Source organism: Balaenoptera ricei, chromosome 13, assembly GCF_028023285.1.
Source record: "Balaenoptera ricei isolate mBalRic1 chromosome 13, mBalRic1.hap2, whole genome shotgun sequence".
Taxonomy (NCBI): Eukaryota; Metazoa; Chordata; class Mammalia; order Artiodactyla; family Balaenopteridae; genus Balaenoptera; species Balaenoptera ricei.
Window position 1 is genome coordinate 48,217,590 of NC_082651.1, and position 102,085 is coordinate 48,319,674.

At 37.7% G+C, this 102,085-nt stretch overlaps 1 protein-coding gene across 7 annotated transcripts; it reads left to right on the plus strand.

Annotated features, from left to right (window-relative positions):
* Positions 1–1,589: 1,589 nt before the first annotated feature.
* PELI1 (pellino E3 ubiquitin protein ligase 1) lies at positions 1,590–97,813 on the plus strand. 7 transcript variants are annotated; one of them, XM_059943206.1, is made up of 8 exons: positions 1,618–1,670; positions 81,444–81,479; positions 85,713–85,852; positions 88,524–88,653; positions 92,003–92,104; positions 94,341–94,538; positions 94,629–94,817; positions 95,395–97,813. In XM_059943206.1, exons 3-8 carry the CDS (start codon positions 85,782–85,784, stop codon positions 95,959–95,961), a joined length of 1,257 nt encoding a protein of 418 aa, XP_059799189.1. In that variant the 5' UTR covers positions 1,618–1,670; positions 81,444–81,479; positions 85,713–85,781; the 3' UTR covers positions 95,962–97,813. The 7 variants fall into 7 exon arrangements, with proteins under 7 accessions (XP_059799191.1, XP_059799189.1, XP_059799193.1 ...); XM_059943207.1 differs by lacking the exon at positions 1,618–1,670 and adding an exon at positions 47,149–47,187; XM_059943203.1 differs by lacking the exon at positions 1,618–1,670 and adding an exon at positions 72,400–72,494.
* The last annotated feature ends 4,272 nt before the right edge of the window (positions 97,814–102,085 follow it).

The following is a 102,085-nucleotide window of genomic DNA, read 5'->3' on the forward strand; positions in this document are numbered from 1 at the left end:
TCCCCTCTCTGTATACCCTCCACTTCTGTCTTCCTTTTCACCAAAGATGCTGATGTCATTGGATCTTGCTTCTACAGCGTCACATACTAGAAGAGGAACTCGAGAAGGAAAGGGAAATCTTTGTCCAGACCTCTCCCTTAACTTCCTTGTTTCCTTTCTTGGTTTCCATGTTGGTCGTGTGGCAACCATAGGAAAATGTTTTGGAGCTCACTGTGAGGTTCCTGAAATGTGGGGAAGTTCTTATAAACCTATAGGCCTTCTCTATAGTCTCTCCTTAACCTCATATTCAGAAGCCAAAAAGGTCACTTTGTTTCCTTCAGTTCTTCAGAAAACTAGAGCCTAAACCCAGACAGACCTATAAGATTTCTCGACTGTGAGACTTTACAGATCCCAGTAGTATCTGGGAGAAAAACAGAATCTTGAACTTACAGCAAAGGAAGAGGAAGGAACAGCCAGGGCACCCATCTGGATCTCACATCTCAGTACAGAATAAGCAGGCTCAAGTAGGGTACCTCTAATGTCTTCTCCAGGACAGGAAGTAGGAGTCACTAATATGGCACACAGTGGCCATCATAATGGAGCCACCATCACCAGTTGGCAGAGATGGGGTTTTCAACCCAAGCTTCTGTGTACTAGAACAATCACATTTAGCTTCAGTTTCACATTACCCACTAATGTTTCTAATTCCCTCTAGTTATTTCTGTCTTTTCATTTAAAACATCAAGAGTCATGCATTAGAGGGGTTGTGAGGAAGTAAGACTCCTTCACATCAGCTCCCAGCAGGGGCCACCCAGAGGGAGCAGCTAGAGGCCAGGGATCCCACTGGTTACTTACAGTGGTGAAGGGAAGGGCCCTAGGAGGAGATAAAGGCTTAGGGGTAAGGTGGGGGGAGGGGAGGGTGTTATGGGGACCATTAAGTAGCTGGCAGGAGGCCAGTTCCCTTTGTGGTTGTCAAAGTGTGGTCCCAAGAACAGCAGCACCAGCATCACTGGGAACTTGTTAGAAAGGCAAATTCTCAGGTCCTACTCCAGATCCAGTGAATCAGAAACTCTGGGGCTGGGGCCCAGCCATCTGTTTTAACAAGCCCTTGAGGTGAGTCTGAAACTAGTCAAGTTTGAGAGCTCCTAGATGTAGAAAAACTTATGGTTACCAAGGGGGAAAGACAGGGGGAGGGATAAATTGGGAGACTAGGACTGACTCATACACACTACTATATATAAAATAGATAACTAATAAGAACCTACTGTATAACACAGGGAACTTGACTCAGTACTCTGTAATGACCTATATGGGAAAAGAATCTAAAAAAGAGTGGATATATGTATAACTGATTTACTTTGCTGTACAGCAGAAACTGACACAACATTGTAAATCAGCTATACTCCAAGAAAAATTAGTTTTAAAAAAAGTTTGAGAGCCACTGAACTAGAGGCAGGTGACCCAAGGGAGTGAGAAGCCACCCTTTGGGTGATACAAGAAAGTAGAAAGTGGAGGCTCAGTAAATGAAAATTTTCCACGCTCTAGTTTTTAGTCATCTTTAAAATTTTTCTTTTAGATCTTAGTAATATAAACATTGCTCATTTTCACAGGGGAGGAAAACAACTCTGCAGTCGAATTTGCTGAGCACAAAGTGAAGGGAAGTCTGCACCAAGCTGGCTAATAAAGGCCATGTAAGTAATCAAGGCAGGCAAGTCAAGGGCAGTAAATCTCAGACTTGTCTTGGCTGGTTCTGCTATCTTCACTGACCACCTAAACCGAGCAATCAGCAATAACTTTTTTATTTTTTGCTGTGTAGACATTGATGAAATGTTCATAAAGTATTCTTAATTTATACCAGAAAGATTAAGTTATTTACTCAAGGCCATATGTAGGGAAACTAAGTTACCTACCTATTCAGGATTACACTGTCACAAATGGGCAAGATCCAGACTTCAAGGTTCTGACACTAAACTTGAAAGTATCAAGTTCAACTTTTCTTTCTCTTTTAATTCTTTCCTTCCTAATGAATTATGGCAATTTAACTTATAACTTTAATTTTTTCTGCTTATGGAGCTTTCACAATATTTGTCCTGAAAACACATTACCTTTTTATTAATAAGAAGAAAACTAAGGTTGAACGCAAACAATTTTGTAACAACCCACTTCAGTTAACCCATTTTGCTCCTTAGGCCACTGCCAATTGTATGAACTTGCAAAACCCTAGATTAAAACTGAGTTTCCCTATGATGCTTTCCTCAGAGTTAATTTCCGTCAGGGACCTATTAATCATAGACTAATTATAGAAGCCACTATACAATAATGACTTTCCAATAACTCCACTACTAGGTTACACTAGTGTAACTCCAGTGAAAATACACCAAGAATTTTCTCCTGACCAGAACTAGCCAAGTCTCTATGAAAATTTGTTTGCTGTAATTTTTTTAAAAATTTAATTGAATTATAATTGATTTACAATATTATATTAGTTTCAGGTGTACAACATAGTGGTTCGACATTTTTATAAATTATACTCCATATAAAGTTATTGTAAAATATTTGCTGTATTCCCTGTGCTGTACATTATATCCTTAATCTTATTTATTTTATACCTAGTAGCTTGTACCTCTTAATCCCCATCACCTATCTTGCCCATCCCTCTCCCCACTGTTTGCTGTGGTTTATGTTTTGTATATAATAATTATGCCTCCATGTTATTCTTGTTTTACATCTAAAATGACCTTGTATCAAGTGTTTTGACTCCCTTGGTAAGGTAGGTAGTAAAGATTAACCTAAAAGTTTGTTGATTCCCCCTCACCTCAGGATTTAAATAATAAAATTAAAAAAAATTTTTTTTACATTTTTGTCCCACTTCTCCTACTGGGCCAGCTAGCATAGCACATTTACAATAATTTCTCCCCTGTGTTTGTCAAAAGCACATTCTGGTCTAGATCAGAATTTCAAGTCCTATGAATTCTTGACCATGTAGTTATCTGGAAGCTCATAGCTTCTTTCTTCTTCTCGTGGGCTTTTTTATCAGATTCCACTGTAAATTGGTACAGAGGTCTGCCTTAAGCCAGCACACTCTCTCCCAAAGCCTAGATACAGGCTGACCCAAGACCTAATGAAAATGTATTCCTGCAGAAGAAAGGAACTGCTCTCAAGATGTGCACTCTTTTCAGGCTTTGCAACCAAATGTTTTGCGAAGTTCTTTAATTGCCTTTTTTTTTGAACAAGTGAGAGAGTGAGCCACTAAGTCTCCTATTATATTACCAAGTGAGGACAGATGTAAGGAAAGCCTTTTTTTTTTTCATTCTTCTTGTTAGTTGTAACACTAAATTAGCCAAATAATTCACACCTAGTGGCAGGTGTAATCCTTCTTAAGAACATTTCTTAAGGATCTCCAACCTTTCCCAGCACAGGGTTAGGTGAGTTTACTCAAACTGTGAAGTGATACCGAGTGGAAACTCTGTGTTTCAAAATAACCCTGTCTTGGTACAAACTGTAGATAAACTAATCAAACCAAATCATAAAAGCAAGCAAGCCTGAGCTACAGATAATAAGAGCTAATGTTTACTGAGCATTTTGAGGGGGGGCGGGGTGCAGGTGCAAACCAAAATGTTTTCCATGTATTCATTTGGACTTCTTAACAACCTGATGACATTTTACAAATGAGGACAATGAGACCCAGGAAAGTTAACTTGCCCAAGGTCACACTGCTGGTGAGTGGCCAGGCCAGTTAACAAGACCTCTAACACATGGCTTGCAAAGATCTCCCCTCCCTCTTTTATTCCACTGCCTCCCACTCGCCCTCCATCCCACTCCTCACTCCTTGCATTCTATTCTGTGGGGTTAGCCTGGAACTCTGGTTGCCTTCAAACTCCTTTGTTTCCCCAAACCCTATTTTCCCCATAGCCACATCCCTGCCCCTGGCTGGAGTCATGCAGAAAGCCTGAACATCTGACACGCATTGGTCACGCCTCCTCCCTTTGGGGACTAATTTCACGCTGAGCTTAGTAATGTGTGCAAGAGCATTATCTCCTTCTACAAGCAGCAGCCCCTAGGGTAGAAGTGTATTCTCTGCCCATGGCTAAACTGGGGGAGAGCAAAACTTAGGGAAACTGAGGCACCCTAACATACAGGAGCAACTTAATTCCTCAAGTGGTTACATTAATGATGAGACAAGGACAAGATGAATATATTTAGACTTGTGTTTCAATCTGGTGGTTCTTCTATCATGCTGCCCACCCTCTTAAGCCTTTCTCCCCGTGAGGACCTCTTAGTGGCGAGTTGCCCAACCCACACACAAGCCAAAGCAGACTGGCAGAACCCTACCAGGGCACCAAGCACCATTTCTAATAAAGACAGGTGGCTACTGCTCCTTTGTCTTTCCCCTTATCTGAGTGGATCGGAAGTCCAGGTACCCCATAGGATACAGGGTGTCTGACCTTGATGACCCTGCAGTATTAATTTATTATCATTAACTTCCAAAGGCTGCAGGATAAAAAAGAAAGAGCCTGTCCACGAATAGCAAACATGCTATCCTCCTCTGCTCCCCACCCCACCAAATACTTGTGTCAAAAGCAACTGGAGGCAGCAATTGTTCTGTTCAACATTTGTCCAGCTGAGACCATCTTGGGGTCTGCTTTATCTCTGCCAGCTTCCAAATCCATGGGGAGTTTTAGGGTGCAACAATACTAGGGCAGGTTTATCTTTGCCACATATGACTTGAACCATATCGAGGTTGTTATCCCAAACTTATTTGAGGAGTATTTACTATAACATCTGGGAATTTTAGAGCTCACTTAGGGAAAGCTTTAACTGTAGGAATAAGCACAAAGCCAGGCTCCTGGTATAGCTGAACTGTGACACAAATAATTTTCCTTTATTCCCAAGTCCACACAGATCTATGGCACCTGCCAAGTGCCAGGCCCTGAGCATGCAGAGGTGAGTGCCACAGACAAAAGTTCCCGTCCTCATGAGACTTTACAATGGCTTTTCCTGGGAGATTCTTGGACATCAACTATTTACTTTCAAAAGATTCAGTGGGAATTATTTTAATTTAAGAAGTACTCATGACAGCCGGTTTGGGGGCAACTTTTCCAAACATGCTGTAACAAAATTGGCAGTTTTAGCTAAATCACACCCTGTTCCTCAGACATTTGACTCAGATTTTTCTTTACTACAGTAAATCTGTGTTCAGAACGTGGGGAGTTGTAGGGACCGGCAACTCCAGCTCTATCTTAAAGATGAATTTTCAAGCTGGACTACATTTCCTAGAAGAACAAACCCTTTAAATATTTTTATTCAAAGAGGACAGTGTTGACAACCTCTAATAGTCAACCTGAATATTTCAATGGAAGCCTTTCTAGGCTTTTGTACTGGGATAACCAATGGAACTAATAGACTTAGGAAATGCCAGAACTTCTAATAAGGAGAAGGAGAAAAAGAAAATATATACTCTTAGAGGTTTTCATAAGACTTAATCAGGCACTGGACACTGCCTCAGATTCTGAGTGACTTAATATATTAGGTGTTTTATGACTCATGCTTCATGTTATCCAACAAATATCTATTCCATGTTCATTATATATCATGCACTAAACACTTTACTAGCTTTTTCACTTAAAATCTTCCAAATTTTGTAAATTTTATACATTTTTGATGCTGCTGTTTCTGTTGGTGTCTTACGGAAGTTGTGCCTTCAGGTATATTTTTCTGCAACATCACTAGAATTAGTGTTACAAAAAGTCTCTATATTATACATCCCTTAAATAAATACATTAATTTTCTATAAAATCACTATTCTTATAAGTGTTTAAAATAAAAGTGAATGTGAGGCTTCCCTGGTGGCGCAGTGGTTGAGAATCTGCCTGCCAATGCAGAGGACACGGGTTCGAGCCCTGGTCTGGGAGGATCCCACATGCCGCGGAGCAACTGGGCCCGTGAGCCACAATTACTGAGCCTGCGCGTCTGGAGCCTGTGCTCCGCAACAAGATAGGCCGCGATAGTGAGAGGCCCGCGCACCGCGATGAAGAGTGGCCCCTGCTTGCCACAACTAGAGAAAGCCCTCGCACAGAAACGAAAACCCAACACAGCCATTAATTAATTAATTAATTAATTAAAAAAAAAAAAAGAATCCGCCTGCCAATGCAGGGGACATGGGTTAAAAAAAAAAAAAAAAAAAAGTGAATGTGGTCTTCAAATGTTCATTCTTCCATTATTAACCCTCCCACTTTCAAAAATTCCTAATTATTCAAAGCTGCTTATTTCTCAGGTTCTGTTACAGCAGCAATAAGTGGTTGAAAGAAAAGATATTTTCCTTAAAGTTTTAAGAAAGGCCCTTTTCTATAAAAAGTTTCAAAGAAATTTTAATGAAAGAGAGTCAGGCAGCACAATAATTACACAGAATTCCTCTTTAGCGTCAGAGAGACCCAGGTTTAAATCTCCAAACCCCAGCTCTACCTCTTATTAGTTATGTGACCTTGAGCAAGTTACTTAAGTTTCTAGACCTTGGTTTTCTCATCAACAAAATAGAAATATTAACTGTCCTCAAAGTTACTGTGAAGATTAATTAGAATAATACATGTATCCTGCTTAATCCAGGACCAGCATATAGTAAACTCTTAAGTGGTTGCTAATATTACCAGTGCATAAGGGCACCAACTATATGACAGGCAGTGCTGGAGATTTCATATATGCTATCCCAGTTAATCCTTCACAATCATGTGAAGCAAGAAAAAAAATCCTTCCACTTTTATAGATTAGGAAGGTAAGGGTCGGAGAGGTTAAGTAACTTGCTGAAGGCAGGGCTCTGCGGCCAAGTCTGCCCAACTCCAAAGTCCATTTTCTTTCCCTGTGGAAGAAAATCGTCCTTCCCAAATTTCTTTTGTTATTTCATGCAAAATATGGATCACTGTTTTCAAGTTTGTATTATATTAAATGCACAGCTACAAGAAACCACTTCTATCTACATTATCGTAAATAACAAATACATCTTTCACCATATTTAAGTCCTTTATCATCCAATTCAAGATAAACATATTTTCCCTAAAGATTGTATTGGCGTTTGGAAGAAACTCAAGGTCTCTACTTACGATTTATAAACAGAAGGAGCAAATCTGAGGTGAAGAAATGTCTGTTTCTTTGATTCCCAGTGCTGGATGTGTATCTATTTTGATCCGAATTTGGATTTTAGTCATTGTAGCCCATCTTTGTACATTTCTTCTTTCATTCAATAAGCATTTATTGAATGCTGGATGAATTAGTCCTAAGTCCTGCCTTCAAGGAACTGAGGGTTCACTAGGAAAGATAGGATGTACAAAAAGACCTATAATACCAGGCAAGACGTGATTGGTGCTAGAAGAAATGTAGAAATAAAATGCTAGGGAGTCTCAAGGATCACAGTTTCTTCCTGCTGGGAAGAGAAGAGTCAAAGCCGGCTTTAGGGAAAAAGTGGCCTCCTCTATTAACTGCTCCATCGAAGTGCAAACTATTCATGAATTTGCTTCAAAATAATACAAGTGGTAGGGGTGTAGGGGTGCAGATGGAATAAGACTGGCCATGAGTTGGTCACGTGGAAGCTGAGTGATGGGAATACATGGAGCTTCATCACACTAGTGTGCCTCACTTTCGGATATGTTTGAAATTTTACATTATAAAGAGTTAAAGTATTCCACAAGATTATTTGCTTAGGTTATAACCTACATGCAAAAGGCTACAACATGTATTATATAATGGTTTGGGCCTGGAGGAGTGTGATTGGACAGAAAGGCATTAGTGACCACTAGTGAAATGGGCTGAATTCTCCTCCCCAAACCACTACTCCTCCCATCCTCCCCTCTGCACACAGAAGCCCTCTCAACAAGAATTCTTTCCTGTGAAAAACTGCAGGTTAGAAAGACTGGGTGTAGGGTAATAACAACCTAGGGATCCCCTAGTAGCAATGCCTACCTCTGGGGAGGGAGTGAGCATGTATTCTGATGAAAAGACAGTCGTCGTGGGTTTTATAGAAACTTGAACTCAGCACAGTCTAGTTCAGAGGCTTCAGGGTATCTGCGGACTTGAATTACGGAACAGTGGCCCATCACTTGTGGAGATCTTACCTGTTGGTTCAGGGAAGAATACGTGTTAATATTTGTAGGTGAGAGAAAAGCATTCAACACTGCATTGACCCAAGAGTTCCTAGTGGCTCTATCCAACACGCCCCCAGGAATGGTCCATAGGTGTGTTATGTAGTGATTTCTGTTAATTAAGCACGGTGTAATTTTGCTGTAGGCATGGCTGTAGCCTAAGTCATATGCTCTCAGGCATACCAAGAAAAGGGGTGGGGGGGTGTGGAAATAGAGCTCAGCCATCTGGCAGCATTCCACAAAACTAGACAGATTCATGAAATACTGCACCGTGGGAAGTGCTAGATGCACTTTTTACACTCTTTTGAGGATGACAGAGTGTACTTCTCTTAGATATTCTGCCTGGATATTTTTTATCAAGATCAGAATGTTTTGAAAAGGCATTGCCACCCTGACTCTGAACCCCAAATTAAAATTACAGCAGGTAAAATTAGAGACTGTCACATGCTACTTTAATTCTGTGCTGCTGTGCTTTAGTGGCTTCTCATTTAAGAGTACATAATTATTTTCAAATTATCATATATCATTTCATGCTTAAATTAGATTACCAGCTAGAAGTTCCAGGGAGATTGGAATTCTACATGCAAACTAGATTCTGATGACTATTTGTGCTCCTTTGGATAGTTTGGTTTCCTGAACCTTCAGATCATCTATTTCACAGATGACCATCCTAGGGTACTGGGAAATATTTAGATGGAAGAGATCAGTGCTGTTTCATATGGCATGTTTACAGGAGACGCAGTTTGTCTATATCAGAAACTTACCTAGTATTCAGTAGGAGTATAGGTTTCCAAGAACATCAAAATATTTCTTTAAGGAAATGTAATTTACCTAACGTCTTACTTCTTAGTTATACCCAGGTGTGCGTGTGTGTGTGTGTGTGTGTGTGTGTGTTTTCTACACCTTATTTCAATAAAAGAGAAAGAAGCATTTAAGAAGGTCTGTACCTTTATATACTGTGAGACAGAATGACTTGGAAACTCCCTGGATATCCTATGATCAACTGCTCTACTTTCAGTTTTGACAGCTTTAATGCTTCTAAGCCACCAAGCTCCTGATATTCTTCTTCTTCATTCTAAAGAGAAACAGCGATTTTGTTTACATGTGTAGTCAGTCTGATAATTATCTAAATTTGTTTCTACCAATCCTGCTTGATCTCTGTAGTGTCAACTGATAAAATCTATCCCTTTCAAAGGGCCAAACATCTTTCAGATCCCAGGTCAGAGGTCACTCCCTTGTGGGAAATCAGAAGACTTTAAAGAGGTTGAAAAGCCTGGATTTCCTCACAGAAATCAGCCACATGGGATAATCTTACAACCATCACATTCGCCTAATTCCCACCAGCTGTGTGATTATTTGATTGGTTTTCATCTATTCCATGAGACAATATAAGCTCTGTGAGGGTGGGGCCCTGGTCAGTTTTGCTCATCCCATCCTCAGTGCCTGAAACAAAGAAGGTGCTCAAAAAATATTTGTTGAATTAATGAATGTAAAAATATATAAAATGTGTGCATGAATAGATGAGTGAACTAAATAAATTACTCAAAGAGGCTTTATTAATAACACTTTGGGGGCTTCCCTGGTGGTGCAGTGGTTAAGATTCCGCCTGCCAATGCAGGGGACATGGGTTTGAGCCCTGGTCCGGGAAGATCCCACATGCCGCGGAGCAACTAAGCCCGTGCACCACAACTAGTGAGCCTGTGCTCTAGAGCCCGCGAGCCACAACTACTGAAGCCCAGGCGCCACAACTACTGAAGCCCGTGCGCCTAGAGCCCATGCTCCGCAACAAGAGAAGCCACCGCAATGAGAAGCCCGTGCACCCCAATGAAGAGTAGACTCTGCTCGCCGCAACTAGAGAAAAGCCTGAGCACAGCAACGAAGACCCAAAGCAGCCAAAAATAAATAAATAATAAAAAATAAATAAAATTTTTAAAAAAGCACTTTGGAACTGTACTATCCAACACAATAGCCACTAGACACATGTGGCTAGTTAAATTTAATGTTAATTAATTAAAATTAATAAAATTTAAAATCCAGTTCCTCAGTTGCCTTAGCCACATTTCCAATGCTTAATAGTTACATATGGCTAATGGCTACCATATTTGACAGTGCCGATTGTAGAGCATTTCTATCACTGTAGAAAGTTCTATTGGACACCACAGTTCAAGTAATCCTAAAATTCTAGCCAAGGAGAATATTATTTTTCCAGGCTCAATCAACTCATTATTATCGCTGCTATTGTTAATATTAACTGTGTGACTTAAACCCCTTTCCTATAAAACTATTCTCCACTCAATCATTAAACTGAATATTTCACCTCTGTTTCTTCCAAAACATCAACAAATCATTTGGCTGCTTTGATCAGTAAGGGTCCAAGGACTTATTGTTCTGTATACTTGCTAAGCACCCAAGAGAGTCCTTGAAATTGAGAAAATCCACTGTTCTAAAAGTGCATTTATTACACAGGCCAGGCTTCTATGCACTATGCTGAGAATAAAAATGGGAAAGATATAATGTGTTCTAGGAGTCATCATTAGTGTATGAGGAATTTGGATTTGTATTAATTTAATTAATTATGTTAAATGCATAATGGCACATATTCTGAAATTGTAATTATGTGTTAAACTGGTATAGTGTTCCAAATAAATAATACTCGATATGTTTACTGAGATCCTTTCATTTCGACAATCAAGCAGTTTTTAAAAACCTAAGACTCTAGTTACCACCATCTTATTCTATACAGTAAAAGCAAATATTTTGCTTTTGAGAGCAGAGATTAGAAAGTTGCCAGGGGTTAGGAGAGCAAAACTATAACATTTATACTTAATTAAAAGTAATAATTTGACTCAAATGCCCATTTAAGCAAAAGCATCTTTAGTTATGTAAGTGTTAGAGAGAGGATAAGAGAATGGTAAAGATGATATGGTGCTCAGATTCAGGTACACAAACCTGAAGGACGCCAGGAGAAATTTGCAAATGCAAACGTCTAGGAGGCTTTGTCTCTTGTAATAAAAAGCAAGGTTCTGTGTCTCTTTTTAGCAAGCTAGACTCTATCTAATCCGATTTTTTCCATATCTCTAAAAACAACAAAAGATTCTATCCAATAAATACTATGGTTACTTTAACTGCACCCACATGTTTTAAGTTACATATCACAAACTTTTGTCAATCTATATCATAAAATACCAAAACCAGCTTTTGAACTGAATACATTTTACAGAACCATCACTTTCATGTCCCAGGTTTCAGTGACCATTAATAAAAGTAATGAATACCAGCACTGTTTCTGACAGGTAACCACCTCAATGCCAAACATGCTTGTCAACATAGCTGAAACATTATCATTTATCATATTTTAGTATCTTCAAGTTTTCATGTCACAGGTGTTCCAAACCATAAGAAATCAAATATTTCCCTAATAGCACACTTTAAAACTTCAAGCCCTACAAAGTAAAAAGTACACTATTAACCCTTTTTCAAGTGCATTTGCAGGGATTGCACCTGTGTCTACTTATGAACATTCTTAGATTTTCTGCTTTACTCTTTCAGTACTTAGCCCTCATATCTCAGGGTTTTTCTTTTACAGAATGCATGTCACATTTGGCAAAGGTGAAATTGTATGATTTCTCCACTTGGCTTTTGAGCAATTCAGATCTTAGTTCTTAAAAGGTAAACCTAGGGGTTGTCAGAATGCCACACAGCAAGTTTACCCATAAAGGACTTTAAGGAGTTTGTTGGGTGGTGAGGGACCAAATGAGTAGAAAGTAGAATTGAGAAGGTCCGTGCGCCTCATCTCTGCTGACTTCTGTGTGGAAATCCAAGACCAGACAATCCCTTTGAAATTTGTGCTCCTAGAGACCATTACCTTGCAAGTTTTGGAAGCTCAAATGCCTTGTAGTTCAAGGCATGTAACATCGATGAGTGAAGTAAGGCTGGATGACAGAAAATAGAGAGAGATGAGTGGGAACTGTGATAAGCCCCATCTGAAAACATTTAAATTTTTGAAAAAAATGAGTACAGTCAGTGGAGTTGCAAATTTGGAGTTTCTGCTTTAGGGGACAGCTTGAGCTTGGGGCAGGTCGGGGAGAGAGTTACTGGCTGGAGTAACGACAAACTTTGCATTCCAGTAAAAGTCACAAGGCCATGCTTTAAAAAGGGCCAGGGAGCCCATTTGGAGCAAGTTTTTCAAGTTTTAGGTTGCAAAATTGTATCTAATTATGAAGTAACTTTAACCTTTCTTCAACTTTTCTCCAACTCCCTCCCCAAATACCTCAACACACGTTGGCTTGATCAAGGCTGCTTTGCGCAACATTGCCACGTACTGAGTTCTTTCTGACCACTGGCTTTGTAGTCCAAACCATGGAGAGCAGATTTATAATTCGTCCAAATTTTGTGTGAAACAATAACAACAGAAAAGAAGTTCTAAGATCCTTTGTTAGTTTTGAAGGTACTGTATTTCTGAAGATGATCTTCCTGGAGGTGGTACTCCCACCCTTAATGAAAACAGAGTGTTTAAAATGGGCTTACTCCACTCTCAACCGGTACTGTGTCTAAATTGTGTGTAATTTGGGGCAAGTAAATAATCTCTCTACTTCAGTGGCCTCATCGTTTGCTGTGAATGATGATGATAGCTAGCTCGTAGGGTTGTTATTAGCATCATAGGTGTTGATGCATACAAAGGTCACCTAGTAAGTACTCAATAAATATCTGCTTTGTTGTTACACTTCCCACATCATTTACTAATTATCCTGAACATTGATGATGCAATGTCAATGACATTGAGAAATTTGGTCATAATGCTTAGGTATAAGTGTGCAGCATAAGAGGAAGTGGATTGAAAACAAAGAAGAAATGATAGTTAACATTTAGTGGGAGCTTACAATGTGTCAGACAGTGTGATAAGTGCTTTCTTTACATGTTTTAAGTCTCATTTACTTTTCACATCTCCATGAGTTATGAACTCCTAATAACTGCATTTTCAAAATTACTTACGTGGTGGTTTGTACTAAAAACCCTGGTTAAACTAGACCTAAGTTCCCCAGAATCCTCTTCCCTGTATGGTTCTGAGTTTGATTTGGCCAAAAGTGGAATTTGCATGAGATTTGGAAGGCAGAATAAAGCAGCAGCCATTACTCTCTGTGGGTCATCATGGTTAGATGCAGCAATGGACAGACATGAAGGTACCAGTAGGTTCCAGCTGTCCGCTCTCCTCCACTCCACATCCTGCTCTTTGGGGGGACCTCTGGCCCGCCTGATCAGACTCAACATCACCAGATGCTTGAATGCAAACCTTTCGAGGCAACAGCTCCCATAGATTTCTCCACCAGCTCTCTACTCAGAGACCCATTTGGACAATTGGACACACCTGCCTTCTCAGATGAACTGGTGGGTGACCCCTCTGATCTTTCAACTCCCCTTTCAGACCTCTGCTTCCCCAGTGCCTCCCACACTAGTGGTTCTGCTTCCCTAATTGAACCTTGACTGATACAAGGTAGTGGCGACATGGCAAGATGAAGCAGCTTACCCAGGGTCACTCAGTGCATGGTGGAGCCAGAATTGGAAGCCTTGATCTGCTTCCAGAGCCCATGGTCTTAATAACCACTGGGCAGCATTGCCTTGAAGAGGGAGACAAGGAAGGAGATTGGGAAGAAAGAAAAGAGGCAAGGCTTGAAGGTTATAAATAAGGAGAGAGGAAACGATGAGAACTAGATGGGGAGAAGGGGAGAAAAGTGAAGAGTAATCAAAGAAAAAGGGGACGGGATAGCGGTTTTTTTGGTTTGTGTTTGTTTGTTTGTTTTGGCCACGCTGTACCAGGCTGTTTGCAGAATCTTAGCTCCCCAACCAGGGATCAAACCCAGGCCCCCCCCCCCCCCCCCGTGAAAGTGCCGAGTCCTAACCATTGGACCGCCAGGGAATTCCCAATACTTCCTTTTTAGCTTAAAGGGGGAATTTTAAGCATTGCTAATATATGCCAGAGTACTGCTGAGTTCCAGTGTTGAATTGTTGAGGAAGCAAATGCCCTTTCGGTTTTACCCTTCTATTAGAAACTGAATCTAAAGTTTCATAAGAGGTTTGTGTTTATTTTTCAACAGAGAACCTAATAATTTCTTAAATTCTTCACTCTCTTGTTTTAGCCTTTGTTAATCAATTTTTTAGAACCTTGCATAAATCAGTGGTAAATATCGACTTGTAAGCCAGCAACATTTATTACAGATTTTGTCCATGAGTTGAGAAATCAAATATTTTATGCAACAGAACGATGACTAATAATTTAATTTCAGATCATCATTTTCAACTGGGGTAATTAACAATTTAGCTATGTGATATTCAACATGAGGGATGCGGCAAACTTTGCACATAATTCCAAAATAGAGGTGTGAAATATCATTTTCCCATGTGACTACTTGGTTTACCCTAGATGTTTACTATGAATAATATTACAGTTGCCAGGGAGACATAGAAATTAGTTAAAAATCTTATTGAATTTTCTTTTCCACTTTGAAGCAGCTGAGACTCTGAGTACAGAAAGTGCTCTTCAAATGTCCTGATGTTCACGCAGGCGAGAGGACATTGTACCTGAGTCTAAGGACAAATCATCTCATCTCCACCATCATCCCGCATGACTGCCCACGCATTGCTCTTGACTTGCACTTTAAGCATTGGTCAGTATGTTTTTGGCAAGACTGAGCCAGGATTACAGGTTTTATGAGAGGACAGGGACAGAAGAAGTTCTCTGGCCCCAAACCATCTGTCTCTCCTTTAGGCCTGGTCCTCCCTCTAAGCTCCATGATGCCGCAGTCCCTAGTCAAGGGGCCAGGCTGCAAAGGGATAAGGGGACACCAAACTTGCTGTGACAACCCATTGCTCTCTTCCTGTCCCAAGATGAGGTTGAGAAGGGCAGGCTCAACTCAACGTACGGTTTAAAATGCAGTTATTTTAAAAGACTACCTCTCTTCTGGATTTCTTTCACTAGATTTTGGTGAGTTCTGCCTCTTAAGAGGTTACCATAGGCCTCAGAATGGTATCAGAAGGCAAATTTTTGATTTATTATTATTTATAATTTATTATTATGTATTATTTATTTATTATTTATTTATTATTATTTATTTATGATTATAAATAATATGGTTGCTAATTATCTTATAATTAATTATCATTATATTATAATAAATAATTGTTCATTATTTACTATCACTGTGGAAAGAAGGGGAAATATCAGTCCCTGGGAGTTTCTGGAGCGAGGCCTGGAAAAGCTCCTTTAGCCCATCAAGCCCAACCCCTTAAGCCCAACCCCTCAGCAGCCAGCAGCACAGGTAACTGGACACATGGAGCCCTAACCTTCAGCCTTTGTCCTGTACCTCTCTGTACGCCCCCTCTCATATTCTTTTCCCTACCAGTTCTCAGCCCTCCCAGAGTCTGGCCTCCTGGGTTATTTTCTTATCTGTAGCCCCGGGCAGGACTCTGCTTACCACCTCCCTGGTGCTGACCTTTGCCTCTCCCTCTGTTCACAATTCCTGGTGAGACCCTGGGCTGCCACTCCTCAGCACAGACCCTCCCAGGTAGCAACTTCCCAGTTCATCCGACACAAAAGAGGACCTGAGCATAAAGGCAGAGCCGAGAGACATGGTGTTCCCTAAGTAAGCCTCAATTCTGGTGGCAGCTATTTACAGCTTACTCTCCAGTCCCTGCGTTATGATTCTGGGTGACAATATGGCCATTGTCATGTCAACATTATGCTTGCACTAAGAGTTCCTCCAGATGACTGTGGGCTTTTATCTGAACTCTGAAATGCATGGCAGGACAGCTGGAACCAATGGACAGGAAATGTGACAGAAGATGCAAAACAGAGAGACAGACATTCAAAGATCAAGTGTATTTGCCTTGCCTGGGTTTATCAGCGGGTAAGGCGCTCCTATACCATGGAGGCAGCACCCAATAAAGACCCAGGTCCACTACTTCATTCATCGCCTTCACTTGGGACCTTTTATACTTGATTCAACTTGTACTCTGCTTCCACACTTGGTCTCGAGCAACTGAAATTCTGAGCTTTTGACTCATCTCCTCAATGGTCTGAGTTGTATCCCTTGGGTTAGGGTTAGATACTGATCCTCTATTACAGGCTTTGATTTGCCTTCTCAGGAACACTTCAAACATGCTTTGTGGAGCACAGGTGCCATGAAGCCCAGCACCAGCAATAATCCCTACAATCCCTACACCCACTCCTATATGGGACCCCAGCCCTCAGCATAGCCCAGTTTGCTCCAATCCCCAAGAAAGGGATTAGAACAATTGTAGAGTGAGTATAGTGAGGGAGAGGGGGAAGGATTTACTAACATTTTTGAGCACTTTTTATAAGCCAAGTGTTTTTCTGGACGTTTTGTTCATAGTAGCACCTTTAATTTTCATGATCCATTAGAATGTAAATTCCTTGAGGTCAGAGACCTTGGCTGTTGTTATCTCCAGTGCCCAGAACAGTGCCAGATGCATAGAAAATGCTCAGAAAATATTGGTTGAGCACACCTATCACCAAGATCTTGATTTCTAAATGCCATTCCCCAATCAAAGGAACCAGGGCTCTTTGGAGAGACGGCTGATTCTAGGGCTGGGGCAGAGAAAATAGAAGACGAGCCCAAAGCATGTTGTAGTCCCAGAAAGTAAGTAGTGCTCAAAAAAACAAAAGGATGTAGGTGTGTCAGAGGGGCATAGGAACCAACCTGAAAAGGCTCCCCATGGCCAAAGCTAGAACACTTTGAATAGCAAGATAAATAACATAGCATTAGATATTACCTAAAATGTAAAATATACACAAGTCCATATGAATGAATAAATGAATAAGAAACAACTCTTTCTCACCCAAGAACTCCAAATATTACATGTACCGCCCTCCAAGAGGTCGAGCTTAATTCCCTGCTCCACATTCCCACCTTGAGGACTGGCTCCAACCTGTACCCAGCCCTGTTTTCAGGGTTGATCACTCTAGCTAGACATTTACAGCTTGTAATGATCTTTTCCCAGTAGGTGACCCAAGTTAAGACAATTTTAATAACTATTTGCCTGTTTAATATAATCAGGTCAAATCCTGCCCTTAATATACACAATTTATATTAAGTTGTTTGAGTATTTTATACAGTTATCCAAGGGCTGAGAAAATATTTTCTTTTGTGTCATATGATTTCAATAATAACTTATATTTATTAAAGGCCTATGAGTAAGCGTATATGTTCATTACTATAATCCCGTAAATATTACTATCACTCATTTTTACAAATGAGGAAACTGAGTCAGTGAGGTTAAATGACTTGCCCACACAACTAGCAAACGATAAAGCCAAAATTTAAACTTACTCTGATTTCTACACCTATATTTTTCCCACTGTGCCGTACTGCCTCACCAAAAATCTAAAAGTCCTATAGATACAGTATTCCATATGCAAAGCACTATGAAAGCAGGTAGAGCTAAAATTATGCCTATCAATTTTGTTTCAGTTTCTAGATGTGTGCCGTGCTTATTGTTTCTTGCCTGATGATTTACTTTCTCTACTTGCCTGACAGAGAAGGTAACAGATGCAGAGTGTGAGAGCAGAAGGAAAACAAAATGTGTCCTGATGCCAAAGTCAAAATTAACTGTAATAAGAGAGAAAAGTTGAAGAAGGCAATATTCTTTGTGATAGAGTTTAGTTTAGATCACCCATCCTTCTAAAACATTTTGCAAATCATAGAAGATATTGGGACTCTACCTTGGTTTGGGTTTTTTTTTTTTTTTTAATTGTTTCTTAAACAGAAATGGTTGCAGATTTTTAAAGAATAGGTTGTTTAGTGTTTCTCGCTTATTTGCTCACATGCCTTTATTTCCCTGTTGGGTTCAGTGATCCATGGAGATCACCATGTCTTATTTATCACTTTATCCCAGTGCCTGCCAAAAAGTAGGGACCCCAAAAATAATGATTGAGTGAAGGAACACATGAAGGAAGGAACAACAAGTAAATTGTTATCTAATCAACAATGGTACAAAGGAGATGGGGTATCCACAGCTGAAGTCTTTTCTCTCCCAACCAAAGAGTTCATTCCAGTCCTCTATCAATCCTCTTGATAAGGCAGGAACCTCTTTCCTCAAGTTTACAGGGTGCTTAAAAGGCAGATTCAAATTCAGCTCACACCCACTGAGAACCTGCTATGTGTCAGGATCTTTCATGTACAATAATATTCCGTAAAACATCTAATAACTCTGTAGCTATTTTTATCCCCATTGTTCAGATGAGGATTCTTAGGCTCAAAGAAGTGAAATGCTTTGCCCGGGGTCACACGGCTAATAAGGGGGAGGGTTGGAAGCTGAACCTGCTCTCAATGAAAGATCAGCACACACTCCACTCCCTCACTGCAGCTTCCCCACAGTGTACCAACATGATGTCTACCATTTACCATATTTCTGTAGAATTTATGGCACACCTTTTTTACAACTTAACATTCCTGAAATAGGGATGCATTTTACAAATGATAGCTTCTTCAGCTACTTGAGATGTGGTCATGGTTTCTCAAAAAATATTAAATCCACCATCCCTATCCTGTGTCATTGCCTCTGACCAAGAGCTGGTGTTGGAGCCTCTATTCTGTTTGTAGTGTCAAAAGGAAGCTAAAAGAACCTAACTGCAATAATTTAAAGAACAGTAGGAAGGCATCTCTGATCAAAAGACTTTTCTGCATTGTTTTTATTTTGTCACTTAACTACCAGACATTCTTAATTTATAGTAGTTTAATTGGCTTATTTCCTTTTAATTCCAACTGAGATCACCTCGGAGGCAATGAGGATTTTGATTGGGAATGGACTGAGGGCAGTTAGGGAGTTGAAGCCATTTGAGGGGGTAGTAGAGTATTTGGGGAAAGATAAGAAGGTGCCTCAGGGGAAAGTTAAACAGTAGGGGCTGGCTTAAGGAGTGGAGTTTAAAATGGAATAAACATTTTAAGAAGGTAAAATACAGTCCAAACAAAGACAACCATACATTAAAAAGAATATTTGTAAGAGACTGTGGCAGGAGGGTGATGTTAAGAGCAGAGGGAAGCTCTTATTTCACATTTATGAATAAGTTAACCAAATGCTCATGGTGAAGTGAAATGGTCCTTAACTTATATTCTGACACTAAAACCATTTTAAAATCACTGATTATTACACTACCCTAAAACAACTATCACCTTTTGTGTCTATTATCAACCAAAAAAAATTCTCAAAATTAAATATCTAGTTCTTGATCAATGAGTATCTAGGAGGCCAGAAATCTTGTGCATTTGACTCAGGGTCATTGGATCCACTTTTCCTGTCTCATCTAGGAAGTCTCATCAGCTTAACAAAAGTTCTGTCCTGTCCCAGAAGTCACAGGTCAATTTCCAGGTCAAGGCCAAGGCACTTGTGCAACCAGTTCTATGCCCAGTGGGCACAGCAGTGGAGTAATAGTCTCTCTCTCACTGACCTGAAAGGTCTGTATCCCAGTTTACTGGGCAAGCCAACATGATACCTACTATATCTGCAGCACCATCTAACAGCACTCTAACCTACAGTTCCTGATGAGGGGATGGTAGGGAGTGTGAAGGTCAGGGGAGATCCCAAGCCTTTCCTTAAACATGGGTGGCCATGTTTTGTATCTCATGACCTAATCCCATGGTTTTTGCTAATTGGACCAGGGAAGGGCATCTGACTCAAGGAAAGCCAATTTGTAGACTACCCAGCAACCTACAAAGTAATCTGGTACCAGAGCTCTTTCTGATGGTTGTCCAAATAGGACCGAGTTCTATCTCTTTGAAAGACGAATGATACAGAGATGCAGAGACACAATGATGCAAAGAAAGACAACTGGCAATTGGAAGTGGGAGAAGGAGACAGACACAGAAAGGAGCAGATTCAAAGAGAGAAGCTAAGTTACTTTAGTGGAGGAACAGTAAAGATTGACAAAGACCCTGAATACCCTTCCAGTTCTGTTTTCTGAGACAGCTGGCCACGATTCCTATTTTTCCTGAGATGTTTTGTTTATTCACATTTATCCTGAGTTTTCTTGAGCTCCAGTGCATTGGTCAGAACTGGCTAAGTTTTGTGGTGATAACAAGGAATGCGAACATCTCAGTAGTTTAACACAACAGATTATTTCACTCTTCACAGAATCTGTTCCAGATCTAGGAGACTGTCTAGGGCCTATGTCCTTCAACATTCCAGACTTCTAGCTGAAAACTCAACACTGGCTTTTAAATTCTTCTCCTACATGTGATCTATTACTTCTACTAACAGCCATTGGCCAGAGCTTATCACATTGTCCACTCAACTGCAAGGAAGCTGAGAAATGGGATTTTCCAAGTACTGAGAAGAAAACTGGAAATATGGGTGAATCAGGTACTTAATATATGGGATACCTTGCTACCGTATGTTTAACCTTTTCTTGGTGCCTTATTTTAATCATTTTAGCCCTTCATACGCTTCACTGAATCCCATCAGGTAGTGTTACATTCATGTCATTTATTCACTTTGATTCACTCTCAGACACACCCAGCCACACCTTATGCCACTAGCAAATTTGATGCCTCATGATAAATAGCAAAACTTATAGCAAGCAGGGACTTGCACTGTTGAGTAGATGCTTTCAGCAGCCCTTTTTTTTTCCTTCTAAAATAAGAATAGTAGCAGAGGATGATGGATTTTTGCCATGTGGTAAGGGGGAGGGAGAAGGTAATGAGAGCTAATGAGATCATCTCAGTAGGACCAAACTACTGTAATTTATTTCTTTGCAAATTATTATAAAAAGAGTAAGTTAAATCTAAAAAGAAAAAAAGAGAGTTAAAATTTACTGAGTATCTACTATGTGCCATTGCTTCACACAGACATTATCTCATTTATTTATCACCAAGCAATATCTATGGGCTAGATATTACTATTTTCCAGCTGATAAAACCGAGACATGAAAAGATTATGTGATTTTCCCAAAGTCACACAGCTATGATGACTGAGTATTCATTCCAGGTTAATAAATCCAGATCTCCAAATTCATGCTTTAACAATTTCATGAAGCAGAAGCAGCAGCAAGCCTAAAATACATTCTGGGAGAGACATTCCAGATTTTCTGGGGCTATTCCTAGAAGAAATAAGATTCAGGAAGGATTGAACTGATTTTAGGAAAGCCCCCAAGGCTTTTAAAGATGGTGATCTCATGCATTCATTTATGCATTCACTTATTCAAAAAGATTTAATGAGTGAGGATAAAAAGGAAGTGAAGATGAAAAGACAAGATTGAAAATCCCTGTTCTCAAGCTGCTCCTTATATTTAGGCATAGCCCCACGAGTAAACAGACAATGATGATATCGTGGCATAAGAGCTATGATAGGAATAAGCAAGTGGTGTTGAGAGTCCTAACCTAATGTTACCATTCAGTTCCCTGTGAAACAGACTCTCAGATGGAGATTTATGTGCGGAAGGCTTGTTCTCATGATCAACACCTGTAGGAAGAAGTGAAAGAAGGTGAACTGGGCAGAAGAATAAGTTGGGCTGTGATGCAGTTGCAACGAAGTCCTCTGCCTTTCCAAGAGAGAACTATGGTGCTAGGATGGCCTGCAGCATTGTCCCAGCTGGGGCCATGGGACCAGCCTTTATACTTCTGTATACCTCTGTGACTAGTCACTGAGTATGGGCTGCCCTTAGGAAGGAAGGCATGACCTTAAGTAAGTGGCTCTTCAACCCAGGGTAATCTCCAAAATGAAATTTAGCCGAGGTCTAAACTGCTACCAACACTCTGAGCGGTTAGAAGGATGAGTGTTTTAGTCCTGAGGAGGTAGAGGAATCCAAGCATCACGCCATCGCATCCACTTCAGCCACCTCCTGGGAGGGTTTCCTGGAGAGGGTGACCCTGGAGCTGAGTCCTAAAGGACAAGCAGGAGTTATCCAGGGGAAGGGCACGTACAAAGACATGACAGCCTGAGGAGAGTGCATTCAGGGTGGTTTGTCACGCCTGTAGGAAGGAGTAACGCCTAAGGGAAAGCAGTAAGTGCTGAGGTTTAGATGCAGAGCATGACAGCTCTATGCTAAGGAGTTTGGACTTCTTCCTGAAGGCAATGGGAAGACATTCAAAATTTTTATTCAGAGAGTGATATAATCAGATTTGCTTTGTAGAAAGATCATTCTGGCAACAGGTGGAGAATATATTAGATGAGGATGAAACTGAGGAAGGGACGCAGACTCGTTAGGACGCTGTGGCAGTGATCCAGAGAGAAGAATAATACTTGAATTGACAAGTAGCAGTAGCAGCGAGAATGGATATTCCACTGATTTTCAGTGGGCAAAACTGAGAAAACTTTGACATCAATTAAATGTTATGGGTAGGGAAAATTAAAAAGTCAAGAATGACTCAGAGGGGACTTCCCTGGTGGCGCAGTGGTTAAGAATCCGCCTGCCAATGCAGGGGACACAGGTTCGAGCCCTGGTCCGGGAAGATCCCACATGCCGCGGAGCAACTAAGCCCCTGCACCACAACTGTTGAGCCTGTGCTCTAGAGCCCACGAGCCACAACTACTGAGCCCATGTGCCACAACTACTGAGCCCGCACGCCTAGAGCCCATGCTCCACAACAAGAGCAGCCACCCCAATGAGAAGCCCGCTCACCTCAACGAAGAGTAGACCCCGCTCGCCGCAACTAGAGAAAGCCCGCACGCAGCAACAAAGACCCAACACAGCCTAATTAATTAATTAATTTAAAAAAAAGAAAAGAATGACTCAGAGGATGGTTCCATCCATTTGTTTATATAAATCTGGAGGGAAATATGCTAAGTTCAGTTTTGAACATGTTGTCCATAGTACGTTCATGTGGAGGTCTCCAGCTACAGGTGTTTGCCCTCCTTGGGAGCTCAGGAGAGACATCTAGGTTGGAGATAGAGTCGGAATCCACAGGTGGATGGTCGTAGAAGCCATGGGAATGGGCAAGATCACCCAAGGAGAATGCTCTAGAATGTACATAGACACAAAAGAAAAACAGTATTTAAAGTGGAGGGGAACCCACAAAGAAATGCTAGAAATGTATCAGGAGAGAGGGATGTCTTGAAGGTGAAAAGAGAGGAGAGTATTAAGAAGTGTCAAGTGCAGTTGATGCCACTGAAAAATAAAGATGATTTTCCAGAGGAGTAGATAGGGGATCACTGGTGACCTCGGCAAGGAACATTTCAGTGACCTGGAGAAAACAGGGTCGGAAAATAGAGAATAAAGGAAACAGGGCTGAACCTTGAAGACATTATGCCAAGTGAATATCAGCCACCAAAGGACAAATACTGTATAATTCCCCTTAAATGAGGTACCCAGAGCTGTCAACCTCAGAGACAGCAAGTGCAATGGTGGTTGCCAGGGGCTCTTGGGGTGCGGGGGAGGAGGAATAGAAAGTTATTGTTTAGTGGATATAGAGTTTTAGTTTGAGAAGATGGAAAAGTTCTGGAAACAGATAGCAGTAGTGGTGGCATAATAATGTGAATGTACTTAATGCCACGGAGCTGTACACTTGGAAATGGTTAAAATGGCAAGTTTTATGTTATGCATATTTTACTAAAAGGGAAAAAGAGAGATAATAAAGGAGTGAATGAGAGATGAGAAAATGGAGGGACTGAATATAGCCCTCTCTCAGGAAGCGTGAATGGGAAGAGAAAGAGAGAGAGATGGTGAGAGCTAAAAGGAGAGTGTAGGGTCACGGGAGGGCGGGGGGCGGGTGCATTTTTAGGAGAGAGCCAGTAGAGAGGCTCTCTGGAGATATCAAAGGAACAGCAAAGAGAAGCAATGCTGTGAGCTGAGTGAGACAGAATGATGGTGAAATAGGGGCCTTGTGAGCTGCTGCTGACTCTCATTCTGGTGAACACTAAGGAAGGTTGAACGACATAACTAGAGAATGAATTTTGACCCTACAGGATGGCAAAAGGTCTTGCTCTGCCCAGAAAATTTAGTGAACCACTGATGCTCTCTTTAAGTTTAAAAAATCAGCATCTAGTCTATTGTGACTGTCTATTTTTTGTAATTTATTTTTTATTGAAGTATAGTTGAATTACAGTGCTATATTAATTACTGCTGTACAGCAAAGTTACTCAGTTATATATATGTATATGTGTGTATATATATATATATATATATATATATATATATATATATATACACATTCTTTTTTATATTCTTTTCCATTATGGTTTATCACAGGATAGTGAATATAGTTCCCTGTGCTATACAGTAGGACCTTGTTGTGTATCCATTCTATGTACACCAGTTTGCATCTGCTAATCCCAAACTCTCAACCGAACCCTCTCCCACTCCCCTCCCCCTTGGCAACCACCAGTCTATTTTCTATGTCCCTGATTCTGTTTCTGTTTCATAGATAGGTCCATTTGTGTCATATTTTAGATTCCGCATATAAGTGATATCATATGATATTTGTCTTTCTCTTTCTGACTTACTTCACGTAGAATGATAATCTCTAGTTGCATCCATGTTGCTGCTCATTGTGACTGTCTTAAGCAGCTAATAGAGGCCACATGTCACTTCCAGATTAAATTGGTCAATCACATAAAGTAGTGCGTCATATATGATGAATAGACACAATGATAATATTGTGATATGTTAAGTTTGTATTTTTCAATTACATGTTGGATAATGTTTTATTCAAGAAAGGGCAAAACATTTATAAATTTTGAAGCTCACTAAAATTTCAGGGAAGAGTATTGTCTAAATTTCAAGAATGTAGTCTAAAAGTTGCACTCTTAAACATTTCCCTATTTAATTAAATTTGAATTTACTATATGTTATTTTTATAGTATATTATTTAAAATACCTACAAGAAAAATATATTGAAGTCATGGGTTCCCTGGAGTCATAGGGGGAAAAATAGTTAAGTAAAAGAGCAAATTATTTTCTCCAGAGTGAAAAAGAGAGGGCTTCTGTTTAGAAGCACCACATTTAATTCACATATTTTGAGTCGATGTAAGTGGTCTCTGCAAATTATTATCACACACATCAGAAATAATGCTCAGACACTGCACTGTATTTGTTTCTGTCTAGACATAAGAAGTTTATGAATTACAAAGATAGGAATCTTTAATATATCTATTCATGAATATACACATACGCTCACAAGTGCTTGTGGAAGATTTGGCTGTTGGCCATGATTATGTGAATTCACATCATTTCTTAGTTATATAAAGACACAGCACCAGGAAATCAAATATAAACAGAAATGCTCTCTCATTTCCAGTCCCCTGACTTGAATTGAGTCTTGAGCTTTCTGTGGCAGTTTTTTTTTTTTTTTTAATTAATTTATTTATTTATTTATTTTTGGCTGTGTTGGGTCTTCTTTTCTGTGCGAGGGCTTTCTCTAGTTGTGGCAAGCGGGGGCCACTCTTCATCGCGGTGCGCGGACCTCTCACTATCGCGGCCTCTCTTGTTGCGGAGCACAGGCTCCAGATGCGCAGGCTCAGTAGTTGTGGCTCACGGGCCCAGTTGCTCCGCGGCATGTGGGATCTTCCCAGACCAGGGCTCGAACCCGTGTCCCCTGCATTGGGAGGCAGACTGTCAACAACTGCGCCACCAGGAAAGCCCTCTGTGGCAGTTTTTAGATCCAATCTATATGAATATGTAGATGGTTTAAGAGCTTCCTTCTTTTGTACGTGTGTGTGATCTTGTCATTAAAAAATACCTTCAGGGTCATACTGTGAGTCAGTAATAATGACACTAATATATAAGTTTCTGTGTCTATTACATATATATGTATAATTTTTAGGGGACATCTATATGCATTATCTCAAAAAAGAATTAAATTTAAATCTTTGAGATGTAAGAAGTATGTCGTAACTGTCACACAAGCTATATAATACAAGTATGACACAAAGACAAGTATGTCTTAGGAGCCACCAATATCACACCACCTGTGTGTGCATGGGCATTAGGAAATTGAGGACACGCCACATTAAAAATGAAAGATGACATTGACCCCTGAGGTCTAGAACATGTGAACCAATTAAAAGCTGTAAGGAGAAAAAGGAAAGGAAATTAAAAGATTAGTCTTTTCTGAGAAGATGTCAAGCAGGTGGAGATAAGGTTCCCTTTCAACATTTTCCTTAATAAACAAGAAGTAGGTATGTCCTGTCTTTATACTTGTGCTAAAATGCTTCCTTTCCTTTAAACGGGAAAAAAACAGGACATAATGTTCTTTTAATGAGTCTACTAGCTGAGCCTCTTCTAGGTGTGCAAAGTACCATTCTAGGCCAATTACTCAATTGTTGCTTTGATAAGGTCTATCATACTGATTCAATATTTAAATGATTCCTTAGAAAATATAATTATAGCAAATGTTTTTAAAAGGAGAAATACATTCTCTTACATGGTTGAAATGCTGTCCTAATAATAGATGATGGACTCTTTTTAACTTACAGATTAATCAGTGTATATGCACTATATGAAGACCAAGGCTGGAAGAAAGAACTATCAGAGTATCTTTGGCATAAGAAATTTCATAAGTAAATCTCTCTGTGTTGTTATAAACTTGGATCATATTTCATAAAATTTCTGAAGTCCATCAGAAGAAAGACCTACTCAAAATCAGTTACTTTTTATTAATTAAATGTTCTAAGTTTCTAAATAAGTGTGGGACCTACCTTTACAAACTCTCTGATGTTCCTAAATATCATTAGGAATCAAAGTAAAAGTAAGATTTTCCTAAAAATATCAATATTAGACTATTACCCTCTCTGGTGTCCAAACATTTTGAAACAAAAATCAATGCAAATGGCTTAACATGGTTTCAAAACGTAATATTAACATTGGAACTGTCTTGGAAATTTTAGAAAAAGTAATTGTAGCTACACATTTTCCACTGTGTGAAAGCTCAGGAAGAAAATGTTTTGCTTTCTCTTGTACTTTAAACTACATCCATTTCTTTGATTTCTTTTGAAAAACCCCCACAATTAGCAAAAGGGCTTGAACAGAACTTAACCTTTATTTATGATTATGTTTTTGTCATTGACATAAAGCGCCACTTTTGAGTGCACAAATATATAGGTCTAAATTAAGTAATTATCTCCCACACATAGTTTTCTTGCAACACAGTAAAATGTTAAAGCTATTCAGTAACAAATAGTATTTTTGTCTGTTTGAATTGTCTATGATCATTAACCAACTGAAAAATTCTTAGGAGCTATTTTTAAATTATTAAACTTTTTCATTAAAAATACACCAAACACCTAAGCAGGACATGGGACTTTAAAAGAGCATTCAGGTCGATACAACTAATGTGCAATAGATGAAAACATGATTTTCTTGAATTTCTAGGACTACTTTCCATAATTTTTTTTTTCAAATGCTCCCTTGAGTAGACTGGAGAATAACGTCTTCTAACTAATGATATGAGTTATCTGAAAGCTGTTAGTTAAGCCAGGGGTCCCCAATCCTGGGGCCGCGGACCGGTACCACTCCACGGCCTGTTACAAACCGGGCAGCACAGCAGGAGGAGAGTGATGGGCAAGCGAGCGAAGCTTCATCTGCAGCTCCCCATCGCTCCCCATCGCTCGCATTACCACCTGAAACCCCCCTCATCCATGGAAAAATTGTCTTCCATGAAACCGGTCCCTGGGACCAAAAAGGCTGGGACCACTGAGTTAAGCAATAGTTGGCTAATTTTTTTAAAAGACAGAGACAAATATATTACTCCCAAATTACGTTGACTGTAGTTTTTAGCTTTTTGGCCTTTTTATAGCTCAGGGGGTACATTGTGGATCATGATTATCATTATGAGACAATCATCAATACAGCACTGTACATGGGAAAGTGTAGGAAACATAGATAAACATTGAATTTAAGACATGCCATGTATATTGTTCTTTAATGTAAACCCTTTGTTTACTTGGCACTGAATACCTGAATTTTAAGTTCAGAAGTCTTTGAAAAATACCTAATGTCCTTTTTTGCTCACGAAAGTACGGTATGGGGGGAAATTCAATTATTTTACCTTCCTAATAGCTTGAATTCCTGATAAATTATAATCTCTCATAACTTGTAGAAACACTTTTTAGATGCTGCCTGATTCAGTATTAACACATAATCCAACCTGGTATTAAAGTGTTGGGACTATTTTTGTTGGGCCCTGTGACACAAAATTGTGTTAGCCTTTATTTAATATGTCTATTTGTACTATTTCCCAATATAGAAAATTTTATCTGGTTTCATTAGAAAAGAAATATTCCAAAATTTTCCAGTTACTCGAAGCTCATTTCTTTAAATCCACAAATTAGTTTTATTTTCACCATGTCTATTTTTAGACTTAAAAATATGCTATACATTTTCTTAGAGAGTAATCAACATAATGTAACTGGTTGTTGATTATTCAGGTCTCGATTTTACACATTCATTATTGTACCATTTTTACATTTAACCATTTTATGCATTACCCAAGGCCCTCACAGGCTGATGTAGTGTGTTCAGGGCTGTTTCCTTTCATACAGAGTGGTCTAGGCTGAAACGCTGTCTATGAGCCTGTGTTTGAGTAGTGACGTGTAGGAGAAAGAAATTAAGCTTCCAACCACAGATCCACTGTTGACTAGTTATGCAGTTTGGGGAGATTTATTTAACTCTTTACAGCTTCAGTTTCTTCATCTGCAAAGTGCTTATGCTAACTTGCAGAATGGTTGCAAAGAGGGAGTTAAATAATAACTGTAAAGGGCCTGGTACTCGCCAGCCCTCAACCTCCTTCCTTGTTCTGCTGTGTGTCAGTTCTTGCTCCTGCCAGCTCTCTTCTCTTATATTTCCTTGTCGCTTGTAGACTGTGACAGCAGGAACCTCCTCAGACCTGTTCATCACTGTATCTCTGCCACGAATACCTGACGGTGTGGTCTCTGGTAAAATACCTGTGTTTGAATCCTGACCCTATCCACTTCTACTGTGTGCTCTTGGGCGAATTTATCAACCTCTCTCCGCCTCAGTTTCCTTGTCTGTGAAATGAGGGGACTCATAGTACATACCTCATAGGATCGAATTAGCTATTTCTGTAACTATCCCTCCCACGTAGTAAACACACAATAAATATAAGGGTCTGTAATGACTGGAGAAAAAAAACAATTTATTGTTTCTAATCTTCTGTGGCCCCAGAAATGAAATAATCAAGTTTATTTAAGTGAGCTTAAGTATTAGACCAATTTCTACTAATAAAGTTTGTGAGCTTTAGTATAGCTTTTTTCTTTTTTTAAATAAATTTATTTATTTTTGGCTGCATTGGGTCTTCGTTGCTGAGTGCAGGCTTTCTCTAGTTGCGGCGAGCGGGGGCTACTCTTCATTGCGGTGGGTGGGCTTCTCATTGAGGTGGCTTCTCTTGTTGCGGAGCACAGGCTCTAGGCACACGGGCTTCAGTAGTTGTGGCGCACGGGCTTAGTTTCTCCATGGCATGTGGGATCTTCCCAGACCAGGACTTGAACCCATGTCCCCTGCATTGGCAGGTGGATTCTTAACCACTGTGCCACCAGGGAAGCCCTAGGATAGCTTTTTAAACCTTTTCTTTTCTTTTCTTTTCTTTTCTTTTCCTTTCTTTCTTTTTCTAGCAGCTCAGAAGTTTTATTCTTACCTCTGGGTTAGTGGGTCCTGTTTTGATTGCTAGATAAATGATCTCAAGATAATTGGAATTTTTACCATATAGGACTGTGAGATAACCGATCTTTTTTTCTTACTATGTTATTTTAATCCATTTTCTCTGTTTTATTTATAGAGATAGATTTGAAGTTTCTTATAAGCTAACCAGTTTGCCTGTGTTGTCGCATATAAACGTTTGCCTTTTATTCACATAAAGGCCAACCTTTGACACGGCCAACCGTGTCAATAGCTAAGGCCACAATTCAGCATGTCATCAGTAAAAATACACAGCAGTTGTATTTCTAAATTTTAACACCAAACTCGTCTCATAATTGAATAGAACTGTCAGATATTTACATTATGTATTCCATTTCTTTGTGTTTAAGTATCACTTATGTGTCTTCAGTTCTTAGCTCCATCTAATCCTCTAGTTGAATAATCCGTCGGAATTTGGAAATGGAGAGTAAAAAATGAGAGTAGATGGCTATTGTTGAGGAGTGAATAGTGACATTGTTTAGGAGAGCAAAATAATCGCTTAAGTGGTATACACTCATGGTTCAATTAAATCTAGAAATTGAATAAACAAAAGTTTCAAGTGAACCTCAAGTTATGAAAGGGATTATTTATTATTTTGTATCAATCTCACTATACCTATAAAACAAGGTTTTTACTGTGTTCCTTCTTATGCTTATCAATCAAGACATAATTCGACTCTTGATCGTAATATCAGTGTGATCGTAATATCAGTGTCAATATCAGTAGAATTCTAATGGCAATTTCTTCCCTCTGTGTTAAGAGTTACACATAAGCTCTAAACAGGCACAAGTTATCATCAATGTGATAATTCTCTTCTGTTCCCTGGACATGTTTGGTTACCCATGAGATCGAAGGGACCACTTGAACCACATACTTGTTAGGTTTGGTTGCCCAGGATCTAGGTGCAGCAGGCTAGAGACTGGAAATTCAAAAACTTTCCCACGGAGCAGATGAGAGCTTGAGGGACAGGGTATTCCTGGCAGGATCAGAACATCCCAGAAGGCATTTGGCATTTGCTCAGTGATTGCAACATAGCAGATATTTTTCCAAGGGGGAAAGTGAGAGGCAAAAGTGACTGCCAGTGAAGACCATTCCCAAATCTCAGATCTGACTCCAAATTAGTGACAGGGTCACTAATCAGGCCCTTTGTGACTCTCACAGCTTTATATGAGGATCTGTCTTCAGAGTGATTTGACCTATTCTGATTTTCTTATTACATATCACCTAGTTGTCAGCAACCCCTAGCCCAGTCTAACCCTCCAGTGTATTATCTGTTGGAATTTGGAATTGATGAGGGTAATAGCTATGGTTGAGGAGTGGATAGCAACAAATTGCTTTGGATAGCAACATAATCTCATAAGTGTTATCATAGGGTTCTAACTGAACAATGAAATTTAGAAATGGAGTAAACAAAAGTTCAAACTGAACCTGCAGTTACAAAAGGGCTTATTTTCTTATTTTATATCAGTCCTACTACTTTATGTGTACAGACAAGGTTTTTACTGAATTTTTTTTACTGAATTTATTCTTCTCAATCAGTAAAACTACTTCTGAGTGACAGAGCTTTCTTGAATTCTAGTCTTCTGGGAGGTAAGAATTACTTTTCACAATTTTCCTAAATATTGTGAAATCTGGCCAGTCAGAAACTAAAATGTAGGTATCTATCATAGTAATGATAATCTTATTAGCCAAGTTGCTTTCTTTAAAAGTATATACTACTGGTAGACTTTTTCAGCACCATTTTCCCCTCTATATCAAGGGAGCATTTTTTTCATTTCCCAAATAGAGTCTCTGAAATTCTTAAATCCAGTGAGTGCAAGCAAGATGTCCAATAAACAAAGGGAGACCCAGGCTAACAAACCATGACTTAGGACAGGCTATCGTGAGAGTGTGTAAGAGAGGGAATTATAGAAGAGTTTTACGGGAATCCTGGTTGAGGTTGGGAAGGAAACTGGAGTCTCTGACGTAAGGATACAAGTGTTGCGGTCAAGGGTAGCAAGATAGCACTAGAAGTGTCTCTGGGACTTGACTCGAAGAAATGCCTTAGTCTGGATATCTGACCTGGAGAAAAATTTTAAGGATGAGACCAAAGCAAAAGTCTAGTGGTGTATTTTCTTGGGAGTGTTGTCACCTCCCCCCAAAATGGTACTAGTGCGTAGAGGTGGGAAAGGGTAATTGTTATGGTAATGTTTGGAGATATGCTGTTTCCCCTGTAGTATCCCTGGTAATGTTCTTCACTCCAGCATTGGCTTAGTATGTGAAGTAGAAAACAAAACATATGACTACAATTTATAGAGGTCTTGGAAGGAATAAAATCTATCTCAACATGTAAATCACAGGCATACAGTTTTATTTATTGTACTAATCTAATGCCACTAAGTTAATCAATCAGATTTATAACAAATTGTTCTCTAAGGTTCATGCCCACGTTGAGACAATTTCCTTTACCCATATGTATTCTGCAATCACTTGGTCTATTCTTACTAAAGTTTCCCATACATATACCCTCAAGTCCAAGTCAGAATTGTTTTCCTTTTCATCGGCGAGGCAAAGTCTTTTCTGTTTGTGCCCCACCTCTACTTCTGGTAGTAGATCTAGTAGTGATTCTTCTAGTCACCAGACATCCTCATTAGGTAGTATGTCTCTCATTTCCGCTTCATTGAAATATCTTAGAACTGGATTTTTTGCCTTAATTAAGTACTCAATTCTCAGTCTTCTCTTTCTTTCAAGTCATATGTTTAGCTAGTTTTTTAGACACTTTTATATTTATCTTTCTAGACCTCATGCCATTTCTACCTCTACATATGATATTTTTTTGTCACCTAGATAGGATTCTTTTTTTTTTTTTTTTTAACATTTTATTTATTTATTTATTTATGGCTGTGTTGGGTCTTCGTTTCTGTGTGAGGGCTTTCTCTAGTTGTGGCAAGTGAGGGCCACTCTTCATCGCGGTGCGCGGGCCTCTCATTATCGCGGCCTCTCTTGTTGCGGAGCACGGGCTCCAGACGCGCAGGCTCAGTAATTGTGGCTCACGGGCCTAGTTGCTCCGCGGCATGTGGGATCTTCCCAGACCACGGCTCGAACCCGTGACCCCTGCATTGGCAGGCAGATTCTCAACCACTGCGCCACCAGGGAAGCCCGATAGGATTCTTTTTTAGTAAAAATGTCATCATATCTAAAACCCAATTTACTTACATCTTCTCCTATCACAGTGAGTCATGATAACCCTTAAATCTACACATATTTGGGGGTGGGACACCAAATCAAGCATAAGACTCATGGGAATATACCTTCAAGTACCTTCAAGTTTGCTGAAAATAGGAAATTTATTCTTCTTTTTATCTGCCCCAATTCTGGGGATCCGGAAGAGATGAGAATCCTGTTTTATATATACAGTTGATCCTTATTATTCGTGGAGTACATATTTGTGAATTTGCTTACTCAAAATTTACTTGTAACCCCCAATTCAATACTCATAGTGATTTGCAGATCATTCATGAACGTATGAAGAACAGACAAAATTTGAGTCACCTGGTGCTCACATTACTACCTGAAACTGAGAAACGCAATGCTCTGCCTTCTTGTTTCAGCTCTCACACTGTCAACAAGTGTCCTTTTTGTGGTCCATTTAGTGACAAATTTTTCATATGTTTGTGCTTTTCGTTGGTGATTTCAATGTCTAAAACAGCACACAAATGTAGTGCTGAGGTGCTGTCTAGTGTTCCTAAGTGCAAGAAGACTGTGACGTTGCCTTTGGAGAAAATATGTGTTAGTACAAGCTTCATTTGGCATGAGTTGTAGTGCTGTTGACTGTGAGTTCAATGTTAATGAATCAACAATACATATTAAATAATGTGTCTTTAAACAGAAGTACACATAAAACATGGTTATGTACTGATCAGTTGACTAAAATGTTGGGACCGGACACTCGCAGGAACTTAACCTTGTATTTCCTCTAAAAGCAATCATTCAGTATTTGCTAGTTCAGTGTTCACAGTGACTTTATCAAACATAACTATTACCAGTAATGAGATTCAGTCGTGCATGTGTGTGTGTGTGTGTGTGTGTGTGTGTGTGTTTCCATGTAGTAAAATGACTGCAACTGGCTAATACCTCACTAAACAGCATATTATAGTGGATAAGCCCCTGAAAAGTCCTGTAAGTTAAATCTAGCGACGTTATATATACATTTATCTTTTGATCCAACAATTATATTTCTAGAAATCTATTCCAGAGTTACAGTGGCAAATAAAAGAACATCAATCACTACGAATCTTCTAATGGAAGTGCACAGCACCCCTTTGATAGTCTTGGCAAAATTGAACCTGAATCTGATTATGCCTCTAGACCTAACTACTAATTTGCAGAAAATGCAAAGGACAGAGGAATATGTGAAATATATGTGGATGCAATCAGCAGAATCCAGATGAGAGATTCTACTGGACAAATTACCTGGATTCTTCAACAACTAACAACCTCCATACACACATGCATGCACGCATGCACACACGCACACACAACTTGGAGCTTAAAAGAGACTTAATAATCACTGGTAGTTTTATATAAGAATGTTCTTAGCAGCTTTATTCTCATTAGCCAAAACCTTGCATTAACCAAATGTCATCAACAGGAGAAAAGATAAACATATGTAATAGTGATAGCAATTATAAGAAACAGATTGATCCAACAACAAGGATGAATTTCACAGGCATTATACAGAGAAGAAGCTGAACATAACATAGTATAAAGTTCTAGAACAGGCACTAATCTAAGGCTTAAAACAATCAAAATTGTGGTTGCCAGTGAGGAGGTAAGAGGCGCAGGGGAACCATCTAGGGAGAGGGAAATGTCCTGTGTGATGACAGAGGTTTGGATTACATTCATATATCCATTTGTCAAAATTGTACAACTAGGATTTGTATATTTAAATACATGCACATTTTACCTCAAAAGACTGTAAAAAAATAATTGAAGGGAAATTGGAGAGTAGGTGGATGTATAGATGATACAAGAATGACAGACTGTTGATCATTGTTGAAGCTGGGTGTTGAGTATGTATATTACACTGCTTACTTTGTATATGTTTGGAAATTTCCGTAACACAAAGGTTTTTTGTTTGTTTGTTTTTTTTAATAGAGAGAAACTTAAGAGATATAACAACCAATTCTTTTTTGGATCTCAGTTCATAAAAACTGTCTGGATATTTGAGGATATTAAGGAAATATTCAAGAGAGGGTATTTTTGTGTGTGATAATTGCATTATAGTTATGTTCTTAAAATAAAGATACCCACTTTTTAAGAGACACATATGGAAATACAGATGAAATTATATGGCATCTGGGATTTGTTTTGAAATAAACCAGTGCGTGTGGTAGAGGTAGAGATAAAACAAGATTGACCAGGAGTTGAAAATTGTTGAAGCTGGATGATGGGTACATGGGGTTCATTAGACTATTCTCTGTCATTCTGTATATTTGAAATTTTCTGTAATAAAAAGATTTCCAAGTACTACATTTTAAAAAAAGTACTCCCATAAATTGAAAACCTCCAGGCTGGCTAAGTCTAGTCAAATGGATGGAACTGTATCTCTACTAATGTGCAATGCTGATTCTATCTGAGAAGAGACAGGGTAGATTGGGGACAGGAGCCTGGGCTGGTAACACTAGAAGGGGGCGTATGGTGACTCAGGTTGGGAGGCTGGGAGCTTTGCATGGTAACACAGTGGGGTGGGGTTGTGAAGAAACTGAGCTCTGAGAGGTAACTGTGGAGGCAGGACAAGCAGGAGGAGACACAGATGATTAAAGCAGGATGTGAAACTGCATGGGGGAATTATGTGAGAAAATATTAAAGCAGTACAGTTCAAGAGAGGTAGTTGTGAAGAATCAATCCTCAGAGAGGCAGAACTCAAATAGGAAATTTCTATTGGCAAAGTCCAGGATTCCTGTACTTAAGTCTACAAAGAGATTAAAACAAACAAACAAACAAACAGAAACCAAAAAAACTGAAGAGTTTAAGGAGTAACTTGCTACTTTACTTATTAAAGTAACTCAGAGGACTAGAGGAAACAAACAAGGAAGATTGGGTTATGGGGCACCTACCTAGCTGGGAGGATGAAATAGGGAGAATTAAAGTGAGTATTGTGAGCTTATAGTCCTATAACTTACCAAATTTAAATATGATTCTTCACCCAAAACCCTCTCCCCATCCTACCCTGGCTTCCCAGTATTCCCTAACCATGTAACAAGAGTTTCTATACTACCACCTGAGACTGTAATGCTTAACAGTCAACGTGTTTCTTTTTTACTTGAATACTAAAGAAGTAGTATTTTAGAAAGTTGGATGTGTTCTTAAAAGCAATGGTATATGGCTAAGTATTTGAAATCGTTTTCAAAAAGAATGAAAAATAGGTTCCTCTATCATGGCAGACTGAGCTAATTGGAGCCACCTTTTCTGATACAAATACATAGACATGCTGGGTAAATATAACAACAGAAACAAAAATGAAGCTTGAGAGAAAGAAAGAGAAATCCCTACTGCCAGAAAAAAAAATGTTGTGTCAGGGGGAGGGGACTCAAAGTCAGAGACCTGAATCTAGGCCTGAGGGGCTGGGGGCCAGGGTTTCAATGCCCACATGGGGACAAGAGATGTGCCCTCCCACCTGCAGTGCAAAGGTTAGAACTGGGACTCCTACTAATGCCAGGACTTCTAAATAGCTGCACAATCAGTGAAAAGGAGCTAGAAAAGTTTTGTCTACCAGACTAGACAAGTTGCAAGCAGTTTGTTTTCTATTCTGAGCTCTGAGTAGAGAAAAAAAATTCTCCTTGGAGAAATCTAAACCCAAAGCTCCATAATTGGTGACTATAGGGTCTGGATTTATACTACCTTTGTGATAAGAGACTCTCAAGTTGAGAAACTTTCATAAAAACTAGTCCAGGTAGTAAAAATATTATATACATATATATTTATACAATATACACATATAGACATATATATATGATAAAGGACTTATAACTAGAATATATAAAGGACTTCTATTAATAATAAAAAGAAATTGTAATAGGAAAATGGGCAAGATTTTAACTTAAACTCTTCAAAGAAAGGATTCCCAAATGGCCAATATTCTTATAAAAAGTTGCTCAACTTCATTAACCATCAGGGAAATGGAAATAAAAAACACAGTGGGATTCTACATACTCACTAGAATAGCTAAAATGAAAGTGACAGAAAATAGAGGTTGGTGAGAATGTAGACACATAAATATAAATAAGCATTTATTGTAAAAAGAAAATAAAATAACAATGACAACTGACTTTTAGAGAGTTAAGAACAAGGTAGTACTAAAAACAATAATATGGAAGGTGGGGCAGACAGGGTATGATCAGAATCTTTCTGAATTCCTTGTATTGTTTGGGAGCTGCTTTAAAATGTTGATTAAATAAGTATACCCTATTAAAAATCTAAGGGTAACCATTGGAATGATGGATATGGAATGTATAACCACCTAACCAGTCAATGCAATTGGCATTTTGAGTAAGACATTTCTCCTTTGTGCAGTAATCCTGGCCCTGCCTATGAAATGCCAATAGCAGTGCTCAGTCATTGTGAAAAACAAAAAATGACCACACACATTTCTAAATGCCCCCTAAGAGGTCGGTGACACCACTAACTGGGAACCATGTTATGAGAAGGATAAAATGGGGGGAAATAAGGAAAACGTGAGCAGATCAATGGAAGCTAGGAAAGGGGTGGTGGAGGAAAAACAGGGAAGAATCAATTAAGGACATTGTCACACCCATTGGTTTTGTTTTGTTTTTGTTGTTTTTTTTTTTTAACATCTTCATTGGAGTATAATTGCTTTACAATGATGTGTTAGTTTCTGCTTTATAACAGAGTGAATCAGTTATATATATACATATGTTCCCATATCTCTTCCCTCTTGCGTCTCCCTCCCTCCCACCCTCCCTATCGCACCACCCCCATCCCACCCCTCTAGGTGGTCACAAAGCACTGAGCTGATCTCCCTGTGCTATGCGGCTGCTTCCCACTAGCTATCTATTTTACGTTTGGTAGTGTATACATGTCCATGCCACTCTCTCACTTTGTCACAGCTTACCCTTCCCCCTCCCCATATCCTCAAGTCCATTCTCTAGTAGGTCTGTGTCTTTATTCCTGTCTTACCCCTAGGTTCTTCATGACCTTTTTTTTTTTTTCTTAGATTCCATACATATGTGTTAGCATTCGGTATTTGTTTTTCTCTTTCTGACTTACTTCACTCTGTATGACAGACTCTAGGTCCATCCACCTCACCACAAATAACTCAATTTCGTTTCTTTTTATGGCTGAGTAATATTCCATTGTATATATGTGCCACATCTTCTTTATCCATTCATCTGTTGATGGACACTTAGGTTGCTTCCATGTCCTGGCTATCGTAAATAGAGCTGCAATGAACCTTTTGGTACATGACTCTTTTTGAATTATGGTTTTCTCAGGGTATATGCCCAGTAGTGGGATTGCTGGGTCGTATGGTAATTCTATTTTTAGTTTTTTAAGGAACCTCCATACTGTTCTCCATAGTGGCTGTATCAATTTACATTCCCACCAACAGTTCAAGAGTGTTCCCTTTTCTCCACACCCTGTCCAGCATTCATTGGTTTTGTTTTGTAAACTCTTAGATTTAGAAAATATCTTAATTTGTTTTAAAGAACACTCATTTACCATCTGTATTTTTGCAAGAGTATTTTGTTTTGCAAAAAGATTCCCATTTCCTCTATCACAGTCAGAGGTACTGTCCTTTTCTATGAAACCCTATCTGAAAAAGATATCTACAACCTTATAGACATATTTTCCACAGTAATGTATCTATTAAAGTCAATAAATTAAAAATGGAATATCTCAAAGATTTAGAATCATATATTAATGATAATGCTTAACTGGTCTGAAAATATAAAGCATTGGTTTTTCAACTATAAGTAATTTGTTGGTTAGACCCAGATCTAATCTTTTATTATTTTTTTCTTTTATCAGGTTTTTAATCTTGAATAAGAAAATTAAAATTTTTGATAAAATATTTTAAAATTTCTTATATCCTTTCACTGTAAATATTGAAATACTCCAAAAGATACTGCTTTGGAAAAAGACACTAGGGACTTCTTAGCTGCCAAATGCAATGGATTTTTTCAAACCTCATCTTACCCAACCTCCCCCATTCTAAAACACTTTCCTCCTTTGGAGTCCATGATAATGCATAATGGGTTCTTCCTACTTCTCTGCTATTCCTTCTGTTTCCTTCATGAATGTCTCTTTCTTCCTCTTGCCAGCCCTTAATGTTGGTATTCCTCAAGATTTTTTCCCTGGTTCTCAAGGATCAAGCTCTGAGCTCAGACAACCTGGATTTGAATTCTAGATTCACAATTTTGTATAGTTGAGTAACCTCAGGCCTATAAGCCCTGGTTTCTTCAACTGTTAAAGTTTTGTATTAGTAGGGTTCTTCAGAGAAACAGAACCGATAGTATATATTTTTATATATATATATATATATATATATATACACACACACACACACACACACACACATACACACACAAAGAGATTTGGCTTACCCAATTAATGGAAGTTGACAAGTCCTAAGATGTGCAGTCAGCAAGCTGGAGACCCAGGAGAGCTTATGGTATAGTTCCAGTCTGAAAGCTGACAGGTTCAAGACCCAGGAAGAGCCAATGTTTCAGTGTGAGTTCAAAGGCAGGGGAAATTCAACATCTATGCTCAAGGCAGTCAGGCAGGAGGAAAAGCCTCCTTATTTGCAGAAGGGTCAGCCTTTTTGTTCTATACAAATTGGCCTTCAACTGATTGGATGGGGCCCACACATTAGGGAGGGCAATCTTCTTTACTCAGTCTACCAATTAAAATGTTAATCTCATGCAAAAACACCCTCACAGACACACCCAGAATAATGTTTAACCAAATATCTGGACATTCCGTTAGCCCAGTGAAGTTGACACATAAAATTAACCATTGCAAGTACTTATCTCATAGGGTGGTAGCAAAGATTAAATGAAATATTATACAGCAGTTGCTTGGCACAAATAAGATCTTAATAATGCAATAAATGTTAAATACTGTCATCATCATTACTCTACACACTCTTCCTGGGTGATCTTATCCACATTCTTGGATTCAGTGATGGGATGAGTCCTAAATATTTATCTGATGTTTACTGATTATCATAGAATTCACTTCAAGCCTAACTGTCCAAAATGAAATTCATCATATCCTTCTCTACAAAGTTGCTTCTCCTCTAGTGTTCACTATACTAATGAATAACTCCAATATGTAATGCCCAGTTACACAATCAGAAACCTCCACATTATCCTTCCCTCCTTTTCCTCTTACCTCCCACATCCAATCAGCAATCAAGTCCTGTTCAGTCTACCTCTTAAATGTCTTTGGTATCTGTTCTCTTCTTTTCATGCTCCACAGCTATTTAGTTTGTCCATCATTTCTCACCTGAATTATTGCATAGTCTCTTAACCGATCACCATGCTCAAAGATAAATATGATTTATGTCACTCCTCTGTTTAAAATCTTTCAACAGTTCCTCATTGCCAAACTTCTTGGCATGGCATGTCATGGCATACAATGACTTTCATTATCTGATCCCAGAAAATTCCCCCAACCTCAACATTCAGGGTGCCCATGTCACACCCTATGATCTGGCCATATTGAACGGCTTGTAGTTCTCTAAATAGGCCCTGCTATTTCATTTTTCCATGTCTTTTCTTAAAGTGCTAGTTATACTGAAATGTCCTTGCTTACCTGATGAACACCTTCTCATTTTTCAGGACTCAGCTCAACCACCAACTCCTCTTAGAAGTGTTTTCTGACTGCATTCTCATGAAAAATTGATTATTACCCTGTCTACATTCTCACTATTCCCTAAACATCGTTCTAGAAAAGTGCCTATAAAATTTTATTGCACTTATCTATTCACTTGATTATAAGCTTTTTCAGGGTTGGGAACATGGCTAATTAATCTTTGTGTCCGTAGCCTGGCACCATAGTAGATGCTCAATAAGTATTTGGTGAAAGAATGAATGCATGAAATTTGAGGTACAAAAATACAAGTAATTATTCCATGAGTAAATAAATTGATAGGGATGGAAACACAATCTAAATTTTCTCTTCATGAGTTTTCCACTTCTCTCATTATTCAGTATTTGTTAAAGTTCCAAAATAACTGCTGGCACTCATGTTGGTTGGACTAATACTGAGAATATATAGGCTGCATTCTTTGGTGTTCAAGCATACTCCTTTAAAACATTAAAATCTTAACTAGCTTGTCTTTGACATTTTCCAAATATATCTAAAATGTCAGAGCCAGCATTTGGGGCCTACAAATCTTTTGAGTGAAAGCCCAGGCCTTCAAATTGTGTGCCATTCACAGGTTTAAAATAGGAACATGTTCCATGTTGGCTATGAGCTATTTGGAGACTTTGAGGACATTAGGAGAGAATAATTTTATTTGGGGGAGGAATGTTGGAAGGTAGGAGTTTTGAGAGAGAACCTATTTATTATCTGAATATTGAAATGAACACACACACATGCACGAGCACACACACACATACTTTATTACTCTAACATCCAAGAATCTCAGCAAGAGTCCGATATGCAGTCCAAAATGCAGTCTAGGGTCTTTCTGATCCCAAAGGGAAGTCTGCCTGAATTTTTAGCAACAAAAAATAACTTTTGGCATACATGAATTAACAGTATATAATCATTTGTACGTATAAAATAAGAGAAATTTGTACTAAACATAAAAAGATATGTTCACTTGCAGGAAATGAAAATTTTCCAATAAAAGGAGAAAAACAAGTTTGCAACAGTTTTTTCAAGTCATAAGAAAAGTTTGGTGTGTCCAATTTCCTCTGCATCATGTACTAGTAAATTAGATTTATCGCATGATGTTTTAGAGAAAGGTACCAATATTGTGATTTTTCCTTATGTTCATATCCTAAATACCATTTTTATTTGCTTGGGGGAGAGTAGAAACATAGTTTCAGTTGATTTTTACATAGTCATAGGGTAGAGGAAATGCTGAAATTTACTGAGCAACTTCCCAAGATGAAAAACTTTTTAGAATTTAAGGGATAGAAATAATCCAACTTGTTAGTCCCTTAGGATTCACTTTCTGACTGAAATGGCTAGATATCTGAATATACCAAATTTGAAATTGCAGATAGACAACAAAAGATTAGCTACTTTGGTCAAGGAAATGAAGGTATTAAACTAGATATGTGGACTGAGTAGATGGTAATCAGAGGTGCACTCACTTTTCATGACTGAGCTGTCCTCTGTTCAAAGGACTGCAGATTTTGAAGCACTATACAGAACTGTGTGGTGGATACAATTTCAAAAAGAGATTCACAGATTTTGGTATATAAGTGAATGCCACCTTGATTTTCTACACCTAACTTTGGAGCACAAACCCCACCATATGTCTAAGGTACATCTATCTTATTATTGTGGATCTGTTTTAAAGTAACATATATTGACTGAGCATTTACTATATTCCAAGGACTACGCTAAGCAATTTACATGTATCTTCTCCTTCAAGAAAAACTGATTGAATTAATAGTAATTGATGTTCATACAAAAGATGAACTATCCTTGGAATTATAGTGACAATTATGAACTCCAGAACATGTGTTGAAGTTATTGGCCATGTGGCCAAATTCTGGGCAATGTGCGGGTCTGCCTGATTCTGGGAAATACACTTGATGAAACTACTTTTAGGCTTGTGACTATTCTGATTAGGTTCAGCTGTACATAGCACAGACTACAAAATAAATATGCCTTTAAACAAGACAGAAGTTTATTTCTCTTTCACTTAAAAGAAGTCAGGAGGTGAAAAGTCCAGAGCTGTATGTCAGTTCCATGGTCATTAGGGACACAGATTTCGTCTATATTTCTCTTTTTATTAGCTATACCTGTTATTATCTATACCTGTTTATTATTAGCTATACCTGATTGTTTTATTTTTGAGGGCTGTTTTAAGGTTTAGAATATGCATTTTTAATTTATCACAATTTACCTTCAAATAATAGTATAATGTAAATTCTAACGATATAATTCCATTTCCTGCTTCCATCCTTTGAGTTCAAATAGTTATTGTGGTCAAGCATTTTACTTCTACTTATATGTTATAATTTTTGCTTTAAATAGTCAATTATCTTTTTAAATTTTTTTAAATGAGGGGAAAGTCTTTTGTATTAACTCATGTAGTTATCATTTCTGGCACTTTTCATTCTTTAGCATAAATCCAAGTTTCCATGTGGTTTTGGTTTTTTATGCCAAAGAAATTGCTTTAACATTTCTTGTAATGCAGTTCTGCTGGCAACATTCTCTCAGCTTTTGTTTTCTTTAGCCTTCATTTTTGAAAGATATCTTCTCTAAATATAGGATTCTATGTGACAGACTTTTTTTTCTTTCAGCACTTTAAAAATGCCCTTTCATTGTCTTCTGACTTGCATAGTTTCTAATTAGAAGTTTACTGAATTTTTGTCTTTGTTTCCTTATACATAACCTACCTTTTTTTCCACCAGCTGCTTTTAATCTTTTCTTATCACTAGTTTTCAACAATTTAATGATGTCTTTTGCAGTGGTTTTTGTGAGCATGTGGGAATGTGTGTGTTTATCCTGCTGAGGGCTTACTGAGCTTCTTGAGTCTCTGGATTTATAATTTTCATCAAATTTGAAAATACTTTCAGCCATATTACTAATAATTTTTCTATCACCCCTCTCACCCTCCTCTCATCTGGAACTCCAGTTACACATATATTAGAATATTTGGTATTATCCCACAGATCACCAAGGCTCTCTGGTTTTTTCTTTTTCTTTTTTTTTGGTTTTTGTTCTTCATGTGCTTTATTTTGGCTAGATTCTACTATGTCTTCAAGTTTACTCATCTTTTCTTATGAGTGCCTAATCTGCTTCTGAGTGTTAATCTGATCCAGTGAAAATTTTATTTCAGAAGTTGCAATTTTAATCTCTAGAAATTCCATTTTTATGTCTTTAATTTCTCTCTTTCAGCATATAGAACATATTTATAATAATTGTTTTAATATTTTGACTGCTAATTCTACCATCTCTGTCATTTTTGGCTTTGTTTATTGACTTTTTTTCCTGAAAATGTAATAGATTACATTTTCCTACTTTGTAATATGTCCTAGTTCTCTTGCTAGTTCCAACGCATCTTCATGCTCTTCCTGCCTACTCTTTAAGTGCTGATGTTCCCAGCACTTAAGACGTAGGCAGGAAGAGCATGAAGATACCTTGATGCTATTATTGGCTCCTCCTTTTCTGCTGTGCATTCTCTCCCTGGCTGATCTCATCTGCTCCCAAAATTTCAGTTACCATCTATATGATGGTATACTCCGATTATATCTTCTGCTGTCCAGATTTCTCTTCAGAGCACTAGATTCATATATATAACTGCCCACTCCACTTCTCCACCTAGATTCAGAGCCATCTCAAACTCAGCATATCCAAAATGAACTCGTCAAATTCTCAAAATGAACTCCTCAAAATCTGCTCAATGTCTTGTATTCCCTAACTCAGTGAATGGCATCACTAGCTCATAATCATATAAGCCAAACATCTGTGAGTCATCATCTTTCTCCTTCCTTGTAGTAGGTATTGTGGTTCTCTCCTTCTCAGCCTCCATTCTTCTTTTTCTAGGTAATCACCTCAGTTTTCATTGGGATATCCACACCTTCTCATCACAGCTTTGGACCTAGAGGCAGGGCATATGTCTTTATCCTAATATAACTAGCCTCATGCCATCCCCTGGCCACCATGAATCAATTCTTGAGGCTTCTGGGAAAGTTTTCTTTCCTTTCTAAAAGAGTTTTCATAAATACTCGCTCTTCTTCTCTTCTTGGACCTAGATGATGAAACTCGCAGCCATAAGAATTGTTGGCAACTGTAAAGCCAATACTAAGGAAAGAAAAGCAGTGAAACAAGAAAGAAACGTGTCCTTAATGACATCACTGAGCTGTTGAATCATTCAGCCCTGTAGCCCATCTTTTCACTGGACTTTCTATCTAGACAGGTCAATATTGGTTTATTGGTTAAGCCAGTTAGAGTTGAGTTTTTTCTGCTTGCAACCCAAAGCATCATAATTGATAACTTTCCTTCACCCTTCACCCCCAGACACAGGCAATTTACTCACTAGGTTCTAGTAATTCTATTCCTTGAATAGTGTCTGATTTCCCTCAGTTCTGTCTCCTGCCACTGCCAGTGCCAGTTCAGGCTCTCATCTTTTTTAAGTGCATAAAATGCATTTCTAAAATGTATACCTTACCAAAATTTCATCTGCTTCCAATCCGGACATGGCTTTCCCTTGCTTCTAGAAAAGACTCTACATTCTTTGCATATTGTACAAGATTCTTCATGATCTGTCTCCTTTACCTTCTCGTGTCTCCTTTTGCCACTCCGTTCAATCCCATCCTACCACAGGCAATGCTGAACTCTTTGCTGAACCAAACTACTCTTTGATCTCACGCCTCTAGCACTTTACTCTCGCTGCCCTAACCGTAACCCTAACCTATGCTCCCAATGCTCTCACTCACTTCTCCCTTCTCCTTCCTCCACCAAAGCACACAAACACACTAATTCCTAGTCATCCTCAAGTTTAAATGTTCTTTGAAGCATTTCCTGACCCTGCCTGAGTCTGGGGTAACTGTGTGTCAAGGCACCTAGTGTACTTTCCTACTACAGTATTTATCACACTGAGTTTGTTTATTTACCTGGCTCCTCCTCTGCACAGTAAGCACTTTGAAAACAATAAATCCTTCTTTTACATTCCTGTATTTCTATTTCTGGGAACTAATAAAGTGCCTGAGACATAGTATACTCAATAAATGTTTTTTGAATGAATAATTATGTGGTCTGCAAACATAAGGATACTTGATCTCGAAACTCTCTATCCGAAAACCTTAACTTTTCCTGTGTTTCTGATTTCTAAGCATTAATCTTTTTCTTCCAGAATATGGGGCTCTAGGTAGGCAGAGAAGGAAAACAAGAGAGCTTGGGACAGGTTGCCTATAGTCCTCTGGAGATCCAGTAACATGTCCTGCCTTTCACCACTCTCCTCCACCACCTATTCACACCTGGGTGCCCTGTGTGGGTGTCGACTTAGCTGAGGAGCCCAACAGCATACTCAGACCTTGGTTCAGATTTCTCTTATTGCCAAATGAAAGTTGGCCAATGTATACACCGTAAACAATGTTCAAATTTCCACTTATCTTTTGAACTTATACTTTATGAAATTAGTATTTCTTAAAAATTGTAGGCCTTAAAATTTTAGAAATCTGGATTATTTTGCACTGATCAAGTAAGATACAGCGATCTTAATCCCGAGCTTTACCTTTACTGGCCTTAAAGTTAGATGTGACTAATTGAGCGAAGAAATGAACTACCAGAATCTGACAGTGGCAATGTTCCTAACCGTTTTATAACCTAATTAACTGTTAAGTTATTGGAAGCAACTACCTTTCTACAAGTCTTAGGTTAAAAAAAACAAAAACAAGCAAAGAAAACCTTGAATTTTCAAAGGCAGAGAGGATTCGCCTGAGGGAAGGGAGGGAAATGGTTATTCGTGATTCCGAATTTATGGGATAAAATTAAGCAGCAGGGAAGACCGAGATATGGTGAGGAAGTCAGATTTCACTGGGCACTTATGAGTGGTGAGGGTAGGAGTTGGAGGTGGAGCGAAGTAAGAAGGACTAGCAAAGAGCGGGATCCCTAACAGCACCATAATACAAGGAGGGCCTTGTTCAGCCAGGAGCAGCGCTGAACACGTTCCCTTCCTTAGTGTGTCGGTGAGCACAGTAACAGTGGGGACGAGCCTCTCCCCTCGAGCATGCGCAGTGCAGAGCGAGCCCGGAAACGTCCTCACCAAGGTACACCTTTTTTTCTTCAGAGAACTACAACTCCCAAGAGACCACTCGGCGCCGCGGCACCGCCTCCCGCTGTGGCCCTGCCCCCCCCGTCCCCTCCCTCCGGCCCCGCCCTCCAGCTAGTCCCCTCCCCTCCCTCCGAGAGTGTGTCAGTGACCCAGAGGCGGTGTGAGGCGGAGGAACCGTCGGGGGGCGCCGCCGCCGCCGCCTCCAGCAGCAGCAGAAGCCGCGCCGCGCGTTCGGATTTGCCTCGAGCCCTCCGGGAGCGCATCACAAAGCGGACCCCACGGCTTTCCCTCCGCCCGCGGCTTCTCCAGCGCTCGGCTCTGCGGCCAACTTTCTCTCGCCGGGCTCGGCCGGCAGGCGAGGAAGGCTGCGGTGGAACGCCGGGCTGTCTGCTCGTGCTCTTCGCGCACGCACCCTTCACCCCCCTCGCTCCGGGTCTCGGGGCCGTGCTGGGATTCCGGCCACCAGCAACTGTCCAGTGAGTGTGGCCGCGGCGTGCCGTGGGAGGGGTCGCGGCGGGGCCACCGAGGGATGCGGGCCAGGCGGGCGCGCAACTTCCTCGGCGGCTTCCCACGGCGGCCGGCCGGCTCTCCCCGCCCGCCTGCGCGCCCCCGCGCCGGAGGCGGCCGGGAGAGGAGTTTGCGGCGTCTGCATCCCGCGCTCTCGCAGGAGGAAGCGCCTTTGTCAGGAGCTGGCGGGCGCCCCCTCCCCCTCCGCCTGAGTGCGGGCGCTCGGCGGCCAAGTCCGAGCCCCGCGCCCTACGCCCGGCGCCGGGCCGCCAGCTGCTGGAGGGGAGCTCCGCGGGGGCGGGGAGCAAGATGGAAAAAAGAGAAACAAAGCGGGTTGTGGGCTTTTGTTTGTGCGAATCTGATAACTTCTTCCTTCCTTACATAATACAGACTTCCAAGTTAGTCATTCTTTTTATTGTTACGATTATTGCCATCATCTTTGCGTGTCCTTCGCGTTTTCTTTCATCTCTGGATCTCAGAGCACTTAAAAACACTAATTAATTACACCTCCGGGGCCCCTACGAAACACGTTAATAAGCCTGTAAGTGAGTAAACTGAGGTCCAGAAGAGCTCTCTAATTGATGGATACGCTTGCTGTTCCACCGCACCTGGTGTCTGAGGACCTGAAAGCATCTATGAGTAAGAACTCGTTCTTCAGTGCCCCGTGGAAAAGTTAAAGATGCTCATTTTACTTACAGGCTAACTAAAGTCTAAAAGAAGTCGGGGTGATTGTTAGGTAGTTAAAACAATAACTCTTCTTACATAGTGTTTGAATCTTAAAACCTCAAAAGAGTCTTGAAAAATGCTCCGAGTGGGGAAAATACTGTACATCACAAACTCACCTCACCCATCTACTTTTATTTTTGTACATGCAGGTCTCTTACAAGGCGGGAGAGCAGTGATGGGGGATGGGGGTTGGGGGAGGGAGGGCAGAGATTTTTTTAATGTAGGCTTAACAGATTTTAGTCACTACGTGCAAGGAAATGTCTTGGTTTTAATAGCACCAACAACCTTCCCATCGTTTAGTCATCAGATAATTGAGTGAGCACTTTATCCATAAGGCGCTCGTTGTGCTAAGAACTGACGCTTTAAGTGTACGAAACGGTCATCTGTTTGTTTTGGTTCAAAGACTGTGTACTTCTCTTACTCTGCAAAATGTTATTTTGTTTTCTTAGCAGCTGATCTTTTGTTTTTGAAATGGCTTTGTCTTTTTCTACATTGAATATGTGTTACTTTTATAGCTGAGCAGAATCGTAAGAATGTTGTTGTTGTTGTTGTTTAGTTTGCATAGTAGTGTGAATTTAAATTTTTGAATTGTGGAGAAGGTTCAGTTTCTCCAGTTCTTCGGTTTCAGTTTATGACGTTTTCTTTGTAGCTAACAGAGAAAATGTTTTCTCGGTGTGATCAGATTTATATCTTTCAAAACATTGTCCTTCTTGTACAAATACAGCATATGAATTCCATATGTTTTTTATTCACATCAAAAACCTCTTCTGGAGGAAAATACATAATTCTGAGGACAAGTTTGTTTATTTTGGTAGTTGAACCAAACTGGAAGGTACTAAAAATTTAAATCAAGCATCATTTCTACTAGTTATTTCCTGAGATGAATAATGATCAGAACTGTAGTAACAGTACTTTCTCTTACCCTAAATTCTCTTGAATTTAATTTTGTATTTTATAGTTGCCCCCAGATTTTAGATTCTGGTGGTCCCATCAGAAAAGAAAAAGACATTTGTTATTTTAATATTTTTTCCCCCAGTCCTCTAACCTGTCCCTTTTCTGTAGTATGTTGAAAGAGATCTTGAGTTTAAAAAATTGAAAAATAAGTTGTTAGGAACATACAGTTAAGTGTATGGAAAATTGTATGTAGTGAAGTGGTTATAATACGCATCTAATAAATTTAAGACTTTTAAAGAGAAAACTGCCACCTAGGTTTTTATTAATATTATAGAAGTGCTGTAATGTAATAATAGTAGTATTTATTGACTTGAAAAAAAAGTGATCTGGGAATTGTGCCTTAGTGGCGGATTTGGGGGAGTGGGGGCGGAAATCTGTGCTCTCCTTAAAATTTTCATTTAGGTGACCTTACAGTTGGTTATGTTGAACTTTTTCTGTAGCGTTTACAAACCAGATTTGCCAGAGGCATTTGTACTTTAAGGTAGTTACTAACACAATGTCTGCTCAGTCACTGGAGTCCAAAGACAGAAGTTAGTGTTAACTGTCAAAGGCTGGCATTGCAGGTTTCCTAGTTTCTTTGGGACCCCTTAAAGGAAATGAGTGAAAAGTACAGAGCAGGGAACTGAGTCTAGTACTGCTGAGCTACTGAGCCAAGTTTCAAGGGGAAGCCTGAGTGTGTTTGCCTTTGTCTTTGTTTCAGCTTCCTTTCAGGTTGTCAAAATGCCACTTGTATATGAAGAGTTCTGTCAATTCAGAATATGCCTTATTGTGGTTGTCCAGTAGGTCAGATGATAAGGACTATAGTAGTCCTGCTCTGTGAACAATTGTTTTCAGACAGAAGCTTCTGTAACTGATAGAGATTTTAAGCTGGAGGAGGTAGAATTGAAAACTATCCCAACATTCTTGCATACATACATCTTACCATGGCATATCAATATAGACCTATTCTCATATTTGTTAAATCAGAAAGGCTTATATGGATTATTTCATCTGTTTTAACTGTATATATGAAAACATAATGACAAACACATGATGGCACTGAGAGATGGTTCTAGGAGTTTCTTTGGAAAAATCATCTGATTTCATAAAGTTACATTTGTGTCTTTTAATTGAGGAGAATAAAACAAATTTAAAAGCCAGTAGAAAGAAGAAAATCAGTAGAATGAAGGAAACCTGGTGAAGATGTTTTTATAGAGTACAATATTACAGATTCCTGACAACATTGTATAAGGGACAAAATTCTAGGTAAAGTCTGTGAACAGTGAATTCCACTTAGCATTTTCTGTTTATAGATCTCTAGCTATCTTTTCATGATTCTCTCTAAATATATCACACAGGAAAAGTAAATGGAAAGCATTCTTTCAAGGGATTTGGGTTGTTGGAGTTTTTTTTTACACATGTGGTAGTGGAGATTTATTGTTTTTCTTTAAGTTTGACCTCTGCCAGAGAACATTTTCCCCAGACTAATGTGTGGGAACCTCAAAACAAGAAAAATTGGACACTGAAAGAACTAGATATAATTTCAAGTTGTACCACTAGCTTTTTTTATGTTCTCTTGAAAGATCCCTTCTAATAATTGTTCCTTCCAAAGGCTGAAAATAATTGCACTTAGTAGGTCCTACGTAGTTTTTGTCTTTGCTGAATGAATTTACAAGTAATAAAGAGAAAGCACAAGATTTCCTGAGTCAGAGAATTTCTGCTTTTTTTCTTTTTAAATAGAAGTAACTGATGAACATGTGATTGGAGCCCTTCAATTAGCATAGCTTCCTTCAGAAATAAGCTTAAGAGGAGAAGAGCTTCATCAGGTGATTTAAGAGAACTGAATTGCAGATGAGTCTAAGAACACCTGATTATTTTTTCAGAATGTTGTACATGATGTTTTAGGTTTTTTGCCACAATAAACTCTGTTTCAGAGAAGTAGAGTTCTACATGTTACTCCTTTTGTCACGCCTGTAATGCTTTTTTACACCTCAAAATACCATTTACAGAAAAATAGAATATGTTGCTGGTGCCTGTGGGAAAATTCTGATGTTTGCCATCCCTCAGTTAATCGTGACCATTCATGTAGTTAAAAGTTTTTAATTGAGTACACATGTAATTTACTTCCTTTTCAAAGAATTTATTGCTGATTTTTATTTTATAATGAACCTCTTGGGATGTTGCTAGTTCTAAAAATATGTAGTACCCCCCAGTTTCCCACCATGTTCTGCAGTTTCTTTTTCTGTTAATTTTTTGGCTGCAATTTGCTTTTTCCCCTAAATTGTCTAAAATGAGCTAAGAAATGTTTAAACATACTTGGCAAGAAATACAGTCAGTAATTTATTATGCTAAGCTTCAGCTGAATTTCCAAATACAAGGTATGTTGAATCTGTTTTAGAGATAGAAGTATACTTACTTTGAAGGGGGCTAAAGCAGGGATATAGCCAGTAGATTTCATCTTGGGTACCAAATCTGATTGCCTGGTGGTGATTGCCTGGAGTGTTATGTTTAGAAAATTGGGAGTCCCGGTTCAGACTCAGCAGGAGCGAGTGCTGTGATCAGCAATTTCTGCAGTTGGGTGGGCGGTGGGCTTTTGGCATGAATGCCAAATACTCATTTTGTACTTATTGGATGCCTTTTATGTGTCAGACACTGGTCTAGATGCTGATATCACACAGACTAAAATCTCTGCCTTATGGTGTTTACATTCTAATAACAAGACACAGACAATAAAAAGGTAAAATATTTTGTGTTTTAATGACAAATGACCTGGTTTCTTTAAAAAATAAATAATAAGAAATGGGGGGGGCTTCCCTGGTGGCGCAGTGGTTGAGAATCTGCCTGCCAATGCAGGGGACACGGGTTCGAGCCCTGGTCTGGGAAGATCCCACATGCCGCGGAGCAACTACGCCCGTGAGCCACAATCACTGAGCCTGCGCGTCTGGAGCCTGTGCTCCGCAACAAGAGAGGCCGCGATAAGGAGAGGCCCGCGCACTGCGATGAAGAGTGGCCCCCGCTTGCCACAACTAGAGAAAGCCCTCGCACAGAAACGAAGACCCAACACAGCCAAAAATAAAAAAAAAAATAAAAAAAAAAAAAAGAAATGGGGGGGCGGATATAAGATTAAAAGCAACTAAAGGGGTATATCCACCAAATGTATTATGTGGACCTTAGATCCTGCTTTGAGCAAACTAACTGTAAAAGGACATTGATGAAAAATTTGGGAAATTTGGACATTGATGGGTATTTAATAAAAAGGAATTGTCAATTTTTTAGGGTGTAGTAATGTTTTATGGTTTTAGAACAAGAGTCCTTACCTTTTGGAGGTATATTTATGAATTAAAATATGATATCTGGATTTTTTTTACTTTAAAATAATTTGCAGGGGAGAGGAGCATAGATGAAACAATATTGGCCATATATCGAAAAATTTTTGAAACTAGATAATGGATACATGAGATTTCTTATATTCTCTCTTCTTTTGTGTATGTTTGAAAATTTCCATAATTAACAGTTTTACACACACAAATAAAGCAGAAAGGGGGAAGAGGGAATATGTGGGATGTGAGTATGGGATGGGAGTGAGAAGGTGATAGTTATTTGAGTAAAGACCTGAAGGAGGTGAGGGAGTAAGCCTTGCAGGTAATCTTGGGGCAGGACATTCCAGGTGGAGGGAACAGTGAGTACGGTGACCCTGAGATTGGAGCTTGATTGGAATGCAAGAAATTACAAGAAAACCAGTGTGTCTGGGTTAGAGTGAGAGAGAATAGCAGGGGATAGTCAGAAATATAAAGGAAGGGTAGAGGAGACCAGATGGTATAGGACTTGGTTGTCCATCCTTCCTTTAAAGTAAGGATATTTATTTTATACACTTATCTAAAATAAGTCTAGTTTAGTCCCCCTGGAAGCTCTACACTTATTTCAACAATACTAGCATTACTCAAATTTTTTTGGTTCTTTTTTTTTTTTTTTTTATTGCCTTCTAAGCCAGTTTAAGAGCCACACATGAACAGAGCTCATTACTTTCTATTTCCGCCTTGTTTTTAAGGAAAAGGGGGGTATTAGCCACATGATACCTTATTTATCAGATATGACTCAGAAAGGATTTTGACAGAAAGAAAATAGGAAATAACTTCAGGCTCTTTGTAAATGTCAGATCTACTCTGAGAAGGCCATTATTGTTTCTGAAAATCAGATCCACCCATAGACTAAAGAGGAATTTTAATAATGTTCTGGACAATTGTAGCATCATTTAAAGTAAGGGTATAACCTGTGAGAGTGACTAATATGGAAGAGACTATACTCATTTGGATACTTAAGTTCTGTCTCATACATTAAAACACATAACATATACATACAAGACAATGCATATTTCTAAAGTATTCAAAACAGTCATTGCTGATAAGTTTCATTTGTGTCATGCATCCAAGACTGAAGAGATGGCATTCATCGTTGTAATGAAATTGTATAACTTTCTTGTTGCAATGGCATACACTTGGGAATTGAAAGACTAGCACACATTTAGTGTTAGGAATCTGGCTTTCAAGTCTTCTTGTATTCATGCTTCAAATCTCAGATTAGTAATTTTTTCAAGAACATGCTGATTTCCCATAAAGAACTCTTTTTAAATCTTTTTTTTTTATAATAAATTTATTTATTTTATTTTTGGCTGCGTTAGGTCTCCGTTGCTGCACGAGGGCTTTCTCTGGTTGCAGTGAGTGGGGGCTACTCTTCGTTGCGGTGCGTGGGCTTCTTACTATGGTGGCTTCTTGTTGCAGAGCACGGGCTCTAGGCTCGCAGGCTTCAGTAGTTGCAGCACGCAGGCTCAGTAGTTGTGGCCCGCAGGCTCATTAGTTGTGGCGCACGGGTTAGTTGCTCCGCGGCATGTGGGATCTTCCCGGACCAGGGCTCGAACCTGTGTCCCATGCATTGGCAGGCAGGTTCTTAACCACTGCGCCACCAGGAAAGTCCCTCTTTTTAAATCTTTATTAAAATTATCGAAAAATCAGTCCTCATCCTCCAAATGTTTGGAAGCCCCACCCCCAGAAAAAGCCCTCCATAAATATGGGTTTTTAAAATCTACTTAAAGGGCAATATACATGTAGAGATTACTAGTTTTGAATATTTTTATACTAGTTCATTTTTTTTTATAAGAATAAGTTTTCCAACCTGAGAAACTAAAAATATTTCAGTGATTTTTACTCTACTGATAACACTGAATAAAGAAGACATCCTTTTTCTAGTTAATTATGCGTAACGGGAAGGCACAATATTTTCTTTAACAAATAATGTGTAGAATATAATGGGATTAAGTAGAATTTGTGAAATGTTATTATATAATAGATTGCAAAAAGTGACCACTAAGCATGTAAGTATATAACTGTATAAGGAATACTTTAACAAAGCTTCCTATTTTTCAGAAAATTGTTAGGAATCTAGTTCTTTAATTCACTCAAGAGTTTTTGTCCCTTTGGTGGATAGATAGGTAGATAGCCAAACCCTTTCTTCATATACTGCACATACTATTAGGATTGAGCTGCTAGGCTGGATTATTTAATGTGTTTTAAACACTAACCTATGAGCATGGAACACAGAGCCCATGTTTAATTTCTGGGCTTTCCACTAACTGAAAGTCTTTTAAAAGCTATCTTTGGTTCATCTGTAAAATAAAAGTGGTGGTAGTTTTTCAGAAAGGACTTTGAAATTCTAAGGCGGTGACTGTACTTATGTGTGGCTCATTTTAGAAATAGCTTTCAGTCTTTTGATTTGGTGGTAGGATTATGAATCTGTTTTTCATTTCCATTTTTGTGGAATAAATAACTTCTGAGGGAGGAGGAAGAGAAAGAGAGAGAGGGGAGGGAGCAAGAGAAGGAAGGAAAGAAAAAAATTGGTTCTCACAAAATAGTAAACATGACCATGGATAGATAATTCTTGTAACTTGAATCTATTTAAGTGTCCATGACCTAATGAGCTAAGTCTCAAACTTATAAATGAAGTAGAGAATAGTAATGATAATACACCTTCTATTTTAAGAAAAAAAGTTGCTTTGCAAAAGGCACATGTTATATTTCATGTTGACTTAAACATTATGACCATGATAAAGCCTGTACTTCATCTTGGAATTGATGATGATGATTAACAGTAGTTAAGAATTATATGGAAATTCAGTCTATTACTTAAGCTCTATAGATGGTTGCAGCATCAGGTTCTAGGTTATTCCTTTCACCTTGTGCATTGCAAATACTCATATTCCACATCCCTGCCTCTCTCACTTCATCTCTCTCTCATGCTCATCTCTCCATCACTCTCACTGGCTCTGTTTATCTTCCTTCGCCAGCTTTAGTAGTGCCCATTGCTCTTATACAGTGTTTTCTACATTTGTCTGCCATTTTTTATATTTATAAAGAGGGCTTGGAATGAATTAAGGACCTAAAAGAAGTGACATGTAGATGGCAAGTATAACACTTTCCCTATTTGTGTCTTATGTGCTTAGCTTCTTTTTATCTTGTGCTGTTTTTGGTGTGTATTCTGGTTGAGGGATGGTATATTGCATTAGCTGGCACTAACTGACCTATAGGATGGAATACTTTTTGAACTCAGTAATGTAGGAAATAGTAATAAACTCATTGATTTGAAAGCCTCATAAGTTAATCCTGCATCTATCCAGAATCTATACTTAAACTAGCCTAGTGGAATTTCAAAAGCTGTTTTCAGCTCTTGGTGTATGTTGTTGTCTTTTCTGAAAATGTCAAACAATCAGGGACTTCATCATCACTGTAATAATAGTTAATCATAAATGGCCTTGGGGAAAAACTGTGTCTAGACTCATGTTGAGCTGCTTTTTGACAGTCGAGAGGAAAGTAGAAAAAGATCAGTAATATGGTGAAGTCATTTATAACTTCTTCCTTCCATAGAATGAAATATGAGGTGAGTGGCCCTGATTTTTTGCTAGTTGTAGTGTTCAACATGTCAGTTGGCTTAATCTTCAGAAGGCACAATTAAATTTAATTTTATTTTGTAACAATAAACGAAAACAATTGGAGGTGTGTGGTTCTTCAAAACCTTAGTGTTGTATTCCTGGTTCTTGGCAGATACTATCCACAGTACTTCATGTTTCTGGGGATTTATGCCAGATTTAATGAACTGCATGTACTGGAAACACTCAAAGCTGATTTTCTTTAATCTTAGACTGCAGTTAACATAATGGATTTTTCTTCAAATTGTCTCTCACTACCATACTTTAAAACTTACCAAAGGACCAAAACATCCAAATTACAAAGTTAAGTTTATCATTCATGAGAAAATGTGTGAAATGTGTCTCTTTTATAAAGTTCTGGCTGCTTCTAATTAGGAACCACAGCCCTATAGACAGACTTCATGTATCTGAAAGCTTTTCAAATTTACTTATTGCTTTACTGTAATTTTCATTTAAAATGGGATGATTCAGTCTCTGAATTAGTCCTATCAGTTCACTGAAGGAGTTATGAATTTTGAGGTGGACTACCTTTTTTAAATTTCATCACCAACAACACTTCCTCAACAAAAAGTAAATCCCATTTTGCTGAAGCTTCTTGATTATATCTCTTGTAGAAATGGCACGCCAGTTTATCTGCGTATAGTTGAGCTCTTAAAAGACCAGTCTTTTAAGGCTTCCGCCAGAATTTGCCTCTTGAAGCTGTGTTTAAAATGGCTTCCAAATAGGATTTGGTAGTTTTCCAAACTGAATAGGCTGTTAATGATTCAGTATGCCCCGTCATTCTCCTCCTACTTCTTAAATTGAAAGCTCCTTCATAGCATCTAGGTGCCCTGAGTCATCATGGCTAAATTCTAAAGAAGAATTTGTCAAATGGAAAAACTTGGCATGAAGTAAAATTGTCAGAAAACAATCTGAGTCAGAGATAATTCATTGATCACAGTGATACAACTTAGAGGTTGTGGGCTTCATTTAAATCTTTGAATGTACTTACATGTAAGTCTTTATCATAGGACTTGTAAATTCTGAGGACTTATTTATCCCCAGTTAAATTTTAATTGGTTTGATTTTTATTATCTACTACACAAAAATGATTTATTATTATTATTTTTTAATAAGTATATCAGAAAGGAGAAGCAGTATGATTCAGGGTAAGAAAGTCTCTTGATTCAGAAGTCAAGAGACATAGAGTTCCAGTCCGTTTATTTAGGATGTATCCACTACCTCACATATTTCACTTAACCTCGCTGAGCCTTAGTTTCCTTTCTTTACAAGGAAGGTCAGCAACTCTATGAGAGCCCTCTTTGGAACCAATCCATGGCAGATAAAGCTAATAACTGACCTCACAGTGGCTTTAGACTCCTTTTTGGTACAGCACTGTCAGCAGCTATATGGCTGGCATTCTAGATGAAATCTGTCCTCTCGACCTTATAAGATCTCTTCCAACTCCGTGAATCCATGACTTTAAACGATTTGCCTATAGGAAGTCTCTCTCTCCAAGTCTTTACTGTCTTTTCGCATGAGCGTTCAGGGTTGAAACTTACTATGTGAATTTAAAAATTCTTTGTGGTCAGGGATAGCATGTTTATGTTTCACATAGTACTGTAGACTGAATGTTTATGTCTCCCCAAAATTCATATGTTGAAACCTCAACCCCAATATGATGGTTTTTGGAGGTAGGGCCTTTGGGAAGTAATTAGGTCATGAGGGCAGAGCCAGCACACAGCAAAAAGACGACCGTCTGTGAATCAGGAAGTGGGCCCTCACCTGACACCAAATCTGCCAGTGCCTTGGTCTTGCACTTCTCCATCTCCAGAACTGTAAGAAATAAATCTCTATTGTTGATAAGCCATCTAGTCTATGGTATTCTGTTATAGCAGCCCGAATGGACTAAGGTATGTTGTGATATTAAGAACAGATGATTGGAGAAAATTCATGGGGACACTGAAAATTCCAAGTGAAGTGGAAACAAGTAAAAATGGTCAGTGATAACTCATTTCAACTCCTAAGTGTTTCTGTGGCAAAACCCTCAGGTTAGTGAAGTTCAAAGTGATGTGTCTGTTTGGAGGGCACATAATGAAGCAGAACGAATACTAAACTGAGAGACAAGAAGCCTGAGTTCTGGGTCTGCAAACTTTTTAAGCTAGTTAGTGTCTTCATCTGTGTAATGATAACAGACCAGTGCTTCTCAGACATTAATATAGTGTACGAATTATCTGGGGGTCATATTAAGATGCATATTCTGACTTAGTAAGTCTGGATGGGCCTTGAGATTTTGCATTTTTAACAATCTCCCAGGTGTGCTACTACTGTATGCCGTGGACCATACTTTGCTTTTAAAAAAGTACTGTGATGGTATGAGGCTCTTTCTGGCTGGGTCTTTAAATCTTAACTCTACTTCTTTCTCTCCAACTGTTTCACATCGGTTCATTAAGCTTGTTCTTTTGGAAGCCTCTTGTTTTCCTAGACTCATCCCTTATTTTCTCAGTCTGGCAGCTTCTTCAGTTTTGCTGTCTTTCTTTTTCCAGAACCAACTTCATAGGTGGTCATTCAAGTTAGAGGTACAGTAGTATAATAGAGGATTTGAGTTGAAGAAAACTGGATTCAGATCCCTCCCCCACTGGTTAGCAGCCTTGGACAGTTGACTCAGTTTACCTCTGAAAGCTTCGAATACCTTCCAAGTAGGGCTGTTGAAAAGAATAGAAATAATATATAAAGCCCTCAGCACTGTGTCAAGCATAAAGTAGGTGCTCAAAAATCAGAAGCTATTTTTATTCTTCTTATTGGCATACTGATTTGGTTTTGTAGAGGAGAAAAAAGCCGTGGAGATCACTTATTATCTCCATGTTGCTAAATCCGGTGACACTTTTCCAGTATTTATCTTACCTGACCTCTCAGCAACATTTGACATTGTTGCTACTTCCTACTTTTTGAAACATTCTTCTTCACTTACAGGACACCGTATACCTTACACCAACACCTTAATGCTGTTGCTTTTTAATCTCTTTCAGAAGCTGCTGCTGTTCTTGCAGAATCCTAAATTTTTGAATTCCACAAGGCTTGGTCTTTTTTTTTTTAATTTATATTTTGGCTGCGTTGGGTCTTCGTTGCTGTGTGCGGGCTTTCTCTAGTTGTGGCGAGCAGGGGCTACTCTTCATTGCGGTGTGTGGGCTTCTCATTGTGGTGGCTTCTCTTGTTGCGGAGCACGGACTTCAGTAGTTGCAGCACGCGGGCTCAGTAGTTGTGGCTTGTGGGCTCTAGAGTGCAAGCTCAGAAGTTGTGACGCACGGGTTTAGTTGCTTCACGGCATGTGGGATCTTCCCAGACCAGGGCTCGAACCCGTGTCCCCTGCATTGGCAGGCGGACTCTTAACCACTGCGCCACCAGGGAAGTCCAAGGGTTAGTCTTAGGTTCTCTTCTCTTATTCTGTATTTTTCCTAGGTAGTTTCTTTTGTAGAACATTTCCAGGTTTATATTTCCGTCCCAAGCTCCAGATTTGTACATATAATTGTTTCCCATGGATGTCTCAAAGGTAACTCAGATTCTCAGGTTCAAAGTCAAACTAATGGGAATCTCAAGAGTTATTATTTATCTCCTAAGAACATTAATAACTCCTGAGAAGGAGTTAAAGAATTAATATGTAAAAGTCTTTGAAAAATGCCTGGCACTTACGATAAGCACTGCATACATGTTAAGATTATTAGTTATTATTATCTCAGGTTTACAGGAGAGGAAACTGAACCTCAGTACAGTTGGTCCAAGTCTCACACCTATTAAATGACAGTGCCAAGAGTCAACATAGACAGTCTGACTCCAGAACTCCCTTAACCACTCTATTTTACTTCATCTCAACTAATAAGAATTTATCTCATCCTTTTGCGCACGGACTCCAAATTAATGGTCTCGTCGTGATCCTAAGAGTATTGTAATTCATTCCAGCAAACACATCTGGTGTTTAAAATGTAGAAGATCTAAAATATGCAGGTAAAATTTCACTTCAGTAAGATATGAGAAGCACAATGATACACATCTTAATTCCATTTTATTCCATGCGTATTTTTTGGTTTTTTCCCTTTCTTGTTAGCAGTTAAGTCACAAAAATCCCTAGAAAATGGAAGTACTAATTCTGTATTACTCCTAAGTGACTTCAGTTGTTGTCATTTACTTACTCTGTTAAATCCTCTTTAGCTAAAATTTTCAGAATGACTTGGGGGCTCAATAGCATGTTGTATCCACATGATATGCTTAAAATCAATAATTTTTATGATTTTGATTAACTATTACCTCTTTTGAAATTATGTAGTGATTTGTCTGTTTTCAGAAGTCTAAGACATTTCAATTTCCCAAGGAATTTGTCTTTGAATTTTAATTTTATTGGCTGATTTTCAAATAAGAACTTTGATTTTAGCATTATATCTTTGTATTAGATTCTAGATGTAGTTGAATCTGCTGAATTTTACAAGCTTTAGTCTCTGACTCTCATTTAACTGTTTAGTAAAAAGCACATCTGGATATTATTTACAGTTTCTATAGAGGATTTACTTCCCCCCTACCCACAATTACTTATTCCTTTTTTCCATTGTTGATTTTTTATTCTTATTCCTTTGCAGCAAAAAAAAAATTTTTTAATTTTGTATTAAGACAGTATAAAGGCAGAAGATATAAAGTCTTTCATAGTCTTTGAACTTAGCAGGGGGTGGGGGGTTCTTGAGAAGGAGAGTGGATTTTGAAAAACCAGAATCATCTATGGGGAAGAGTCTGTTTTTACCTTGTTTGTGGAACTGAATTCTATGACCTAGTGTATTTATTATTGGAAAACACTTAAAATAGTTGTTATATCAGCTTAGACTGTATTTTGACAGAAAACTCCATTCAAACTGGCTTAAGTAGGGGTGAGCCCGGGGGGCGGGGGAAGGAGATTTATAACGGTTTGTGTAAACTGGTCCAGGATAGGTGTGGCATCAAGAATGGCTCCACCCAAGGCTCAAATAATGTCATCAAGACTCAATTTCTGTATGTTTCTTGGCACTGCTTCCTCAGTGTTAGCTTTGTTCTCCAGCCCTACATAAGCAAAAGATAACTTCAGTCCCTTCAGCCCCTAAATCCTTAGAGTCACACGTATCTGGAGAGATTAACCATCTTTTTCCTAGAAGTCCCAGCCAAAGTCTCACTGCATCTCATGGGCTCATAGTAGCCCACTTCCCTTGTAGCCAAGGGAATGTGAAGTTTGGATTGTCTGGGACAGAGCCATGTACCCAGCTATCGAGTTTGAGGGTGTAGTCAACTACACCAAGACACACATAAACTATATGTATTTACAATAAGGGAATGAAGATATCATTATACCACCAGAAGAGTGAATGTTTTTTGGGCAGTGGAAAATAGATGTATTTTATAGTATCTTTTCCATTTTAAGAGTTAGCACTCAAAGACCAATTTGATTTTTTTTAATTTAGTATTTAGCGCTAATTTGGAATTTGTATAATTTCACTTCCAAATTACTGTTTAAAGCAATATGTAAATGGGAATTGCTAGACTTTTCACCTCTGAAGAGCTTTGAGAATGTATCAAAATTTAAAATTTGGTGCTATGTTAACAAATACCATACTACTAATTTTCCTATTATCTATGGTAATCCAGTTTGTTGATAGCTAGTTCTTGTGATATAGGGCAGTGTCTTTATGGATTAACATCTTTTGCTAGGTTGACACTTCTTTAATGCCTTAAGCAGACTGGGCTCTTGGACCAAGAACTTCATAAAGAACCATAAAATCGAATATTCTCTCCTGGACACTCAGGGCCTTGGTGAGAGGAGGTGGAGTAAGGGGCGATAAGGGACACTAGTAAAGACATTACATATTGATTTCTATGACTGATTTTAGTCTGAAAATGAAAACTTGGTTCTTACTGAAAAAATAAGATACCCATTGTAGGGTTTTTCTTGCTTTTCAACATCAAAAATATGAAATGAAGTGGCAAATGATATTTACATTTCAGTCTCTAATATAATCATTTAGCTATCTCCTTCTAGTTTTTATGTTACATTAATATGTATATGAATGAGTACATCCATCCCCATAAGGCTTTAACATTCTATAATCTCTAGGAAATTTTAGTTTTTTTCTTTTAAATTTCTTGATACCCCAGAAATATTTATGCTTTATCCACCAAAATTAAAATGAAGACTCCAAAGGATCTAATGTAAATGTATAATTAACATCATCTTTTTCTTTATTATTAAGTGCTGCAAAATGAGCAAAACACTCTCTTCGGGGAGTTTTCAGCTTTCATAGGAGATAGCACAAGGTCATACATAACTGTAATGCAAAGCTGGATATAAGGATAAGAGTTCAGGGGATGAGGAAAAATTTCCTGATTGGAAAAGGAATATCAAATGGGTCTTGAAACATTAACAGAATTTTTTACAGGTAAATAGGGATAACATTAAAAGTTACTGTTTACTGAGCATTTATTATATATTCAGTTTCATTTTTGTCAAAAACGTGTGTTATATATGACAGAGAGAGGGACAGCCATGGCACTTTATACTTGGGAAGAAGTTGGAAAGAATTTGAATTACAATGGATTTAAAAGACACATGCTTTAAAACTTAAAAGTTGAAGTAATGGAGCTTATTGGGGCACATCAACTGGGGAGCTTTCTATTTCAGCCACCACAGTAACTCTTCCTAGTATAAATACTAGTTGAGAATCATTTCTAACAAAAATTACATTGTTTCTCTGTAGGTAATCAATGATTTGAATAAAAACTTAACAGTACATACATTGCCTTAGGGGGTGCTAAATTAATGTTCTAACATTAGAGTCATTATTAAAGAAATCCCTGTAACGGTATTTGGATCAGCAGTATTACCAATTGCAGACTGTATTCTACATCTTCTAGAATCAGCAATGTATTTATTTATGTGGTTTTTATATAGGTGTTAGTGCATTTTACAAATACAGGATGGTTCATTTAAAGTGGATTTTCCACAATACATTGTGACATTAAATGAGTGGTCTTAGAAAATTTATAAATAGTCTGAATATTTACTGAAGAACATTTTTATAATAAAAAAGGGAGTAATATATTTCATGAGTTATTAAGAATTTAAGTCTTTTTAAGTCTTAAAAAGAGCAATTAGACAAAGCCTATTCGAATGATTATAATTGCAGTTTATTGAATTATATGAAAAAGAGCCCAAATTAGTTTAAACAAATAAGATCTGAATCTGTGGTATTGTGTGCCTAGTATTTTTTTCATTGAATGTCAGGGGTATATTAAAGTGCCTACATTTATGTTTCTCTACAAAAGATTGTTCTGACAGTAAGTTGAAGTCATTTTCACCATTTATTGCTGTCTAAAAATTTCCCTTGACTTCACATTTTGTTCTGAATGTCTTGGTTTCTTTCCTCCACCTACACAATATTGAAGGCAAGTGAAGCAAGAGTTGCAATATGAATTTGAGAACCCTGGCTTTTCTTTTTCCAAAACAAAATACACCTTTATTATAAGGTTGCTTTTTATTGCTACCAAAAAAAGGGCTTTTTGGCAAGTGTTCAACAAATGTGTGAATAACCTAATTGATTTAGTGGAATGAATAGGAAGCTTTGCTATTTGTCTTTGTAGATACTTGGCTCAGTAAACACAGTGAGAGACCAAATGCTATATGGTCAAAGGTAAAAACAAAACCAAAAAACTCCAAAGGCCCTCCAAACTTACAGATCCAAATAGCAATTTCTTGTCTATGTCAGGGCCTTCAAAGAGAAAGAGCAATATGTTAATTAAATCTTATTTCTATTATGAAAAATAATCATGTTAACGCACATAAAACTCAGTGCTTTGACAAATGTTAATATGTGAAAATATTCAGAGAGGAATTCAATCATTCAGTTCTCTTTAAGCATTGTAAATTGTATGAAATTCAAAGATATGTGTGGAAATTTAAACATACTATATAGTCTGCAATAAAACTCCAGTAAAGGCAGGAAGCATAATTAGGACAAACAATTAAAGATAACAGTAGAAGCAAATTAAGAATTTTTTAATAACTCATTACAGATGTCATATTAGTTCAACTCAGTCTGTAACTCTGGTTAAAAATGAAAAATTTGGGGGGGTGGGATGGGGAGGGTGGGAGGGAGGGAGATGCAGGAGGGAGGAGATATGGGAACATGTGTATATGTGTAGCTGATTCACTTTGTTATAAAGCAGAAACTAACACACCATTGTGAAGCAATTATACTTCAATAAAAATGTTTAAAAAAAATGTTTAAAAAAAAATGAAAAATTTTAGGAAAATTTTGAGGTCGTGTAAAAAAATATATATATATTCTGTAGTGGGAGAGGAAAAAAGAAAGAAATGGTGGTGGCAGTTAAAATGTATACGGTACTTTTAAAAAGTACATTTACAAATCTGATCGCTTAGTTTTAAAAGCATAGACCTGTATAGTGTATAACTTTATTTGCTTATAAGACCATTATATGGTTAAAATAGGAAACCTCAGAAGAATTCTAGGAGGAAAAGGTGTTTTCCCTAATTTTAATGACTCCTTTAAGATAAGAATATTTTTCATTTAATCTTTGTATCTATAACTCCTGGCACAGTACCTGATCCATAGTAGGCCCTTCATAAATGTTTACAGAACTAACCTTAACTTTAGAAATTTCAGGATAGACAGTGTTATTTTTCTGGCCTTTAAAACTGTACTCTCCCCCAACCCCCCAGCACACACACACACCTTTGTATGTCAGTTTTGATACAAATAGGTTTTCAGTTTTGAATGTGAAGAAAACTGATGTTTTTCATCTACCCAATCTTAGCTTGAACTGAAATTACTTGAAAGGGAACTCGATTTAACAGCATTCCTTCTTTTCAGGTATCTGGTGTACAGAATATAGATTCTAAACCAAAGGGATGGGAAGAATCTGGTTTTATATGAGGTGACTGATGGGAAAAAAGTCAATAAACTAAGGTGGAGAACCAGTTTGAAAAAAGGATCTCTTCCTGTCTAGTGGTCATTCCTAACAAATGTAATTAGAGGGAAGCTAAATTCTGACTTTCAAATGTTAACTGAGGCAACAACCTAGATTTTCCAGGTTAGTTCCAATTTCAGGTACAAAATTACTTTGACAACAAGGAGAAGAACTATGGTTAGCAAAATTGCAGTTGTTGCAGTCAAGGTCTGGTTGGAAATAGAGTTTGAGAAAAACAGTTAAAGCAGCATTAAATGAATATACTTTTAACACGACGAAGTTCCAAAAGGCATCCACTTGCGACTCATCAGTGTTAAAAACCTGACTCACTTAACATTGTTTAAGAAACATTGCTGTGATGCTCATAATCTACTAAAGCACAGTCTCCAAACAAACTTATACAGAATCGTACTCTGGAAAGTTTTCAGACCAACTCTTAATGGCTTGAAATTGGATGAGTTTTGTGCTTTTGTTCTCCCATGTTTTATTGTTATTGTTTAGTAAATATCAGCAAAAGGGTTATGTAACAACCTGGGCTTTTGCAAGTTAATATGCTTTAAGAGAATGTTTTTTCTGGTCTTGGTAGCCTATCCACTATTGAAAAAATATAGTGTAAAGAGATTTTATCTATTGTCAAGATATAAAGAGGAATCAATAATTGTTGTCATACTTTTTCTTTATGCTGAACTGACTTTTTTAAACTGAGGTTTTAGATTTTATTGTACAAATATTAAAAATCATAACAGATGAGTGATTCCTTTAGTTTCCTTCCAATCTTCCCCAGCCAGCTTCTCATTCTTATAGGTAAACTCATCCTTGGTCAGGTTTGTCCTGGTTCTCAGTACCTAAAAATATGAAAACCATATCCAACATCAAACAGATTCCTTTTGATCAATTTGGCCTGGCTAGTTTTAAAAAGTTTAATAAGCATCTTTCAGCTTTATATACAGCTTTGTACTTTATTTACATACTTGCCTTCCAGAAACATGTGTGCAACTGATCTCACTTAAGGAGAGAGCCACATTACTAATCTGTTCTTGATCCATCAACCTGAGAAAAAGGAAAGGTACAAATCCTCCCGGTGTGGCTTTCCCTCTGGGAGAAATTGACAACGTACACAAATGCTGAGGGAGCCCACACCAACCTTCTGTATTCATCAATATAGATTTTCATAAATAAACAGTAAAAAATTTTGAGGAGAATCAGTAACTAGAAGAGGAGCCATGCTGCTTGTGTCCTTGTGGGCTTTCCATGGCTTACATCATCCATTTCATCTTAATGAATTGGCATATATTTCCCTCTTCAGATTAACTTCTCTTATATCAGTTTAATCTGTTTGGAAAGATAACTCTTTCTTCGAGATGACTTCCCAAGAATCCCCAAAATGAATTTTATGTGTTTACTACAGCCTATATTTTGGGTCAGACTATCCCAGCATTCTACCCAAATTTGGCAAAAACCCGTTTTACCATAATGTAGTAATAAGCAGACTAAAAAATTTAATTTGACGTAATACGTTCTTTTTATCCTAGACATTGTGGCCAGACATCTTTTGGCCCTGGCTTGATTGATTGGTTGACTTTTGCTGTGTAGAATGGTAGACAGGATGTGTGTTTAAACTCAGATGTCAGCTTTTGCCACTTAGTTTCTAAATGACCTTGAGCAAATTATTTTGCCTGATTTCCTTATCTGTCATAAGACAGTTGTAAAGATTGAGTTTAACAAATGTAAAGTTCTTACCAGCTACATAGTAGGTAATACAAGTTTGTTTTCTTCCTTTTCTGAAAGCTTTATTTAAAGATTTTGGATTAACTCCAGAGTAAAGTTCAATCTCTACCCAGACTCTTAAGGCCCACTATATCAGGCACTTCTTTACCTTTCAGCTCTATCTCATTCAGTTATTAAACATTTATCAATGCTTGCTGATACAGTCACTGAGCTTACAGAAGGTTACATGGTCCCTGATTTCCAGGCTTACTGTTTATTGGTCTCCTAACCAAACCCTTCACTCCTGGGAACCTACCCTTTCCTGAGCACACAATACATTTTTTCCACTTGCCTTTTTTAACCTTGATGCATGTTGTTTCTCCCACCTGAAATGCCTTTTCCCCACTTATCAGAATCTAGACTGTCTCCCAAGGCCCAACTCAAATACCGATCATTCTATGAAGCTTTCCCTGGGTCCTCTCCACCAAAGTGGTAACACTTTTCTTTGAAGTCTTACCTTATCTGTTGTCTTTTGTTTTAATGTGGTACCTGTCCTTTACTGATTTGGGTTGGACTGACTGATTTACACCTTTTTTTTCATAACTGTAAGTAAATGACAGGTAGTATAGGGAATCATACCTTTTGCATTAGTTTGCATACTCCTATTGCTTCTGGCATTGTAGTGAATGCTCAATAATATGTCGGATTAGTAATTGCATTATTAGACTCTAGATGTGACTCTAGATGTAAAAGTAAGGAGACCACAGGCCTCAGTTTGAAAATTACTCAAACATCTAAGTTGATTAAAGTGCAAGGAAGCCCGTAATTGCTGTTGTTAGTAGAAGAAATCATTAATAAGCATTTAATGGAATCTAGAATGTTGAGAGAAGGGTGGCTCTTCATAATCCTGTTGTGGAGAGATACCATCATCAGTTAATTTTCTAACTGTTTTCAGCTATTCAGCCAAATAAGACTATAAGCTGTTTAATACTTTAAATATTTCAATAATACTTCCCTTTATAATAAACTGGTAAACGTTAAGTGTTTTCCTGAGTTGTGTGAGCCATTCTAGTAAATTATGGAGCATGAAGAGGTAGTCATGGGAACATTATAGCAGAATTAAGGGTTGCCTGGGATTTGCAGCTGGCATCTGAGATGGGGCCCTTCTGTAGGACTGAGTCCTTTAACCTGTGGGATCTGAGCTTACTCCAGGTGGATAGTGTCAGAATTGAATTGATTTCTTGGGCACCCAGTTGGTGTCAGAGAATTGATGAGTTGGTTGGTGTTAGAGGAAACACCAGTCACTCACACTCGCTGAAGGTGATGTAAGATGTCAGCAAAACCAAACCAAAAAAAAAGCCAAAAAACCTGTGTCTGCAGTTAAAGGTAGATTGAAACAGAATGTGAAATTAGAAATTCCCAGCCTAATTGTGAATTTTGAGATTTCTGGTACAAAAAGCAGTTGGTTTGGGAAAGTCTTCAGCTCTGTTTGTGAAAACTTGTATATCTTGTAGAACGTTCAAATGATTGTTTCCCTCAGTTTCTATGGTTCAGGAAGTAGCAAGTTCAAGGTCAGTATTTGAATTCCAGGTGCGTGCTAGCATCCAGTGATCTTGAGTTTATGGCGGGTTTTTTTGTTTGTTTTTTTTTAATGTGGTAATGCTTTCTTTCTCTCTTTGTTATTATAATAGCTTCATTGAGATGTAATTTATATACCATACAGTTTAACCAATGTAAAATGTATACTTCAGTGGTTTTTAGTATAGCCATGGAGTTGTGCAACCATCATCACAATCAATTTTGGAACATTTTCATCACCTGAAAAAGAAACCCCATAGCATTTAGCCATCACCCCTTCCCAACCCCCCCCATCCCAGCCCTAGGCAACCACTAATCATACTTTCTGTCTCTGGATTTGCCTACTCTGGACATTTCAAATAAATGGAATTGTAATATGTAATCCTTTGTGGTTGCCTTCTTTCACTTAGCATAATGTTTTCAAAGTTCATCCATGCTGTAGCATGCATTAGTGTATTATTCCTTTTTATTGCCAAATAACGTTCAGTTGTATGGATGTGCCACGTTTTATTTATCCATTCATCAGTTGATGGACATTTGGGTTGTTTCCACTTTTTGGCTATTAAGAATAATACTACTATGAACATTCGTGCACAAGTCTTTGGACATATGTTTTCATTTCTCTTGAATATATACCTATGAGTGGAATTCCTGGGTCATATGATAACCTTGTGTTTAATCTCTTGAGGAATTGCCAGACTGTTTTCCAAAGTGACTGCACTTTTTACTTTCCTACCAGCAGTGATTTTGATTTTGATTTTGATTTTGAATTTTTCACATCCTCGACAATATTTCTTTTATGGATGATAGCCGTCCTAGTGGGTGTGAAATGGTATCTCATTATGGTTTTGATTTACCTTTCCCTAATGGCTATTGATGTTGAGCATTTTTTTTTTCCTGTAGTCATTGGTCATTTGTATGTCTTTGGAGAAATCTTTTTCAGATTCCCTTACCAAATTTTAGTTGGATTATTTATATTTTTATTATTTAATTACAAGAGTTCTTTATATATCTGTACCTGGATATAGATATGTATACCATTCTGTGGGTTATCTAATGCAGTGCTTTTGATGTCTAGATTTCTTTGGTTTGTTTAGGGAGACTTCCAGGTTAGCAAAGCCGACAAAGTGGGAGTGTGACCAGTTCTGGGAGGCATGACCCATGTGGTGAGCAAAAAGAAACAAATCTCCATGGTATGCACATCATCAAACTTTTATTTGTCTAATTTTCAGCTTTTTCTTTGTGGTATAAAGTAACAACACACAGCAAAAAATAGAGCTAAAGGTAAATACTTGGCCATCTCATGTGATTATACTATGGTACAAGGTATGAGTTACTTGTTAGCTGACTGCTCTGTTCTTAAGTGTTTGTGGTATTGCCTCCAAAACTAATGAAACAACCTAACAGAAGTCAAAAGATCTATTAGCTGGCTCCACTACTTAGTCCTATGACTTAATCAAATACCTTACCCTCTCTGGTTGTAGATTTTCCTCATCTATAAAATGAGGGAATTGAAAATTGAGTAAGCTGATAGGATATTCGTTAGGGTTCTTTCCAGCTTTAATATGTGGTTATATGATACAGTAATACCAGTGACGTTTTTCTTCTTCTTCTTCCTGCCTCTAAACAAGGAAGACATGCCTTGTTGAAAAATCTTAGGCCCCAAATACCTTTTCCTCAAAAGGATGAGAGTTAGATGCATTTGGCAAGTATAAAACCGGGCACATGTAGATATTCAGTAAACGCTTATTGTGGAATAGCCAAGGCCATCTATGTGAATTTGCCTTATGGGTTAGAGGAACATGACATAGCTGTTACCGGTGAGGTGGAACTAAAGGATGAAATAATGTATAAGCCTGCTGTGGGTGTGGCTAGAGGTAAAGGGACTAGGAGGAATGAGTCCTTGATTGCATCCTCAGAAGTATTCGGAGCTCATTAGGGGAGAAGCAAGCTCTCAGAGAGGTCAGTTGTGTCCAAAGGTAAAATCAAAACCTAAACTACAACACATAAGTAAAACAGGACGTGAGAAAAGAAACATCTGAAAAAGGCATAGAAATTGTGAGGTAAGTACACTTTGTTTTGTTTAGTTTTCTTCTGGATTGATTTTTTAAAGTTTTCAGGGTACTGAAAGTTTTTTCTTGGTCTCTGAGCCCAACTGAGATAAGTGCCAGAAGTTCAGATATTGTAGGTGAAGACAAGGAAGTTTGACACCTGTATGCCAAGGCAGATATGGAAGAAGAGTGGGGGAAAGGTCATTGAGATTAAGGTCCATCTGCCAGAGTTTGGTAACTTTGATTCCTACCAGCCAACAAAGCTACTTAATGTTTTATTTTTGTATTTGACTGGCTTCCATGATGTTATTTAATCAGACATCATTGTAAATAAATCGCATGTGAAAAGAAGAAAGAAAAAGAAAAACAGGTAACTAGTCAATTCAAATTGGGAAAGAAAAACTTAAAAATTTAATTCTAGCCCTTTTCCCTTATGAATATGGGTCTTTGTCCCATTTAAAAATTGCTCATCATACTCACTTAGTAAATAGGGAGGTTTTGTCCTTAATGTCTTCTTAGAGCTCTTTAAGAAAAATATATGCCTTCAGGAGATTATTTGATATAAACACAGAGCTTGAAATATGTAAGGAATTTTTATACTCTCAATGCTCTATTTTTAATCATTAAGGTAAGTCATTATGATAGTATATGAGCTACTGATATATTGACTGCCTTAGGAGCTGAGCAGGAAATACACTCCCAAAATTAAGAGGTCAATATATTGGTCTAAAGAATGGCAGGTCCTCAGGTTTTGTTGTGGAATCAAGTTTAAGGCATAGTCAATAACAACTACATTCTGTTTAGTATAAGTATTGGACCTGTCATGTCCGGCTTCTTGAGCAGTTTCATCAGCCTAGAAGCACATGACAGGGCAGGATCACCAAATAGCAAAATGTTAGACTATGCCCAGATCATTTTTACAAATAGGTTTCCTGAACTGAACATGTATCTACGTTGGACAAAAGCAGACTACCTGAGCAGATTTACTTTACAGTAACCTAAGTGGGCCTGCTGCCAGCAGAATGAGCAAAAGAAACAGTATGCAGATTTACACAAGAATAGCTTCAGGGGATGTGACACGGTTACGGAATGCTGGGTAGCAACAGAAGTAGACTTGTAGCTATAAGCTAGAAGAGGGTTCATTTTGTGACAAGATATTATTAGACCTAGGGCTACCAAAAGTATTTTTGTGTAAGAGCATACGCCCCCTAGACTCAAGCTGAACAACACTTTAGTGGGTGAAGAGTATAGATGGTTTGCATATGCAGCTTATTGAACAGGTATGGAGCAGAATTTGCTCTTGTGACTTAATTTAGCATGCTTAAAAAAATCTTAAATGTAATTAAGCACAAAACAGGTTCACCTTTGGCTGTGTAGAGGAATATACAAGTTACATGTATAACCCTTCACCATAAGGAAACACATTTCTTAAGAAGAGGTACAGGGGAATTTGGAGAAGCAGGCAGTAACTCCTCAAATGAAGCTTATGAGTAGGATGATCTAAAAGCAGCTGAAGTCAGTAAGTCAGGTGCCTTCAGTAGCTATTTGGTGAAACTTGTACAATCCCAACTCCCTCTGGGTACTGCTATCATTTCTCCATGTTTATGAACACCCAGTGAATCTATTTTAAAGTATAAAGCTGGAAATAGACAAGCATGATCAATTAAAAATATGATTGAATGTTCACCTGTTCTTATGCCTGGGATCATGTGGTTTTTTATAACAAGGCCAAAAAAATCTGCTTCATTTGATAGTTCTAAAAGGGTACTCTTTCTTTACATATGAGTGGTATTGATTCTTCTGTTTTTTTTAAATGGAGTGTTTCTTTCTTAACAGATTGAGTATTATACTAAATCTGTTAAAATAGGCTATTATTCTTATCATGAAAACGTAATTCAGTATCTTATTTATATTTCCGACATTTTTAGAGAGCATTTATGTAGTTCAGTCAGCCTTTTAAGAAATAGAATACTCCCTTTTGAGGTACCTTATTCCATAACTTGAAATTCAGCCAGTGTTAAAAATTGTTCCATGCTTTCCTCTTACTTCCGTTTCTTCCCTTTTGGGACACAGACTTCCTTAGGGAGGAGGGAGGAGAAGTGAATTCTGAATTCAGCCAATAGAATCTAGAATTACATAGTGTTTACCTATTTTGCATAACACAGGCCCACCCACACATATTATGAAGGTGCTTAAGTGAAAACACTGAGCAGACTGCTATGCTGTGTGTGATTCCAAGGGTAATTGGAAGATGCTTTAGTACTATCTGGATTTTATCCTCTGGTGAGAAGGTTGTTTATCTAACTTGTGATAATAGCGATGGAATAAAGAGGTAGGTGTTCTGTGGCTTAATTTTAAGTGTCACATTGTCAGTGCTTCGGGTTAAAGGTAGGGTTGTTAAAGGAATGATTTGAATTGTCAGATGGTTTATATTTAATTTTTTCACATTTTTTTCACATTCAGTTTTAGAAGTATGTTATGTATAAATTATATTTCCTTCCCTCTTAGAAAAAGGGTTGAATAAATCTCAGGCTCCAAGGATTTTGTGTTTTTAGGGAGGTTTATACTATTAATCTTAACCTCTTATTAGTCTTAAAGAAAGCGTAAGACAAATAACTACAGGGCTTTATTGCCTTTTGACTGTTGGTCAGCAGAAAACTGAAAACTCTTCATTTGCAGTATTTTTCCAATCCAAGCCACAGTATTTAGTTTTTAACATGCTTTGGAACTCAGTGTTGTCCATTGTTTTCTTTTGAATTATTAAATTTGAGAATTACGTTGCTCTCTGAAGGAAATTGTTTGGTAGCCAGAATGATGGTGCTGTCATTGTACTTTGGTTAGCTGTTTACAGCTTATTCAGAATCTAGTTTTTTGACCGTAAATCTCCTGAGGTCCTCTCAAAGAGATCTAGGCCTTTGAGATAACTACAGTTTACTATTTAAACATTTTTATAAGTTAGGGAAAATTTATAAAGAATTTTTGTAAATATTGAGTCTTGCTTTATAAGAATTTTAGGTAATGTCTCTACCTGAATGTTTTGTTGTTCTTCTCTGATGTGGTAGGAAGAGATTTAATAATTTTATATCTGATGATTGACTGGGGGGGGGGGCGAGTAAGGCTCTTTCTGCTAAAAGATGAACAGTTATAAGTTCCCAGCAGTGTTCTTTTCTGAAGCATTTTATTTTCATTAAAAGAAAAGGTATAACTAAGATTTTTTAAATTGAAAATTCATAAAAAAACTGAATGTTTGCTAGAATAGTGACATGCTGCCCAGTAATGTGTGTTCATTTTTTATCAAATTTTCTAATCTATTCGTGAGGGGGAAGTATTCACTCTCTTGTGTATGTATACAAGAAGTCAGCGACAAGAAGAGTTGCAAATTAGGAGGAAAAATTGATCATAATAAGTTACCTAATCGGGGTATTTGTAATGTGATACTATAACAGTAATCAGAGTAGAAAGAGGAAATTTGTAGAAATATCCAAGCTATATGTATGTATTATTTTCCTAATAAAGAGTTAAATAGGAATACCATACTGAGTGATTTAAAATATTCACTCTGCTAAAAAATAGATGTTCTTAGCTTCCCACACACAATGTCTCTAAATTACTGCTATAAAAATTTATGGGGAAAACATTATGATTTGGTCAGAGAAAGATCAGCTGCTGTTACTTTTGAGAACTTTTCATGAACCAAAGAAAAATTAAAACTCATAACATGAAACTCTTGTTCATTAGTGAGATTATAATAGTTGTCATCTTTTAACAATGACTTCTCTCTATGGGTAGCTGATTTTACTGTTAGAAAAAATATTGGAGATTCATTTGTAATTTGAATTTTCAACTACATTTCTCTTTTCCTACTCCTTTTTGATAGAGCTTATGGAATTGTGAAACTATAAAAGAGTTAAAATTAACTTCCCTGTAAGAGCAAGAAATACATGTACTAAATCTTATCTGATTTAGATGTAGTTTTTTCCACTATTGAGAATCAATCATTGGTATAGCATTCAACCTTGAAACTAATTGCAGTGATCTTTGAGGCTTTTGAATATATTTCAGGGTGTGTTATATATTATGAGCAGTAGATTAGAACTTTCTACATGGTATCAAAGTTACCTACAAAGAACTGATTATAAACATTTGTTTAGATACTGAGAAATTAAGATGCATCTCTGAGGAAATAATTAAATATTAAGTGATGAGGCAGCATCACCATAAATTAACAGTTATTATCAAGACCAACTTTGTATGCCTAACTAAATACATTTAACAAATACTTGATTTTTTTTTTTTTAACATGGCATTAGAACCTTGAAAATCACTGGTTTAACTTTCACAGTTTGAATAATTTTAAGAGACTCAAAATTCTATGACTTGGATATTTTGTGAGCGAATCAAGCAGATGACCCAACATACAAATCTCCGTGCAGCTTTGTTGTTCGCATTCAGTTCTGGTGACAAATCCTATGAGGTGTGGAAAACATTACCCCCATTTTTAAAATTTATTTATTTATTTTTGCTGTGTTGGGTCTTCGTTTCTGTGCAAGGGCTTTCTCCAGTTGCGGCAAGCGGGGGCCACTCCTCATCGCGGTGCGCGGGCCTCTCACTATCGCGGCCTCCCCCGCTGCGGAGCACAGGCTCCAGACGCACAGGCTCAGCAGTTGTGGCTCACGGGCCTAGTTGCTCCGCGGCACGTGGGATCCTCCCAGACCAGGGCTCGAACCCGTGTCCCCCGCACCGGCAGGCAGACTCCCAACCACTGCGCCACCAGGGAAGCCCCTACCCCCATTTTTTAGATGGAAGATTATGTGTTATAGGACTGGTTTGTAGGTTTGAGAATTCGTGAAGGACCATGGATATAGCCCTCATGACTGTCAAGGGCCAGAGTTCTCAGGGTTGGCCCTAGGCAGTCATAGCTTAGTCCTTCACAAGTCTCTTCTAGTTTGAAGAAAACAGTATCATAATGAAATAATTTTAGTGAATAATTCAGGAAAGTATTTGACTTTTTATTTCTTTAAAATAAAATTTTCAAAATTTTATTTTAAATGAAATCTGTCAAAATTACCCAGGGCTGATGCTTCCCAGCTCTTCTTTCTTCCAGCTCCCCTTTCTATTCCCTTTTATACACTCTTTAAGACCAGGATTAATGTGTGTAGGTGGCTAGAACTCAAATTCAAATACTGTTAGAGGTTTCAGTGTAGAGCATTAATTCAGAAGCTATGATATAATTCCATATACAAAGTGTTTTCTAATGATGCCACCTAGAGCATTCAATAGTAAATTGCCCTTATGTCGTAACTTTTTAAAAAAGAAAAACCTGTGAAGCATGATTCTGCCAAATTCAGATCAGTATGCATCACTTTTGTTCAGGTATCACTCAGTCCAGTGAGTGTCCACAGTTTTGTAGTAACAACTTTATTCACCAAAGAGGCTGTGGATGGGACGGTTACACATCAGAGAGAGGACATGAGACCAGACACTGTGACTTGACAGGGCCAGCATAAATGGAAATCTTGAACCTTTAGGTTGTGAGAGGGCTGAAAGGAAGCAGACTTTGAATCATGAATTCATTTTTTTAATTAAATTTTTTGTTTTTAAATTTTTATTAAATTTGGAGGGCTATTTTGTTTTCTATTTTTATTGTCTTTTTTTTAAATTTTTATTTTGAAATAATGTTAGCCTTACAGAAAAATTGGAAAAATAATGCAGTGAGTTTACATAATACCCTTTACTCAGCTTCCTCTAATGTTGACAGTCTATATAACCAGGGTATATTTATCAAAACCAGGAAATTAACATTGGTACAATATTGTTCACTAAACTATAGGACATATTCAAATGCCAGTTTTCCACTAATGTCCTTTTTCTGTTCCAGGATCCAATTCCTGATCCCATATCCCATGTAGTTGTTGCATCTCCTTAATCTCCAATTTGGGAGTTTCTTAGTCTTCCCTTGTTTTTCATGACCGTGGCACTTTGAGTACTGATAGTTATTTTGTAGACTGTCTGTCAATTTGCGTTCGTCTCATGTGTTCTCCTGATTAGATCTAGGTTATACATTTTTTGGCAACATAACCACCGAAGTGATGTGGCTTTAGTGCATCATAATCAGGGAATACATGCTATCAAAATGTTTTATTACAGATAACGTTAACCTTGATCAGTTAGTTAAGATGGTGTCTCCCAGGTTTCTCCCACTGTGAAGTTACTGTTTTCTCCTTTATAATTAATAAGCATATTGGGGGAGGTACTTTGAGGCTATTGTTATTGCCTTTTTAAAATGCGTGTAATTTGGTCAGCGTTTTAATAAAAATAAGGACTAGAGAAAACCCAGATTATTCTAGAGTAATCTAACTGTCCAAAAATAATCATTGCACAATACTATTTGTGGAACATGGACTCCATATTCCATTTTTAATTTCATAGGTTGGTATAGATTTCAAGTGGTTGAGAAAAATCCATTTTATTCATTTTTTTCAAATTTAAATTTTATCCAAGGGACTTTTAAACTCAGCTTTAAAATTGAATTACTAAGAAAATTTAAATAGTCAATATTATAGAAGTTTATCCCATATTAGGACTATACCATTTATGTAAACTCTCACTCTTTAACACATTATAGTAGGAAAAGAGTTGGGGGCTTTTCTTGTTTGTTGTTTAGTTTCCCAATGTAGTTCTTTCCTCCCCACCCCCCATGAACTTTTCATTTTATTTTTTATTTTTTATTTTTTTTAACATCTTTATTGGAATACAATTGCTTTACAGTGGTGTGTTAGTTTCTGCTTTAAAACAAAGTGAATCAGTTATACATATACATATGTTCCCATATCTCTTCCCTCTTGCATCTCCCTCCCTCCCACCCTCCCTATCCCACCCCTCTAGGTGGTCACAAAGCACCGAGCTGATCTCCCTGTGCTATGCGGCTGCTTCCCATTAGCTATTTTACATTTGGTAGTGTATATATGTCCATGACACTCTCTCACCCTGTCACATCTCACCCCTCCCCCTCCCCATATCCTCAAGTCCATTCTTTAGTAGGTCTGTGTCTTTATTCCCATCTTGCCACTAGGTTCTTCATGTCCTTTTTTTTTTTTTTTCCTTAGATTCCATATATATGTGTTAGCATACTGTATTTGTTTTTCTCTTTCTGACTTACTTCACTCTGTATGACAGACTCTAACTCCATCCACCTCATTACAGATACCTCCATTTCATTTCTTTTTATGGCTGAGTAATATTCCATTGTATATATGTGCCACATCTTCTTTAATTTTATTTATTTGGTTGCACTGTGTCTTAGTTGCAACAGGTGGGCTCCTTAGTTGCAGCTCACCGGCTCCTTAGTTGTGGCATGCGAACTCTTAGTTGCGGCATGCCTGTAGGATCCAGTTCCCTGACCAGGGATCGAACCCAGTCCCTCTGCATTTGGAGCGTGGAGTCTTAACTACTGCTCTTTTTTTTTTTTTTTTTTTACTTTTCATTTTAAACTCAGTTGTTTCCGCAGTTCCAGAGTACTAGCTAGAGTTTTAGTTGTAACCTTGGTTTTCTTATCTATTAAACAAGGAATATAATAGTTCCTACATCATAAGGTTGTTCTGGCATTAAATCAGTTGATACATGTAAAATATTTAGAACAGTGCTTGGCACGGAGACAGAACCCAGGAAGTGTTGGACACTATGAAAAAAGGGTAGCACAAGCATGAGTTGCCTGCCAGTGTTGGATGCTGACTTTAGAAAAACTATAGAATTTCCAACGAGTATACTTTTATCAGATGTTTTATGTTCCAAGTAGCTATCTAATCCCACTGAATTTGCTGCATTCTGCAGAATTTTCTTTGCGACTTTAGTGGTTAAATCTAGGGGAATTTCTAGTCTTGCTTTCTGAGAAGTATATTATCATTTTAGGAACTTTGGTAGTCTAAAAGAGTTGAATACAGGCCAAGCATGGGCAGAGACAGTAAAAATGTTTGAGTCCTTAGTTGTGTCTTTTAAAATACATTTTCTAGATGTGGGGAATTAAGTGATCATTTTGGAGTAGGGTGGCAAGGTTGTATTTAAACCCCCTTCCCCCAGTCAGGAATACTGCCCTGCACTTTTCTCTTGGCTGTCACTTTTCTGGGGGTGCATGAAGGCTTCTGTCCCTAGGCTATCTGGACTCTCTTCTAATACATGTTTTTTTCTTCCTGGTGGTGCCAGGAATTTATCTTAGTGTAATACCCTGCTTTTCCCCTTGGGTTCCTTTCTCCCCTCATTTTTAAAATAAGCGTGCAAAGTCCACTATTTACTGATGTTTTTATTGTTGGTCACTACCAGGAAGCAGGGTTGACAAATACAATGAGCACTGAGGAAGTGACAAAGTTTCAAATCTCAAAAAGCCCTAGTCATAATTGCATAGTTGTGACTAGTGTATGCTGGAGTATAACTTGTCTAGAGTTTATTATACTTTTTAATCTCTCTCCTAAATGGCCCCATAATAGGGTCTCTTACTCTTATTTAGGAGTCAGACCCACCCAACCTTGTTTGGGGTGTGATTAGTGGTATCAAAAAACCTGGACTACTTAACTTGTAGGAGTGTCAGTCTTCCCATTTATCAAATGGGGATAAATGATTATACTTGGTATAGTTGTGATAGAAATTAAATGAGTTAATGTATGTTTAATTAATACATGGGTTTCAGCCAGCTCTGCCAAATATTACCTGTGTGGCCTCGAACCAGTCATTGGCCCTTCTGACTGACAACTTCTGTTCCCTATCTGGAAAATGGAGTTAATAAGACTTTCCTACCTAATTCACATGGCTATTGTGAAGGTCAAATAAAATAATCTTATGAGAAAGCACTTTGCTAATTAACATTCTGTGCAAGTACAAAATAGACCTTAATCTAAGTTTGATTCAGATTGATACGCCTTTTGATTTAAAAGCATTCCCCTATGCTTTCCAAAGCCTACTTCTAGTTTCTCTAGGTATGGGTCCCCTAGGTCAAGAAGATATTTCCTTATCTGGCCTCCACAGATTAGCCTTTCTCTAAATGTCAGGCTACCCAGCACTGGCCTTATAGCTACTTCTTTGGCCAGTCCCTTCAACCACTTGAGAGAGGTTGCTACAATACTAAAATATTTTAAATGCACAGAAATATTAATAATTAATCGCCATCAAGGTAAGATGATAGTTCTCCCATTCTCACTCCCAGCCACTCTTATCAAGTCTAATAAAATACTGAAACTGCAGCTTCAAAGCCGTTGCCTTCACTATCACAAGGCTTAGTAATAACCTTTTAAGACATCAGTATGATTATGGTAGTAAGCAAATGTTTGTTAAATACCTTGATATGTGCCAAGCATTATACCAAAAGTATGGGAAATTCCTCTCTGAAAAAAATTGTTATCCCGTTTGTTCTCAGTGGCTCTGAGGGTGAAGAAGGATGGGGGGAGGAAGTTAGGGGATGGAGTGTGGGAAGGTGAGACATTTTTGATATTACAACCAGGGGTGCTGCTGAACTTCTTAAAATGCACAGGCCAGCCCCCTGCCCCCATGTCAAAATGTCAGTAGTGCCAAGGCTGAGAAACCCTAGTTTAGAGGAACAAATACTATCTGTGGGAAAGATGTTCGTTGCTTTCCCATCAGGATGAAAATACGTTATCCCTGTAGCTGATAGAATATCAGCATGTCATTTGGCCACCTTAAAGGGGGAGGCTGGGAGTTTGTCCAGGGGGTGCCCTGTATCCTGAGAAGGGGAACATGGCCTTAACTTACTTCAGTGCTATATTCAGAAGCCAGAAGACACCGACAGAAAGTAAAGTAGTAATGTAACCTCATACTCCTACAGCTGACACCATTATTTCTCCTATTCCTCCTCTCCTTTTATGGAAAAATGCTGCTTATTAATCCTGCTGATTGTGAAAGAAGGAAGGTGATTAATTTTTCACTCTTATCAAGCAGCTGCTATAAGTTTACCTCCCTCCAATCATCAGCTAAATTGGTTTCATAAAATGGCTCTACCACAAATATAAGAAAACAGTTCCTTCTGTTTGAGTCATCCTTTTGAAATCAACCACAGGAGAACTCTAGTGTAGATGGAAATCTGTTTCATCAGAGATAATATATGCAATCCACATTATATTTTTCACCATAAAGAAGCTTTGTAACATTTTCATGTTTTAAAACATTTTCCTTTTTTTCCCAGCACCTCTTATGCCTACTCACCTGCCCGCCAAAATAGGAGTGTTCAAAAGATTATGTAAACATCTTCCTGAGATCTGTTTTGTCCCCTGCTTAGTGTTTCTTTTGCTTCTTTTTATTTTTCAGGACAGGAATCTTGTACTTGTGTTTAGTATGTAGTAAGCAAGCAAAAAGACTGTGTGCAATGTACAAAAAAAGAGAAAAAAGTGTTATGTTGAGGGAGCAATTTGGACAAAGATTGGTTTCCCAGTTTTCCTTCTTAAGGTAAAACTGACAATTACGTATTATAGAGTCTTTCCTTTGCAAAGACTTGATAAGAAAACAATTGTATTTCACTGGCCTTTAAAGAACAAATGATTAGAATGTTGTATTAGTCAAATTAATGAGACTATTTCTAAGAAATATATTTTTTATGGCTAATTATTCGTGTTTTCCTTGCCCACACAAAAAACAACACTATTCCAGAATATATTTCTTTTAAAAATTTGTTTAACTTAGGAAGGTCCCTGCTGATGAGAACAGCATGCTTAGTTTTCAAGGATCAAGCAAAGCTTCAGAGTAATAGAGATTATAGAAAACAGCCTTATTAATATCTTAGCAAGGTTTTCTTTATCATTTTTTTCGAGTCTCATGTAGAATAAATGGTGCTATTTCATATTCTTTGTGCTAGATCACCTTGGGATAGGACTGAATATATGGGGTCAGACCAACTAACTTAATTGAATACCAACAGGTGGGGCCTGTGATTGAGGCATTAGAATATAAATACTTTATGTACATACCCATTTCATGTTCTCAGGAGCATGACTTCAGGAATTGATTTTGAAGAATTCTGTATATTATTCAGATTTCAAAACACAGAGGTTATATGAAGAGAGTGAATGCAAGAGCACTATTTAGCTGCTGGGCTTTAGGATTATACATAACCAGTACTACTAAAGTATTTTATTACAGATTTTAGATTATTAGATACAGAAATAGAAGCCAAGTTTGTGTTCCTGTGATTGAAATTTTGATATCACTGATAAAATACCCCAATTCAGACCTTCTAAGGGACCTAACCAGAGTAAGAATAATTGGGAATATGTTGTTTTTCTAGGCTCATTTGGCCAGCGGTTCTAGAAGGTATAGAATGGTGAGTATATGCCAGCCCTACTCTACTAATTCCTTGTCAAAGCTAAAATTTGTTCCTTTTGCTATAGAGGCAATAGGACTAAATCTATAGTGCCATGTGCACATTACTTGTAAATTCTTATGTTAGGACCAGATGGTCTCTTATATATTTCCACCTCCAAAATTATCTTCATTTTACTTTAGTCCCTTCATCTTTAGAGTTGAGGAAACAGATTACTTTGTTCAAAGAGAGAGCTAGAACTGGAACATAGGCTAATACTTGCTAGCCATGCTTTAAACTAATATCAGCCAAATATGGACATTCATGTATCATTTTCAGATTTTTGCCATATATGTGTACTTACTAATCCTATTAATACTATTGAAATTGACTTCTTTAAGTTCTTTTTAAGGAAATGTTTTGCTACTATAAATGAAAACCCCCCACTTCCTAAAAATAGAAAGTAATTCTAAAAAGGAATCTGAATCAAGACAAAGCAATGTTATTAAAACTTAATTTAAATTTTCAATTTAATTAATTCTTGTTATTAAAATTTTAATTCTTGCTGTTCTCGGTCAGAAGTGTGTCAAAGCAGTGTTTTCATGTTTGACGGCAGTACCTTAATTGTCTAAGAAGACCACATTTAAAACCTCTAGTTAAGCTTCTGCTTAGCTTTTTAAAATGGAATGCTTCTTTAGGGGAGAAAAGATATGGATACATATTCATATATTAAAGTATGATACAGTGTAGATTAGATGGTCTTGTTATATGGAACTAAATTGTTTTTTAGTTAATTTTTCTTAAAACTTTTACATTTTTACATTGAAGGATTTAGTTAGCTTCACATCAGTTTCTTTTTCTGAATGGGGTATTTGATCAGTATAGTTTATTTTACTTAAGTGAACATTTCTGCACAAACCTAATGTCTCATAATTATGGTGCTATACCTATATATCGATTTCTGTAAACTTCGAACAATTTAATATATTAAAATCTGGTCATCAAAAGCAAATTCATCCGGGGAGATGAGAAGATTTTATAGCATATTTGAAGGAAATGTTTTTCTTAAAACAGTTCTTTACGAATGTTTCATTTCTTTAATTTTGTAAGCAATTTTAAAATTTACCAACAAAAAAGTTAGTGTGTTTGTCTGGATTGCTGGTCTAAATGTGTATGTCAGTTACAAGGGAATAAAAGGGCATCAAAAAAGCTAAGCCTTGTTTTTTTACTTGTTCTTATTCATTGGGCTACAAATATTCTGTGTTGCCTTCTCTCCAGAAGTGTTGCTGTACAAGCATATTTTACTGTAATGTAGAAAAAGGCAAGTAGGCATTTTTCATTCATGAGTTGCCTATGAAACCAATTAGTGGAAGGATAAAACCAAGAGACTTTCATGGGTTAGCTAGAAAAGTTTTCTTGTGAAACCTTCATAACAGGGCTATCAGGAAGACCAGGGGGAGAATAGATATAGGAAGTACCTGGTCCCATTAAACTTCTGATAAAATAGACATCATAGTATTGTGGGGATTATTTATTGTAGTGATTTTTCTAGCTTATCAGAAGTGCTAGTCTTTTGTTTTTCATACATGTGTCAAATTTACATTTTTAATTAAACTTTTTATTTTGAGATAATTGTAGATTCACATGCAGTTGTTAAGAAATAATACAGAGAGAGAGAGAGATCCTTTGTACCCTTTACACAGTTCCCTCCAATGGTAATAGTTGCAAAACTATATAGTACACTATCACAGTCAGAATGTTGACATTGATAAGGATACAGAACATTTCCATCACCACTGTGGTTCTTTCCTGTTGCCTTTTTGTAGCCACGCCCACTTCCCTCCTACTCCCACCCCCTCCTTAACCTGTGGCAACCACTTACCTGTTTTCTGTTTCCATAATTTTGTCATTTCAAGAATGTTATATAAATGGAATCATATGTAACCTTTTGAGCTTAGATTTTTATACTCAGCATAATTCTCTAGAGAGTTGTCCATGTTGTTTCATGTACCAATAGTTTGTTCCTTTTTCTTGCTGAGTACTATTCCATAGTATGGGTGTACCACAGTTTAATCATCCACTCAGTAAAGAACATCTGGGTTGATTCCAATTTTTGGCTATTACAAACAAAGCTGTTATAAACATTTATGTACAAGTTTTGTGTGAACATAAGTCTTGATTTCTTTGCGAGAAATGCCCAGGAGTACAATATATGTATTACCTTAAATAATTGCCTTAAATATTTCCTTTACATACATTTGGAACTACATAGGACAGTGTTAAAATTTTTGCTTTGACCTTCAGACCTAATGCAGAAAATTCAAGAAAAGGAAAGCTTATTTACCCATATTTTTACTACCATGTTCTTTCTTCTTTTCTGATGTTCCAAGTTTTTTTTCTTGTCTTCTGTCTAGAGAATTCCCTCTAGCCATTCTGTTAGAGTAGATCTGCTGGTGACAAATTCTCTTAATTTCCCCTCATCTGAGAACGTCTTGATTTCCCCTCCATTTTTGTTGGGTGTAGGAATCTGGTTGATAGTTATTTTCTTTCAGAACTTGAAAAGGGCCACTTTCTTCTGGCTTCTATAGTTTCTGGTGAAAAATTAATTGTCATTCTAATTGTTTTTTCCCCATAGGTAAGGTGTAGTTTTTCTCTGACTGCTTTTAAGAAAATTTCTTTTTTAGTTTTCAAAAGTTTAATTATGAGGTGTCTTGGCATAGATTTCTTTAGTTTTATCCTGTGTGGGGTTTGTTCAGCTTCCTGAATCTGTGGTTTTGTTTCTCTTTTCAAATTTGGTGAGTTTCAGTCATTATTTCTTTGAGTACTTTTTCAGCTCCACTCTTTCTCCTTTCATTCTGGACTCTGGTGATACAAATATTAGATCTTTTGCTGTAGCCCCACAGGTCCATGAGGCTCTGTTTTTTTTGTTGTTGTTTTTTGTTTTCCAGTCTATTTCTCTCTCTGTTGGTCACACTGGGTACTTTCTGTCTTCCAGTTCACTGATCCTTTACTACATTCCTTCCATTCTGGGTTGAGCCCATCCAGTGAGCTTTATATATCTTCTGTTTCTTTGCAGAGACTTTATATTTTTTTGTTTGTTTGTTTGTCTATCCCAAACTTGTTTGTAATTGATTACTGAAGCATTTTTATCATGACTGGTTTAAAATCTTTGTTAGATAATTCTCACGTCTATGTCATCTAAGTTTTGGCATCTGTTGATTATCTTTTTGCATTGTTTTAATTCTGTCTAGTTCTTGATATAATAAGTGGGTTTTTTTTGAAACCTGGACATTTTTGTATTAAGTTCTGACACTGGATATTATCCATGCTCTGTCAGGGGAAGAGGGGGAGCCTCTTTGTTACTGCCAGGTGGACATGGAAGTCCAGATTCCCTCCTCAGCCTCCATTGACACCTGAGGGAAGGAGATCCTGCCTAGTCCAGGATGGAAGTCCAGCTCTAGACCATTCCCCGTGGTCTCCACTGACACCACTAGGGCAGAGGAGGGGGCATGTTACTAGCCAACAGGGTGGAAGTGCTGGCTTTCTACTTGACCTGCTCTGACACTACCTTTGGCAGGGGCAGGGCCAGGGGAGGTCAGGCCGCCTCATTATGGCCTCATGAGGTAGAAGTCTGGGCTCCCCACTCAGGCCTTGCTGGTGAGGGTGGTGGTAGGGTCACAGTGTTTTCTGTGGTGTTGGCTGCAGTAGAGCAGTTATTGTCAAAAGTTTTCTGTCTTGCTAAGGCTGCCATTTTCTTGTTCCTTTGATTAAAGAGGCCAGACATTTGTCAGGTGTTTGTTTGTTTTTCTGTCTGCCAGTTGGCATTTCCAGGTTGCTAGATTCTTCAGCTCCAAGTGTGGGATTATATTAGGCAAAAAGAAAACCCAAAGAACTCACCACTGAGTTGTTCCTTGGACCCGGAGGCCCCTAACTATTCTGCCTTCTCTCTACTTTTCAGAGTCGTCTTATGTATTATATATAATGTCCAGGGTTTTTAGTTATAATTACCAGAAATAGTAGGGAAAATAATGTCTACTTCATCTTCCTGGAACCAGAAGTTGCTAAATTTACATTTTTAATGTATTTAAACGGTTATATCAAATATATAACCATTATTGGGGAAAATGTCACATACTTTATATATTATGTGATACTTTACATAATATTGTGCTCACAAGGACTGCTAGAAAAGAACATCTTTATTTAAACTGAAATTCATTGTTCAAATTATTAATGAAAACTTTTCCCCTCTAGGAAATAATGCAAAAGGTGTCCCAAGGCTCCTGATCAGTGAACAGAGATTTGAGAAAAACAGCCAAGCTCATGTTTTCTCCTGATCAAGAAAATCATCCATCCAAAGCACCAGTAAAATACGGTGAACTCATTGTCTTAGGGTAAGGTTTCTCCATCTGATGAGCATATAATTGAATGATATATGGTAACTTGAACATCTAGGTTAAAAGTACCTTTTTTAGAATTTATATCCTACCGATTTCCAAAGAGTATTTAAAGCTATAGAATAGTATTACCAAATCAAGAAACTCTTTTAATTCTCATTTTATTATCATCTTTTATAAGTACTCAAATGCTACATAAACTCTGCCTCACCCTCACCCCTAGAAAGGACAAACCTTAAAGATGAAGTAAAAGTGGTATTTGTCTAAAGTCACATAGCCAGTCCATTTGTCTTTCCTGTCCCTTCTTTTAGAAAATTTGCCTCAGCTACTTTACCAAAAATCCCCTCTCTGCTTAGGTCATTTCGTGTGGGTTAGTATTTATTTATTCCTTTCCCCTCTGAGGCAGCCAGGACCTTGCTACTTGTTTACTTCAAAAGTAATCTCATCCATTCAACTGACACAGATACAATCTGTGATTGAGGAATAGATGATTCCATTATTTCAGTTTATTCAATCTAAACTTGCCACAGCTGTCAAAATGGAGACACAATGTTAGTCTGTTTACTAGAGATCTCAGAAACTAGAAATTGTGAAATTTACTTTCCCCCTGCTGTTTCTCTGCTGCCTAAAAAGCAGCTCTAGACATTACAACATGTTTTAGAATCAGTTTGGTGCAAATTCTTCTTTAAGTGAGAATATGTCCATTGTTTCAGATAAGAAAGTAAGAAAAACTGGGGAGATAATATGGCATTACTAAGCTTGAGTGGAAGCCAGGAATCCTGGATTCCAGTGCTTATTCCAACACTGCTAGCTGTATGGCCTTAGGCAAGTCAGTTAACCATTCTGGGCCTTAGTTTCCTCTTCTGTAAAATGACAGGTAGACAAGATCATCTAAGGCCCTTTGAGATAAAAAAGCAGGTTTTTTCTCAAAAACAATTTAAAAGATTGTAAACAATATAGTAACTACAATATTACAATTTCAAATCACATAGATTTTGATGTATTAATGACAAACAGCTTTTAACCACCAAAAACTATTCAGAGTTAAATTCTTCAGGAAATTTGAGTCATTTGAAGACTTAGAATTTAAAATTTAGTATATGGTTTAAACTGGGTCTTTTAGCCCAGCAGTTTCTCAGTTAATCTTATCAGTAGTAGTTGTCTCTGTACCTGGCACTTGGTATCTTAAAATGCAAATAATGCTTCTTCTCAACCCTCTGGAAGGAGAAGTCAAGCTACATAAGGTTGTCAGTTTCATGCTGTTGCTTTTTTAAAAAGAGCTCTGAGCTGCAGGAACACAGTGTGGGAATAGAGAGCATATGTCCAGAAGAGGAACAAGGCAAGCTCTGGGTGGACAGTAGTGAGGGGCAGTGAGGAGCCCACAGTGGGTGGGCTGGGGCCAGCACAGCCTAGAACAGCAGACTTCATGCATTAGCTGTCAGACGCCACTCTGAACTTCCAGCAGGGGTTTTCTCCAGTAGAGTCAGAGTGTGTTACATTTTATAAAGGTTCAGTGTAATTTCTGTATCTGACAGTCTTTGAGTAAACTCCCTTCCCTTCCTTGTCAGACACTAACGTAGGCCATTTTACAAGTACATTCTCCTCCACCCTCAAAACTGTCCCCGTTCCTTGCCTCATTTTCCCCCAGATTAACCAACTGTAAATAAGAAACCATCAAACCAAAGATTTTTGTCGGGCGGTAAGAAGATAGTACATGAAGAGAGGTGATTATTAAGCTACCGTTCATGCCACAACGGTGCAGTAAAGAATGAAAAAAGAATGACAAACACCTGGATTCCAGTTCTAGCTTTGCCAGTGTCACTTGTGTGACCTTCAGGAAATAACTTAATTCCTCTGAGCCTCTGAGGAGCTTAATTCCTCTGAGGGATAACTTAATTCCTAACCTGTAACAGTGGCTAGTGGTGCCAGTCTCGCAGTTTTTATGAGAATGGATTAAGTGAGGTGATGTGTGGAATAGAACCCACTAGTGCCTAGTACATAGTAAACACCCAAATGTTTTGAACTTTTTTCCTATTAGTTCAGTCCTTGCTTCCTTGGCTTAGCTTTAGGGCATATATATGCTATCATGGAGAAATGGTCATAAGGTCTGAACAACAAAAGTATGTTTAACTACCACTTAGTTACACTCAGTCAGGCAGGTTTTGCTGACATCATGTGAATGTGAGTGTGTATACAAGTAGCTGAGACTTAAATCTAAAAATTCCTTATTTCAGAAGTTCAGCTATTAATAAAGTGTTTGGTTCATAGTTAAAGGAGATTATATTGTACTTTTAAAGGTTGTATTAGCACATGCAAACTCACCTTTTTAAAAAAAAGAATGAGTCATATGAAGTCAGATATGCCATTAATCAGCTCTTGATTATCTTGAATAAAAGAGGGAAGGAAAATATAGATAATTCACAGCTGTGTGTAATCCAAAAGGTGCTTCTCTGTGACTTCGAATGTCACCAGAATGAATCTCATTTTGTTTCACACTCAGGCAGCTGGTCTGAGGATCAGCAATTGCTAGAAGTTAATTCCAGACACGTATAATCTGCTAATACATAATGAATTGGGGATTGATCCTCTAAGACGAAGTGTAAAACATTTGTTTTAGAATTGTGTGGTTCTTACATGAGATCCCCTAAACTTTTTTCTCCTCCATCAGGTATAATGGGTCTCTCCCAAACGGCGATAGAGGAAGGAGGAAAAGTAGGTTTGCTTTGTTTAAAAGACCTAAGGCAAATGGGGTGAAGCCCAGCACTGTGCATATTGCTTGTACTCCTCAGGCTGCAAAGGTAAAAAAAAAAAAAAAAAAAAACCAAAAAATAAAAACTAAATAAATTAACTTGGAGAAATTGAAAGACTTGTACTTGCTGTTTATATTCTCTAGCATTCCCTTCACATTCTGTACCAGAAGTTTCCTTTTGTTTGGGTGGGAGAAGACGCTTTGGAGATAGGATATCTGAAGAACTGCCATCTGGAAGAGCATAGGACTTTTTTTTTTTTTTATGACAAACTGGCATCGGTGGGTGGAAATTAGAAGGGAATAAATCCTTTTTCTTATTAAAAAGGTGGGGTGGGGTGGGGCCGGGGCTTTATGTAGTATTTGGAATTGTGAAACTCCCCTGAGAAGTAGGGCGTCCTGCTATTACCAGAGAGACCCCGCCTGGGCTGGGCAGGGAATGTGGTTCATAATATTTGTATTCAGGTACTAGAAGCATGTTTGGATGGGGTGATTTTTTTAACTAAAGATCCTATGGATGCTCTTGTTTTTATTTATTTTTTGTTTTATGATCGTCATGGCTTTTAGCATACTGCCTTGAACACAGTAGACCTCAATAATTATTAAATTGAATCAAAGCTATGAAAGCAAATACCCAATTGTGTCTATAATATAACTTCTCAATCTCCTGGACTATTTAATGCTTCTCACCCCCTTTTTATTTCCCAACCAAGATCTCAAGAAGCTGGGCCACCATTTCAGGACCCTTGGGCTTTTCCTAGACAATAAGGGGGAATTTCAGATCTTTACATTTCCTGTGAATTCCTCTACTTCCAATTTTATAACAGACTGAATTTGATACTGTGGTGAGTGAATAAAAATTACAAAGAGTTCTTTGACTTCTGGAAGTATCTATATCTTTAGCTAAGCAGCCCCAGAATGTACGTTAATATTACACCATCTGAGGTATATTTTTGTAGGTTTAATAAAAGAGAGAGAAATTGGCATACAGTGCCTTGCTCTAGGTCACAGCTCTGGTCCCTGAAGTCAGTTGGATTTTTGGCTTTGTTTTATATCCAGTGTGGTGTCTAAACAAGAGTTCTCATGCCTTGAGTAGTCTTCCTCTTTTACTGTTCGAGAACCAGTGAATGTAGAAAAGGGACAGTTTCTTTTAGGTGTTTCTTTCTGCTCCTTTGCAGAGAAGGGATGTACTGATAAATAATAAGCAGGTGGTGGAGTGGAAGGCTTATTGATCCAATCTGAGGAGCTTCTTTCCAGTATTTCCCCACAGAAGTGCTCTTGACATTTTGGGTGTGCCAATTCTTCTTTATGCAGGACTGTCCTACATGTTGTAGGATATTTAATATTCTTGGTCCTCAGCCACTAAATGCCACTTAAGCCCTCAAATCATTGTGACAGCCAAAACTTGCACCTACGTATTTCCAAATGCCCCTTACACAGCTAATATTACCTCTGGTTGAGACCCACTATCAGAAATCTTTCTGATCCTTACTTCTGTAATTTCCTATTCTGTACTTTTCTTCATATTTTTACTGTCATGCTCCTAATGTTTTCATTGTTGGCTCCTTTTCATCTTTACTAGGCAACAAGAATCTTAGGGGTCAAAAATTGACATTTTCCTCTTTCAATTTTGGAAGGATGTGGTAATGAGGTCATGAAGAAAACTAATTGTTTAGTCTGGCAGTCATCTGGGATGAGTGGTTAAACCCTGCCTTCCAGTCCAGTGAGAACTTGACATAGTTCTTATTCTCAATCTAAGAGTAGGTCTAATAGTTTAAAAAACAAACAAACAACAGAAAAAAACCAGGGCCTAACAATCTCAAAGTACACAAAACCTGCGTTTTTAAATCCCTTTAGCCATTAAGAATTAACTTCCAAAATACTGAGCAATTCTTTCATTGAAAAATCAGCTGCTTAATGCTGAGTTAAAATAATTATAGGTTTTTAAACCTTTAACACCATTTTGTAATGTTTATGAACACATAAATGTGTAGTAAAACATGTTAAGCATGTGCATGGGAGTGACCTACACTGCATTCTTGAGATTCAGTACCTCCACAGAGAGAGGGGAGTAGGGAAGGACATGTAAGCAGCCTTCATTATATCTGCAGTTTAATTTCTTTTAAAAAATCAGAAGCAAAAAATGGCATTAGTAAGAATGATAAAGCTGGGTAGTTAGTACCCAGGTGTTTATTTATTCTCTTTGTATATTTGAAAATTTCATGATCTTAATTATCTTTAAACTGTGGTTTTAAGGCTTTATCTATTACAGATTAGCTACAAATTGAAACCAAGTAAAATTTTATAATGCCAAAGTTCTAATTAAGAAAGTTTTTTCATTTAGCCTCTTTGCTGCCTATAATCATTCTTCTATGTCTTTCTGTTTTCCTTCTATGCAACCTGTTTCCACTTCCTTTGTGCAGGTTTTTCCCCCTCTGCTATTATCGTCAACTCATATACATAGAAAACGCCTGAAAACAAAACTGAAAAGTTCTTTTTAGCAATGTTTTTAGTTTGGCATAAGTCAGAAGTACAGTCATAAGCATTGTATCCATTTCCTTTGGTATGCTTAATCATTCTATGAATTTTTCTGTATCTAGCCCCGCATATGGCAAATATTTGTCATCTATAGAGTCACAGAATGGCTAGGAAAACCAATTATCTCTGCTTATTTGTTAACTTTAAACCTCTTTGAGTTACTTTAAAAATAAGATTCCTCTTATCTTGCAAGATTTTGTATTTTCTCCTTATCAGAGCACTACTGAGTACTGCTTTCAGTTTCTACCTGGGATTTGGTTTCGATTACCTTATAATTTAAAATACTTATAATGGAGACTCAGATTGTATAATGTTTTTATACAGTGAATTTATGTTCTTACTCTATAATTGCTTCAGTGTACAGACATACCTCAGATATATTTTGGGTTCAGTTCTAGACCACCACAATAAAGCAAATCACAACAAATTTTTTTGGTTTCCCAGTGCATATAAAAGTTATGTTTACACTATGCTGTATTCTAGTAAGTGTGCAATAATAGCATTATGTCTAAAAAAATAATGTATATACGTTAATTTAAAAATACTTTATTGCTAAAAAATGCTAACCGTCATCTGACAGTGCAGAGTTGGCACAAACCTTCAGTTTGTAAAAAAAAAAAACGCAATATCTGTGAAGCATAATAAAATGAGGTCTGCCTGGATTCTTCCGCATCCCACTTAACCTAAGAAACCACTGTCACAGCCGAGGTTACGGGAGAGTTATTAATCTCTACCCTAAATTTCAGGGGGAAGATATGTTACACACATAATAAATAGATGACCTTTTTTTTTTTTTAATGAAAAGATTATCTATTTTGATTGACCTACCTGCTAATTTTTGCTATTGATCTTTCCTTCCTTAGGCAATAAGCAACAAGGACCAGCATAGCATATCATACACCTTGTCTCGGGCCCAGACGGTGGTGGTTGAATATACTCATGACAGCAACACTGATATGTTTCAGGTATTGTAACATCTACATTTTTTTTTTTTAAGTTAAAAACCTGTTGTAAGTGACTTTTGCTGTGGTCTGATTAAGATTTGTCATATTTTAGTGCATTTCATTAAAATATATATTGATTTCTAAACCCCATATATAGAAGTCCATGTAGCATGGTTAAAAGATGGGCTCTGAAATCAGAATTCCTGGTAAACATTACTTAGTTACTCTCTGCCTCCGTTTCCTCCTATAAAGTGCAGATAATAGAACTTCCCTCAGGTGACTATTAGGAGGCTTAAATGTGTTAATACCTATAAAGTCCTCAGAACTGTGCCGGGTACCTGGTAAACACTTAGCTATTAATATTAGTAGCTATAATAATTATTAGCTATTATTATCTAAAAAAAGGAACCAAGAGATATTTTGTACACATTTATGATTTTTTTTTTTGCTATTACTTGTCACCTTCCTCTCTAGGCAACTGAAACTACAGGCAGTTTCTAACTGTTCACATCATATATGTGGAGTCAAACTTGCTTCTCAGCACATATTTGGTCAAAGCTATTGGCGATAACAGTTTTTATTTCTCTCATTCTTTGTACCAATCCAGTGCTGATGGTTTTATAAATTGATAGATGATGGAAAAGCTAAACCCAAAGACGTAAGCAAAATTCATGATATCTTCTCCCTTAATATTGGGTTTTGTAAGGCCTTGTGCTTTTTTGAAACAAATGGGACATAAAGTACCTAATAATGTTGTTCTTATACTTGTAGTCCCAATGACTTTTCAGTTTTTCTTTATTTTACAAGAATTAAATGAAGATGAATAAGGCCTGGAGGTGTCTTTGCTGTAGTCAGTAACAAAGTATTTCTTAAAGTCACTCTCCCCCACATCCTTTTAATGGAATGCTGAATTTTTTAGAACAGTAGAAATATTTTTAGTTCCAAAGGTCTGAGACCATTTTCTTTGGATATCATATTCTTAAAAATAAAGGGACATCCAATGTTACATTTTTTAACCAACAAATTTCCCCCTAACACTATCCAAACTAAATAAAGACTTTGTACTTGGTGGCAGGATAAAAACACTGAAGAATTTTATCTAAAAGTGTGCTGATATAAGGAATTCTTAAAGCTCAACTATGTAAAGAATGACTTAAGAGTCGTCATCTTTGTAAAGGGTCAATATTTTTTCTTAGTAACGGTATTCTTTAATTTTTTATGATACTACTTTATAACAGACATTAATGAACTGACTTCTAAATGTTTACTTTAAAACTCTGTGACATTTGTCACTTTTGTCATCTCTTCCACTGATTTCCTTTTTTCTTTTCAACATTCATCTTCCAAAATGAAATTAATTTATACTTGCTAGACCTTTGAAGATGTTTAATTCACTGACACCTCACCCAGCAGAACTTCGTTCTAAGAACCTTGTCTCTCTGAAATATGGCCAAGAACGAGGAAGAAAACAAAAAGGACACCTAAGCATATAAGATAAATGCCACAAAGTCCATGCACTTTTCCCTGCTCCCTGGAGAATCCCTTAGGCCATCACTAGGAACCTTTTGAAATACTGTTCTTTGAAGTTTGGTTATTTTGATTTCTCAACCCATGGCAGAATTAGAGTAACTAGTTAGAGGAGGGGTATGCTGCTAGAGGCAAATATGCCCAACAGCAATAAATGGTAGCTGACAACCTGACAGAAGAGACACAAGAATCCTGTGAATTATACATAAGACCTCAAAGCACGGCTTTGTAAACCTTTAACATAAGGATCAGCGTTCCTTTATACTTTTATAGCACCTGAAGACATCAGTGCAGTTCAGCTTAATATAAATGGTATTCATAGTGTAATGTCCTGGAGTCATCATAAAAGATTTACTTTTATGTTCATTATACTCTGTTAAGGAAACTAGAGTAATACATGGTAGACATATTTCTGTCCAAAGGGGTTAAAATTAAAATCTGCAGCCACCTAGAAATCTCAGCCATCCTAAACTCTTCATTCCCTGAGGGTTTCATATATTCTGGGTTGTAAGTTCCTACTAAATTTTATTGCTCTAAGTGATTACTACATCAGAGGAAATGTGACAGATTGGTTTTCAAGGGTATAGATGCCCCAGAGTTAAGTATGATAAGTTTGAGCATTAGAAATTTCAGAGGCTTAATGATTTCACTTTACTGTTTGTGCCTTTCTTGAGTGGATTTTCCATTGTGTTCCTTTGAATAGGTTTACAGATATTTGTTTTTCCCTTAGATTGGTCGGTCGACTGAAAGTCCCATTGACTTTGTAGTAACTGACACAGTTCCTGGAAGTCAAAGTAATTCTGATACACAGTCAGTGCAAAGCACCATATCAAGATTTGCCTGTAGAATCATATGTGAACGGAATCCCCCCTTTACAGCACGGATTTATGCTGCAGGATTTGACTCATCAAAAAACATCTTTCTTGGGGTAAAAAGCTTTTTTCCTAAATGTTGCATTTTATAACCACTTCTATTTCCCAATTACAAATAAACAGAAGCTCACTATTTTTCCTACTAGGAGAAGGCTGCCAAATGGAAGACATCAGATGGACAGATGGATGGCTTGACCACCAATGGCGTTCTTGTTATGCATCCACGCAATGGGTTCACAGAAGACTCCAAGCCTGGAATATGGAGAGAAATATCAGTGTGTGGAAATGTATTCAGCCTGCGTGAAACCAGATCAGCTCAGCAGCGAGGGAAAATGGTAAGTACTGAGATGTAGCTTCTTATTTAACAGCAGTAAACGCATAGGGTGAGTTGGACTGAGTGCATTACATATTCCCAAAAACTATTAAATCTTTTGCTGACACAGAGTACCAAGTATGGCTATCAAGTGCTGACTACCAAATACTATACCAGGAGGATAATATCTTAATGTTTCAATTAGAACACTCTAAAAATTTATTCTTCTTTTATATTATGTTAATATATTTTAAAACCTAAGCTTTCCCAATTTAAATAGCACTCTGTGTATTTTCTACTTGTATCTGTATATCTTTGACCAACATATTTACCAAATTGGAAATATTAAACTTACTGATCAGCCAGATGTTTTAATCATAAATTGTCTTTACTCTAAAGCTGAAAAGAGGTAAGTTACTGCTCAATATTTTATCCTTGATTTTCAAACCCATCTTTTTCATGACTGCCATTCGAGTTTCTTAAATAAACAACCAGAGGAAATCTTGATTCTTGAGTAAGGAGCACGTAAGACCGAAACTCTTAGGTAAAAATCCAAAACTCAGTGGTGAATGTGTTTTTTTGATTCTTGTTTCCTCTAGGTGGAAATTGAAACCAATCAGTTACAAGATGGCTCATTAATTGACCTCTGTGGTGCAACATTGCTGTGGCGTACTGCAGAAGGCCTTTCCCACACTCCTACCGTGAAGCATTTAGAAGCTTTAAGACAGGAAATCAATGCAGCACGACCTCAGTGCCCTGTAGGGTTCAACACACTAGCATTTCCTAGTATGAAGAGGAAAGATGTTGTTGATGAAAAGCAACCATGGGTGTATCTGAACTGCGGCCATGTGCATGGCTATCATAACTGGGGAAACAAAGAAGAACGTGATGGAAAAGATCGTGAATGTCCTATGTGTAGGTCTGTTGGTCCCTATGTCCCTCTGTGGCTTGGATGTGAAGCTGGATTTTATGTGGACGCCGGCCCTCCAACCCATGCGTTTAGCCCGTGTGGGCATGTGTGTTCAGAAAAGACAACTGCCTACTGGTCCCAGATCCCGCTTCCACATGGTACTCATACTTTTCATGCAGCCTGTCCCTTCTGTGCACATCAGTTGGCTGGTGAACAAGGCTACATCAGACTTATTTTCCAAGGACCTCTAGACTAACAGACCGTTGTCCTCCAGGACTACATTATACATTTATAAGCTAAGTGATTTGGGTTTTCCAACCTGTTGTCCACATCACAGTTTTTCTGCTCTGGTCATTTGCATTAAGATGAGTAATTTTTTTAAACATTTATAATAAATAGTAGCAATTTCTGAGCAAAAATCTGGGAAACTCAAGCAAAGGAATTTCCGAAAGTACCAGACTTCTGAATTCTGAGTTTTGAAAATATATTTTGAGGAGAAAAAGACATAGTCTAATTTGATGCCTTCATTTTAGTGTTTTGAATCACCCATCCTCAGTGTTGAAAAATTGTTTTGTATAACTGAGGATACTGTTGGTTCAAACTATGTTAGTTTACAGTTTGTTGCAAACATTGTAAAATACAGCAACATGTATATTAACTTTTTTTCTATTTATCTTTATTATAGAAAATATCTTAGAATGTTCTTGGTAGAGCAGCATGGTAACGATGGTCTCACACTCTTGGTGTGAATGGTAGTTTAGCAAGCATAGCTCAAGGATTTGCAAAGTTAGGAAGAAGGACAAGAGAGCCTCTCTCCCCACCCCCATCTAAATATGAAATTTGGTAAATTAGAATACTTTGTAAAAACAAATTCATATTAATTACCATTATGTAAGAGGTGTTTGTTTTTAACCACATTGAAGATAATCAGGAAAGATTTTTTTTCCTCAATGTTTCTCCCATGTGTAGTACTATAACAAAAACTTAATGCTAAGAAACATTTCACATGCTCCTTTGAATATGCAATTTAATCTAGATTATCTGTTTTTCTCCCATGATAACTAATCTGTTTTTAGTATCAGCAACATTTGGCAAGTTTATTTTTTAGATATAAACTGTGGTTCATCTGTTCACTGTTTCTAGAAAAAAAATCATTCCCATGAGAAAAAGCATAAATAACAAGAAAGGAGAGCGACTTGATTTGCTTTTAGAAAAAGAAATGCTTAATTAACTATCCTGTATTTGGACTTATTCAGGTAAGAAATTTAGAGAGATATAAAGGGTTGAATGACAACAGTGCTCTTTTTTTTTAATCTAACAGACCAGCCTTAACTGTGGGCTTGAATCCTAAAAGGACAGTTGCCACAGTGTGACTCAAGGAAATGCTTGGTTGGCAAATGAGCACCAGTGACAGCCAAATGGAGGGACATACTTGCATGGTCAGTTTATTCTCTAATTCCAGTAAGTTCTTTGCTTTCAGAAGCAAGAAAACATTTCTTCTCCCCTCCCCCCACCCCCCCCTTTTTTTTTAACACACCACAAGGAAAGTATAGACAGTTGCACTACATCAAACCCTTTGTGACACTTGTAGAAATCAGTACACTTTTAGATTAGACAGAATCATTTTTTTAATCTTTTGTTTTCTTTTAGTTCGAAAAATTGTATTATACTTAATTGACTCTAGCAAAATTTTGTATGTGGTAGCACAGCTTTAATTTATCCTATTACAGTGCTGTTCTGAATTTTCTTTTGGTTTTTAAAAAACAAAACCTGTTGCTTAGAAGCCATGAACTATTTTACTTTACTTCAACTTGTCAAAATTTCCTTGTTTTAAAAAATCATTTGGGTTCACTCAGGAAATGCATGTCAGGAAACTTTGTATTATAAGTTGACTAGTTGTGATGTATCAGTAACTGCTGTTACTCCTTTTTCAAAGAAGTATAATTGATTTTGAAGTTTTCTAGATTGTCACATGCTTTGTGACTAATGCAAGGAAATCAAGTCCTGTGTTGTATTTGTTCTAGTCATTTCTATTCAGGCTATATATTGTAGCTGATTTTTATTTGCAATTAATTTATTCAAACTGAGTAAATACTTTTCAAAATAGATATTTGAATTTGCCTTTGTGAGTTCATTTTTGCATAACTGAGAATGGGAAACCAGAAGTGAAAACTTGTGGACAAATCTAGTCCACACTCCAAAAATATTCACTTGAAATAGATGAGGAGTTTGCATTTAATGTAACACTTTAAATCTCTGGTTCTCTTGGGAAAGCATCTCTTACTTATCAATAGAGGAACTTCTTTAGTGGTTGAATAATTGAGGCCTTTTTCTAAGTTAAGCCCTGCTGGAGAGATGGCTTGTAGCAAGTTGCGTACTAGACCGTTTAATAGTGCCTCAGTGATCATAAAAGGTTCATGTTCTTCCCGAGGTGCCTGAATTTCCTCCTACCAACTAAGAAAAATCTGGTTCACTTTCTATCAAATTTAAGTTTTGAAAACTCAGGTAATTTAAATCTTTAGTCATACTTTTTCTGTTCAAGCATTTTAATTATTAATTCTTTCATTTTGCCAATGCCTAACGGAATACTTTTACTTATTCAGTTGTATTAAGGGCATGTCAGTATTCTGGCCAAAGAGAAGAAGTTGTATTTAGGTCTCCTAAATGCACTCTCAAGAAGGACAATCTTTATGGCTCAATTCTTTTATCAAAGTGATCTTAATATCTAAATGTTCCTTACATTGTACAGTGAATTAAATTTCCCTTCATCTAAAATGTTAGGGTCATGAAGCAAGACAGGGTAGATATCTAGAAAGAGGAGTCTTTCATCATGTTATCTTCTCGAAGCTGTGATTGCTTACTTTCATGATATAAAAATCTTCTAGTACATGTGAAACAGGATAGGAATAAATAATCATGTAAATATATAATTACATCTAACATGAGTACTCCCACTCCACTCTTCCTTCAGAAGAGTGCCCCAAGAACCATGTGTGATGCATGACCTTCTGACACATAGACTGAGTGAGGGCACCAGTGAAAGTCCATCCATTATTTCTTTAACTTTATAAAAAAAATATAATTCCAACATGTTGGCCCCTCATCCCAGGCGATCATCTTATGCTACCCCACTTTAGAGACCACTGGCTGAAAGATCTGTGATCCATTCTTTGGTTTTTGTGTTCTAAGCATTAACCATGTAGCAAATCAGATCACCAAAATACTACATAACTGAACTGTATTACTCTATCTCCCACTCCCGCTTTCAGAATTACTCCTATATAAGTATACTCTAAGGCCATGCCCTCAGAATTTTACCCACACATTCTTACAGCGGATATTTGAATATCCACTGTGCAACAAGCCCTAACACTGGGTGATGTAGCAGGAAACAACAAAACAAAACAAAACCCTGCCTTCATGGGGTTTACATTCTGGTGGGGAAGATGGAAATGAACATGAAAATTAAAAGACATAGTATGGTAGTGAGCAGTGCTGAGGGACAAATAAAGCAGAAAAGGGAGATACAGAACGTCGATACAGAGCGTCATGTGTGATGTGTGTGGGTGTGCGGAGTGTTTGCAGTATTAAATAGAGCAACAGAAAGCCCCGCTGGGAAGGTGGTATTTGAGTAAAGATCTGAAGGGAGTGGCTACTTAGGAGAAGAGCATTTAGGCAGAGGGAACACCAATTGCAAGGGTCCTGATGCTTGGAACATTTCTGTAACAGCCAAGAGGCCAGTGTGGCCATGTGGTGTGAAGGGAGAGGAGGAGCAGGTCAGGTCAAAGAGGTAAAGAGATAGAGAAGAAGTGGGGCATGGGGGTGGAACTAGATCTCAGAGAGCCTCCTGAGATTTTTGACTTACTGTGAATGAGTGGGGGGCCATAGGAGGATTTTGAACAAGGGAATGACGTGCTCAGACTTCGATTTTAATAAGATCCAAATAGACTGAAGTGGAGCAGGGAGACCAGTTAGGAGACTGTTGCAGTAATCCTGGGGGAAAATGATGGCGACTTAGGTCAAAGCGTGGGGGCAGTGGAGCTGGTTTGAAAAGTAACCAGAATCTGGGTAGGCTTTGAAAGCAGAGTTGATGATATTTGCGGCAGATCAGATACGGAGTGTGAAAGAACGAAGAGGAGTCAAGGACGACTTGGTTATTAGCCTGAATAACTAACTAGAAGGATCGAATTGTCATTTAGTGAAGTAGAGAACAGTTTGTGGGGGAGGGTGTACTGACTGTGGAACTTAGCCTTGGACATTAGATTGAGACTCCTCTTAGACGAGGTATTTACCGAAAACTGTCTCTGCTTCTTTCTTTTCTTTGACTACTGTCAAAGTTCTTAATTATTATCATCAGTGTTCCCCATGTATCCTATGCTAGCTTAGAAACAAAAAAGTATTCCTCCTGATTAAGGGCCAGCTTCCTTTCATTGAAATAGAGAGTCAGGATACTTCTCATGTTTCTCCCTTTGCTTTGGCTGCCCTCTGAGGAAATGAAGTTCTGTTTTCAACTACAGTAACTTCCTTTAGCCAACTTGTTCTGATACAGTTTTTCTCCCATCTCGCTCATATACACCTTTGTCCTTAGCTCTTGCTTGCTTTTAAAAAAAATTCTCAGTTTTATTGAAGCTTAATATTTTGTTGCTTCAAATCCTTTCTGGCAGTGGCAGAGCACAGTTGTGTGTGTTTTAATTTTAATATTTAAATGTTAACGGAAAACAACTCTTGAACCTATTTTATAAGTCCAGATTTTAATATCCAGCTTCCCTTAAGGAAATATGCCTGTCTTTGATAATATTGTCAGCAGAAAATGCAGTAAAGAAGATCAAAAGAGTTCTTCTAGTAATCATTGTAAAATATCATGTCCAAACATTCTGTTACATGATATGATGGGAATGCTGGTTTGTTTAGACTGACATTAGATTGTAAACCCAGCTATGTATGCTAAACTACAGCATAAAAATTCCTCACAACTAACATTTGAGTGTTTGCTATGTGCCAAGCACTGTTCTAAATGCATCATTCTAAGTATATTACTGATTTTATTTAAAACTCAAAACAACCCTTTGAGAGAGGAACTATTATCTCCATTTTTTTTTTTTTTTAATTTTTATTGGAGTATAGTTGATTTACAATGCTGTGTTAGTTTCTGCTGTACAGCAAAGTGAATCAGGTAAATATATATATATATGTATATATATATATATATATGTGTGCATATATATATATATATATATATATATATGTATCTCCACTCTTTTTTTAGCTTCTTTCCCCATATAGGTCATTACAGAGTATTGAGTAGAGTTCCCTGTGCTCTACAGTAGGTACTTATTAGTTATCTGTTTTGTATATAGTAGTGTGTATATGTCAATCCCAATATCCCAGTTTGTCCCTCTCCCACCTTACCCCCTGGTAAGCATAAGTTTGTTTTCTATATCTGTATGTCTCCATTTACAATAGAAACCAGACACAGCAGTGTCTAGTAACTTGCCCAAGGTTCACATGGCTCATCGCTAGAGGAGTCAAAATTTGAACCTCGGAAGTCTTGCTCCATACCTGTGTACACAGGTGCTACATTTTACTGTCCGCCCCCCTCCAATGGAATTTGAAGTCTTTTTTTAAATCAATTTTAAACAATTTTTCAAAAATGATTTAAGGTGGCTTATAAAAATTATAATGAATGTTAAACATCAATAGTAAAAATTTTTGGAAGAAGTAAAAGAATTTGGTATTATAACAAAGTAAGAATCAGCATTGGCATGAGTACACAAGTAGATTTAATGAAGGCCTGTAAACTTGCTAAAGGTGAGTCGCAAATAGATTTAGTGCAAAGGTGTTTAGTAGGTTATTCAATAAGGGGAACGTGATCAGCTGCCTGGAAGGTAGCAACAAATCCACTGCTACAGAAACTTGTACTCATTTCTGGTCCTGCAAGCAGAGAAATTCACATTCAGGAAGCAGTGCCATTCCTTCATATAAGTAGATTCATGCAGTATTTGTCTTCCTGTGACTCGCTTATTTCATTTAGCATAATGTCCTGAAGGTTCATCCATGTTGTTGCGTATTGCAGAATTTCCTTCTTTTTTAAGGCTGAATAGTATTCCAGACTATATGTGTATGTGTGTGTGTAAATGTGTGTGTGTTTATTTATTTACTTTATATCCATTTATCTGTCAGACATATAGGTTGTTCCACTTCTTGACTCTTGTGAATAGTGCTGCAGTGAACAGGGAGTGCCAATATCTCTTCAAGATTCTGATTTCAATTCTTTTGGTTAAATACCCAGAAATGGGATCGCTGGATCATATGGTAGTTTTGCTTTCCATAGAGGCTGCACCATTTTACATTCCCACCAACAGTGGGCAAAAGTTCCAGTT

Coding starts and splice junctions, on each gene's coding strand:
- PELI1 (XM_059943208.1), top strand. CDS start 85,782: ATGTTTTCTCCTGATCAAGAAAATCATCCATCCAAAGCACCAGTAAAA. Junction 92,105..94,340: donor GCAACACTGATATGTTTCAG/GTATTGTAACAT, acceptor TTTTTCCCTTAG/ATTGGTCGGTCGACTGAAAG. Junction 94,818..95,394: donor CTCAGCAGCGAGGGAAAATG/GTAAGTACTGAG, acceptor TGTTTCCTCTAG/GTGGAAATTGAAACCAATCA.